The 125,848-nt window shown below is 31.4% G+C and overlaps 3 protein-coding genes across 7 annotated transcripts; all 3 read right to left on the reverse strand.

The window, feature by feature from the left end:
* Positions 1-2,707: 2,707 nt before the first annotated feature.
* Positions 2,708-8,464, reverse strand: LOC130666474 (uncharacterized). The gene is made up of 2 exons (XM_057467493.1): positions 4,181-8,464; positions 2,708-3,205 (listed from the first exon to the last, which is right to left on the reverse strand). The coding sequence occupies exon 1, from the start codon at positions 5,849-5,851 to the stop codon at positions 4,607-4,609; it is 1,245 nt and encodes a 414-aa protein (XP_057323476.1). The 5' UTR covers positions 5,852-8,464; the 3' UTR covers positions 2,708-3,205; positions 4,181-4,606.
* On the reverse strand, positions 6,803-7,698 carry LOC130666902 (uncharacterized). Its single transcript, XM_057468226.1, has 2 exons — positions 7,492-7,698; positions 6,803-7,384 (listed from the first exon to the last, which is right to left on the reverse strand). Exons 1-2 carry the CDS (start codon positions 7,696-7,698, stop codon positions 6,803-6,805), a joined length of 789 nt encoding a protein of 262 aa, XP_057324209.1.
* Positions 8,465-20,561: 12,097 nt separating the features above from the next.
* On the reverse strand, positions 20,562-105,001 carry LOC130666425 (inactive rhomboid protein 1). 5 transcript variants are annotated; one of them, XM_057467408.1, is made up of 17 exons: positions 104,204-105,001; positions 103,322-103,664; positions 87,848-88,105; positions 74,227-76,995; positions 48,563-48,910; positions 46,195-46,381; positions 44,833-44,922; positions 42,079-42,410; positions 39,537-39,635; positions 38,974-39,180; positions 37,312-37,492; positions 34,070-34,306; positions 33,260-33,295; positions 32,973-33,163; positions 31,335-31,634; positions 28,879-29,032; positions 20,562-23,598 (listed from the first exon to the last, which is right to left on the reverse strand). In XM_057467408.1, the coding sequence occupies exons 4-17, from the start codon at positions 76,962-76,964 to the stop codon at positions 23,167-23,169; spliced, it is 5,532 nt and encodes a 1,843-aa protein (XP_057323391.1). In that variant the 5' UTR covers positions 76,965-76,995; positions 87,848-88,105; positions 103,322-103,664; positions 104,204-105,001; the 3' UTR covers positions 20,562-23,166. The 5 variants fall into 5 exon arrangements, with proteins under 5 accessions (XP_057323391.1, XP_057323390.1, XP_057323389.1 ...); XM_057467406.1 differs by having other exon boundaries at positions 20,573-23,598; positions 37,312-37,495; positions 104,481-105,000; XM_057467405.1 differs by having other exon boundaries at positions 20,573-23,598; positions 37,312-37,495; positions 104,204-105,000.
* Between the last annotated feature and the right edge of the window lie 20,847 nt (positions 105,002-125,848).

The following is a 125,848-nucleotide window of genomic DNA, read 5'->3' on the forward strand; positions in this document are numbered from 1 at the left end:
TGTATATAGCATGATGTAGATTCCTATAGAAACCCTTGTCAGAATCTATATTTGGATCTATGCAGGAATTCTACTGGGAACCATATGAAAATCCATCCAAAAACATCATCTGAGGACCCTCACGGAAATTTAGGCTGAACCTATATGGAAATCGAGCTTAGATTTTTACATGGCGTTTTCAGATGGATTTCCATATGGTTTTCTATGAGAATCTATGCTTGATTCCTGCATAGATTTTTGTGGTTTCTGAATCTATACATGGGAAGCCAGTATGGACGCCTAGGTGGATTTGTACGAATCTTTGGAAGGAAGATAACTTTCCAAAAACATAATAAATTGGCATCAATAAGTTATAGATCAAATTAAACGGAATATAGTATAGGGCCGGATAGCTCAACTGGTAGAGCACTCGGCGCGATACCGAATTGGTCTGGGTTCGATTCCCAGTTCGGGCTATTTATATTTATCTCAATTTATCTATAAATTGTCTTATTGAGAAGGTTATTTGCATGTTTGCATGTTAAGGTTTCCTCTATATAAAAAAAAAAAAAAAAAAAAAAAAAATAATAAATTTTTTTCTTATTAGCTTTATATTTTTTTTCACAAGAACTTCTAAAAATCACTATCTAAATCACTTTTAGTTCATTGTATCTCTATCAAAAAACTCCATGTGGAAATCGAGCATAGATCCGGATATAGATCCTCACCTTAGTACTTATCAGAATCCGCACACCATGTCAAATTCATTTAGGAATCGAGATCGGATTCTTATGTAAATTTCTACGAAAATTTCCCATGGGAATCTGAACCATGTCTATAGACATTCTTAAAAGCCATAGGGGAATCTTGTATGAATTAGAAATTACGAAAATCCCTACTTTTCTCTATGGATTCCTATAGGTTTGCATGCAATCCCATATGGATTCTTTTTGATAAGGAATGAATATAGAATATATTGTATCACTGAAATAATTGGGATAATGGCATATTTATTGGAAGGGGTGTTACTAACTCGTAATAGATTTTTTGGAAATCTGAAAAATTTTAGTTTCTAAAGAGACCTTGATCATTTATGACGATTGCAACTGCTGTCAAGGGTTAAGAAGGAAAATAAATCAAAAAAACTAAAAGATATGAATACTGATAGTATTAATAGGTTCACCCACTCTTCAGAAATTAGTCTAATCATACGTTAATACTACATATCAACATTCCAAGTCAACTATTTTGGACGATTTCCGACAGCGAACTAGGCTCTGAGATGATTTTATATCAATGCACAATAACTAATGGAATATTAAAAAGAACAAGTGACAGTTTATCGATCGTCATATAACAAAACTAAAAAAAAAATCTAGGCGTTGGTTGTTTTTTTATGAGCTTTCCAAGCTCTAACAAGTGACATTCTATGCTAAAGTTTGAAAATTTAAAAATCGAAAATCATCAATGAAGAACGATTTTTAAATTTTTATTCCCGATTATGTTCTCTGAAATAAATGTATTGAGGCAGAAATCAATGTCAGTTATCAAAATCAAGATTTGTATGAGTTTTGACTTAGGTCAGAGCAATAATATCTGGAATAACTGAGAAATACATTAAAGACTAGGTTTTTTCAATTTTTTGCTGACAATATGTTTAAAACTAAAGATCACGTTTTATGACATTATCTGATAATCGAAAGAGACTATAAAGAGAGAGAGTTGGTATGATTTCAGACACATTTTAGCACATTATATTTTGATTTATCTGGAAAAAATAACATAAAATGTTATTTTTTCAACTTTTCAGCGCCGATATTTTTTGAACTAATCAACCGATTTTGACGTTTGAGGTGGCAATCGGCGCGTTTTCTTGAATTCTAGAGCAGATTAAATTTTGGAAACGATCGGTTTAACCGTTTTGAAGATATTTAAAAAAATCCGTTTTTCACCATTTCTTTCTCCAACGTTATCTCTCGAACGCATTAACCGATTGAGATGATTAAAGTGGCATTCGACCCTGCTTATAAAATTCTAGAGCTGATTAGATTTAGAAGTCGATTGTTTAACTCGTTTCTGTGAAATCAATAGAAAACTAAAAAAAAAACTTTTTTTTTTTCGTAATTTACCAATATTTTCGAGTCTACTAGATCAAATGATCTGAAATTTTCAGGAAAGTTGACGGCCAACAAGCTCTTTCGATTACCACCGTCCAGACCTGGCCCAGGCTTGGCCCGAGATTATCATTCCAGGCTTCTACCAAGGCTGGGCCAAGACTGGCTTACAAGCCTGGCCCAAGGTTCTACAAAGTTGGGCCAAGTCTGGGCCGAGCCTGGGCCCGTGTTACTTTCCTCTCTGGGTTATTCGAAAGACGCATACTACTAGATTTAACCTTCTTTTTCAAGGCAGTAAACAATATGATTGATTCTACAGAAATATTGTCAGACATCGTTCAACATTCCGAATAAGAATCCGAAGGAAAATATACTCTTAAAAGTACCATACTCCAATGTCATTTATACAAAACGGACCCAGGAACATAATATTGGGACTAGTCAATGAATACTCAAAAACTGTAAATTTCTTTGGTGGATAATTTCATTCGTTCAAAAAGTTAATTCAAGTGGAAATGGAATCAAGAGTGAAAGCTGAAGCCAAAAATTAAGAATAATTTGAATATTCAAAAGCGTAAATAAATAAATAAATAAATACATTGTTTTTTCACTCAAAAACTTTTTATTCATATATATTTTTTACTCTAATAAATCTTCATCGGAATTTTCAAGATCATGTTTTCTTAATTCTCTCATCTTTGATAATCTACTTTTTATGTCATAATCTTCATTATTATCATAATAATCACTATCATCATCTTCACCATCATTATCTTCACGATTTTCATAATGTTCTTCATCTTTATCACCTTTTCCATCCTCACCATCATCATTTCTTTCTTCTTGGTATTCTTGGTAGTCTTTTTCTTCTCCTTCTAATTCTTCTTCTTCTTCTTTTTCTTCTCTGTCTAAAGAGCTCTTCGTTTTATTATTGTTACGATCATTTTTTTTACCGTCTTCATGTATTTTTCGGATGTTCGTTCTCTTGGGAGCTTTCAAATTGGATATAAATTTACTTAAATAGCCTCCTAGTTTTCCATAAAGATAGTCTTTCGCTAGCGGATCTAAATTTTTGTACCATGGAGATGTATCCAGGTAATACTTGAAAACACCTACAAAAAAAATTTTATAGTTAAAAATATGCTGCTCGTGAAGTTTTGTTCAAATTTTTTGTAATATTTAATTTAGCATTGAAAAAAAAACAATTAAGACGTTCATACATGAAACTCTTAGCAAGGAAAAAGCCCTAGTACCTGCTCACTCCATGTATTTATATATCTATATTCATAAATGTAGTATATAGTAAATGTCTGCGCAGACTGCCCGATTGAGGCCTATGCGCATACGTTTGCTATGGGACACTTGTAAATTTTGTATCTCTTTCCTTATAGTTCCGTGTTACTATGCACCCGTAGTAAAATTTATTGGGAATTTTTCACAGTATACTGGGGCTCTTACCTTACATAAAATTCATATTTTAGAATTTTCACAAATTTCATAGTATAATTTTCTTCCCTCAAATAAATTATCTTCCCTCAAAAACTCAAAACTCTATCGATCATTTAGAAAAAGGTATTAACGATTAAAAAATATGGTTTTAACATAGAGCGTTATGAAAGAGCATTGCTTTTTTGGATTTAAAATTATCATGTTTATATTATATAGTAGATGCATTGATCAATAATGCTCAAAAATATTATTTGATTTATATAGTTCGTATAATTGTATAAAAACAGTAGCATTAACCAATCTTTTAAATGTTTATTAATTATTTTAGCCTATATATTCAAAACTATTTCGGTTGATTTTTCACCATGTTGAAAACAAGCAACAGCACTCACTGTAAGAGGATATACAATCGTGGTCATTAATTTAAGTATGTTTTGACTTTACTGGAAAATTTCCATTTGTAAACTCGAACGTTTATAAACTATAAATTTGAAAATTACCTAATAATGACATTTGTAAAATTAGTCGCAAATAATAAATGATATTAATGAAATTAGCGAAATAGGAATTTCACAAAATATAAATTCAGTCATTTTTAAAATAGCAAAAAACAAAAATCGGTGGCTACGTGAATTTACCCAATTCTTACTGCTGTAACTTATAACATTAGCCGATTGTAAACTTGACGATTTGTAAAATTAGCCGTTTTTGAACTTCTTATAACTTTTGAATGGGTCAGTCAAATCTGCTGTAATTTTCAGAAAAACTAAATTTATGGAAGTCCTTATAGATGCCTCAAATCCTTTTTTGATCCGTCGATCCCTTCAAAAATCACGAGAGATTTACTCGAGTCCTGGACACTGAACTAAGTGCTCTGATAAAATTTTTGCTCTTCTTATAAACGTAATTTTCTTGCATCTAAAAGTCAAAATAATCTAACGAAATTTACTGTTATATCTAAATTAATAAAACAACATTTAATAAGTAGAAAAATAATATATATATTATATATTATTGGAGAATTTAATAGTATATTCAACAAAATAAAAAATTTGAATTATACTTTAATTCTTCGATGTCCCCAAAAAATGATAGGATTTAGAAATTATTTTAAAATTCCAAAATATTCTACAGAAATCAGAAATTAGAATACAATTAGAGCAAAGCAGCCTATCCTTTGCCCTCTGAGTTCGAGTCGTTGGTAGGACCTTGATAAAAACTACCGCAGCCATCGCCAATTGCGAGGCATCGGAGAATCCATGGATTTCTAGAGCCGAGTTCGTGGACCAGTGGATGCATCTGGGAATTTTGATAATATCAATCATGTTGAGTTGAGTCTTGAATGAAATCCATTTCTGACGTAGTTCTACAGACAATGGAGTGTCCCAGCCGAGTTTGACAAGCCAAAGTTCTTGCATGAACATTTTGGCTTGAATTATGAGTGGTGATAAGAATCCCAGTGGATCAAAGATCTGAGCAATCTCTGATAAAATTGCACCCCTTGTGCACGGTTGAGTTGAGCATGGTGGCGAGTGTTTGAACGAGAATTGATCCTTGTTTGAAGACCAGTACATCCCAAGAATTTTGGTGCTGACTTCTGGATCCTCTATTTTATATTGTGTAATCGCTTCCGCACGATTGAGCTGAAGTAATTTGCGATGATTGCTTGCCCATTTAGCGAGTGGGAACCCGCCCGCCATGCACAGACCCTCGATGTCATCTGCAACTGCTTGCAGTGACTCGAGATCATCTGCGCCTCCGGAAATGTCGTCGACATACCGTCCTTTGGTGAGTGGATCGATTGTGAGTGGGAACCGATGTCCTTCATCTCCGACTAATTGGAGTAGGGATCGAACCGCAAGCAATGGAGCCGATTTCGTCCCATAGGTAACTGTGGTGAGTTTGAAGGGAATGATGTTTCCTTCCTCGTCAAACCAGAGTATTTGTTGCAGACTCTGGTCCTTTTCGTGAACCACAATTTGTCGATACATTTTGGTAACATCTGTGATAAAGATCAACCGGTGTTGACTTGAGCTGATGAGTACGTCAAAGATGTTAACGAGTAATTTTAGCCCGGTATGCATGATGTCGTTGAGTGAGAGTCCTGAACAGGTTGGTTTTGAGCCGTTGAAGACCACACGGATCTTGAAGTTGTTGTTGTCTTCCTTCAGTACCCCATAGTGAGGTAGGAAGTATTGAATTGATGATGTAGATGATGCCGCAGGCACCATGTGCTGGAGTTCGAGATACTCTGCCATGAAATTCATGTAGAATGTTTTGAGCCGAGCATCATGATCAAGACGTCGCATGAGATGTTGTAAGCAGCGACGAGCTGCTGTGTATGAGTTCCCCAGTTGTTGCGGGTCCGATATTAATGGCAGTCTAACAATGTATCTGCCAGAACTGTCTCGAGTGTGAGTGTCCCGGAAGTGAGCTTCACAAGCCTCTTCTTCGGGAGCTAATGAGCGTGATTGAGTTGAACTGACTTCTTCTTGAAGCCAGAACCGAGTTAGTATATCTTGAAGATCTTGATCATGATGATTGGAGACAGCATGATGAATTCTAAGTGGTTTGTTGAGCCGAGCTTGGACTGGACCAATGATAATCCAGCCAAAAATTGTATTTTGAGCGAGTAATCCAGGAGATTTGCATTTGATGATTTCGCCAGTGATGACCTGGCCGTAATAATCAGCTCCAAGGATGACATCCGTTGGACCTGGAGTTCCAAAGTCTGGATCTGCGAGCGTGAGATGCGAGTACTGGGCCAAGTCAGTATCTAGACTTAGTCAGATGGTAATCGAGCAGTTAAACCACTGAGAATGTGTGCCTTTATCGTGAGTGATTGGTCCGAGTGGCATGAGCGCAGAGTGATAGTTGCACATCCCCTGGTACGGCCAGCTTTAGCTGCACCGATCCCTAGGATAGTAAGGTGCGATCGAGCACGAGAAATATTCAGCATTCTTACCAATGAATCTGAAACAAAGGATATCTCAGAACCGGTATCTAAGAGAATGCGAATTGGATGAGTACTTAACTTGGTTATGACGTAGACCTGACAAGTTGCGAGTAACGTTGCATAGTGATGAGCTGAAGTACAACCAGTTGTCGAGTTCTGAGTAGGCGAGTGACGAATTAGATCTGCGATCATAAGCATTGTGAGTTTGAGTGTGGGCAAGAGTGCTGTTTGAGTTCGATGAGCTTGTAGTAGGCGAGTGCGAGTGAGTATTGAGTGCTTGAGTGTCGTGCGGAAGCGCAAAATCTTATTGAGCTTGAGCAGGGGCACTTTGGGTGTGAGTTGCAGGGATTCCTGGATGAATCATAGAGTGGTGCTGTTCTTGACACACTCTGCAACGGAATGGTGAGTTGCATGACTCGACTCGGTGGTGTCCAAGACAATTTGGACACAATCTGGCTTGGATCACCAGCTGAGTGCGTTGTTGTGGAGTCATTCTCCCAAACTGGTCATATCTGACCAGGTAGTGGTCACCTTGGCATAGGTCACACGGATACTGTGTTTTGGCCACCACCTTGGGTTGATTGCTTGCTGGTGTTGACGTTCCAGCCGATTTTTGAGCAGCAGATGTCGCCATATGAGCATAAGTGTTCTTATAGACTTTGGAGCTTGAGTGCGAGTTCGAGTGACTGGATTTTTGAGCACCCCCAGTCTTGGCAGTACTTTCTTCGTACCTTTCTTGAGCACGAGCACGATCCGTGAGGAATTGACGCAGTTGTTTGAGTCTTGGGAACTCTACTGAAGCCCCCAGTGACAATTCCCACTGTTCGCGAGTTGAGCGGTCGAGTTTTGAGGTGATGATGTGAGTGAGAAGGTAGCAGTCACCATCCTGGAGATTGATCTCTGAGATAAGAGTGCATTGATCGCCTCGTGGGTCTGATCAATGAGCGAGTAGAGTTGTTTTGACGAGCGTGAGGTGAGTGCTGGGAGGTTTACCAGCTTGTTGTCGAGTTGAGCTCCGATTAGTAGTCGAGGTACCTCGTATCGTTTACAGATGGCACCCCAGGCGAGTGAGAAGCTCTCGTTACACATGGGTGTGTTGGCGATTGCTTGAGCTGCTTGTCCTGTCAGGTACGTCTTCAAATAATGAAGACGTTCGACGTCCTCCAGGCCAGTGCGGTTGATCACTACGGACTTGAACATGTCCCTGAACTCTGGCCACTTGGCGTAGTCACCAGAAAATGGCGTGATGTTGAGTGGAGCAAGATTGACGCTACTGTGTGAGCGTTAAGTCGAGTTCTGAGCTTGAATGGGTTGAGCAGGAGTGTCGAGTGCGTGGATGAGTGTTGATAGGCGAGTGCAAGCTCCCAGGTATGACCTGTATGCTACATCAAAGATGCCATCCTTCATGTACGAGTGCTGGAGAAATTCTTCCGTTGCGTTGGCCCCCAGGTAGTCGTGGACAACGGAAAACTGCTGCCACTCCTGGGTGAGTACTTCGAGCCGAGCCTTGAGTGCTGCTGCACCTTCGGCAGCAGTGAGTGATGGAGCAAGAGCTTCAGTGTCCGAGATTAGCGTCAACCTGGACAGCTGACTGTTGATCTTGAGTTCGAGTTCGCAGCCCTTGGTGGACTTCCTGCGAGTACGCTTCTTGGGGTCTTGAGCATCGAGTGTTCGTCCCTTAGGGATTTCCACATCGGTGATGTCGGAGTCGCTGGGATTACCGGTGGCTGGTAGTATCCTTGTTGGAGTGGTCGAGTGGTCATCGGTTGCGTTGATGACAATAGTTGGAGTGAGTGGGAGAGTGGGAGCCTCCTCCTTGGACGCTCCGTCTCCTGTCGAGTGCTTATCATCCGCCATTGGATCTGATGAATCAATTTCACAATTAGAATTCGTACAAGTATGAAAACACGAGTTTTGTCTGTGATCACTTTTACGCGGTTTTCACCATCCGATCCGGCTCGAAGGACCATAATGTAAAATATTAACTTAAACTACATTAAATATTTAGTTTGCTGGATCGGGATGGTGAAAGAAATAAAAATTCACTTTTACAATGTATTGTCCGTATTTAATGAAAATAAATCACAGATAATAGCATAGAGTACAAAAGTTGATCACGAGTTTATAACAGAGCACCTATTAAATATAATTCAATTGCGTTTAAGTTTTGTTGAGGTCAATATAAATTACATGGCACCGTACACATAAAATATTATATACATATATATATATATAGAGCGCAGTTGATGTGAAGATTGAGTTTATCGAGTTTATGGATTACGATTTTTCTATAATTTTACACGGCACCATACACGTGAATTAATATATTATATAGAGCGCAGTAATGAATAAATTATTAACAATTAATAATTTACAAATATCACAAATATTTCGAGTATAATTTCAAGTCATAAGTAATTTTAATACGCGACATGTAGAGTACGAGTAAGAACCGAGTAATAATAATTAGCTGCGTCGAGAGCCGAGTCTGAACGTAAATAAATTCTTTGCAGTCACAAATAAAATTTGATATTTATTTTAGAGATTAAGTATTACTGGATGACTGAATGATGACATCAGTCACACCAGTTGACATCGAGTACGAGTAAATAATTAAGCAATGAGTAATGAAAGTAAATTGTAAATTTGAAATAAATTATTTGTGGTTGCAAAGTCACGTGATGGCCAGTATGTATTGTAACATGAGGAAATTCGACCTCGACCCGTGGTTCAATATTATTTGAATAAAATAAATAGTTATCCGGTGAGCCAATTCGAGTGACACCTATGAGCAAATATTTCGACTTTGACCAAGCAATCGACTCGACGCATTGATTGTCACGAGAGATCCGGGATAGACACCGAACTGAACGGCCACGTTTATTTTTATTTTTTGAACAATTCTTCTCCGACCAACCGAACAATTTCGATTCCGAGTTCAGAACAATTAAATTATTGATCAAAGTGACCGACAAGTAAATTCCGAGTGAACAATAAACCGACGATTGTGAACAAGCCGAAGCATCGGCGCGATTTTGAACAAAGTGTACATGTGATTTTATTATTGAACAAGTGAACCGCGTTTGTGTAATAATTAAAAAATTAATTAATTAATTACGCGCAATAATTATTTGATCGTGTAATTTAACACGTTACCGAAATAAAATATTATTTTATATTTTATTTTATTTCTTCGAGCAATTCTGAGAACTACGGCTTATCCGTGTCTCATTCGCAACAGCAGTCTTGTCACCTCGCCGTGTAAGAATACTCTGACGTCACTCGTCAAGTATTTCTTTAATACTTCCGCTGTATATGTGTCTCCGGACAATAAAATTATATTTTTTTAATTTCGTAAGTCGACTGTGTTTCTCCGAGCAATGAACTAATTGTGTTTTCGATCAACTACGGTTTTTTTTTGATAATATTGTTTATATCGAGTCAAGCCGACAACGGCATTTATATTTTTTTTGTAACCGATAACTTTATTTGTGAAACCGATCAACGATTTTGTTTAATTAAATACGACTGATTATTTGTTTAATTCTGATCAATTATTTATCGTAATCTTAAGTGCCTGACCTTTTCCCGATCCGCCACCCTGAGCCGATTTTGATAATTGTTTATTTGGTGATTATAAAATCACCTGGCGCCCAACTTAATAATTTTGAACAAGGTAGCCAAAAATCGTAAGTGTATTCGGACTTCACTCCGGTAGATCCCCGGTGGTGAAAAAACCCGTTACAGTATATAGATATAGCCGGCAGGTTAGTTTAACACGCAGTCAACACAAAAAATGATCACAGAATTTATGTATGACATTAAGGATATAATCGAAAAATGTAGATGATGAGAAATACCTGATGAATCATCGAGTTATGGTCAGAATGATATAATTGATGACGCTGAGTAATTTGCACGATGTAATTAAATTTTAATGAATGCTGGTAGCACGTGGTGTTCTATAACAAGTGTTGTAGAATAATGGCAGTTGCCGCGTAGCTGGCTATCGAGTTTAAATTCCGAGCATCAGAGGGCGCGTCAATAGCAGCACCGCTGGTCTAGTAGAGTGTAGAGTTATCAAGTGTTCTGGCGCGAACATTTGATATTTACGCAACAGTTATGAAATAAGAACATTATTTCAGGATAAAAAAGTATTTGGTAGCATTAGAAATTTCAAACACTGGTTAAATCCTTCTATATCCTAAAAAGGTTATGAAATAAAAAAAATATTTCAGGATTGAAAAGTATTCGGTAGCATTAGAAATTTTAAATGCTAGTTGAATCCTTTCATATCCTAAAAAGATAACGAAATAAAAACATTATTTCAGGATTAAAAAGTATTCAATAGCATTAGAAATTTCAAATACTGGTTAAATCCATCTAAATCCTAAAAAGATAACGAAATAAAAAAATTTTTTCCGGATTAAAAAGTATTCGGTAGCATAAGAAATTTTAAATACTGGTTAAATTCTTCTATATCCTAAAAAGGTTATGAAATACAAACATTATTTCAGGATTAAAAAGTATTTGGTAGCATTAGAAATTTCAAACTCTGGTTAAATCCTTCTATATCCTAAAAAGGCTATGAAATAAAAACATTATTTCAGGATTAAAAAATATTTGGTATCATTAAAAATTTCAAACACTGGTTAAATCCTTCTATATCCTAAAAGGTTATGATATAAAAAAATTAATTCAGGATTAAAAAGTATTCAGTAGCATTAGAAATTTCGAATACTAGTTAAATCCGTTTAAATCCTGAAAAGATAACGGAATGAAAAAATTTTTTCCGGATTAAAAAGTATTCGGTAGCATAAGAAATTTTAAATACTGGTTAAATTCTTCTATATCCTAAAAAGGTTATGAAATACAAACATTATTTCAGGATTAAAAAGTATTTGGTAGCATTAGAAATTTCAAACTCTGGTTAAATCCTTCTATATCCTAAAAAGGCTATGAAATAAAAACATTATTTCAGGATTAAAAAATATTTGGTATCATTAAAAATTTCAAACACTGGTTAAATCCTTCTATATCCTAAAAGGTTATGATATAAAAAAATTAATTCAGGATTAAAAAGTATTCAGTAGCATTAGAAATTTCGAATACTAGTTAAATCCGTTTAAATCCTGAAAAGATAACGGAATGAAAACATTATTTCAGGATTAAAAAGTATTCAATAGCATTAAAAATTTCAAATGCTAGTTGAATCCTTTTATATCCTAAAAAAATAATGAAATAAAAACATTATTTCAGGAATAAAAATTATTCGATAGCATTAATAATTTTAAATACTGGTTGAATCCTTTCATATTCTAAAAAGATGAAGAAATAAAAACATTATTTCAGGATTCAAAAGTATTCGGTAGCATGAGAAATTTCAAACACTGGTTAAATCCTTCTATATCCTAAAAAGGTTATGAAATAAAAAAATTATTTCAGGATTAAAAAGTATTCGATAGCATTAGAAATTTTAAATGCTAGTTGAATCCTTTTATATCCTAAAAAGATAACGAAATAAGAACATTATTTCAGGATTAAAAAGTATTCAATAGAATTAGAAATTTTAAATGCTAGTTGAATCCTTTCAAATTCTTCTACTCCTATTGATTATTTAAGTCTTAAAAAGTATTTAATATGATTAATCGTGGATATTGATGCAGGATTTACAGTATTTAGCAGGATTTGAAAGTATTAAAATTTTAATCCTCTTTAATCCTGTCAAATACATTTTTTTAATCAGGGGGACTACGTTTTTGTTCTGGCTCAGTCATGTACCCTCGCAGATTTGAATCACGGTGGAAACACCGTAGAAGTGTAAACACTGTGGATCCATCGTGGTTACACGGTGGGTTTGTTCCATTTCACCACCGGGTATACACAGTGTATCCACCTTGATTCCACGGTAGCTTGACCACTGTGCATACACGGTGTTTCCACTGTGATTAAGCGGTGCATCCACAGTGATTTCACGATGGCTTTGTGCTATTTCACCACCGTGGTTCCACGGTGTATCCGCCGCGTAATCACAGTGGAAACACCGTGTATACACAGTGGTCAAGCCACCGTGGAATCACGGTGGATACACCGCGTAATCACAGTGATAAAATAGAACAAACCCACCGTGCTTCCACCGTGATTCAAATCTGCGAGGGTAACTATATTCACAAGCGTGCTTGTGTCAGTACACACACATGAGTATATACACTATAAAGTGTATAGTATAGAGTGCCAGCATACTGACAGCTCAACATAACCAACACAGATCATTTTAAATCGTGATAATTAATATAATTTTTAAGAGTTAATACTACTGTGTGATGTTAAGGGCATTTTCATTTTCTACCCCCCGCTTTTTAAAAAATTTCAATGGCTTTCAACTGTTTATAATCGTATGAAAATTTTATTAATTAATTAATAAAAAATTAAAACCTTAATTGAAAAAAGGAGAACGTAGTCGTAATATCACTGAAGTATACAATTTTAATAAAATGACTTGCAATTGATATCAATCAGGACTTAAACAAAATTTGTTGCATAAATTTTAGCCTATAAAATTTGAAAATATTAATTATAAAAGTGACATGAAGAATTTACTGAAATTTATTTTACAAATTTCGTTCAGCTTCCAATCGATATCAACTGCAAGTATTTTTTTTTTAATCTATATCTTAGCAAAATTACAACTACGGTTTCCCTGTTTCAATTAAGGTTTTAATTTTTTTATAAATAATTAATATAATTTTGAAACGGTTATGAGAGTTGAAAGCCATTGAAATTTTTTAAAAAGTGGGGGGCACTGTCTGAGCTCCAGAGATGGCCTGCAGGGTCAACTATTTTTCAGTTTTTTTTTTTTTTCAACCCGCCCCGTCCCCCCACCTTTATCCATATCACCGTACTTTCGGTTGGAAATCAAGAAAAATAGTATACAACCCACGGCCAGAATGTTGGATACCCTGACACCTGGAATATTGAAGCCTCGGCTTCTATATCTCATGCGCCATGAAATCCAACTTTCTGGCCTTAGGTTGTAATATTCTATTGATTTTAAGTAATTTTTGACAAATAAACTGTCATCCTGATCTGGAATAACACAGTGTAGTTTCTGGGTATCTGTTATAGTTTTTGCATGTTTGTATCTATTATTCAGTTCTTGTTCATAACTTATAATTAAAATAACAAAAATTTATATTCATAAAAAATATGTATTTATTGAATTGAAAATTCCCACTACTCGCTATTACGCAATAATCACATTTTCACAATGATAAACTTGACGCATTAAAGTCAGAAATTTTTTTTTTTTTGTTTTAATTAAAGAAAAGCAGAACGGATCGGAATCGCATGATCGGACCAGGCTCAAGATTTTCGTTAAAACACACACTATTTTTGAGATTTCTTTCAAGGAAAAAAGACGTGTCATACATCTTGAAAATCACACTTGTATGTTTAAAACGAAACATAAAAATCGAAATAAAGAATTGTTAAATTTTTTTGATATTTTTTGTTGAAAGTTTATTCAAAGCTGAAAAAAATGATGCATGACTTTATATAATTATCTATATTTTCCATAAAGTTATGAGCATTCAAATATTTTTCATCTGAAATTTTCAAAACTTTATAACTTTTTCAAAAACCGATATAAAAATTTGAAAAAAATCCTGGATGCGTTTTTTAACAAGGACTATAACATGTCAAAAAGTTGGCTTAATAAATAATGATCGGGTCCACGACTTCGGTGATTTAGCGTGGAATGCCCTATACACATGCAGAGGAATTTATGATAACAATTACAATATGTTATGGAAATGGTTCCCATTTTATATGGTAACGGGTTTTTTTTCAAATATCGAATATAAGAATGGCACTTGTACTAATAATGGATTTCATTCATGTACGATGTCGGAATAGCTCCTATCAAATTATCGTAATAATTTTTGTGTTATTATGGTATTTGTTCTCATATGCTACCATGGTAAACGTTCCCATACTGCTATGATAAACGTTATTATATTTTATGATGATAATTCCTATAATGTATGCTAAAAGTAACCATTATATTGTAGTAAAAGCTACCATAATATTAGAGCAACAGTTATCAAACCGTTCTGGTATTATCATAATATAATGCCCAAGTAGCACATGCTTGTTGAGCAAGATCCCGACTAGAATTTTTTCCTGATTTGCCTGAAATACCATAAAGATCTTATCAGGTTAATATAAGGTTTGCCTTATTAGGGCTGACGAGTTCCTTATCAAGACCTCATCAGGGTATCCTCATTAAAAAAATAGTTATTTGCCATCAGGTCAATCTGACGAGTTCCTAATTAGGACTTCATCAGGATATTCTTATTTAAAAAAAAGTTATTTGCTGTTAGGTCATTCTCATGCGTTTCTTATCAGGACCACATGAAGATATCCTTGTTAATAAAGAAGTTATCTATTCTCTTAAAATATTTTATTTACAGGCTAGAAATTAAACAAAGTACAAAGCAATATTAAATAAAAAATACGTCGATCATTGCAGCACGGATTTTTTACGTCTTCATCACTCATCAGTTATTCTTTAATATCATAATGAATATAATATTTACACTTACAAGATCACATAAGTGTATCAGCGCGGTGGATAGCATCAATGACTTCGAATCAGAACGATGCAGGTTCAAGCCTAGCAGTCATTGGGATTTTTTCATAAAAAAAAACATGTTTACTTCCTCCACGTAATGCTCTTAATACATTATATCACAGTCCGGATCGAATTCAAATATTCTTTTTTTTTTTCATTTTAATATTTTTTTTAAATAATTACTAATAAGGCAACCCTGATAAGAATTTGATGAGGGTATCCTGGTAAGGGCCTGATAAGGTACTCCTGATAAGGACCTCATCGGTCTTAAGCGTTACATCCATATCAGTTCCTCTTCAGGATATACTGATCTGGACCTTATTTGAAGTAAAGTTAACCTGATAAGGATCTTATCAGGTCCTTATGAAAAATTGTAGTCGGGATTCTGTCGCCAGTACCTTGAGCAGAACCCCTAGTCACTAGTGTCCTTTTCTACATATGGGCCTTGCGCAAGATCATGAGCGAGAAATCGTCATCAAGACTTGTACATGACTTGCTCAAGGTATTGTACACAAGAATATTGAAGATACCTTAGATATGGTGCAGTTGAAAAGATTCTTACGCATGACTTGCTTAAAATCTGCTCAAGGCTCAAGGTCAATTTTGAGCCAATCATTACCATAATATTATGACAATGGTTGTCATGCTATCATGGTAATCGTTACTGTGCTATCATAGTAATTGTCACCATATTATTATGGTAACTATGATCATAATATAACGGTAAGGATTACTATAATATTTAGAAATTGTTCATTCTATGAGAATCATTGCCATAATATCATGGTAACATGTGTGAACTATTTTCATGGGTATGGTAATCATTACCACAATTCAGTTACCATACAATATAAGAACTATTACCATAATTATAAGAATTTTTCTAATAGTTATGGAGACTTTTTCCAGAATTTAGGGACGTATATCCCATAATTCCAAGTAATTATTACCATATCGTCATGGGTTGATATTTCATAAACGTACTAGGAACAGTTACCATAATTTCCTTTCGAGTATATAAATAACTTCATATATTTATAGATGTATTAGTATAAATAATGATTGATAAAATAATGCTTACATAATTATTCCAGTTTATTTATTTTGGTTGGTAAATTTATTTATTCATTTTTTTTTTTCATTAAAAGTTTGTATTATTCACATTGCAATATTTTAAATAGTGCACAGGGAAGTACGATGACATTTCGAAAGATTGAAATTTTAATTAAATTGTTTAAATTAATTCAAGAAAATATAATGAATTTCGGAAAGGTGATCAGGAAAAACTCTTTCGCTCATTATGTTATTATTCATTCGTTCTCTTCATTTAATTGAGATATTTGAAGATCATGAACAAATAAAAATAAAATAATAATAGTAAGATTTTATGTATAGAATTAAAGGCTAAAAAAATAGGATTTACATTTAATAAATCATGCATGCCATAAGAGACACAGTCGCGAAAGAACTACTCCCAAGAGCCATACTTTCGATGCATTATTATTATTATTATTTGTTTTTTTTTTTTTTTCGTATCTCTGTACACCTTGTTTTTAAATTTTAGTTATTATATTCCTATATATAGTCTTTGTTTTTTTTTTTTTTTTTGAAGGAGGAACCGTATACGGTCGACACGTTCAAAGCACTTCGCTCAATCATTCTTTCGTAACATTTATCTGTTAATTCCCAGAAACAATATCTATATATATTTATTTATTTCATGGTAAAATTGTATGGTTTCTTAATGTATTGTAGCAGGTAAAGATTTCTATTTAAAATGAAACAATAAATAAAATACAACAACATAAGACGGAGTAACGAGAAATTAAAATAGTGTTCAACAATTCTTTCCTCATTCAGCATACCCTTTGATTAAAACTATAATTAGTTCTAGTTTACGAAAAAATAAGTTTTTTTACTTACAACAAATAATAGATAATTACAAATATTACTTATTACTTATGTAACAATTTCTATCACAAGTTACTGGCATATTTTTATGAAAGAATCTTGCGGAAGACCCCTAGATATCTGCGTCTTTGTATGCCTATGAATCTGCCACAAAGTATTAATGCAAGATTCTAAGACAAGATTGTTGCAGGACGCACATAACAAAAGAACACTGAAGATGTCTTGCTCATGATGTGTTAGTAAAGTTCCTTACGCGCATCTTGAGCAAGTTTCACACCAGTAATTACTTGCAGACACTAACGCAGATCTGCGCAAGAAGTCTCATATTACACTATCTATACATCTCATTCCTATCTCTGTTACTTTGACCCAGGATCATGTATCGTATGCCAATAGAAGGAATAAAGTGGCAAAGACAGAAGTGAAATAGATAATGTGTAATATGAGATTCTTAAGCGAATCTGATGCAAGACATGCGTTAGTCTATGCAAGTAATTTCTGGTTCAAAATTAGCTCAAGTCACTACCAATGCACCCTGAGCAAGATATCTTCAATATTCTCGCCTGATTCATCGAGCACAACATAACACACAAAGTATTTTTTTTAATCATGTACAAAACTTACAATTAAAAACTTTGTACGTGTCTGCAGCAGTATCTATAGTTATATAAAGATGTAGACAACTAGTGTACTGTTGACCAGGCTTGGACAAGATTGCTATGAGATTGTTTTATCAGTATTGTTTTTTTTTTTGCGCGCGTCATAACACGCCGCGCCAGGCGTGATGTACAATCACTATAAAATTTTCGTCCAATTCACTCACTTAAAACCTTCGTTACACCCTCATAAAGCATATACCATTACGTAGACAATTTGATAAACTTTAATTCTGACTTAGTATTCAGTCGATTAATCGATAAATTTATTTAAGAGTCCAATAAACCTTTTACGATGGTTATCTTATATGAAACTTCGTAAAAACGGTAACTTTTGAAAAACATCATCAATTAACACGGTTCTTTTTTTAGAACCTTAATTTTGTTAAAAATAAGAGCTCTAATGTAATTCGCCGTCTAAATTTTTGTTGTTTAGTTATAAATAATAAAATGTTTAAACCTACAATTCCACAACATAAAGACCTGTTTTGTTTGCGTCTTCTTTTATCTCACATGATATACTATATCATTCGCCATCTTTATTTACCCGGGGAAAAATCGTCATGCATGATTATGATTGATCATGCATGATTCAGGCATGGTCTCGCTGACCCAGGCATGACTTTGCATAATTCATGCGCAGACATGCATGACCACGCAAGGCCATGTTCAATCATGCATGGTGAGGAAATAATAGCAACACATCAATCGTGCAATATTCATGCGTGACCATGCATGACTAAGCTTAATCATGAATGATCATGCATGATGCATGTCAAGTCATGCTAGATTATGCATGAGTCATATTAAGTCATGTCCAATCATGAATGACTATGTATAACGGGAAATTGATGATCATGCATTGGATTGCATGACTGAGTATGACTTTGCATGAGCATACATGACTATGCCTGATTCATTCAAAGTCATATTCAATCGTGTATGATCATGGATGAGAATGTGTAATACGTAGGAGAACCCATGGGAATCCATGTAGAAAAGTATGGATTTTATGTAAGAATCCATAGAAATGAATATAAAAGTATATGCACTTATATAAGAATTCATGGAGGAAACCATGAATATCTGGATCCCCATATGGAAAATCCACATAGGAAACTGTGGGTTGGGTGTTTTAAAAAAATCGTTTTTTTTCCTCGAAGAACATTGAAAAATCGACAAAACCCTGTTGAAAGATGAGCCCGTAATATTAATATTTAAAGGTAGCGCTTCTCGAATTGCTATTTCTCATTTGAATAACATAGGAAAAAAATTGTTATCAACTTTGGAACGTTGTAACTGAACAACGAATCACTGACTAAGATTGATGATGATATGGTTTTTTAGGAAATTCAACGCTTTAAAAAAACGTTTCGAACAAAGATTTTCGTAAGTCAAGCCGTTTTGAAGATATCAAGCCTCAAAGTTGGACCTATTAAAAATTTTTGGATTATTTATTTTTAAACATGACAAAATTAATCTATATCACTTATATACCCAATATTATCAGCTTAATAATGAATACCTCTAAGTATTTAGTAAAATAATGATAAGGGATTGTTAATACTTAATAATAAATGATTATTTTTATCGATTATTAGTAAAAATTGCTAGTATATCACAGATATACGGCAAAAAATCATCACATGTTTTTATATAAAATATGTGAAAGATCTATTCCAATTTATGAAGATTTTTTGCCATGTAACTGTGATATACTCGCAATTTTTACTAATAATCGATAGAAATAATCATTTATTATTAGTTGTTGTAAATGCTTGATCATTATTTTACTAAATATTTAGAGATATTCATTAATAAGTTGGTAATATTGGGTCTAAGTGATATCGATTAATCTTGTCACGTTTAAAAATAAATAATCAAAAAATTTTGAATAGTTCCAACTTTGAGGCTTGATATCTTTGAAACGGCTTGACTTGTGAAAATTTTTGTTCATACCTTTTTTATAGTGCGTTTAATTTCCTTAAAGAAAATATCATCAATCTTATTCAGTGATTCGTTGTCCAGTTTCAACGTTTCAAAGTTTAAAACAATTTTTTCCTATGGTATTTAAATAGGAAATAGAAAATCAAGAAACGCCGCCTCTAAATATTAATATAAAGAGTTCATCTTTTAACAGGGTCTTCGGCTAGGGATACTTTGTCGATTTTTTAATGTTCTTCGAGAAAAAAAAAACGTCGATTTTTTTGAACCACGCTACTGTGGGTACCTGGATTCCACTTTTGACATGGTGCAGATTTCCATGGGAAACTCACATTGAAATCTTGGCTGGATTCTCATAAGGATTTTTTTGATAAGCCCGGGGAAAAATCAGAATGCATAATCATCATGCATGATTCAGGCAAGATCAAGCATGGATCACGCATGAGTCATGCATGATCGAACATTAAAATATGTTTAATAATAATTTAATCAATATCCATGATTATAAACTTCGACTGAACCGATTGAATACGATTAAAATTCGATTGAGCTTCAATCGGATTTATTTGAAGTTTTTAATCAGGGATAACGATATATTTTTGATGAAAAAATTTAAATAAGTAAACATTCATTTTCATTTTGACGATAATAGTTAAAAATTTTTTTTTTTAAGATTGAAATATATATAATTTATAATTCTATGTTCAATTAATAATTAATGTTAATCATTTTTTTCAAAAAAATAATTTAATTGAATTTAATTAACATTGTTTTTTTTTCGAATTGATTGAAGAATTTAATTCATAAATTCTTATCAAATTGATAATGATAATCAATATAATTGCTTTTTTTTCAATTAATAATGAAGATTAACGTAATTGTTACATTTGCTTGTAATTTACAACTAGAATCATTTTCATGTATTATTAAAAAAAAATTTAATAATCAAATTAAGATTGAATTCAAATAATATTTTATTTTTTAAATCCCTATGTTTTCAAAAGATGATAAAAATCGTCGTAAATTGAATGAGATAAGTCAGCCTAGTGAACAGTAGATGTGCTCCATAACATGACGGTCGCGAGTTCGAGACCCGTCACGGTTAAAATATCAAAAGTACTTTTCAGCCAGTAAACATCAACAATACAATAATGCAAACAAAATAAGTTAATTTAAAATTGAATTAATTTTTTAATTTTTTTTTTTTAATAATTTTAGAGATTGTGTTTGCTCAGGCCAGATCATGCCTGAATATTGGCCAGTCATGAACATACGTGATCATGCATGAGAAATCATAATGATGCCTGATCAAGCATGATCAAACATGTTCATGGCTGGCCAATATTCAGGCATGATAATGCATAAGATTAACGCATGATCAAGCATGATGATTTTTCCCGGGTAACTGACGTGATGGTATCATGTACTGTACATTTAGTGTGTTATGTGCACTTTAGTGATCCCTAGCGTATCCGAATTATGGTGAATTACCGTAATTTATCACAAAGTGCCGTTTTTCTATGTAAATTTACCGCATTTATGATAATTTTCGGCAAATAAAGGTCGAATACCGCAGGTTTGCCAAAAATTTATGGTAAATTGCCGCACCTTTGCCGTAAAATGCTGTAATGCACCGCAAAATACCTCAATTTACTACTAAATAGCAAAAGTTACCGCAAAATACCGTATTTCACCGTAAATTATTGTAATCCGTGGTAAAATACCGTAATTCTACCGAATGCCGTAATTTACCGTAATTCGGATTCGCCAGGGATCGCACCAGGAGCGCGAAATTCAAAATGGGTAATTATTGTACGCTTTATATGTTTTTTAGCTAAAAAACATTCTTTTCCATGTGGAAAAAATAATTTCAATAAGCCTTCTATAGTAAATTAATCAAATAAACTTAGTTAAAATCACATCGTGCATCGAGTCGTGCAATTTGTGATTTTCAAAACTTTATATTTTAATTTTATTTGAAAAAAATAAACATAAAGAGATAAATAGAAATAAAGATACTCGTAGTATTTCCTCCGTCTCATTTATAAAGATATTAATAATTAATGAACAATGTCACAAGTGAAAGATATGATTGGTGCAATGACGCCGCAACGGCAACGAATTAATTTATAAATTACACGCAGTTATTATATCAATGTTAAATGATATAATTCATTCGTGGCACATTTCATTTCATGTGTGTGTTTCTACAAACGATGTTCATTCTAATAATTCTTTCATTTACGCACCCAATCATTCACGATAAATAGACCATTAAAACAATTATATCAGTTTATAATTACAGTCTCTAATATAATTCATTCATACCACACACACACACACACACATACACACACACACGCGCGCGCACACATATGTGAGCCTAAATGACTTTCGTTTGGTTATACTATGTGGAATTATTTATTTATTTTTTATTACCATTGTCTGGACAACATTCTTTTAATAATAAAATACACATTCAAATTGTTACATTAGTTGAATTAAACGTTTTAAAGTCACTTTCGAAGACACAGACTTTTTAATATTCGCCTGCGGCCATAATACTTTTTGAATTTGTTAATTTAATTTATATTATAATTATGTACAATTATTTAATTAAATCGATTAGAAAGTTTTTTTTTAACGCACTGTAATTTTCCACTTTTATTAAAAAAAAAAGTAATAATTTTCAACAGTGACTGCAACATTGCCACTTATTTAATGTTCCCATAACTTATTATACGTCAACAAAATCATTGAACTTTTATAAATTAATCTTATCAATTATAATTTTTTTTTACTTAATGATTTAAATTAAAAAAATCGGTTTCTACTATTCATTTTATTTAATTTAATTTAATTTTTGACACTGAGATCACACTTAGTTTTCATTGCACAGGTTAATTCTATATTGAGTTTTAATTAACTGATAAGCAAATAAGAATTTATATTTTTTATTTACAATTTCGTTATTGTAATAATACGTCATGCACTCGCGGTCACTATGCATTACTTAATGATGTTTATTAAAAGGAAATTAATACAATTGACTCGCTTCACCTCGCACTATAATATTTACATCGCTCGAGATAATAATTCGATCCTCGAGTCTTTAACGCTCATAGATTCGATCGATCAATTTTAAGGCATTTATTTTTCATTTGTCGTGTATCAACGAGTCACTTACATAAATCTTCTGAATTATTTAATGGCAGTAGTGGAAAAGGTTGAGAGTGATTATTTACTTTGTTTAATTAATAATATCTGTACAATGTAATTTAATGATTATAATAATTGGACTTAATAAGATTTTAAGTACAGTTTTGGATACTGTTGTTGCAGCAGTATCTCATGTATTCATATTTATATGGATATTGAGATAACCGTAATTAAAATCGCAACAGTTATTTTATCATTTTTTTCACAAATATCCACAAAAAAATGATAATTATGTGCGTTTAGACGAGCGTTATTTTGGGGGCCGAACGGTACTCGGCGCTCGACTGGTAACCGCGGCCCCATATGTCATACAGGTTCTTCTCTCATGAAATTTATATTTTGAGATGCACAAAAATCACGAGTAAATGGAATACAATTGAAAAGTTTGCATATTTCACATTCATACACTGGTATATTATAAAAAAGAGCGAGAAGAAGAGCAAATAAACCCAATATCAGCACAAGACATATCCAAATAAGAATAATCTTTCGCCGACGGTCATATTCACCAAAAGAAATAAAAGGTAAGAGAGCATAGGATGCAAAAAAACCAAAAATAAAACCAAAAAAATGAGCATAATTATCAACCCAGGGTAGTACTCCCAGTACTAAAAATCCCATGAGAATAAATATCAATTTTGTGAGCGCTCGACGTGGATGTTTTAAGATGGGCCAGCAATTGAGAACTTCGACAACTAGTGTTGCTAGTAGAGCAAAATGTGCACCAGCAGGACCAACCTGTAATTAAATTAACAATTTTTTTAATTACTATATTTTTTTAACTTCACGCTAAGATCAGCGATGATTTTAAAAAATTTCGGGAAGCTATCGTTTTCACCCCGATTTTCGAAAATTGAAATTTCATCAGATGTGGACGTTTTGAGGTCCTAGGAAGCTATTTTGGCTATTTTCGGAATGATGTCTGATTATCCGTATATGTGTGTGTGAATGTATGGATGTAATCTTTTCATATCTTTTTAATGAATTGACAGATTTAAATGGCTGGGAAGGCAATCGAAAGAGTTTGTTGGTCGTCAACTTTCATAAAAATTTCAGATCGATCGATAAGATAGAATCCAAGATATTAAATAAATGCAAAAAAAAAATAATTTTCAGTTTTTTTTTAATTTTTCAGAAATGGCTCGATCGATCGATTTCAAGATCTAAGTAGCTCTGGAACACAATAAAGCGCGTCGATGGCCTCGCGCTGGAAGAGCTCTAAACTGCACTCACGCTAATGTTTTCGAGCTTCTGGAGCTCGAAAACAGCGGGAAGATTTGGGGCTGGCCGGCCTCATACGAAAAAAATATATCCGGGCAAATCTAGAATATGTCGCATATATGCAACATACACATAAATGTCTCATGTATGCAGATTTGTCCGGATATATATTTTTTTCGTATGGGGCAGGGCAAACCGATGTCCAGATTTTGTTTTAAAGTTTTTTAATTGGTTACACATTAAAAAATGATTTATCAAAGTGTAAAAAATAAAGCGCTCATTAAAAATTTAACTGATTACTTTTTGGTGTCACGACTAAATATCACAGTCATGATATCATGCAAAAAAATATCGTAGTCTAATTATCATCTATCAGAATATTATGCACCCAAAGAGTATAGCGTAGTAATATCATGCGAAAAAAATATCTTGAAAATCGTGTGCATACAGATATTCGATGGCTAGTATATTTTATATTTATAAACAAAGATTTGGAAAATCTAAAAGCGTACGTTTCACACGCTAATGTTATGTTTTAAAGAATTGAATTTTTAAAAAATTTGAATCACCCGCGTTTTTTTCATATAAATTTTCACGGTAAATATATGGTCATAAAAGTCTCCGGGTCAAAAAAAATCACTTGATTTCAACTTTTCTGACTTATTTGATTTGCTTTTGACTTAATTAACTTGATTTTGACTGCTATAATTCTTTTGACTTGAATAAGGTACCGGCGGGTAATAAGGTCAAGCTAAGGGAGATTTTGAATAGAATCGAAATTATTGCATTTAATTATCGAAATGTATCATAAATCTTTATTTCAATATATTAGCCATAAAATACAATGAAGTAATGGTAATTTATACCACACCCGGGTCGAAAAATTTGATCTGATTTTAGTCTAACTGGACTGTATTTGGACTACTTGGTCTGTTATTGAACTTCGATAAAAATTTTAATCTGTTTTTGATCTACCCGGACTGAAAAATTTGACCTGATTTTAGTCTGATTGGACTATTTGATCTGATTTTGATCTTTTATGAAAATGTTAAGCTATTTTCGACCTGCTACTTTAAAAAACAAACGCGTTACGAGCAGACTAAATTAGATTAATTCGTGAACTTTAAAAAATTTTAGTTCTGAAAATTTACAAGGACAAAACTAGATTAAATCATGGACTTATAAAATTTTTATTTATGGGCAATATTGATGAAAAAATATTAAGTTGCAGAATTGATTATGTTTTATTTAGTATCTTTTGTTTAAAAATGTCGGCAGTTAATGAAAATTTGACAGCTTAATTTTTTAGTTGTCTTCATTGAATATTTATATCATTGAATAAAAGTGATAAAACAACTCTTAAAATGTCAAGAATTTTCTCTTATTTACTGGATAAAATTGAAAATATTTTGGCATAAGAAAACATCAAAATTCTTGTGCTACGGAGAAAATGTTGGCTCGAAATCTACCTATTTTTATTATGCTGTCGACCAAACTTGAAACAGAAAGTAAAGTATCCAAAAAATTACTATGCTCTTATAAAAAATTATTATGCTGCATCAAAATTATTATAATGTATGGAAGTGATTGATATTGAAGCTCATCGATAATTTTCTCGCGCGTAATAAGTAATGTGATACAGTATAATCATTTTTTGTAAGAGCATGATAATTTTTTGGATGCTTTACTCCCTGTTTCAAGTTTAGTCGACAGCATTGTAAAAATTGGTAGGTTTCGAGCCAACATTTTCTCTTTGTGACATCTTATTATGGAAGCGCATTAGCATGTTTTAAATACCAAGAAAATTAAAATAAATTAATAACCTTGACAAGTCGATTATGAAGCACAATCTCTCCGCTTCGCGTTCGAGGCGTGCAACAATAATTTTTCATATGACATTGAGACTTCACGATATTATTTGAACAAGTGATGATTAGACGTGTGATGATTTACTATGCGATAATTAGTCGTGTGATATTTAGACATGTTACCAAACATTGATGGATAAATTGTCGATAATTTCAAGTTTAACTTGTGTGTAACTTTTTCGGTACAAACGACGTATCTTAACAAAACATAAAATGTGTTCGTTTTACACACAATCAGTGTTAATTTTGGCGAATCCATTTTTACTGTTTCAAGTAATTTTGAGTCAGCTATAAAATTTATAATTTTAGTTCTTTCGATTTTTAAGTGACAATAATTTTTTTTTCTTAAATTTAATAAAAAAAAGATTAATAATTAGACTTTAAATCATTAAAACAATAGATGAGAAAAAAATACTGTTATCTCAGAGAAATTTTAATGATAAATATTTTTTTATATAAACATAATAATTCAGTAAGATTTAAAAAAAAATATCAAGGACATTTTTAAATTAAAATGGTTTTTCTTGTCATTCATTATAAAATTAATAAAAGTAACGGCTATTAAAACGTTGTAAGTCTAAGCTTACTGAAAGTTTTTTCTTCTATAGAAAAGGATTAAGTAATATAATAGTAAGCTGAAATTAAGTAACAGAATAAAGAGAAAGTTACGAAAGTTAAAATAACAGTATCATACTTCTAAAGTTATTTAATAACTAAGCAAGAAATGAAATTAATTTATAATATTGTAACTCCTAGAATAATGTTGACGGACATACTTCAATTAAAAGTTTGTTGACTAGAAAATAGATATAAACTTCCTATCTAATACACGACATAATAAAGTTAGAGAATTATCTTTACCCTTTTTGAAAACTCTCAACTTGTTACTCTTCTCCGGATAAATATTTTGGAACACGGAAAGAAAATTCCACTAAAACCTACGACGTTAACATGTTAATCATGAGCTATACTTTCATTAGCATCAATTTTTAAATGTCTCATTTTGAATTTTACTATACAGGTTACATTTTTTACTATTCAACATCATAATTATTACAAAGACTTTTTAAATCAAAAATTATTTCAAAAATTACAATTTTAACATCGTAAAAGGAATAAAATAATAATTACAATTAAAAAACTATATTTATTCTTATATTTATCTTTCTATTTACTTTTAAATAAAATAAATATTACAGTGCTGCCTGTGTTTTAATACGATGAAAGTTATAAAAATTACGATGTTACATGGCAATTTTTACATAGTTACTACGTCCTCCGTAAGAGGCACTCTCGTGACTTATGACTATTTATTCAAATTGTTCATAGGGATCTTAAAAACAACATAGAGTTGTTGTCCTTTTTCTGGCCGAGTGGTCTAAGGCGTTGAAGACTTTGCACTCGAAATGACTCGAGTTTGAATCCAACTGCCGAACGATTATTATTTTATTCTTTTGTTTAAAATTTCTCTTCAAATTTTACTTTGTTTACCTCGTAATTTGTACTAAAGAGCTTAAGACTGTATTATTTGTCTGAAGTATTATTTCTTAAATGAAATTTCTGATTCAACATCGTAAAAATTATGATGTTAGCATCGTAAATTTAACTGGAACTTTCTTTCCGTGTAGAGCTCTTAAACTTTTTTCTTATTCTTTCAATTGGGATAGTTAAATTTAACATGAACATTTTATAAAAATGACGTGATAACTTCGATAAGAGTCTATCTTATCGATCGACCTGAAATTTTCAGGAAAGTTGACAGCCAACAAACTTTTCCGATTGCCGCCTCAACCATCTTTATCGGTTAATTCATTAAAGAGATATAAAGAGTTTACATCCATACATCCATACACACACAGGCACTCGGACATCATTCTGAAAATAATCAGAATAGTTTCCTGTGACCTTAAAATGCCGACATCTGACAAAAACTCGATTTTCACAAATCAGGGTAAAAACAATATCACCCCGAATTTTTCGAAAATCATTGATTTTTTTAGCAGGAAGTTAATAATTTTAACTGTTTAATAGGTATTGAAATTACACTAGAATAGTAAATTTGAAAGATTGAAACCACGCATAAAAATACCAGGTAATTGCGTACAATCGTGGCTCCACCTGTTTTTACATTTGCTTAATTAGGTGTTGTTTTCAGTATCAATAAGCTATGAGTTTATACCAATGGTATAAAATATGCTTGATTCTGAGAGTATCTTTGCTATTTTTCAGTTCCGTGCTACACTGCGCTAATCGACATAATTTTCTCATTATTCTATGCATTGACTCTCAAGTCAACCACCAAAACTTAAGATATGTGTCTTTGCGCCATACTAGATAGTAGTTTCGTCCTGAGTACGTTAACGGACTCGTCAGTAAGGCTATGTTAACGTACTCTTGCCTTGGACTACGCCTTATACTAGCACGCGCCGAGCTAAAACCATGTTGCGGGCTTCAACCCAACACTATACTAGCAAAGGGAGGTGGATATCGTCCAAACTATTTGCATTCAAATATTAGTTGAGCTGTTGTACGCTGCAAAAGTATAGAAATAACAGAAATATGCCAATTTTCAGGTATTACAAAAGCACCAATATCATTGTAGCTCTTAGATAAACCCATAGAACTCCACCGTCTATCTTACGGTATTATATAAAAATTTTTATTATATGTTTGGAAATTTATTTTTGAAAATTTGCATAACTTCTTGCCATTTTCATCAATTTTATTCATTTGAGGTGCAAGGCCTGAATAGTTATATAGAGTTAAAGACAAAAATACAGACAGAAAACTTCATGCGCTGTGTAACTGAACACGCGGAAAAAGTTTATTTACGGAAATTTAAGGTGTGAGCACTTGGAGCTTTGAAAAATAAGTGGAGCCATGATTGTAAACAAATGCTAAAAAACTGAATACGGAAAAAATTAAATACCTCAGCTCTATAAGGGATGAATATTGCACTTGCAAGATTACCAGCCAAAGCTCCCGTAAAATATATCAAAGCAATTCTCAAAGATCCTGTTAGTTTTTCAAGATCCCTCATCAGATAATATTGAACGAATAACGTCACAGCAAGATGGAGAATTCTGTAAATACCAAATTATTTTATTAATAATATTTATAGACTTTTATAGTTTCAATAAAATATTTCTAGTAACCCATGTCCGAAGAATACGTCTGTAATTGGCTAAAGTCGGCCTTATCAAATTTTATATTCAAATACAATCCTGTCTGATCGGTGAAAAGTGTCATTTGATATATATTATATCACTACTTTTTATATCCAATCATAAAATTTCAGTGAAATAGGCAAAGTTTATCCCTACTCAATGACTCAATCCACTAACGAATCTATTACCTCCCTTTTTTATGACGTCACTTTAAATTTTAGACTTTCGAGAACGATCTGAGTTTTGATCAACAAACAATAAATCGCGAGGAATAATTATTTCGTGAAGGATAATTCAATTATTTTTTTTGTGAACAAATAACCGCCTTTTCTTGTGACTAAGTGAATAAGCCGAACCACCGGCGCGAAACTGAACAAAGAGTGTGACCGATTTGTTAATAAACAAGTAGAGTACGTTTGTGTGATAATAATTAATAAACTGAATCATTAATTACGTGTAATAATTGGATGATAGTGCATATGAACGCGTTACCGGAATAAAATATTATTTGATATTTTATTTCATTCGAGCATTTCTGAGAATTACGGATTATCCGTTTCTCCTTCGTTGCGGCAGTCGGGCTGTGCCGTGAAAAATACTCTGACGGCAAGTATTTCGTTAATCTTTACGCTGTATGTGTGTATCCGGACAATAAAATAACGGATTTTTAGTTCGTCAACTAAATTAACTGACTTTGTGTTTTTAGATCAAGTACGAGAATTTTTCGAACAGTTTTGTTTATATCGAGTCAAGCCGATACCGGTCATTTATATTTTGTTGTAAACCGATTATGTGATTTGTGATACCGATCAATTTAATTTGTTTAGTTCAATATACGACTAATTATTTTGTGTTAATTCTGATCAATTACACCGGCACACAAAAAAAAATAAGTTCTCTGTACTTTTGACGGGACCGATTTATTCCCATGTATCTTGACCCCCTTTAATCCGAATCTGAGGTCCGTTTAACCCGTACACCCTCAGATTTTTAGAAAACTTTAAAAAACCTCAAAAATACACAAAAATCGACCGTTTTTTAAATTTATAAATTTTTTTAACCCTAACTAAGCATGATTTTTATGTATTTCGGTCCTCCACATACTAACCTGAAGTTTATTTAAAACATTAGCCATTTAAAGTCTGAGTAAATTCCAAAAAACCCCAAAAAATTGCAAAAAAGCAAAAAAATTCTTAGTGTTGTGATGAAAAAAATTTTTTGAAGCATATTAAAATTTTTTTATGTTTTAGGCCAAAATATTTTTTATATATATATCACAGATCGAACAATATGATTTCTTTTATTTATTTCGATTTAAAAGATGATTTTTGTTATACCAAATTTTATTTTTTTCGATTTTTTGGGAATTTTTGCCATTTATTTAAAATTTTAGAGATGTCTGAGCCATGGATGTTCGAGAATTATATGTGAAAGATAAACATACATGAAAATAATTATTTATTTAGCCCTATAAAATTTTTTTCATCACAATACTAAGAATTTTTTTGCTTTTTTGCAATTTTTTGGGGTTTTTTGGAATTTACTCAGACTTTAAATGGCTAATGTTTTAAATAAACTTCAGGTTAGTATGTGGAGGACCAAAACACATAAAAATCATGCTTAGTTAGGGTTAAAAAAATTTATAAATTTGAAAAACGGTCGATTTTTGTGTATTTTTGAGGTTTTTTAAAGTTTTCTAAAAATCTGAGGGTGTACGGGTTAAACGGACCTCAGATTCGGATTCAGCGGGTCAAAATACATGGGAATAAATCGGTCCCGTCAAAAGTACAGAGAACTTATTTTTTTTTGTGTGCCGGTGTTATTGATCAAAGTCTTCCCAGAAAATAAATCGTCGTTGGGAATTGTCGGTAGTTTTCGGTTTCTAATGTCAGTGTAGTAACGGTGTAAAATTATACTCGTTTTCTCACAGTGAGGGTAAAAACCAACCGTGACGTACTCTCTGGGAGAACTTTATACAACTAGTGACATCGAGTATAATACTGATTTCAGAAGATGTATAAGATACTAAGGCACGAGATCCAGTACCCAATCAGGGAACTAGTACCAAGTCGGTCATGTATTTCTATATCTATATTTACTAAATTTTACTAAATACGTGGAGTGATTAAGTACTAGTTCCCTAATCAAATACTAGGTTTTTTACCTTAGTGTATTTTTTTTTTTTTATTTGAATAAAAATGTTATTTTTAAACTATACCCTGCATGAAGGAATGTTGTGGTAAATAATCGATAAAATTGATCTGGCCATTCAGGATGCAAAAATGGTATCATTCCACAGACATCATGGAGACATTCAACTTGTGAACAAAGAGATGCCTCTTCATGAAAATATCCATGTACGAAATCACAATATTCTTTTGTTGTGATCCGACACATTCCATGGATACCTATGCAACAGGGATGTCCAATAACTTCGCATACCATATGTTCAGCCATTTTGTCTTTATAGCGGCCAACCGGAAAGTTGTTGTTTCCCTGAGTATGACCATTGTTACTTCTGAAAAAAACACAATTGTTCGATTACCCCGGGTCAAAAAATTAGATCTGTTTTAAAATAAATGATAAATTCAAATATTTTTCCTTTAATTCAAGTTGGTAAATCGTATTTATTTTATATAAGAATTTAATCTGTTTTTGCCCGTACTATTCCTTATCCAGGCTAATATCAGACTTATTTTCGTATGATATTTAGTCTGTTTTAAATCGCGTTTAGACAAAAAACAGACTTTTTTATTATAATTATTGGTCTGTGTTCAATTGTTTTTAAGGACAAATACAGGACTTTTTATAAATATAAATAATAATAATAATCTAGATTTATTAATTTATTTTAATTTCCTTGGTATTTGAAACATGCTAATGCGCTTATGTAATAAGATGTCACACGGAGAAAAATGTTGGCTCGAAACCTACCAATTTTTACAATGCTGTCGACTAAACTTGAAACAGGAAGTAAAGCATTCAAAAAATTATCGTGCTCTTACAAAAAATGATTATACTGTATCACATTACTTATTACGCGCGAGAAACTTATCGATGAGCTTCAATATCAATTACTTCCATACATTATAATAATTTTGATGCAGCATAATAATTTTTTATACGAGCATAGTAATTTTTTGGATACTTTACTTTCTGTTTCAAGTTTGGTCGACAGCATAATAAAAATTGGTAGATTTCAAGCCAACATTTTTCTCCGTAGCACAAGAATTTTGATGTTTTCTTATGCCAAAATATTTTCAATTTTATCCAGTAAATAAGAGAAAATTATTGACATTTTAAGAGTTGTTTTATCACTTTTATTCAGTGATATAAATATTCAATAAAGACAACTAAAAAATTAAGCTGTCAAATTTTCATTAACTGTCGACATTTTTAAACAAAAGATACTAAATAAATAGTAAATAAAACATAATCAATTCTGCAACTTAATATTTTTTCATAAATATTGCCCATAAATAAAAATTCTACAAGTCCATGATTTAATCTAGTTTTGTCCTTGTAAATTTTCAGAACTAAAATTTTTTAAAGTTCACGAATTAATCTAATTTAGTCTGCTCGTAACGCGTTTGTTTTTTAAAGTAGCAGGTCGAAAACAGCTTAAAATTTTCATAAAAGATCAAAATCAGATCAAATAGTCCAATCAGACTAAAATCAGGTCAAATTGTTCAGTCCGGGTAGATCAAAAACAGATTAAAATTTTTATCGAAATTCAATAACAGACCAAGTAGTCCAAATACAGTCCAGTTAGACTAAAATCAGATCAAATTTTTCGGCCCGGGTACACCAAATTATTTTTTCTCTTGATATTGATTATTTTAATTTTATGACTAACCGAAATCGTTGACTGAAGGGATTCGTTTTACGACAAATCGGCCACTTGGTGATATCATCTGGCCATTCATAGGGTGCTATGCTGGCTGGAGCATCACAAAATTTCGGATCTAAACCACACACGGATCCACTTATTCGTCCACCCGGTCCATTGTCACCAGGACCCCATTTTTTCCATGTTGATATTGTATTCTATGAAATCATGACATTTTATTACCACAATGCCATTATTTTGCGTAAATAAAGAAATTTAAATACTGATTTTTAAAAACTTTTGGTGAAATTTACATCGATTACCGTCAAAGTTGACCTCACTCCCCGGATCAGTTGGTTTGCATGAGAAAATTTTTTATTATAATATCGCATAGTAATAAAATGTATAAAAAAATGTTTTTTTTCAATTTTTTGTCATCGTTTTAAATGTATGTAATAATTTTAATGTACACTGTAAAAAATAAGGTACTGACATCAAACTCCCTCAGAGTTTGACAAATTTCCTCTTCAGGGAAACCAAATCTGATTGAACCAACGAAAACTAGTTTATCGCAAGAAAATCATTTTCATTGAATTAAAACCTTTACTCGATTATGACCATAGTAGCAATGATATTATGTAAGTTGCTTAAGCAGAGTACTTGACCAAATACTTGATGCAAAAGTTATTAAATCTTGTTCAAAAATAGTAGTTCAGGGTTTTTGATGAAAAATTGAAATAAATTTAAACAAGTAATCTCGTGCACAGTATTCAGCAATAGTTGTCAAATTTTAGCTGAATATAATGCAGCAAGTGTTGTGCCAGAAACTTGCGCAAGGATCTTGAGCAAGAATTGCTCCAGAAATGATATATTTATATTTATAATTTTATAGTTTTTCATTTATTCGCGTATGAAATCTTGTATAGTTTGTAATGACAAAAATAAATATGGATATACTTAAAGTAACTTGAAATAAATATAAAGAAATAAACAAGAATTATTAATTTCTACGGAGATATAAATCATCTTTTCAGTCTAGTTATGGAATTCCAATTATATAAATATGGATTTTACTAAGCCGTTAAAATAACAAATTATATTAATGAACTACAAAAAAAACTCACTGAACAGTCTGCTTTACTTGATTGTACGCAACCTGAGTCATCATTCCTGATGCAACAAGCTGTGTCTCTTTCTCGTTCCCGCCATACATCGATTTCCTTAAGAATTTTCATATCGCGTCTCATGCAAGGTGCAAACTTAGCACCCAAGTGAATGAGGTCAGCTGCTCTTGGACCGATCCAAAAGTTTGCTGGCTCTTGATAATCTACTTGTTGCAATGACAGACTTGTTACGAGAACCTACGAAAGAAAAAAGTCACTATAGTTAAATTTATTTTATGAGTATTATTGTTAACGTAACCAAAAGTAAAATTTTAGTTATATATCTTGAAAACTTTAAGCATACGAAAATTTAGCGCACATCGGAAAAATGAAAAATTCTGAAAATCAAAAGTGCACGCCTTATACGCGCTTGACCTATCTTCTTAAATAGATTGTTTAATTAATATACTGTAGGGAAAAGGATATTTTTGAGTTAAAAAATCTGTCTATCGGTTGACCCTGCGGGCCAGCCCTAAAACTGCCCGCTGTTTTCGAGCTCCCTCAGCTCGAAAACTTTGTCATGAATACATATTCGAGCTCTTCGAGCTCGAAAATACTTTTGTATGTCGTTCTTTTCGAAAAAAATAGTTTTTTACCATTTTTTCTCCAACGATATCTCTCAAACGAATAAACTGATTGAGACGGTTGAGGTGGCAATCGAAGCGTTTTATCAAGTTCTAAAGCTGATCGAATTTTGAATTCGATTTATCGAGTCGTTTTTGAGATATTTCAAAAAAAATAAAAATAAATTTTTTTTTAATTCTTTCGACAACGGTTTCTTTTGAACGAATGAACCGATTTTGTTGGTTGAGGTGGCATTCAACGCGGCTTATAAAGCTCTAGAGCCCAGTCTATTTTGAAATCAATCAATTGAGCACATTAAAAATTATCCGAAAAAAACATTTTTGAAAAAATTTCATTTTTGGAATATCTCTGAACGAGCCCTACCAATCAAGCTTTATTTTCTTACAGCTTCAAGATATTGACAAGCCGCGACGAATAACACCTTAAAGTTCGAAATCGTTTCATCCGTTCAAAAGATACAGGTATTTAAATACGTACATACACTCGGACATCATCGTGAAAATAGTCAGAATAGCTTCCTAGGACCTTAAAACGTCGACATCTGATGGAAATTCGATTTTCGTAAATCATACCAAAACCAATAACTTCCCGAATTTTTGAAAAGTTACAATTTTCTTAGCGGGAAGTTAAAAAAATGTAAAGCGTGCAATAATTACACATTTCGAGTTTCGCGGTCCTGGGGCCACCATTAGAGTGCACGTGGGACATTAAATTTACAACAGATGTTACGTCATATCAGTAAGATAAAGATAGCTAGTGATAGTATATCCCGTGAGATAAGCGAGGACACCCCATGCAGGAGCTGCCAGAGTTTAACGAAGGGCCCTCCTTGGCTCGGCACTGGGGAACCTGACTTTGGCACGTCTACATGGGCCCATACTTGGGTCAAGAATGGTTACTTAATCCTGGCCATTCCAATTATTACTCGAGCCTGGGTCAGGACTGGGTAACCTAGCCTTGGCCGACTCAATGATTACCCAAGCTTAGGCCAGGATTGGGTTCCCCCATCTTGGTCATTCAATGGCAACCCAGACTTGGGCCAGGATGGTGACCTAGCCTTGGCTAACCCAATGATTACCCGAGTTCAAGCCAAGATTGGGTTCCCCGGCCTAGATCTTCAATGGCAACCCAGACTTGGGACAAAGTAAGATTATCCGAGTTCAGCTATACCTATGGTTACCCATTCTTCGGTCAGAACTGGCTAACCCTTGTTTTTTTTTCATTAATTATTCAATTTAGGTATCCATGTTGTGGAATTGTAGGTTGTAACTCTTTATTAATTATAACTAAACAACAAAAGTTTAGACTATGAATTTCAATAGAGTTCTTCTTACTAACAAAATCCAGGTACTAAAAAAAGAATTGTTTTAATTGATGACGTTATACAAAAATTACCGTGTTTACGAAGTTTCGTACAAGATAATTGACGTAAAAGGTTTTTTGGACAGAAATATTTACTTTTCAATAAATTTAACGATTAATCGACTTGAAAGTAAGTCAGAATTAGAGTTTAATAAATTTTCTAGATGATGGTATATAATTTCTATTATTTCTACGTACTGATGGGTGTGCATAATAAAGATTCTAAGTGAGTAAATTAGACGAAAATTTTGTGACGGTTAAATATCGCGCCTAACATTGCGCGATGTGAGGCGTGCAATTTTTAATGACAATGTGTTCATTAATATATCTATTAATTTAAATTAAAAATTATAATTGTAGTAAATACATTAACTTAATTGGAACTACAACTGACCATAATCAAAAAACTTTAAATAAAGTTTTAAATAAATGTATAAAACCAAAAAGATTGAGTTATAAACGTTGTTGAGATCATGAATAACTTTTACAAACTAGTACCGTAATATATTCCTTTTTGTTGTTCATTGTAATTTGTAATGAATTTAATACAATTTAAATATTCATGTTTACACAGAGAGTGCTTCGTAAGTATTGATTTTCAGAGCTTAAATATGCTTAATATACACTAAGAAGATATATATTTTTTAAGTCATACTTCTTTGACACGTTGAAATTTTAATTTTAACAAATAACGGAAGTGCGCGCACACAGCTAACGAAAATCATGAAAAGGCCCAGAATCTAAGCGTGGTAGTCGAGGTATACACTACGGGCATACACGTATTGTCTAGTTTTATACAATCATAAGATTTTCAACATAACATGTTATTATATTTGAAATCGACAACAAATTAATTGATGCAATAAGCAAATTGAAAATAGTTATTTTCGATACATATGCGCAATGGTAGGGATTCTGACGGCTTGAAGTGATGTCATGAGTTTGGGGCGATGGGCGCATTCTTATCAAGACCGAGTTAGTTATCCGGTCGAGCAAAGCGAGCGAGCTCGGCTTCACCTCGGGCATCATGGCGCGTAGTGCAGGAATCTTAACTTTCTGCCCTTGTAGTGTAATATACTATTAGTTACGCGAAAGAAATGTAACTTCTAACCCGCGTATATAAAGACACTCACCCACTTTAAGAATTAATTAGAACTAGTAATAAAATTATTTTATGTAAATACTGCAATTACTGGAATTACTGGTTTTGGCATTCAGTAGTGTTAGTACATAATTAAATATAACTAATGACTTACAAGACCCGATCGATGATGTAAATCAATACCAATAGGTCCAAATCCATAACACGCCAGTGAAATAATGAGTACAAGAACTTGAACGGTTGTTATCCAGTAAGTGAAGTAAGGCCTATGATCTTCAATATCATCTAATTGCTTCTTCACTTGAGGTTTATGAGCAACACTTTTACGAAATGATCTGCTGTGATAATAATTACAATTTATGCATTACTTATAGAAATGTTCAATAATTGAAATCAATATATAAGTGTATATGTGGATTTGAAATTACATATGGAAGTAGTTTTTTTATAAAGAAGTTAATGCTGTAGTTCAAGTTTTCCCATTACCATAATTTAATACTGTTAATTAATTTTCATATCACTTGCATTTTCTGCACATCAACTGCGAGTTTCAATGCCTATTGTGTCAGTCAAAACAAGTCAATTTCAGACCAAAGTGATTTAGTGGGCAGAAATTAATGAGTTTCTGCCTGGAAAATTAGTTTCTGATTTCATTTCATTTCTGTCAGAATCGCATTTGCTTATTGTCAATCTCTAAATATTTATTTCGTTTGAATAACCAATCAAACCGTCAGTTGTGTGTTAGAAAATTAGACAAAAATAAAATAAGTTGAAAAAAAATAGTTAAGTTTATAAAAAGTTATTGTTTTTCACAATTCTAAGACCAAATGTGTCCATGAAATTAATACACTTGCCAAATAAAATTTTAATGCCATAAGCAAACTATAGATATTTGGCACACCGTCAAGTGTCCTTCAAAGTGACAACAAAAATTATAGTTTACTTGTGGTCTTAAACGTGGAATGGATTTAATGTGTGTTAAAATAACACACTTCCCTATCAAAGAAATCCATTTGAGATTGCATAGGGTCCTATTGGAATCCATATAGGAGAGTATGGACTCACGTAAGAATCCTAGGAATTAATGTTGGAGTGTTTGAATTGATACAAGAATCCATATAGGAAACGATGTGGATCTGGTTTCCCATATAGGAACTTGAATAAATGGATTCCTGTGTGGGAAATTCATATAGGAATCTAGGTTTCTACACGCTGAGAATTTTATGGTAATGATTCTCATCAAGGATTTTTAATAGTTACCATACTGTATGGTAATGTTAGAACTTTATACAATAATGCTATTAAAAACCATCATATGATGCTAACTATTAATATTCCCGAATAATAACCACTCTCATCGATAATAGTAATGTTTACTATACCGCGATGGTAATAGTTACCATCGCGTATGGAAAAGTCACTTAACAGCTTTTTGATTATACACTTAATTATATATAGGGAAAGAGGGGGGGGGGGGAAATGGGCCCCCAAAATTTTTAACATGAAAAGTGTTTGGGGTGAGGGGTGGGGCAAAATGGAGTTGTAAAATTACTTAAATGTACATATGTAAAATATAAATTAATTCTTTGCTGTGCCATCAGTCAAAAATTAGTCTGTTTTACTGACTCTAGACACTTCAGACATTAAAACTCTCAGTATTAATGCAGGTAATATGGAAAATATAAACATGGGATGCCATTTGCTTTTTGACGAATTATTAACCACCGATCGATAAAAGGTGATTTAGGGTTTACTTTGCAGATATGATAGGTCGCGATAATCAGGCATGCGTTGAATAAAAATTATTAAAACTTACCCAAAAAATCTACCGACAATACCCATTCCATATTGACGTCGATTACTATTATCAAAAACACGATCAATAGTATTGGGTGATATTCTGGTTCTTCCTATTGTTGTTTCTCTTCTGAGAACAAGGTCGTCATCCTGATGTTGACCGAGTGTTGTTGATTCTTGGTGGCTCGTTCTTGCATCATTTCGTGACTTGCGCCAACTCGTCGTTCTGTAAATTATTTCTTTATTAACTAGATGCGAACTAATGCAACAAACTACCGCGTTCCCGATGAAAAAAGATTTTATACAATTGTATAAAATTATATATAATTGGATAGAAAAAATGGCCCGATCTAATTGTATACAATCATATACAATCGTATACAAATTGTATACAGTTATATAAAATTTTTTTTCATCGGGTTGTTGGTAAATTAAAAACTAGCAAATACCAAAGTACAAAAATAATTTGAATTTGCTAATGATTTTATATGCAGCCGAAACAATATAACTATAAAATTATGAGCAATTACGTATAATTTATTTATAATAGAATTAAAAATAAAAAGTTTTATGATCATTTACCTTGAAGTATAATGATCTCTTGTCGGTTCTACTGGTAGTCGTCTAATCTGTGTTGGTGCTCCATCTAATACTGTCCTCTCTTCTTTTTGAGATGCAAATCTATAACAAAATATTTCAATTTTATCAGAATAGATTTACAGTGACTAAAATTAAATTATATTGAGACACAGCAAAATGAATTTATATGATTATCAAATTTTCGAATATAAAATGTAGTGCAAAACTACCACTCGGAATTTACAAACGTAGCACAAGACGGTCAACTTAAAATTGTTTCCAATTAAGTCAATTATTTCATTTATTTTTTATTATTATTATTATGTTCGTTCGACATTTCAGTGTTTTTAATAGAAAATATGACTGTACAGAATTCTTGAAAAAAATTACTTTTTTATTTTTCATTTTTATTTGTCCTTATGATCTGTAACAAAAGTTCAGTATAATTACAAAGCTATTTTTTTAAATAACCTTTAATATTTCTAGAAGTACAGATGTTTCTACAGTCTTTATTGTGGTACTTCATGATTGAACACCCTGATAAAAATCGTTTTTTCTTCTGAAATACGCTGCATACTTGGCCTGTCCGCACTTGAGTCAACTGAATTTCAATGGATTCACAAACATGGAATTTGAACCAAGTTCATAGGGAGGTTTGAATCAAAGACTTCACGGTTTTAGGCTTACTATAGAAATATTTCTTTCAAAGACGATGTATTTGATGAAATGAAATATGAGATTACAGTAAAAAATAAGAGATGGAGCTGAAGTCGTCTATGTATGAGATAAGAACAATTATGAATTCGAAAAAAATACTGTTTTGAGTTGATGGATATTATTGATTTCTATAAATCAATTTTGCAAGTATTGTTAATGAAAAGTTTTATACAAGTATCTTAACTTACTTTTTATTTTCCTCAATATATTATGGTGGTAAGTCAATCATATGATTTACTCAATAATAATACAAATGACTTGAGAAAAATCGCTAGACTTATTAATGACTGCACCCACTTTAGGATTCGATCCCGGGACCTACCGTACGAGAGACCGACGCTTTGATGACTAGGCTATTCCTGAATTGATCAAAAAAATTCTTTTGAATCAAGAATATTTTCTTTGATTCACGTTAGCTGTTTTTTCTATGTAGTAGTGTTTGGCCCAAAAGAGGTAGGACTTGTAGTTACTGTGGTTAAACACCACGCGCAATGGGGATTTTTGATTATACCTCCGGCAAATGTCCACCTTAGTCGTCACTCGATTATATTTTTTGACTAAGAATGTCGCTTGGGTCGGAAGATGGGGATGACCTCGCAGCCATGCATACCCAAAAGGGCGCGGAAACGGCCTCCGGTTAAATGGAGGTGGACTTCGGTCCCGTTACATTAACTAATTTGTCTACGCTTATTGAGGGTCAATTCCACCTACCTCTACGAGGATTCTTTTTCCCCTAATTAAAACTTCTTGGTCTCCTCCCACGTAAACTAAAAATTAATTTAATCCTTAAATGCTTAATTCGATCCAAATTAATTCTGTTGGAGAAACTTTCATATTTAAAAATTTCAGGGGAACGAGGTAAGCCCCCCCCCCTCCTAAGCTCACAAGAAAATTAACTAAGTATATATCAGTGACCTAGAGCCACGACAAGAGCTAGCCCAGCGTACCAGATTCAACGGTTGTATTATTAATTGGGTATCAGACCATTTTGCATACGATTATCAAAAGTGTAGTCGAAATTGCATTTTCAATTGTCGTATAGGATTCATTAGTAATAGTTAATTTGTTGAAAAGAAATCGTAAATCTATAAAATTAAAATCTTATAAATCTTTTAGAAGTGAGTATTATATTCGAATGTGATGCCAAGCTTAGTTATTTTACGATAAAATAACTTGGATCTTCTATTTTATACCAATACACAGGAGTATAATACTCATTGCCACTAGATGAGTATAATAGCACTTGTAATTAATGCATGAAAACAAATGTGAAAAAACGGTTGACCTGCGAGCCAGCTTTAAGCTTCTCGCAGTCTTCGAGCACGATTTGGGGTTTGATATATTATATATTAGTGACCAATGAGAGAAAAATTATTACACTAAATTTGAACAATTTCATCGGGATATTTTACTAGTGATAACCATGGGCTATAATTTTTTTAGTGGGTCCTATAAAAATGGAAGAATGTCTCGACGGAATAATAATATAATAAATTTTGTGAAATTAGTAGCAAATTTCTGCTATCGAAAAAAAATAAATTGAATACGTGCATCTGTCAACTTCCTCTGTAAAAAATGGCACAAGTCTGAACTTTCCTTGCGGATGAAGCAAAAAAAAAAGTTTTCACACCTAGGGGACGTGGGATGCGATTCCAATTCGCATTTTTCCATTCTCAACTTTTGCTCAGATAAATAACCACATATGTGGGTATAAATGACCCACTTCTTTTTTGAGCTGTGCATTATCTATTCCAACTATTTAATTTTCGAAGAAAAAAGTTATGAAAACAATTGAAAATAAAAATTTAAATATCTACTTCTTTCATACCTAACAAGCTCATCCACTACATCCGAGCGGTCTGAGGCACGTTCAGTGTCATCCATATGTTTATTGTTTGAAGATGTCATCGCATCAGCTTTAATGTTAGATACTCCGGTTTGATCTATCGGACCTTGTGTTTGTTGATGTGTTGTCCCTGTTGAAGGTGGTGTAAATTTTTGAAAAAATGCCTCTTCTTCATCATCGACGATATTGTCTCCTTTGCTAATGCTTTCAGCATCGCCAGCATCAGTTTGCGAAATTGAAATCACACTTGGTGGAAAACTTCGAGAGTCAGGTCGAGACTCAGATTTTTCTTGTGGTCGCTGCTTTGTTAATGTCTAAAATGAAAAGAACCAATAAATATCTTGATAGTTATCTACTTTACGATTACATTCCAATAATGGATTTTATTCAACGCAGGTCTGATTTGCGCGTTTTATGATGTCTGCGTTGCGAACTCTATATGGCTGTTTATCGACCAGTAAAACAATATTTTTTTGTCATATCGACCGCGAAAGTTAGATTTCCGAGCAACGTGCGGAGGACGCAAACTATACGATTTCTGGAAATCTATAGTTTAGTTAATTTACCTCGAACTTGTTTGAAAAGTAACTTCTCGCTCTCTCTATCCGACTATATATTCCTACACGACTACTAAAATACGCTATAGATGAGTCGAATCGACAAACATTAATTCGACAAACGTCCGCTAGGTAGAGTAAAACTCGGAAAAAACAATCTTAGCGACAGTCGAATCTTGTAAACGACTTCAGCATTTACGTACATTTAATCCGTCTCTATTTAATCTCGAGTGACAAGCTTTGTATTTAACTCAAAAAGTTTTCAATTCTTGTGCTTTTCAATTAAATAAACAGTAGTTTAAATTTTTAACTATTTCTCTCTCGAATCCAACTTCCGCCGTTGATATGACAAAAAATTTTGTTCGATACTTTATGTTCAAAGGTAGGAACCCTGACAGACTTGAAGTTAAAGCACGCGTTTGAGGCTATGGATACATTTTCATCAAGACCTCGTACTATATCCGGTCTTGATAAGAATGCGCCCATAGCCTCAAACTCGTGACGTCACTTCAAGCCGTCAGGATCCCTACTATTGCGCATATGTATCGAAAATAACTATATCCGTTCAATTAATAACACGGAATGTTTCTTAACAGTACGATACTGGCAATTTTTCTTCACCGAAAAAAATAGCTTGAAATAATGAACAAAACATAAAACATATAAGACTTGAATACAGTGCACAACTCCTAGTAGCAATTTGGTAAAAGCCTTGTGCCAGCATGGGTCAAGATACTTTAGAAAGATTTTAGATCAAGAATTGGTCCAGATTCTGGACCAAGATTATTCGTCAAGACTTGAGCCAAACTGTGGTCAGAATTTGTCAAGAATTTGACCAGAAATCTGGGGCCATCAATTGCTAAACTTTGGGACTATCCTATAGAGTAGAGGTTCTCATTCTACATTCGTTTCATTTACAATACTGTAGTCGAGAAGTGAGTTCTCTGTAGAAAATGAATCTAGTTTTTTTGAAAATCCGAGTGACAGCTTATTACATTTGTCATTAAATTTGGCAAGACATTTTTTTTACAAATAAAAATAGCAACTTTTATAAGTCAAAATCAAATAGAGAAAACGAGAGACTGATTATTAGCAATAACTCAAAAATTAATAGAGGAAGCGTAAAATTAAAAAACGATTATTAAAGAAGAAGTAATTTTCTATGGAATTATCACAACTTCTGGAATTCTATTCCTATTATTTATAATTTTAATTTTTCATCTTAATCTATTGAAAAACTTTCGAAATTTTTCAAATGCTAAAAAATTCTGGAAATCAATTTTTCTAGGCATTACTACAAACTCAATGCGTAATTGTAAAAAAATAACATTGTTGAACTTGTTGACTAGACTACAAATGAGAACCACTGCAATACTATACTTTTCACATTCAAGTGGAAAGGAGGGGAATAGATGCGCGCTCGTCGTCTTTTGCGTTTCTCGCGCAAGTCTATGTCAAGACTCTGGGTCAAGAATCTGGTGAAATTCTGGTCACAGACTGGCCCAAGTTTGCCGCCAGTCTGGATAAAAAATATTGATCAAATGTCTTGGTCAAGAATTGTCCAATTCTTTACGAAGTGCTTCTCCACGTATCTTGCCAAAGAATCTTGTCCAATTCCATTGCTACTAGGGACGATACTTAAAAAAATATTAATCCTGTCGCGTTTTTTTTCTATCAAAATTTTTATGCTAAAACTTAACTGTTGCTCGTTAAAATATAGCCACAGTCAATAAAATGACCGTATAAAAAGTTTGATTTGCGTGTAAAACCACCGGTTTTATCAGTTATGATTTATTATAAAAAAAAAAAAAAAAAAAGAATTACAGGAGTGACTTTCGACAGGATCTATCTCTGCATGATTCTGAAGACTCAGCAACAAGTTATCGTACAAAAATGCAAAAAAATCAAATTAAAGCTGAATAAATTTGCAAACCGACCTATGCATTGGTTTAGCTGCGAAAATTTTTCCATGGCCCATGAACTGTTTGAAGAAAAAAAAATTTTTGTCTCGCGATATTTCTAATGTTTACGCAAAAGTTGTAGCTCTCAAAAATTATTTATCAAAATACACCGAAGACTAGAGATTTCAAGCTACAAAGTTCTTTTTTTTAAATCTCGATACGATTATTTTTGGCAGCGTAACACTATACATGATCAAATTATAATTATATCTACTTACTTCAACCATATAATGAAGACCTGATAATGTCATTCGTACAACGGAATCTTTTCTTCTAACTGGTTGTTGCCATCGTCGTAAAACAACATCCTATAAACAATTAATTATTTTGTTAAATAATTGTCAAAAATAAATATGATAATTTTTTAGCAATTAAAAAAATTAACTATTTACTTTTATACTAAGACAAATAGTTTGTGAAATTAAATAAATCATTTAGAAAACAGACAATTTTTTGAAATTAACAAATTTTTCTTGGATCTAATTCATAATTATTTAATTCAATCCCATACAAAAAAATCTGTGTATTGGTTGACCCTGCGGGCTAGCCCCAAAACTTCCCGCTGTTTTTGAGCTCCTTGAGCTCGAAAACATTGTTGTGAACACATTTTCGAGCTCTGCGTACCATACACACATACACACATACATACACTCGGAAATCATCTTGAAATTAGTCAAAATAGCTTCCTAGACCCTCAAAACGTCAAGATCTGATAGAAATCCGATTTTCGAAAATCGGAACGAAACCAATTACTTCCCGAATCGTTGAAAATTTTCGATTTTCTTAGCGGGAAGTTAAAAGTTTAAATATAACAACAGATTGAAATAAAATAAGATATATGTTCGCATAAAGTTCATATATGATCACATAAGAAGTATATGATCATTTATAATTTCATGAAATCATTATATGAATTCGAGTAAAAAAATAACTTCGGTTTTGTCCTCAAAAATTTATTTCAAACGGATTAAATTCTCATTGGATGGTTTCTCAGTTCTTACACGATTTATATGAGATCATATGTAAACTTTTTTTCTCATAAATTTATTCTGTAGTAAATTTACTCAAGCATGAATAATAATTTACTTGATCCAAGAAAATAATTATTTGCAACTTTAATTGATTGTAAAGCATATAAAAATGAACAATCGAAACAAAAATGTTTTTAAAAACAAAATCATATTATGATGCGTGCTTTCGAATTTTGAACAATTTGTTCAATATCAATATTTGACAAACTATTAATAATATAAAGCTTAATCCTTTTCATGTCACACTATGAGAGGATTCCTGATTATTTATTCTTAAGATTTTAAGAATTCTCAAAATTTACTTGATGAAATTTATTTTTAAAAAAACACAACGGAAATTTTAACAAATAGTATGACAGCGCAAAAAAAAACTTTTTAATCAATTTCTAATATTATAATAATAAAATCATGTTTTTTCCTATTCCTACTCCAAATATCATTTTAAATAATGATAAAAAATTCAGCCCTTTCCTTAAGGTCTAAACCTCCAAAATAATCGTAGACAGAAATATTAACAATAATTTTATCTTTCTACTTCTGATGACCAACCTCTGGTACTTCTGTCGAATCGGGAACATCTCTTGTAATGTCTGGATCTGGTGGTTTATGCTCTGGATGCAGAGCACCGTATTTTCTTGAAGCCATGCGCCGGCGACGATCGAACCATCGTTGCTTCTCAAGAGCTTCCGTTTCCTCATCCACGCCAAAAAATGTAGCAGTTTCCTTCTTTATATAACTAAAATATAATAAAAAATAAGATATTTTAGTTAAATTGTATTTAGCCAAAATATTATCGTGATTTTGATAAAATGAATTAATAAACGTATAGCAATATAAAATTATTGTTTCGATAAAACAAATTCCAAATTATTAGAAACAATATTTTCTCATTTAAACTAACTGAAAAAACAACGCATATTAACTGCACATCGATGTTTTTGAACAAAATCAATCACCATTAAATTCAAATTCCTGAATTGATAATAATAGTGTTCGTTGCTATTAAATTTTTAAATTACATCTAGAATTATGTGAAAAGTATAAATGTATCGTAAAATCACAACAATGAAAAGTATCCTATCAAAAAAAAAAATCCATGTGGGAAAATAAGAAAAAACTTATTTGAATGTACTTGGTGTGTACTATTAAAGTCAATTGAACAAAATCAATTCAAAATACTATCTAAATATGAAATAATTAAAAGGTCTAACGTCGCTAAAAAATACATAGTTTTTGCGTTAGCGCATACCAAGTACATTCAAATAACTTTTTTTTTTATTTGTATATTTTAATATAATATTTTTTTTTATCTTCCTAATATCCCAGTTACTTGGTGTTTTTGTTTTTTGATTTCAGTAATTTTTGCAAAAAAATTATGTTTTATGCAGTAAGGGATACATGTTGAACGTGGTCCTTGGTCTGACCTTCTAAGAGAGAATCTGTTTTTGATGGTATGTAAGGGAGACTTGGGCGTTACGGCCCCCTTGAGGCACGGCGGCCCCCCTCAAAAATTTTGTAAAATTTTTTTTTTCCATTTTCGGTCAAATCATGATACCTCTGATGTTTTACAGATATTTTAAGATGATCTGCGTTATCTGGGGCAAAATGGACCACCAAAAAGAAATTTGCTACAGAAAAAATTTTTTTTTCTAAAATAAAATGAATTTGAAAAATTTATTGATTTAAAGCTCTTTAAGGTCAACGGATTATATTGTAGTTAAAATCAAAAAATAAAAATATCCTTCAAAACTGGTTCTGTCAGCTAAATAAATTTTTTTTCTAATAAATTTGAAGTCCATGGGATAACCAAGGTACGAAAATAGTATATTTGTGGTTAATAGATATTTTCGATACATATATGCGAAGTGAGGCATTCCCAGGGCTTAAAAATTGAGACACGAGCCTAAGGAACGGCGCGTTTACAACGAGACCGAGTACGCAGATTACCCCCACGAGCCTAACGGTTTCTTAGGCTCGAGTCTCAATTTTTAAGCCCTGGGAATGCCTCACTCTGCACATATGTATGGAACAATATTTTTTGTAACGACTGCTTGCAAAGTTCAATATATAGAGAGAAATTATTCATTTACAAATAAATATTGTAATTAGCTCAACTATATTAGTTATCAAACCATTTTAATCAACCCATAATAGGGTAAGAATTGGTCTTAGTACGCTTGATGGTTTGAATGTAGTAGTAGTGGTGAACCCGTACATTCTATGAATCATATACATTTTTTCTAGTTAATTTTCATTCCCGCACGGTCAATCAGTTGGAAAGTTTGACTTCGCCTACTTTCCCGCACGCTAAAACAGTGTATACAACCATCACGAGAATACGCGACTTTATGTTTGCTAGGCAAGGCTCGAATATTGAACTTTGGAAGCAGGAGTTACAAAAAATCTTTTTTTTTCAATAAAAAAAAAAAAAATTTTTTTTTAAGCTTTTTTTGGAGGGGGGCCGTCGTGCCACCGAAAAAAAAAATTTTTTTAGTTTTGGTATAAATTAAAAGCCATAAAAAATATTTACCGGCTTAAGGGGGCCGTCGTGCCCCAGTCTCCCGTAATATTAATTAAAAAAAAAAAATAACACAAAAGAAAAAACCAAAGTTATAGCGCCTTTTGTTTGTATTGGCGCGAAATAAATATTTGTAAAAAGTAATCAAGAAACAAGTGAGTAAAAAAATAAAAAATGAACGTTCATGACTTAGATAATGAGTAACCATACGCCTTTTCCAAGTGATTCTGGATCGAACGGTGAATGTTTTATGTCAAAATTTTTGAAACTTTTTATGAAAAAACTACCTTCCATTCTGGCTGCCAAATGGCATTTTTTTTAACGTAAATATTATAGTTAGTCGACAAAAAATTACATCAGATTTAGCTACTGAAATAAAACAACTCTGATTCAACATACTTGCGAATAGCTTCAGTACGACTCATGTTTCTCCGAAGTTTTGGGCGTTGATTTGTTGACGTTGCAGTTGTGCTCACTGAAGTACTTGGTTGAATAGTGGGCCGAGGACCAGCAGGCGCTGAGGCACTCCTAGTAATGGCTAGTTCCGACGTACCAATTGATGAAGCGGTTATTGCTGAAGGCACCGATGGTACAATTGTCAGAACTGTTGATGTAGGATTTTCTGAACTTCCAATAGCACTACTTCCACCAACAGGATACATACTGATACTCTGGACATTTTCAACCTCAGTACCGGAAGAAGATATTGTTGATGTACCAGTTGTTCCTGAATTTGGAGATTGTTGCCTAAAGAACAATAATGGGATAACATTTTGTTTAATTTATTGCTCATCAATTAATTATTATTTAAATTATTTTTCAATTTATTAAACTGTTTAAAGAAATTGAGCATTTTAAAGAAATACCAGTTTGGATTGAACATACGAAAAAAGTTTGATATTCTCAATTTAAATTCAACCCATAGATGATTTATTATTCATGAATTCGGCCGTCCGAATGATCTTCGGGTTTATTTTTGGTTTTGTTTGGCCTCACCGAATCCATTAAAAAATGTATTTGTTAATCAAAACAACGTTATTTCTATCCCTTAACGGGTAAGTAACGGTACTTTACCGTGAATTATGGCAAAAAATCCGACAATTTACCGTAATTTACGACATTTTTACCGTAAGCACCGTATGCGTTTCTATTTTTACAGTTTTTACAATGCAATACTTCACTTTACGGTAAAATACCGCAGGCTTGTTGTAATTTGATGGTAAATTACCGTTCTCTGACTGCAAATTTACGGTAAAACTCCCTACTTTTGACGTAAAGTACCGTACGTTTACCGCAAATTGCGGTTATTACTGTAATTCAGATCCACCAGGGATTTAAAAAAAATTGTTTTCATTGGCCTGAGAATTTGGAAGGTCAGGTACGTAAAAAAAAGGGTACTAATCGATTATTTTTTTATTAGCTTCCTTGAATATCATATTGTAATAATATACTACATTATATGGTATGAAATTTAAAGATACTGCACACCAGGCGTCTCTATATAGTGTACTCTCTTAAAATGAATCAGTGGAAAGTATTCTAATCAGTTAATATTCAATGCACAAATAGTCTTAATTATATCACTAATTCAATCATTGATATACTTGGGACTGATTCGCAGTGAATATTCACTGATATACAGATCTATTCACTGATTCATTTTAAGAGACTAAATATGAACATGGTAGATGTTTAATAGCTTATGATTCTTAAAATTATAACGCTACCAAAAATATGCTCTTTTAAATCTATAAGTATAAACAAGAAACTTTCATCTAATAATTAATTGATTTAAACTGAATAGCACTCATTTTCCTACTTCAGAAGCTGTGGTATTCCAGGGATTTCATTTACAATCTATTCCATCTGAACTGACTCGGTGACAATTCTTGAAAATAAATTTGCTATGGACACTAGTAAATGGCGAGAAATCGGATATTGTATAATTTCCGGTAAGACGAATAGACTACGTATTAAATTTATACAGAGAACTTTAAGTCACCGGGAATAATTCAATAGTGTGACATGTTCGTGAGTAACAGTCAGGACTTGATTATATAAATTTCAAATTCAAAGACATAACTGATATTATGTTTTAGAACAGTTTCATTTCAAAATTATACTTATTAAAAAAGTCTGAACTTTCTGAGCACAAAATGTGGTTTCCGACGTTACTGAAAAAAAAAATTAAATAAATTTTTTGTATAGGGGAAAAAATAAGCTATAATATGGTATAGAAACATGAACTTTGAGTTTTAATAAAAAAAAAAAAAAAAAAAATTTATAGAGTTCGGAAATAAAATCACAGTTTTGTTTTTGAGCATTCTGAAATCAATTATAACAGAGTAGAATATAATGTAAATTTGGCGCCTCTCTCTCTCTCTCTCTTTCTCTCTCTCTCTTGATTTAGTTATTTGCTGTTATTAATTGAAAAATTAATTTTATTGAATTTAGTTTATTAGCTGTTTATTAGTTAAATTGAAGAAACACAAATTTTTCTGATTTATGTATTAGTTTATGTACTTATAAATTTTATTGTATTTGAATTTGCCATTTGGCCTGTGCCTTGGCATGAATAAACCGATCAATCAATCTCTCAAGACTCTCTCTCATTGGCCCCAGTCTCGTCAATGGATATTTTTTTGCGGATATTTTGTCGCGGATATCTAAGTGTGTTACCATGTACCTGATACTTCCACGGACATCACGATCTGAGTTGATATAAGAGAAGCTCTCGAGGCAGCTAGCTGCTCCAGGTGTAGAGGCCTGGTAAATTCCTCTACTGGTGCCCCGGGTTACAAAAACCCTTAAATCTATATCTAATATCGCCCTTCGCGGTGTACGATTTTCTGACTGTCACGATACTCATTTACCCATTTATAGGTTAGTTAGGTTAGCGTTATGTATAGTGGTGGCAACGATCGTATGATGAATGGAAGTAGAATGGATCGTAACAGTAGATATCCAGATTGCTACTATAACTAAACAAATCGCTTCCTTCACGAAATTCGCATAACGATATTTGAGATGCTTCCAATTAGAATAATTTTTTTTCTGTGTATCATTGTTCAATAACTAATATTACACGTACATTGCACTGTTGACAAAGTTAGCAGAGGTTAATGTGCGGTATACAAAACGCGGAAGTCTTTACGAATCCCTACTAGTAACCTCGAGTATATAATAAAGGTATACATCATTATGTCAGTTGGTAAAAGAAATTTCAAACTTTAAAGTATGTATGTAACCAAAACTAACCATAATATTTGTAAGTTTATGGAATAAGTGTATAGATCATGTAATAGTGTTGTCTATTATAGTGCCGGATGAAATAATAAAGTAATATAGTGTAGGCATCAGGAATTCGTCGTTTCTCCACCACCATCCAACGCTCTTAAATTTAACTTCTGAGAAAGGGATTGCATAAAGATATTTTTGAACTAAAAAAAATATAAAGCATTTAATAATTACACATTTCGAATTTCGCTCTTCTGGTGCGACCGCTAGAGTGCACGTAGTACATTAAATTGCACAGTATATGATACTGCCAAGTCAGTTGAATAAAGATAGCTAGTGATAGACGCAAACAAAACAGGCCTTCATGTTGTGGAATTTTAGGTTCTAACTTTTTATTAATTATAAATAAACATCAAAAGTTTAGACGGTGAATTACAATAAGGTTCTTCTTGTTAACAAAACCAAGGGACTAAAAAAAGAATTATGTTAATTGATGGTGTTTTTTAAAAGTTACTGTATTTACCAAGTTTCGTACAAGATAATTGACGGGAAAGGTATTGATGTGAGGAACCGACTCAAAACTAAGCCAGAATTAAAGTTTAATAAACTGTCTACATGATGGTGTATGATTTATCTTATTTCTAGGTACCGATAGGAGTGTTACAGAGATTCAAAGTGAGTGAATTAGACGAAAATTTTGCAGCGGATTTTGAGCACACCTAACGCAGGGCGTTATGTGTGCAATGTAAAAATTTGAATTGTGTAAAATGAATTTTGTTGAAACTTTTTGATCACTTTTGAAACGACCAATTAATTAATGTTATTATAATGAAAATCAAAATAGTTTATAAAAATTGAAGTCTGATTAGATTTTTAAGTCTTTCTTACGAGTAATTTTGCAAAAATTGATCAAAAATTATAAAATTTTTAGGCTTTGTAAGCGATTGTTTTCGATATAACGTATTAAAATACTTTTTAAGGCAATCGATAGAAATAGTTGAGACGGATGTTTGTCATAATTTTTCGACCTTTCCGATGACTGAGTTACGAATTATTGTAAGATGTGACGGAGCAGCTGGAAGTTCGACTACTCAATTCAGTCACGCCATTTTAGGAAGCCACTAAGTTCACTCACTACCCTCATTAACACCTATATTCGCTTTTCCGGTTAACTGAGACTCCGAAAGAGGTCCATGGCTCAGTGTGCCAAATATAAGCGATAGTTCAAATGAGGTCATGTGAATGATCTGTTTTAATAATTTACGGGTATATAAGGGCAAGCAATTGTCAATCAGCAGACACTTAGCACCTAGTTAGACTTAGATAATCAGCAATCAGTTGAGAGATGTAAAAAAGAGCTCAGGACGCCTAGTAAGTTCCTTATTCTACACACCCCAGCTCACCAAGTCCATATCTATTCTATTCGTTGTACTAATCAAGTCTAGTCAGTTTATGTGTTGTCAAGTCTAGTCACCCTATTTATTGTAAAATCTAGCCAATTAATTTATAGCAACTTAAAATCAGTGACATAATGTAGAGTCATCACCTGGTACCAATAGTCTCGTCACTGGATCAATCGAGCATTCCGCTGTCCACGTTCAGGATGTCTTGCGTTTTATTTGAGAACATCGATGTGCCTGCCCTGATGGTTTTGAATCACCCTGGAAACACCCTGGGAGTGGAAACACGGTGGAATCACGGTGGATCCAGGGTAGTTACACGGTGGGTTTGTGCCATTTTATTACCGTGTATACACCGTGGAATCAGGGTGGGTACACCGTGTAACCACCCTGATTCTACGGTGTATCCACGGTAAATACGCGACGTACGTGGAATCGCGGTGGGTACACCGTGTAACCATCCCGGAATCAGGGTGGGTACACCGTGAAACCACCGTGGAATCAGGGTGGTTACACGATGTACCCACCCTGATTCCACGGTGATAGAATGAAAAAAAGCCCACCATGCAACCACCGTGATTCCACCGTGTTTCCAGGGTGGTTCCAGGGTGATTCAAAACCGCCAGGGAATTTATAAAATTGAATTATAAGTTCGCCAAACGCGGAGTTATCTATATTGAGAATTTTCTTTCCTTCAATTGTTTCTAATTTGTTTCACATCATAAATAATAACTTAAAATCTATTTCGCCAAACTATCTTAATTTTTCATACCTACTCTATAAAATATGTTACCTATTTTCTAGAAAGGTAATAAATAAGGTATGCTGATTAAAAGGAAAAGCCGAAATAATATGATTATAACGTATTATTATATTATATCATATTATCAAATAGTAAAAGCTAAAGTTTCATACATAACAAACTTCATTAAAGTTGTTTGACTTTGTTGATGTTACCTCCAGAGAATTTTCATTCCATTTCTTTTTATAAGTTTCCCTTGTAAGTATATCTTTAATGACAAATATATTTGTTTAAAGTTTTAAAGTAGGCAATCACTGTCTCACTAAAAGTTTTTAATGATTACATTTTTCAGGTAGATTACGCTAGAAAACTGAAATTTTTAGCTATGTAAAGGATTTCAAATGTAAGTGAGTGAAAAATTCTGTATTATTAAAACTACTTTTTTCAAATAAAATTAATGATCCGAAAAGTAGGTAATTTATAATTTTAGGGAACAGTGCAAAATAATTGCCATTGAAAGTTGCCAAAACAATATTGTTATCTGAATATGTGACTTAGGTATAATAGTATTAATATTACAATGGTTTTATTTTGTAACATGTATTTGAAATGTACGACATTTATTGCCTATGGTCAGTATGGTCACGATGGAAGCAAGTAAGTTACACATATGAAACAACAGACTTTGAATCATTTCAGATTCAAAATTGAATAATATATATACATATATTTACAACGGAATTATTATTGTATGAAATGCTATGGCGCGTCATAACAAAGCTGGACTACGTTGGCTCTCAATCAATAATTAATATAAATGTTTCAAGATTATTATGGGCAAAGTAAAATTTATAATGATTATTAAATAAATACTTATGATTATAATGATTATAAATTACTGTAACCACTGTATATTATTATTCAATAATTATTATAATATCATTCGTCATTTATTTTTGAACTATAGATATATACACTGGTCACAGAAATTAAGGGATAGAAAAAAAATCCGAAATTTTTAGGTGATTTTCAACATGCTGTAACTCGGTGAAAAATGGTCGTATAAGAAAATTAAAAAAAGCAAATTGTAGCCTCAAGTTACTAGTTTTCAGATCTGGACCTCAAAATTTTTTTATCATGTATGTTTCCGGAGTAATCATAAGAAAACCAACGAAAAAAAATGACAAAATCGATAAATTTAAAGCTTCGGGGCACTAAGAAAGAAAAATCGCAGCGATTGGAAATTTTCAGGGTTTTTTCAGGACACTTTGAGGTTGAAAAAAAGACGAAGATATCCTTTGTTCATCCCTTATATCCAAAGTTATAGCAAGATTTCCGAATATCCTTAAATTTGTGAATTTTGACCAGTTTTTTACTAAACAATATCGCTTTAAAAAAATTTTTTCTATCAAATGCCACTAATTTTGTCTTATAGAGAATGTTTTCCAGTTTTCAAAACCCTGCTTCCATTCTCTGTACGACCAATACATTCGGAGTTATTGATTATCAAAGCCAAAATGCTTTTCTGCTTTGATCAATGATAACTCGGCGCCAAATCATCGTAAAGACTTTTTCAGGCCACCAAATTAAAGGGCATAAAATTTCCTAGAAAAGTCAGACGGATTATTCAAAAAAATTTATTGTCGCCCATAGAGGTATTGAAAGACCAGCAAAAATTTTGAAAATTTTTTTTCGTTGGTTTTCTTATGATTACTCCGGAACCGTACATGATAAAAAAATTTTGAGGTCCAGATCTGAAAACTAGAAACTTGAGGCTACAATTTGCTTTTTTTTAATTTTCTTATACGACCATTTTTCACCGAGTTACAGCATGTTGAAGATCACCTAAAAATTTCGGATTTTTTTTCTATCCCTTAATTTCTGTGACCAGTGTATATTAGGGTGATTTTTTTTGCGACTATTTTTTTTTTCGCTCCCATCCCGAAAGTTAGTTGGAAATACCCCCAAAAAAATTCTCTGAGAGGAAAAAACTTTATTCGAAATAACTTTTAGGGAATAAAATTGTCTACAAAAAAGATCTGATGATATTTTGTAATAAGTCTGATAGTTTCGCCGGAAAAGTAGAAAATCTCAAAATTTAATATGAATTCAACTTCAACCTCAAATAACTTTTGAACAAATAGATTCCGCAAAAAATAATAAGAATCTTTTTTTGTAGAGCATTCAATTCCCTACAAAATGATGCCTGCCATTTATTCCTATGACGCATCGTTAGCTACTTATAAAAATCAGAAGACGTAAAAAAAATTTTTCCCATGTTATTCTTATGGAAAATAGAAAAGTGCGATGAGGAACCTCTTAATGTTAATATTGAGAGCTCTAATTTTTACAGGCGTCTTTTTTTATCTAAATGAAACTTTTGAACCTGTTTGAAAGAAAAAAAAAAAAGTTTGTTATTTATTGGATCACCCTAATATATATAACTTAATTAGTTATAAAAACCAATCCGTATTTCTTTAAAAATTATAGTACTTCTCATTCTTTACGTTCTGATTGTAATAAAACTACTTTTAGAAATACCTTTTCATAATTAAAAATGCTGTTATATATGATATTCCTAGGAAAATTTGCTATTATAATTAAACTTTAAGTAAGTTAACTAAAATACACCCTTATTCATAAAAGTATTAAGTAATATTGTGACTTATTTCCAAGTAACGCATAAATTAGACCGTGCAGTCTAATGCAAGCCAAAATACGGGAAATTACTCGCATTAATTATGTAAATAAATTGTAGACATAATCTTATAATTCGGAATTTACCTTGATCTAAATGAATTTTAGGTATGAATGATGCGATGTTTGGATTTGAGTACAAATAACAAAGAAGCCTAAGGCGCTGTTAAACTAGAAAGATACAAAATTCTATAATTCATTTAAAAAACATGAAAAATATTTAGTTGCACTGCCAAATACATGAATGCAAAAAATTAAAGGAACAGAAAATTTTTATTTTTTAGTGATTTTTAAAAGACTGCAACTTCGTAAAAAATAATCGTATCGAGAACTTAAAAAATAAAACATTTTAAAGCTTAAAATCTCTAGTATCGAGATCTTTTAATCAAATTTTTTAGATTTTCGGTTAACGAGCAATCATGAGAAATAGCGTGAGATAAAAATTTTCTAATTTTTTTTTCTTTTTTTTTCCGAGTCCACGGTTCGGGAAAATTTTTTCAGCTAACCAATGCTTGTGAGTTAGCAAATTTATCAAACTTTATAATTCGCTTTTTAGTGAGCCTCGTTCGATAATTTATTGTTGAAATCTCGGCCTACACGGAAAAAAAATTGTATGAAAATTTACTATACAAGTATCGTAATCCTGGACCTGACTCGTTTTACCGTATCTATCAAATATTTTACATAAAAACTTACTGTTTACAAAAGATTTTTTACAATTTACTATCGTAATTTTACCAAATGATTGTTGTATCAAGTTCAGTTAGAAGTAATACAACCCGGGTCGAAAAATTTGATCTGATTTTAGTCTAACTGGACTGTATTTGGACTACTTGGTCTGTTATTGAACTTCGATAAAAATTTTAATGGGTTTTTGATCTACCCGGACTGACAAATTTGACCTGATTTTAGTCTGATTGGACTATTTGATCTGATTTTGATCTTTTATGAAAATTTTAAGCTATTTTCGACCTGCTACATTAAAAAACAAACGCGTTACGAGCAGACTAAATTAGATTAATTCGTGAACTTTAAAAAATTTTAGTTCTGAAAATTTACAAGGGCAAAACTAGATTAAATCATGGACTTATAAAATTTTTATTTATGGGCAATATTTATGAAAAAATATTAAGTGGCAGAATTGATTATGTTTTATTTACTATTTATTTACTATCTTTTGTTTAAAAATGTCGGCAGTTAATGAAAATTTGACAGCTTAATTTTTTAGGTGTCTTCATTGAATATTTATATCATTGAATAAAAGTGATAAAACAACTCTTGAAATGTCAAGAATTTTCTCTTATTTACTGGATAAAATTGAAAATATTTTGGCATAAGAAAACATCAAAATTTTTGTGCTACGGAGAAAAATGTTGGCTCGAAATCTACCAATTTTTTTATGCTGTCGACCAAATTTGAAACAGAAAGTAAAGTATCCAAAAAATTACTATACTCTTATAAAAAATTATTATGCTGCATCAAAATTATTATAATGTATGGAAGTAATTGATATTGAAGCTCATCGATAAGTTTCTCGCGCGTAATAAGTAATGTGATACATTATAATCATTTTTTGCAAGAGCACGATAATTTTTTGGATGCTTTACTTTCTGTTTCAAGTTTAGTCGACAGCATTGTAAGAATTGGTAGGTTTCGAGCCAACATTTTCTCTGTGTGACATCTTATTATGGAAGCGCATTAGCATGTTTTAAATACCAAGAAAATTAATATAAATTAATAAATCTAGATTATTATTATTATTATTATTATTTATATTTATAAAAAATCCTGTATTTGTCCTTAAAAACAATTGAGTACAGACTAAATATTATAGAAAATAAAGTCTGTTTTTGTCCTTAAAAACAATTGAACACAGACCAATAATTATAATAAAAAAGTCTGTTTTTAGTCTAAACGCGATTTAAAACAGACTAAATATCATACGAAAATAAGTCTGATATTAGCCTGGATAAGGAATAGTACGGGCAAAAACAGATTAATTTCTTATATAAAATAAATACGATTTATAAACTTGAATTGAAGGAAAAATATTTGAATTTATCATTTATTTTAAAACAGATCTAATTTTTTGACCCGGGAATACTGATATCGTAAAAAGCATAGGAATGACAAATAAGATGTAAAAACATAATTAATCTTGCACTTTTTTTAACTTTCCAGTGCTGCCTGTGTATCTTTCCAATGTAAGCAACAAATTTTACGATACTCAAATAGGAGTATTTGAATATCGTAGATACCCAGTCATTAAATGGAGCTCAGCCAATATTTTGTACTGTTACCCCGTAAAAGTTGTTATAGTTAGGGTACTATTTCGAAAATTAATGAAGCTTTTTGGCTGATGTTCCATGATACCTCTCCGCTGTCGATTAATTAATAAATTCGACAATAGAATCGCAGAATTAACTGTAACATATTCGAAATCAATTGATAAATTTTATGAGATTATTTCGTTGTTATTAACTAATGTATAGTAAAGGTTGTCAAACAATGAACGGTGTTCGTCCAATCGGGTAATGCAATTACATTGCCACGCAGTATAGTCAATATAATAATTGTTCTCGTTATTTCGAGAGAATGCCTGGTACAATTTTCCAATAAATGCAAATTTCAAGCCAATTCAATGATTCAATACAAAAAAACCACTATGATTGTTTATTTTAATTAAGCAAATGAATAATGAACCCATGCAATAGAAAATTTTGTTAGCAATCCATTTAACATCTCATTTAGGCAATTATATTAATATATGTTGAATATCAGAACATTTTTACTAGCATTATTTAGGTTTTACACTTCTAAATTATACGATAAATATTTTAACTAATTTACAGACAACATATTTCATAAATGACTCACCAAACTGAGAAAAAAGAATTTTTTCTTTTAATAAACAGCAATAGTAGTATAGGTACAGTAAGTTATTACATATGTATATTAGGGTGATCCAAAAAATAACAAATTTATTTTTTTTCTTCCAAACAGGTTCAAAAGTTTCATTTAGATAAGAAAAGACGCCTGTAAAAATTAGAGCTCTTAATATTAACATTAAGAGGTTCCTCATCGCACTTTTCTATTTTCCATAAGAATAACATAGGAAAAATTTTTTTTACGTCTTCTGATTTTTATAAGTAGCTAACGATGCGTCATAGGAATAATTGGCAGGCATATTTTTGTAGGGAATTGAATGCTCTACAAAAAAATATTCTTATCATTTTTTGAGGAATCTATTTGTTAAAAAGTTATTTGAGGTTGAAGTCGAATTCATATTAAATTTTGAGATTTTCTACTTTTCCGGCGAAACTATCAGACTTATTACAAAATATCATCGGACCTTTTTTGTAGACAATTTTATTCCCTAGAAGTTATTTCTTATAAAGTTTTTTCGAACTTCGCATTGTTTTCTAGTTATTTATATTTTAATGTCAAGCTCTTAAAATCGATCAGAAGACTATTTTTTTATGAGCATGACATTAAAATAAAAATAACTAGAAAACAATGCGGAATTCGAAAAAACTTTATTCAAAATAACTTTTAGGGAATAAAATTGTCTACAAAAAAGGTCTAATGATATTTTGTAATAAGTCTGATAGTTTCGCTGGAAAAGTAGAAAATCTCAAAATTTAATATGAATTCGACTTCAACCTCAAATAACTTTTGAACAAATAGATTCCTCAAGAAATGATAAGAATCTTTTTTTGTAGAGTATTCAATTCCCTACATAAATATGCCTACCAATTATTCCTATGACGCATCGTTAGCTACTTATAAAAATCAGAAGACGTAAAAAAAATTTTTCCCATGTTATTCTTATGGGAAATAGAAAAGTGCGATGAGGAACCTCTTAATGTTAATATTAAGAGCTCTAATTTTCACAGGCGTCTTTTTTTATCTAAATGAAACTTTTGAACCTGTTTGGAAGAAAAAAGAAGTTTGTTATTTTTTGGATCACCCTAATGTATATGTTGTCAAATTTTAGATATTACGGCGGAAATATTGGTCGCATAAAAAATTTTTTCAAATAAAAGTTGTTTAAAATTCAATTTTGTAAAATAAAAGTCTCTTATAATTTTTTCTTAGGACCAATATTTTCACGGTAATTTCAAAATTAAGATTTTCATAGTAAGCAAAAATTTGAATCATTCATTATGAATCTTAATTTTGGAATTACGGTGAATGTATTGGTTGTATGAAAAAATTATAGGAAACACTTTGTTCCGAAAATTAAATTTCCTACAACTTTTGTTTAAAAACTTTTTTTATAAGACCAATATTTTCGCCGTAATACCAAACATTCTAACCATTCATTTGAAATTACGGCAAAAATCGTGTCCCTAGTTATTACATACATTGATAAAAAAAAAAAAAATTTTTTTCAATGACAAATTTCTTGGCAAATTTTCAATATAAGTTTTTTTCTAGATTCTTGTAATAATTAGTAAAGTAAGTTTTTATAATATTCGAAAAGTAAAAGTTTAATAAAGAATAATTGCAATGCAACAAAAAAATCGATAACTGGCATCAACTCTTATCTATGTCTACATTTACTATCGTGGAATCGACGTAAACAAGGATGGCTAACGCCTCATATTCGCAGATTACTCTTCTGATTCTATCTGCTCGAACAGTAACTCATCAGCGGTCATTTATAATTACGGGTTGCAATATTTGGAATTCGCTTTTATTTGAAATTACCGCGTCCGAATCATTAGATGAATTTCGTAGTAGATGTTTCTTGTATACGATGAGTTCAGAAAAATGAATTCTCAAAAATGAGCTTATAATATATGTGAGTGAAAGTCTGGACAGTGAGAAAAGTCAAAATTTTGTATCTGAAAATGACTTATTTGTAACCTTGATTTTAATTTATACTCAACAATTTGTAATTTGTATTTTTGATTTGTAATCACAGGGGGCAGCAGCTCTATGATCTTATTAATAAATAAATGCTGAATGTTACTAAACATAGATATGCAAATGAATGAAGTGATCGAGTACTAGTTCTTTGTTCGGGTACTATCTCGACTAGAATTTTTCATAAAGATCTGAGAAGGTCTTTATCAGACTAACTTTATTTTAAATAAGGTCCAGATCGGGATATCTTAGCGAGAAATCGATATGGATGTCACGCTAATGACACATGAGGTCCCGATCAGGTCCCGATCAGGGTTGTCTTAGTAGTAATTATTTTTAAAAAAAAATTGAATCGCGAAAAAAAATAAGAAAATTTTAAACCGATCCGGAATGTGATCTATTGCATGAGGAGCATTACTTAGAGGAAGTAAACATATTTTTTACTGATAAAAAAATCCCGATGACTGCTGGGATCGATCCCGCATCCTTCCAAGTTCTTGATGCTATCCACTGCGCTGGCTCACATATGTGATCGTATAATTGTATATATTTTATTCATTTTGATACCAAAGAATAACTGATGAAAAAGTAAAAAGTTTGTGATACAATGATTGACCTATTCTTTATTTAAATGTAGTATTGTTCTATACTTTGTTCAAATTTTAGCTAGTAAATAAATTTTTTAAATTGGAAATTTCTACGGTCAAATGGGTTATTAAATTATATCCCCATGATAATTCAGGCAAATACAAAAAATTCCTTTCGGGACTTTAACAATAACATTTGGAATAACTTTTAGCCCATCGATGAGCAAGCGAGAATGCTACACTGATAGAAAATTTTTATTGACTCAAGAAATATTTTCTTGAGCCAAGAATTTATTTCTGAAGAAAACCAATTGTCTTGCTTCAAGAAATTCTTGTCTTGATTTAGATTTTCTTGGCTCTATAGATTTTGTATCTTCGATGGATAGCTCTCGTGTCTTGACCCGAAACTATATTATCTTCAATCGATACTATCGAATTCTTCAAGCAAGACCACTTATCTTCAACTAAAAATGTCGTATTATTATTTTAAGAACTTTAAATTTTTGGTTCAATTAATAATTCCTTGATAGAAGATGTTTTTAAAGTAATGAAAAAAAAAATTTTTTTAAAAATAAATTTCTACTTTAACATATCTGAAGTAAATGAATGTAGTCCTAAAAAATCACTTTGAAACTTTTTATTTTTAAAATAAAAAAAAAAGTTTTTTTTCAAGCTGAGTAAATTGATATCTTGATTTAAAAATCGCGCCATTCTCGAAACGAGTCGGTCATGTCTTAAACCTACATTTTGCCTATCTTAATCTAAGAGCAAGAAATTCTTGAGCGAAATATGTCAGAATTTTGATTCGAAACAAAAAAGGCTTCATCGAAAAATCAAATTCTCAAACAAAGAATTTTTTTTCTCTATCCGAGAATTTCAATTTTTTGGTTCAAGGATTTATTTCTTGAATTAAAACAATAAAAAATTTTAAAACAAGAACCACAATTTGAAGAAAAAATTTTTCTTGAATCAAGATAGTTTTTCTATCAGTGTACTCTTGATAAGGAAATTATCAGGATAGCTCGATGGTGAATAACGTTTTCATTACTGAGGCTATTCTAATATAGTCCTGATAAGGAACACTTCAGGTTTGCCCTATTAAAACAAACCTTATATTAACCTGAGAAGGTCCTAATGGTACTTCAGGTAAATCAGGAAAAAATTCTAGTCGAGTAGGTCTTTAATCTTATCCAAAATCATATAAAGTTGTAAGTTAGTACATGGATGAAGATGTTATGAAGCTGTAATCTACACCAAACCGTATTTTAATGTTTCGCGATGACGAAATTGGCTGTTAACGAACTGGTTGTGTTTTATAAATAATCAATAGATATCACTATTTTTCATTCTCATTTACTCTACTCTAAATTTCCTCACTCCTGTCTAAATGATTTCTATGCCCAGAAGTTCAAGCTGGAAACACGCAAACGAATAACTATGCGCTAACTTTACGTTGGGTGCCATGCGCGTCAGGCATATCTCTACTCTCGGTATTTAGTAATTAGCAAATCACATCGACAACCCTTGTTATTTCCCTTTACCATGTTGTGGAGCGTTTACCACATAGCTTGCAGCAAAGTGTTGATATTTACAAGTTTATTACTACTATCGAATTTATTGTACATATATACATACTATACAGATACTAATTAAATTTTAATTTTCTTTTTAAGTTTGTATTACTTTTGATGTTAGTTTGTGGATCTAAAACGTTTATAATTATTAGAAAAAGATTCTTTCTTCAGCATAGAATAATATTATATTCATGTTTTATATTTTTTATGCGTAAAAATTAATAAGAAATGACATTTCTGTTCCAATCCCATTCTTGCAAGAAGGAAAGATAAAATCCATTCTTAGACGAATGAAAAAAAAAAAAAAAAAAAAAAAAAAGAAGAATAAGATTCCGATCTCGAATTCCAATCGTGATATATAATTCTATTTCTGAAAGATAAGCAAGCGATAAAAACGAATGTCACAAACATCGCTGAATTACTTAAATACAGACCATGTACCATGAATATTGATTTCCTTTAACTCCTGTCTTTAGGGAACTGTAAATTCTAACACTTCTAACAGAATTTATAATCTTTTTTATTACTTAATTAATTGCTGATGTACTTTTCCTGAGGGAATAGAGAATGGCGACCATGATTTTCCTTTAAGATGCCTAGTAAAGTTTGAATCTAAGATCATGGCTAAATAAAGGCCGAAATCAAATAGACTGCTAAATAACGTGGTTCAAACAGCTTTTACTTTTTCTGATTTAACCAGTTATAGGGTGAATAATTTATTTCTAAAACGAATACAGACGACTACCCGTAATAATAAGCCTTTTCCCCTCAATCAGGAGTTACCAAGTACAAACAGCCTTCCCCAGTCAACTACTTTTTTGAGTTACGTATCAGACAGCCCGTTATAAGCCTCCGTTAAAATTGCATAAATTGTTTATTTATCAGATTATATAGCTATTGTTTCCTATGATCTACCCAAAAATACAAATTACAAATTGTTGAGTATAAAAACAATTTTACAAATAATTAAAAAAACAGTCAAAAAAATCTGTGTATCGGATGACCCTGCGGGCCAGCCCCAAAACTTCCCACTATTTTCACGCTCAAGGAGCTCAAAAACATTAGTGTAATTACATTTTTGAGCTCTTCGAGCTTGAAAATACTCTTGCGTACGATTGTTTTTTGTGCGCTTTTCAAGTTATAACAACTTACGTTTTATGTTAAAGTTTGAAAATGTATAAACTGGAAATTATCAATAAACACGCGTTTTCTTTTATTTTTGTTCCCAATTATATTCAATGAAATAAATGTATTCATCAGAACGTTAATATATAAAATATTTGAAAAAATATTAAAAACGGTGTTTTTTCAATTTTTTAGTTGATAGTATAATGATTCGAACCCAAGAACGAGTTACATTACTGTATATAGTGATCCAAAGAGATCATAAAGACAAAGAGCAAACATGATGTGGAATACAATTTAGTACATTGTATGATGATTTATCAGGAAAAAATAAGATAAAATGTTATTTTTCAAACTTTTTGACGCTGATATCTTTTGAACTAATTAACCGATTTTGACGTTCAATGTGAAAATGGACGCGTTTTATTTGGTTCAAAAGCTGATTCGATTTTGAAGTCAATCAGTTTCACTGTTTCGAAGATATTTAGAAAAAACCGTTCATTAGCATTTCATTCTCCCACAACATCCCGCAAACGAATAAAACCGATTTTGATGGTTGAGGCGGCAATCGACGCATTTTTTTAAGTTCTATAGCTGATCAGATTTTGGAATTGTTTGGTTGAGCCGTTTCAAAGATATTCGCAAAACCCTGTTTTTTACCATCTTTTTCTCCCGTAATAGTTTGAGCTCCCCAGCTGAAGTAAGTTTTTTAACTTCCCGCTAAGAAAATTGAAAATTTTCAAAAATTCGGGAAGTTATTGGTTTCGGTCCGATTTGCAAAAACCGAATTTCTATCAAATTTAGACGTTTTGAGGTTCTAGGAAGCTATCCTGACTAATTTTACGATGATGTCCGAGTGTATGTATGTGTGTACGGACGTACGTTCGTACGTACGTACGTACGTACATATGTATGTATGTAAATATTCATAACTCTTGAACGGATGAACCGATTTTGATCTTTGAGGTGCCATTCGACGCGGCTTGTTAATGTCTTGAGGCCGTAAAAATTTGAACTTAATCGGTAGGGTGCGTTCAGAGATATTTCAAAAATAAAATTTTTTTTTAAATGTTTTATTTGGATAACTTTTAATTTGCTCGATGGATTGATTCCAAAATCTAATCAGCTCTAAAACTCTATAAGCCGCGTCGAATGCCACCTCAACCATCAAAATCGGTTCATTCGTTCAAGAGAAACCGTTGACGAAAGAATTCAAAAAAAATTTTTTCCTTGGTTTTTTTGAAATTTCTCAAAAACGGCTAAATCAATCAATTTCAAAATTCGACCAGCTTTAGAACTTGATAAAACGCGTCGATTGCCACCTCAACCATCAAAATCGGTTAATTCGTTCGCGAGATATCGTGGGAGAAAGAAATGCTAAAAAATGGTTTTTTACAAAACAATGGCATACAAAAGTATTTGCAAGCTCGAAGAGCTCGAAAATATATTCACAATAATGTTTTCGAGCTCAACGAGCTCGAAAACAGCGGGAAGTTTTGGTGCTGGCCCGCAGGGTCAACTGACAGACCGATTTTTTTATGTATTTTGACCCGTAGAATCCGAATATCGCATTATTTTTCTTGAAAACCTGAGAGATCGATTGTTTAAGAAATATTATTTTGGGGATCAAATATTTATTTTTGAATATTTAGAGCAATTTGAAAACGAAAGTTGTTCACTAATTAAAACCCATAATTTCAGCGCAGATAATAAAAAGTGTATTTTCAATAGACATTAATTTTTAAAAATTAATAACAAAAACCATGTTTTGGCAAAAATATCACATAATTACTCTAATGTATTTTCATCTGCAATAAATTTGAACCTATACTGTCCAAACAATCGCGGAAATGCTCATCTCAATATTTAAAATTATTTTTTCTAACCTCTTTTTTCCTATTAGATGAAAAAATATACAATAATAAAATGTTCTATAATAATAAGTCATAATTACAATGACAGGTACTCTGAAAAAAAATAACTTTGTAATCACAATATTTGTATCAGTAGTAAATTGATAAAAATTATTGCTTCATTTATTTCATATCTGAGATGAATAATAATTTTTTTGACCGAAAAAATCAAAATCTATTTGCACTATTCCAAGAAAAAAAAGAAGATCAAGATACTTCGAGTTGAGCTCAGATTTCTTTGATTAAAAAAATCGTTTTCAAGATAATAAAATTTTCGCACTAAAAATATATTTAATAGAATAATTTTCTATAAAAAGAAAGTAAAATGTTTCTAAAAGTTATTTTTTCTCTCAGTGTAAATAATTTAATTTATATTGAATTGTAAAACTTTAAACAATAACCAGTAACTTACACTATCTTAACCATTTTTTTTACTAAGTTTTTTAAATAAGTAGAAGTAATAATTTTTTTATTTTTCACCAAATGCACATAAACTAAGAAAATTATGTGTTATAATAATTTTTAACTCATTTATATCTACGGATTTGCACTTGAAATAAATAAAAACGAACAATTTAGACCACTAGTGCATTAATTACTTTTAGAGTCAGTACGCAACAAACAAACAAACTAAACATTATGATGACTGTTATTTTTATTTTGCCATAAACTATGCAAATGATGTTTGCACAGCTGTAAAAATAAATGTCTATGCCATGGATACCATGTACACTTTTACCAGACTATGGTTACCACAAGTGTTACGAAGGAAATTTCATATCCACAAGACAATAACTACAAGTTTAGTCTTATTGTCAATTCTTTTTGTATATTCTATCTATAGTAGTCCCGGTGAAAAAATCGTCCTCTCCCTACTATTAGTTAGCATTTTCTATACCCCCATTATCCATTTTAGAACGACTTTTTCACCAGGACTACTATATAAAGTTTAGGTTATTTTCTAGTTTACCTGCATATACGCTCAAACCTGTCAAAACCTAAAGCTGTAATCCGCGTTCATTCATTTACTTCTACCTTACCCGTCATATTTTCAACAACTTATCCGCTAGAGATTTAAATGTAATCTTACGGATCTGATACCGTCTTCTGGATATATAGAAATATTTGATGATACATTCGAAGTCAACTACCCGCACTCTGGTCATAAGTCTAGTCTAGAAGACGGACGGCAAATTTCTTTTTGAATTTCAATCTTCCCATACCACCATGCGCTTAGTTTTGTCCTCGACTACCCGTTATAACCCGCATGGAAGAGCTATATATTGTTAGAAGTATATAAAAAAATATATGGTGAATATGTGATAAATATATAGCGGCAAAAATATCTATATTGAAAAATATATGTTTTTTACATATATTGGATTATATAATTATCATAATATATTTACTTGTATATAATGTTTTGTATTTTTCTATATATATTATCTCATATAATGCTCAATATATTCTTATCATATATGGATAGTATATATATAATTTATAAGTATAATATAATAAACTTGATATATATATCCATATATTTTGACTCATATAATTAGTGGTATATGGTCTCTATATAATTGATTATATATGAAAGAATTTATATGATTAAATATATGGTTCGCGGTATATTGGAATTATATTTTTCCAGTATATCGAAACTTATATTTTTCGCAATATATTGAAAATTTTATTTTTTAATATACTTTTTCAATTTCTACACGATTCCACAAAAAAAGTCAAATTTATTATTTTTTCTCCTTCTTTTCATTGACCTTATATTTACTGGCAATAACCTAAGAAAAGTAAAAAAAGTGCCATATATTTTACAATATTTTGGAAACCATATGTTTTGCAATATATTAGAAAATATATATAAAAAATATAAAAAATACTATATATTAATTAATATACTACTTTCAATATAATATATCAATATAAAAAAGATATATAAAAATATATATGTAAAACATACATAAAAAATCATATATTGATAAATATATTGATAATATATTCTAGCAATATATTTTTTTTCAATATATTATCATATATTAATACGGCAAAAATATAAATATTATTTTATATGTTGTACAATATATCATATTATAATATTCATATATTCTATCATATATGTTTTCACATATAAAGTTTTTTCATGCGGGAAGCCTCAATTCCATTTTTTCTGGTGCTAAAATAAGTACTAATTTTTTTACACTAATTATAGTTATAATGCAAAAAATTATAATGGTAACGGTATTTACGACAGTAATAATAATTATTGTTAGTATTTCATTCATGAATATACCCGGGAAAAATTTCTTCATGAAATTTTATAATATTTCTCTAAGGAAATTTCATAGAATTTCTTAAAAATTCAAGGAGTTTATGCTGAAAAGTGCCTGATAAAATTCTATGAAAATTTATAAAATTTCAATAAATTCTAGTCAGCATTTATTTTTCGAAAAAATATTAGATCACAAAAAAAATTGCAATTAGATCTTAAACATTGATCTAATGGATGAAGACATTACTGAGACAAACTAATTATACTTTTTATTGATGAATCCTAGTGACTGCTGGGCTCCAACCTACGTCTTCTCGATTTGAAATCCTTGCTGCTATCCACTGCGCCGAGCCACGTACGTGATCGTGAATGAATAAGTAGTATATTTATCAAGATATGATGTTTCAAACTTTCATACTAAATTTTATATAATTTTATAAGATTTTATGAAATTTTATATAATTTAGGAGGAACTGATAATTTCATAATAAAGTATATAACAGATAATAACCCAGGAAAGAATATTTTCATGAAATTTTATACAATTATATTGTTGAAAAATTATGAAATTTAAAGAAATTATAAAAATTTTTTTAAGAATTTATCAAATTTAAAAAAAAATGCATAAAATTATATGGGAAACCATTAGATAATTTTCATAAAATTTTGTAAGACTTCTTAAAAGGCCAGAACTTTAAATTTGTAAATTTTTATAAAGTTGTACAAAATTTCATTAAATTCTGTAAAAAGAGCTAAAATCCATAAAGTTTTACACAATTGTTATCAAGCTTCCAAGGAGCTATTGGTATGAACTTTTATACATTTTTTTGAAATTCTATGAAATTTTATCAAATTTTGTAAAATTTTATAAAATTATATAAAATATCAGAAAAATATCAGATCCGAAGGAGCATTGGTATAAATTTTTTGATATTTTTGAAATTTCTTGGTTTACATGAAATTTCATAAAATTATGTTAAGTTTTATCGAAATACACCCGTGCCATAAATTAAATGAACGGAAAAATTTTAGAAATTTTTTATTGACTTGTGCAAGGCTGTAACACACGAATATTGATGAAGACTAATGTTGCCAGGTATTTTTGTGGCTTCATGTATCCCCGATAACCCTGTAAATTTTTTAATTGATCTATCGAACCGTTTTTCGGGGTATTGCTACCCGAGAAAAATTTATTATATATAACCATATAAAATTATATATAATAATATGGGTCATTCCATGTCCAATCGACAAATTTTTTACCTGACCCCCTTTGATTTCGCTGAAAATTTTCTATCTTTTTCTACCCCCCGAAAGTTATTTTTCAGAATTTTTTCAAATTTTTTTTCCCGATTCAAAAAAAGTTATGAATTTTTGAAAAAAACCGCTCTTTTATTTTTAAATTGCCAGAAATTTTTCAAAAATTGACCGTTTGGGAACTTTTTTTTTTCAAAATTTTTGTTTTTAAATGTAGTTTTCGAAAAAAAAATATGAAAAAATTTTCAGAATCCCAGATATATGAAATATTTTAGTTTTTTTGAAAAAACCGTGATCTTCTCAAAGTCCGACCGTTTTTTTTTTTTTTTGCTCTAAAAATACTTCAACTAATTCTGCAATGATCCCCGTTAATTAAAAGATGTGACGACAATCGCTTCTAATTTTTTTTCTTGATTATAAAAAAATTTTTGTTGAATTTTTGCTGATTTTATAAAACTTTATTATGAAATTTTTTTTATTTCCTCGTGAAACCTCAAAAGTTGAAAAATAAAATTTTATTGGAGAATTTCAAGTGATTATCGTCCAAGAAATTGTTATTTTTTTCAAAAAAGTAAAAAAAAAGGACTTTCCATACTCTTAAATAAATTCACCGTCTCTTAACATCTTTAAATAAATTAAAAACATTTTTTTGTATGTGTTCAAATTATATTATCTTTTATATAACATAATACTTGATTCTAAAATTCAACATTACACCTATTTTTATTATCTCTTTTTACTGGATAATTCCCTTCTTTTCTTCATCGTACTGTGATTTAAATATTTTTCTGGAGAAGAAAGCATCTTAACTTGCACCATACAATCTTCCAATGGTTTTTTGAAGTTGTCATATTTCAGTACCAAAAAAAAAACGTCCATTAGAGTAAAAAAATAACGTCAATGAGAGAAAAAAATTATTTTTTTTTTTAAAATAACAATTTCTTGGACGATAATCACCTGAAATTCTTCAATAAAATTTTATTTTTCAACTTTTGAGGTTTCACGAGAAAATGAAAAAAATTTCATAACAAAGTGATATAAAATCAACAAAAATTCAACAAAAATTTTTTTATAATCAAGAAAAAAAATTAGAAGCGATTATCGTCACATCTTTTAATTAACGGAGATCATTGCAGAATTAGTTGAAGTATTTTTAGAGCAAAAAAAAAAAAAAAAAAAAACGGTCGGACTTTGAGAAAATCACGGTTTTTTCAAAAAAACTAAAATATTTCATATATCTGGGATTCTGCAAATTTTTTCATAATTTTTTTCGAAAACTACATTTAAAAACAAAAATTTTGAAAAAAAAAAGTTCCCAAACGGTCAATTTTTGAAAAAGTTCTGGCAATTTAAAAATAAAAGAGCGGTTTTTTTCAAAAATTCATAACTTTTTTTGAGTCGGGAAAAATTTTTGAAAAAATTCTGAAAAATAACTTTCGGGGGGTAGAAAAAGATAAAAAATTTTCAGCGAAATCAAAGGGGGTCAGGTAAAAAATTTGTCGATTTGACATGGAATGACCCATATATAACTCGATTATATATAATTATATATAAAAAATGGCCAAATATAATTATATATAATTAAATATATATATTCATCAACGATATCTCTCGAACGAATTAGCTGATTGAGACGGTTGAGGTTGCAATCGACGCGTTTTATTGAGTTCTAAAGCTAATCAGATTTTGAAATTGATTTATCGAGTTGTTTTTGAGAAATTTTAAAATAACTAAAATAAAAGTTTTTTTTTAATTCTTTCGTTAACGGTTTCTCTTCCACGAATAAACCGATTTTGATGGTTGAGGTGACATTTGACGCAGCTAATGAAGTTTTAGAGATGATTAGATGTTGGAATCAATCCACCGTGCACATTAAAAGTTGTACAAAAAAAAAACTTTTTTAAAAATTTTATTTTTGGAATATTTCCGAACACACCCCACCGATTAAGCTCAAATTTGACAGCGTATAGTATTTAACAAGCCACGTCGAATGATACCTTGACGATAAAACTCGGTTCATCCGTTTCAAAGTTACAGATATTTACATACGTACGTACGCACACATATACCTACACTCGGACATCATCGTGAAATTAGTCAGGATAGCTTTCTAAAACCTCAAAACGTCAAAATCTGATAGAAATTCGATTTTCGAAAATCGAATCGAAACTGATAACTTCCCGATTTTTTGAAAATTTTCAATTTTCTTAGCGGGAAGTTAATAATAACAAAATAACAACGATAATTTTTCCTTAAATATAAACATAATATTGCAATATTATATAGTAAAAAAAATAATAATAAAATAAAAAAGATAATTTTTCCTTAAACATATACATAATAATAGGTTTAGCGCAGTGAAGTTACTATTTTGCCAAGTGATGCATTTGATAAGCCCGTAAGACTGTCTGTTATGTCAAGCAATCGTTGCTGCTCACAGAAACGGTTAAGAGAAACAGAGATCCGAATATTATTGTTAAAAGTTATTTAAAAAAAAAATTTTTGAAAAACTTTTATTTTGGAATATTTCTGAACGCACTCTACCGATCAAGCTTAATTTTTTACAGCTTTTAGATATTATCAAGCCTCGTCGAATGACACCATGACGATGAAAATCGGTTCATCCGTTCGACAGTTAGAGATATTTACATACGTACGTACGTAATGACTGATCGTGTTAAGATTAAACACAGTATATTATACTTATGTATATTTTTTGTATCTTTGGAAGGCAGCAAGGAGTTTCGACTTCATAGCATTGGAATAAATAATAATAATAATAATAATCATAATAATAATATGTATGGGTTCGACTTCGAAAAAGAAAACGAATTTAAAAAGTACTTTTCTTTTTAATACTCAACCAATCGATCTCAAAACAGATCACATCTATAGTTCCGATAATTTTTAAAAATTTATTCCGTACCATATCCTACAGGAATTATTCAAATACTGATTAATATTTCCATGAACATTTTTATATGCACTGTAACTTCAACTTTTGAAAAGTGTTTTACGCTTATTCCATAAATAATGCCCTGGTTTCTCAGAAGACATTTACTATAGTAAAAATTTGTAAAAGTTTTAAATATATTCTTAAAAAAAAATCTTTTGTAGGTTTTATAATTTGAATTTAGCTTTGAGTAAATCTGAATTCATGGAAAGAAACGAAAAAGAATGATGCAAAGAAAAATATACCTAAAGAAGATGAAGAGTAAAAGGCGAATTCGTTATTTAGAGTGCACTAAGCTTTCGTTTCAGCTGTACTGATGCTTGACTCTTTCTCGGTATGTTACTATCGAGGCTTGTATGATATGCTACTTGCAGAGACAGGCATAGCAACAAGCTCGAAAAAATAGAAAAAAATTAATTATAATTGAAAAGGGAAAAACAATGAAAAAAAATTAATAATACATTATTCACTCATAAAAACGAATGTATTTAATAATTCAAATGTATTTATAAACGTAAAAAATAATTTAATTGCTATTTATAAACTGGTATAAATATTTAATTCATGCAATTCTTAAAATTAGGCGATCAGAAATACAATATTTAAAATAAATTTATTTTATGCATAAAATATTTTGAAAATGTCGAACATTTCTTCATAATTTTAATAGTTACTAGATCATGATGTATATTTCATATTATATAATAATCCTCCAAGAAATAATTTTGCATGATATTTTGTTTACTTAAATGCACACTGAGTATAAGAACTTCAGTAAATATCGGAATAGCTTCCCACCAACAGAAGTAAGATTGCACCTCACATAGTTCGATTTCCTAATAAAGGTGAACTTTCTTTATAGACCATTCTTCCGTTCTATCACATTTTTCTACGTTCTCCGAATTTTATTAGAGTACATAGCAATCAAACAGGCTACTGTTAAATTTATTATAAATCATAAAAAAAAGAATAATTAAAAACAGGAACAGTTTTCAAATCGATAGTGAATACGGAAAAACGTATATTAGCCTGATTCCAATATATGTGGAACTGCAAACTTTAAATCAACTATGCCAGTATAGAGAAAATAGTTGACTATGCAAACCGGCTCTAAAACTTTCCACTGTCGTTGATCTAAAGAATATGAGAGAGTTTGTAAGTTTATAATTGCTAACTATCTATATTTTATTTTCCAAACAGTTTACATAACTTCTAGTGATTATTGCATCTTGTATTGGATTTGTCGAATTTGTAATGAGTAATGATGTTCTTTTGTTTGGAAATACCTAATATTCAAATATTATGTCACGCTATGATGATTTTAATCTTACAACTATCTTTTTTGGTACAATTAATATAGCTCCATTTTTTTAAATTATAATTTATTTGAATAAAATATAAAAAAAATATCGAAGTACTCACCAAGATGAGTGCGCAGACTGATTAGAAGGTATGGAAGATAAAGCACCAGGAGGCAAAGATCTCCTAACTTGGCAACAATTTCTTTGCCCACCAACACCATCTCCACAACATGATTGACTTGGTCTTATGTTAGATGTAAACTCTATTGCAGATGCACGAACTTTGGGTCTTAATGAAGGTGAAGTAGAGAATTCCCTTTGCACTGATGTGGAGCTGCTAGAGCTGCTTGATCCAGGGCTACCTCCTAATCGGCCAGGAGACGCATACGCAAAACCACGAAATCGGAAATGTGTTTGATGATATGGATAACCAGGTGGTGGTAGCCGATAATGATGGTGAAATCCAAGATCTCTCCTCATATAAGGGTCACCTGGATCTGCAGTCGGCACATAACGATCTGTAGGTGTGTGGGCTGCCGATGATCCATATCTGTCAACATATCTATCCGGAAAGAGTACTTCTGGAGGTGGTTGAGGAACATATCTCTCCACTGGAGTATGGGCATTTGGTGGTACATAACTACTGACACCTGAAGAATTCCCGAAACCCCTAGCTTCATTACCAGTAACTACAGATGAACACGATGAAATGATTCTGCCTGTTGGATAAGTATCCTTCGGCTTTGGCAGTGATAAGTATTTATCTCCAACTACGCGAGCAGGAGAATAATTTTCAGAATTCCCATGATAACGTTGCTCGCTCCCTTGATATCGATCGTTCCCAATTGTTGAGCTACTATATTTTTCGAATCCGTATATTCGTTCTTGATTTGTGTGATCATATTTATCTGGGTTAGTAAGCTGATAACGATCATAACTAGATACTGATTTTGAAACTTGAATGAACTTGTCACTTTTTGTTGATGTTTGATTTTGGTAACTACGGATTGTACTATTATTTTCCAAAGTTGGTGATTGCTGAACAAAGCGGTCGTTAGACATTTGTCCTGACGTTGTATACAAGTTTTGATATCGGCTATTTTCAGATGACGACGGTGAAGATGAAACAAGGAGCCGTTCCGTCGAAGAAGTGCTAGCATAACGATTTGATTCCGAATTGATTCTTCCATCATGAGTAGGTGACAAACTGGTAAGATAACGTTCATTAAATCTATCATTGGTTCTTGATTGACTGTAGCGCTGAAGTGTAAGATCATTGAAGCGATCTGTTGAGTATCTAGCTTGTCCAGATGTATCTTGAAAGGCGGAATATCTACATGAATACTCTGTTGGTGCAGGTGAGTTTGAGCTGGTGCATCGATCATTTCGATCCGAATATTTAGGATATTGTTCAGATGAAGTAAAACAACGTGACTGGAGTGTCTCTGATGTAGATGTACTAACCAAGGCTCGTTCTGTCGATGAATAACGATTATGTGCGCTTTCTGGATTTTGGGAATTCGAGATATACCTCTCACAATTTGAAATTGTTGAAAATCTTTCATGATGGATGCCCGACGATTCTTGCCGCTGATAGCGTTCATGGTTTGGTGATTCTAAAATAAACCGATCTTTAACTTTGCTGGCAAATCTTTCTGGCACGGGTGCATGCATTGGTGAAGATGTGACTAATCGTTCTGGAGACAATGGATATCTATTGGACTCGTTATTAGCACTTGATACTGGAAAAAGATTAACCGAGTCACGCTGAAGGCCACCTAGTACAGGTGATCCAGTAACCAGGAGACGTTCAGTCGAAGATGTATATCGTTGCTGTTGATCTTTGGCATCGTAAGTTGTATTGGTGTTACTTGTGCTGTTAACTGCCAACAGTTTTTCAGCAGATGTAAATCTATTTTTGAGTATTGGTGATGCTGGTGCAGTTCCGTACCTATCTCGGGTGTTTGGAGACCCGGAGCGTAAAATCCGATCACCAGAAGGATAATTAGCCAAGCTGTGGGTAGAAGCGTATTTTTCACTTGGGCTCGGAGATAACGGTGGAGGTGGTACGAAGCGATCATTCGTAGGCGCTGGTGATGGTGGTGAGGGAAATGTTTCTGGCGAGAATGGTTTACTAGTGGACAATGCGAGAATCCCTGAGTTTGCATATTCTCCGACAGTTGATGTTTTTGGCGTTGATGCCAAAGTGCTGTCACTTTGAAAACGATCAGCGCGTTGAAAGCAATCAGTTGATTGAAATAGTAATCGTTGATCGTTAGCAACAGAATTGATCTCAGAGTATCGAGTAAATTGAGTGATACTATTCTGAGGTGTGGATTGCTGCTGTCTCGAGTATTGATGATGATTCTGGTTTCCTCCAGAACATATAGAACTTTGATTGAACTTTTCCGAGTTTTGAGATTTACTGAATCGCTCGCAGCAAGACGAAATCGATCGAGATTGGTCACCGTACGATGTTGTATCATCGAATTGCTGTGATTGCAGTTTATCGGTCTGTTTCTCGTATTTGTCCATTGTGATTTGGGCTCCATAGTTATTTGGCTCGTTTGATTGATCCCTCTCGTTGCTTCCAGAGCTGGTTTCGCATGCCGTCTGGTAGCATTCTTGAGAAGTAGTTGTAGATGGAGAGGCTCTTGACTCTGACTGCTGATACTGCTGTTTTTGATAGTTAGATATATCGTTATTGGTGCTACTAGTACCGGTATTATTATTCGACACACTTTGTGATCCCGAAATTCCGATATTACTTCCTGACACTGATGATATTCCGTACTGAGAGGTTGGATTCTGATGCAATAGAAGACGTTCTCTTCGGCCATAGTCGTCGTTTGTCTGCATCCTGGTGGCCCACGGCCCGCTGTCAGGACATCTATAAAATAATAAAAACGAACCATTATTTTATTGAAAAACAGTAGATACAGTATAGTACAGTTAGTAACTAAAATAGTTTTATAGCTTATAGACTATGTTAGTTATTATAACAATTTCGATTTTGTGGCTTTATATTTAATGATTACACATTTGAAGTTTAAAATTAGTATATAGTATAAATGAATTTTTTAATTGTAGGAGACACTAACATCGACAGAAATAGAGAATTAGAAATGGTAAGTCAATAACTATCTCCTAAAGAAAGAAATCTAAAAATTTCCGTTGTCTGCTGACTTTTCGGAATTTTAAAAAAAAAGAAACAAAAAAAATTGAATGAAAAATTTTTTTTTTAGTTCCCCATCAATAAATTAATTAATTATTTAAAGTCAATAATAAAAAATTCCAAGCTCTGAGCTGCTCAATCCTATTTTTTTTAATTCTTTCGAAGACTTTATTTTTTGAAAATTTAAATTTTTTTTGTTGGAAAATTACAAAAGACAATTAATTAGTGTAACGGAATCTAAGTCCACCTCCGTTGACCAGATACCGATACCTCGCCCTCTTGGGCATACTCGCGAAAATTACAAAGGTTAAAAGTAGCTAGAATATATAATTAAGAAGATTGCCAGTTATAGAAAATTCAGGCCTAGGTCAAAGGGTTGCTCATGGAAACGTTTTGTGGGGGAATTTCATCGGAGAAGATATCAAACCTTCGGCTGGAGTAGAGCTGATAAGAGCGTGGGTCAAAAATGACCGGAAGGCGATGTCACATTTGTTAATCGCAATCGGCACAGATGAAGCAGCAGTACCCGACGATCTTGAAACATCAAAGGCGATCTGGGATCGGATCAAGGCGACGTATGAGTCCGGCGCCATGTTGGAATTTACATGTTGGAAATGTTATATATTGAAACAGACATAGAGCCGAGGTAGTGCGAGAGGCGCGAGTTGTACAATGCCATCTCGCGGAGTAAAGCCGAACCACCACATATATATATATATATCTCGGAGGTCAGTACAAACTTGGGCATTATCCCGAGTATTGGTCTCAATATTAATATCTCTCATTTTTATTTAAAATATAAACAAATAATAATTATGCAACACAGTGATTTAATATTAAAAGTATTGTTCAAAAATAATAATAATTAGACAAGTAATATAATAGAGATAGTGTCGCACAAATATCAAAATGCACTAAGTACTTATTAATGCAATAATTAATTACGCAGGAAATTATAGTAATTGTAATGCACGATAGTCTGATAATAATCAAATAAAACCTGATCGAATAATTTACAAATACTACGGTAAACTCGGCTCGAGAACGAGTCCACGGTCGACAGGAAAACTTGTACTTGCACAACGAATGCCTGATCAGAACTAGCTGACTCAACTAGTACAAAAAACTTTGTACTTTTCGTTAAAACCTTTTTGTCCAAATATTCAAAGAAGGAACACCGTCTTATATTATCTTACTATGTCGTCCTCTGTATCTTACTATACCCATCCTATGACCGTGGCTACGTTTGGTGAACAGATGTCACAGTGAGCCTAAGCCTCCCGCATTAAACATAATCTGCTAAAGTTGTAAACAACTAGAACTTAAATTTTATTATTTAATTGTTGCTATAAAAACTATTCTTGACTGTTGGGATATATATATATATATATATATATATACATAAATCTGTATCCATTTTAACTCTAACCATATATAAGATAAGATAATTCCCACTGGGCAAAATGAAGTCTCATGTGATACCATAGACGTAATATTACATGGCAGGTCAATATAATAAATAATGTCTCCCGACAGAACAATGCCCGGACTCATCACGCGTAGACCGAATATCTGAATACGTGACGGCTGTCAATCGCATAAATTTTCTGGGTTATTTACCACTAATTAATGCCCTAGTGTATTGTGATTGCCCCGCGTATAACGTCCATCCATTGATAAATTATTAATATCGATCATAGAGGAGCCAATATTTGTATTTTTATCAACTCCATGTATGATCAATCTCAGAAAATAAAATTTCAAGTACAGTTGACCTAAAAATATAATTATAACTCACTATTATTGAATGCCTAGTTATTAAAATTTGTATAGATGAAACTGTATAGAAAAGATAATTCACCTCTTTAGTATTTTATGGTTGTCTATTCGCTATTAGTTATCGATGGCACCACATAAAACATACATGGATTATCAAATAGTAGCTGACTCCATCGTCCGATCGCAGCCTGGTGGATGACACGCGAGACACCATCTCATCGATCCAGTCTAGAATACCGTAACTGCCCAACTGAACATCACGGTTAATTCAATAATAGGCTCGTAAAAAATAATTCTGAATATAAATCGTAAACTGAAAAAAATCGACTGGTGGAGCAAGTGTAACAACAACAAAAATTTTCTGTTATTTTTCAAATTGTTACGAGTTATCGTAGATTCATATTTGTTAGTTAGCCACTGGTTACTTATTATAGCTTGCTACTAACTCATATTTTCCAATTCCCGCTATGAAAATTGACAATTTTTGAAAATTTGAGAAGTTATTGTCTTTTCCCTGATGTTCGCAAATCGAATTATCATTAGATGTCGACGTTCTGAGGTCCTAGAAAGCAATTCTGACTATTTTCAGATGTCTAAATCCGTGTGGGTGCATGAATTTTTCAATTATTGGTCCTACAGACTTTTAATAAACTGTATTCTGTCGATTATTGTATTTTATAAAACTTTCTAACTGCCTCTCTCGATTAATTTTTCAATACTTATTAAGAAATTTGAATTTAAAGCTGAGCGTGACGTTATTTTTCCCACTCACAACACTGAGTATCGACCGGGTGCAGCGAGAGCATATTCGACAGACATCGAAGGTGAGTAAGTGTGAGAAGAACGTCAAGCGAGTTGAGTCATTCTTCAACTCGTTTATTTAAATAACTCATGAAATAAACAAAATATGTAAAGATTTACAGAGATAAAATCTATTCTATATGAACTAACAAACATATCTACGTTTTAATGTCTTGAATAATGCAGCTGCTTCGCTTGTTGGAGTGGTTCAAACAAATAAATTGTTTCCAAACGAGAAAAAGTTATCACGTCACCAAAAAATGATTTGCATTTTTGGATTCTTCATACCAAAATCTTAAAGAAACATCAACATTGTTAAATTGTCTAAAAATGTAATACAGAGCTTTATGTGTGGCCCAAGTACTAAAACGTCGATATCTGATGATAACTCGATATTCGAAAATCGAGTTGAAGATAATAACTTCCCGATTTTTTTAATATTTTAAATTTTCTTTATAGGAAGTTGCAAAACCTGATGATTTAAGTTAGTAAAATTTTGTATTTAAGTATGTACGGCGAGGAAAATATCGTCAGAATGACCATCCAATGCATTTTCAAATGACGTATCACTTGAATAACTATTAGGTTACCTTATTTAAGAATACTCACATGTTCATTAAATAATTTATATTATCATTAAACTAATGATATGTATTTGACTAAGGTTGAGTATTCGTTTATTCAATTGAAAAATCCGATAAATAGCCTTTGTAAACATATGTAGTTTCATTGATGTAAGTAGCTGTTTTGCCAGAAGAGAATCCGTATAGCTAACTTGGTTATACGATACATCATTCTCGGTTGTCAGTTGCCTAAATTAAGGAGTTTGCGCAGTAGTCATATCAGAGAATCATACAACGCTTAAAATAAGGATATAATCGTCATTTTGACGATCCACTGTGAGGATATAGTCTGTATAGCTGAATATACGGCGTATCATTAAGTAAGATAAGTATACAGCGTATAGCCAGAATGGCGATATGCATACTTACTCTGACAATATTTTTCTCGCCGTGTGTGTATTTTGATGAACTTCTTTTTTATCTTTTTGATAATTAAGTTTGTTCTTAATTAGCAAAGCTAACGAAGAGCCATCTCGACTAGAAATTATCCCCAAGCATACATTGGGACCCCATTGGGTATTGATGGGGCAAGCCTGACAGGGTTATCCCTATTGGGATATGATTGGGAACATATCGGGTAAGCCCAACATTAAAATAAAAAAAATTGCAATTGAGTTTACCGGATTGGAATAGGATTGGGAACATGTTGGGAAAACCGAATGCTAAAATTAATGACTCGATAATGGGCTTGCTCGATTGAGATATTTTTAGGAACTTGTTGGAATGACCTAACGTCATAATTATTAACTTGTTGTTGGTCTTACCCACTTGGGGAATAATTGGGATCACGTTGGGAAAAGTAAACATGAAATTAAAAAAAAAGAAATTTTTACTTTTAAAAATTAAAAATAATTTTTAAATGCAAAATATTTACGTTTTATTATGTATTTTAATATAAAAAAGAAAAAAAACGGATTGAATCTTAAAAATAAAGAGAAAAAAAACAAAAGAATAGCAAAAAATATTTTTGATCTCTTGCAGATTATAAGTTTAATTTTAAACCTAGAAAAAAATTAAAACTTTACGGGAAAAATAATCCATATGACAAATCTACTACTTTCATATAGTAATATATTATTATATGTAAAGATAAAAATCGAATAGTTGGGTATATTAACATCAGTGATGCACGTGGTGACAAAAATCTTGTGACTATAATACAAACGTAAACAAGTTCAGACAGGTCCGCTCTTAAAACAAATAACTAGTAGACAAATACCCATACGCATGTGACTGTTGCATTGGAAAACGCTTAAGTAAGTCATCAAGATGTGATTTTTTGAATTCTTTACAGTTACAATACTGTACAATATAATTGATAAAAATAATAATAAAATGCTAGTGTAGTGAATATAGGTTATAAAAATTATGTCCCGTGTAAAGTAAAAATTTGTGAAATAATCAATTTTTTTTGTTATTTAACACTAATATAAATTGGAATTGTCAATAATCATTGTATTAATTTCAGAAAATGTTATAAGCATAAGTTGATTCTTTTTTGAGACGACAGTTCAAAAGAAAATATTGATATTGTTCCAAACTCTCGGTTGTCATATGACATAATAACAGACAGTATTACGAGGAGCTCGTAAATGGGATGACCATGGTCTTCTTCGAAAATTGAATAAACAAAAAAAAATTGTACTGCAATGAGGAGATTCAAATAAAAAAATCGGTTCCCTGCGTTTTGGGCCCAAGACTATTCATCCCTGACAATTCATCCCCGACAATTCATCCCCGCGATAATTCATCCCCGACAATTCATCTCCGCGACAATCCAACCTTTGATAATTCATCCCCGACAGTTTATCCCCGCGAGGACATCACCACGACAATGACTCCCAATAATATACAGTAGAAACTCTGTAAGTCGAACATCTATAAGTCGAAAACCTCCTAAACTCGAAGAAATGTTTCATCCCCTTCTCTCCAAGCCCCAAAACATCCGTTGCTCGAAATTTTTACCCTCTATAAGTCGAAATAACTAGTGAGTCTCTACAAGCTATTTCTGTACATTTTTACCCTCCATAACTTGAATACCGTATGTAAGTATCTTATTAGGATTACCAGTTCTACGAAATGGTAATGGAATTTATAGCTGACGTCAGGTTTTCTGTTGGCGATTGTAAAATTATCATACCTTTAGACGTAGTTAGGATTCACTGCATGTGGATGTTTGAGGTGGCAATCAGCGTGTTTTCTTGAATTCTAGAGCTGATTAAATTTTGAAATTGATCAGATGAGTCACTTCAAAGATAATCGAAAAAAACCGTTTTTTATCATTTCTTTCGCCAACGATATCTCTCGAACAAATTAACCGATTGAGATGGTTGAGGTGGCATTCGACGCGGCTTATAAAGTTCTAGAGCTGAATAGATTTCGAAGTCGATCGTTTAAGTCGTTTCTGAGAAATCACTAAAAAACTAAAAAACTAAATTTTTTTTTTTTCGTTATTCGCCAATATTTTCGAGTCTACTTGATCAAATGATCTGAAATTTTCAGGAAATTTGAGGGCCAACAAGCTCTTTCGATTGCCACCTCAACCATCCAAATCGATTTATTAGTTAAAAAGTTACAAAGAGTTTACACACACACACACACACACACACACACACACACACACACACACACACACACACACACATATATATATACATACATACACTCGGGCATCATTCTGAAAATAGTCAGAATAGCTTCCTAGGACTTCAAAACGTCGACATCTGATGAAAACTCGACTTTCGAAAATCGGGGTGAAAACAATAACTTCCCAATTTTTCGAAAATCTACGATTTTCTTAGCGGTAAGTTAAAAATTATTTAAGAATATTTTTTGTATGTTGGGATTTTATTGGGTTACCCTAAAGTATATGTAGAGTGTACCCAATTGTAACCTTATAGAGTATGCCTAATTTGGAAACAGTTGAGTTTACCCAATTGGGGCCCAATAGGGATTACCCGATGAAAAACGGCGCGAGTTACCAGACTACTACCTTAAAGAAAATCCAAATCACTTCGAATTCACTCCCGATTTTTTTACAGTGTATCAAAAGTTTTCTATCTTTATCGTAACATCAGGATGTCAAATTTTAACACGTTCAACTGACCAATTAGGCTAAAAACTTCATATATTCTTAGAGTAATGTGAAATGAATGACCATTATACACGGAAAAAAATAGATAGGAATGGTTACTGTGCTACACAAGAATAATCGTAAAGGATGTAAAAATTAATCTTAGCACATTACTAGTTCTCGTTATAATAGGAATGGGTAATTTTTACATACGACTGAGTACGATTCAACATAGCAACCATTACTATGTTACACATTATGTCGAAAACATGACTGGTTATCATGTTCACAGTCACCATTCGCTTTCCAGATAATACAGGTTCCTTCCAGCAGTCGATGTGTTACTATATAAAATAGGTATAGGTCCTGTGCGGAGATGCGAAAGACTCCCCGGACAAATGCATTTCATTGTCGTTCAGCATAGAAACCATTCCTGTGCTGGACAGAAACTGTTGCTTTCAGTCACATATCTGACTACTGTTTGGCAGGAACTAATGTTGTAAACAGCACTCAGACATATGACTGAAAGCAACAGTTCCTGTCCAGCATAGGAGTGGTTGCTGTACTGAACGACAATGGAACGCATTAATCCGGGGAGTCTTTCGCATCTCCACACAGAACCTATGCCCATTTTGTATAGTAACACATTGACTGCTGAAAGGAACCTGTATTATCTGGAAAGCGAATGGTGACTGTGAACACGATAACCAGTCATGTTTTCGACATAATGTGTAACATAGTGATGGTTGCTATGTTGAATCGTACTCAGTCGTATGTAAAAATTACCCATTCCTATTATAACGAGAACTAGTAATGTGCTAAGATTAATTTTTACATCCTTTACGATCATTCTTGTGTAGCACAGTAACCATTCCTATCTATTTTTTTTCCGTGTAGACTAACATAATAAAACTAAATTAAAAGATTTTTATTTATCATCAAGTATTATAAGGACAAAAAATTATGGTAACCGTTCCTAAGTACGTTTATGAAATCTAACCCATAACGTCATGATAATAATTACTTGCCATTATTGGATACACGCCCACAATTCCTGAGAAAAATTGCCATAACTGTAGGAACAATACCTATAATTATGGTAATAGTTATACGCATGGGAATAGTTCCTATAGTCATACAAAAACAAATCCTATATCCACATTGTAACGGTCCCTAGATGCGTATGAGAATAAAACGTATACACCATGGTAACCGTTCCCATAATGTAAATAAAATATTCTCACATAATATCGTAGTAATAGTTATGTAAAATGAGCGAGTGCTCTGTGGGGTTCTGGTGTAGGTGTGGTTAATTCAATAACTAACAATTAACACAAAAATTACAGATAATAGAATAGATCTTTATTTAACAATATGTACACTGAATAACTGTAAGAAAAATACTTAAGAGCGAATGCAACTACATAGATAAGCGATAGCGAATGCGACAAGTGAAGCGGTCAAAAACGCGTGGTGGTTAGTAAGACTGCCCGATATAGATTGATTATTGAGACGGCGTCTTCTTCCTTCGTGGCTGCTCGGTGGTGACGTGGCAGCGAGGCTGCAGTAACGAATTTTCCCATTGGCTTAAAAGCGCGCCAACAGGAAATAGTTAGCCGCCAATTTCTCTGATTGGCTGGCTGGTAGCGGGTTCTCATGCCACCGTAGCACGGTCATGAGCAAGAAATTGTATGTGTCGGGCCCAAATAGCGAGTGACCCGGCACTATACTGACACTCAAGTCAGTAGCGAGTTCGGCTACTCCCGATCGTAGCGGAAATGCACGAAGCTTTCCAAATTGCCTAAGCTCGTGACTGAACAAGTTAACATAATGGATAAGAATCATTACCATAATATTGTGGTAGTTATCGCCATATATTATGGTAACGTTTATCATAGTATATGGTAACAGTTACCACAGTAGGATGAAAACAATTTTACCATAGCTGTACAGGAACAATTGCCACAATGAGATAGGAATTATTATCATAATTTTATAGGAGCTATTCCGATATCGTATAGGAATGAAATCTATATAGATATGAATGGTTATCATCATTTACACGGGTTCCAATCCTATAATCGATATTTAAAAAAAAACTGTTGCTATATGATATGAGATGCATTCCCATAATATATTGCAGTTGTTATGGTAAATTTCTCTGCGTGTAGTCCAATGGAAGTCAATATAAAACCAGAACTTGATTTTGATGCATTTCAAATCAAGATTTTTCACATTAAATAGTTAAAATTTTAAATAGATTCTATTGATAATCGTTATAAAACACATGAGCAAAAAAAACTCAGAAAACCAATTTTGGTAAAATTCTATTACTAAAAAATGGCATTGCAAAATAAGTAAAGTTGATTTGACATCTGTACTCAACACACTGGCTGAAAACATCGAATTTATCATGTTCGACAGCCCGGAACTCATTCGATCTGTTAGGAACAGACGGCGAGAAAGGGAATATACTCTTTTATTTTTACAGGAATTTTCCTTCCTGTTCATACACATCTACTCAAGCTATCGCATAAACCATAGAAATTCAAGACCTCAATTCTGTGCAAGATGGTTTATTTTCTACTGGATTCTTTTATATATGTTCTAAATTTTTTCTTATTCTGTTTCTAACACCTAATCGAATTTCCTTAACCTAGTTTATTTATTTTGCTTACGTACTGAGATTATGAGACAAAAACCCGCTCATTAAAAGAAAATCAAAAATTGCGATGATACACCTCTTAATAATATTAAGGGCTCAAACTTGCACGATAATTTTTTTGGTCATCATGATTAATATTTTCACAGTATTATAAATAAAAATTGCCCGGGAAAAAATGATCAGGCCTGACCATGCCTGTTCATGTATGATCAGGCCTGAAATTTGACCTGATCATGCCTGTTCATGTATGATCAGGCCTGAAATTAGACATGATCAGGCCTGATCATACCTGTCCATGCCTGTTCATGTCGGAAGCGTTAAATACAGTCAGGTCTGATCATGCCTGATCATGTCTGTTCATGGCTGTTCATGGTTGTTCATGTCTGAAGCGTTAACTACGCTCAGGACTGATCATACCTGCCCATGCCTGGTCATGTCTGTTCATGTCTGAAGCGTTGAATAAGCTCAGGCCTGATCAGGCCTGTTCATGCCTGGTTATGTCTGTTCGTGTCTGTTCATAGATATAAAATTTTTTTGATCAGACATGAGTCTTAAGACTTTCAGTACTTGAAGTTCGTACGAGACCTATTTTTCAACTCAATCTCTTAGGTCAACAGGTAACGAGGCGAACTTTCAAGCGCAAGGTCCACGGTTCGAATCCTAGACACTCCCATATTTTTTTTTTTTTTTTCATTTTTATAGAAATAATTATATATAATTGTATATAGTTATGCATAATTATATATAATTATAAAGGACCATTTTTTATATATAATTGTTTTACCAGAATGGGCATGAACAGGCATGAACAGACCTGAACATGCCTGATCAGGCCTGGTCAGGCATGGTCATTTTTCATGTCTGATCAGGCCTGAAGACTCATGCCTGCTCATGTCTGATCAGGCCTGAACATTTTTTCCCGGGTGTTGTTTTTTTGGCCCAGTCTAATATAAATAAATATATGCGCAAAACTTATTATTCATATTCCTGTTTTGCGCACATATATGTAATATATGTGGTTTATAATTTTCACATATATAAATTTTTACGCTGGTGGACTTGATTTTTCTTCATAAAAAACCACAATAGTAATACTTCCACATTACTCAAATTGTTCACCGTAAAATTTATTCTATCTTGGTCTTCGAGAATTTACCATGTCATTTCCGGTAAAAGTCTCACGAAGACGGAAAGTTGTTTTCACCCCAAAGAACAAGAAAAGGGAATAGAGTACATGCAGACAGACAATTTATGATGGCAGGTAGAGGTAGTACAAATGACTAAAAGTATGTAAGAGATGCAAGAAAGTAGCTAGAATGGAGTTTCTAATTCTCCAGAGTAAAATTTCATTAGAATTCACGTTAAATGTATAATCCGCCACGATTTTAAAATACTTCCATTTACTACTTTCCGACTTTTCCAGCGATTCGTACTAGAAGGTACTAACATTGAGAACAACTTTAATTATCTCTAAAACCCATTTCCACAAATTTCCAGTTTATTTTTTCTATTTTACATATTTTTATTTTATAGGCTCGAATAATTGTATTTACAATAAACAAATTTGTTTGCCAAAAAAAAAAAATAAATAAATAACTAAAATACGCGACGACTAGACACACTAACCTGTTTTGTTGTTTGCTGGCAATGTATAAGAGTTGATTAGAAAAATTGTTGGCTTAAGAGCTACGTTTTTCAAGTCTGTTTTGGTGATCACGAATTTTCCAAGGCCAGAAACGACACAAATCCACCGCTACTAAATTTTCTGGCGCAACTGTCGACTACTTATTCATTTCCTTTGATTTTTTCAATAGTCTTGGAGACTACCATTAGATGCCCTGACATCCTGGGACTTCCTCTTTGAATCCGAGTATGCCAGAGATCCTGCAACAACAAAAAATACTGATATTTTATTTTTTACACTTTAGAAAAACTAGTCAATCATTGAAAATTAAGTTATTCAAATATCAAATTAAAATTTATATATTTACTTATACTGCTTAAATAATAACTGTACGCGACTCAAAAGTGCTTTTATTAAGTTAATTGAAGAAATTTGTATTTAAATAATAAAGAATAACATTTTTACTTTGAAAAATTTATGGCTAAATTAATCTGTCAACATAAAACTTTCTATCGAACCCTCCCGTATAAAAAAGTTGCGGTATTCCGCAGGTGATCCGCTGAATATCATGTGGAAGTCATATTTTGACACAAATATGAATTCCGGATGAATTCCTGATGAATACAATTTCGAATTAATAACAAAACGAAATTTAGAGTAAAACAGAAATTAATTACAATTAGTATATTTAATAATTAATAAATAATTTAATAAATAAAAATTTAATAAATAAAAAAAATTTAATAAATAAATATACTAATTGTAATTAATTTCTGTTTTACTCTAAATTTCGTTTTGTTATTAATTCGAAATAATGCTGAATTCAAAAATTTTCGGTGAATAACGAAGAATATTGAGTTAATTAATTGATAAGTTAAAATAAGAAATTTTTTTCTGTTATTAATTGATTAATTATTTTTTTCCTCCTCTTCGGCCCTCTGTAATTTCGTTCCTGTTGAGTTTAGAAAAAAAATGGTCATGGACAATTTTGTAGAGAATTAAATTTCCTATGAGATAGTCAAAAGCAAAATTGGAAAAAAAATTTTCTTCGTGTCGTTATTTTAAAAATAAAAAAAAAAAAATTTTACCATGTTATTTAAATGGGAAAGGAGACCCCCCTGTGCGCCAGCTCAACTTTTGAGATATTGAGCTCAAACTTTAGGAGAATTTTTTTTTTATATTGAAGAAACTTAAAAGATCGGTCCAATCGAAAAAAAAAAAAAAAAACTTATTTTGACACAGTCTAGACTATATATTTATCATAGAAATCTTAATAATCTTAACAACGCCAAGTATATTAATCGTAATAACTAAGCAATTTATAAATTATTACTATATTTATATAGAGATTAAATATAAAATTTCAAGGTTAGAGGTTTTTTGATTTAAAACATGATCGATACTAATATCACTTTCAACAGTGATGAAGAATCAATAACTGATTTTAATCATTTCAAATTGTTTTAAATGATTTTAAATAATTTTTCTTAATTAGGGCAGCCAAAAGTAAATCAGAAAAATTTGATTTTAACTTGCTTCTAGTTAATTTGCCTAACTTAGCATGTATTTAAGTCAAAAAGTCAAATTTGACTTAATTCTGGCTTAATTGACTTAAATAAAAATCACGAAAGTCAAATTTACGTTAATTTTCCGACTCGGGTAATGAAAAATGTTATTGATAGTTTTTCTTTTTATTTGACGATACCTATATTAGCTTTAGTTTTTTAAAATCTTTTCTAGAATATAAGTTATGATACTAAACTGTATATGGATATACTCTTTGAAAGATGAAAATATATTAATCGAAGAAAGTATCGCCATAATGTGTAAGCCCATTAAATATACTTTGATCAAGTTAAGAGAGTGAAACAGGTGATATTCAAATAAACCGTTTTCAAGATAAAGGCCTAAATAATTAAATAAAATATTTCATTCGATGCGTCAAGTTATTATTTATTGAATGAAATGCATCCGGTTCGGAAAGATCAGTTTATATCTGAGAACGGCTCATTTGAAATTTCCATTTGCTAATGTAAGTGCAACCAGGACCGTTGGGTTTGTTCACATGTGTGTGAGAAAGAGGATAGATGGCAAATCCTCTTAATATATTCTAGCTTTCCTATAATATCATGCTAGTAAATATATAACTTCTAACGTGCTCATGACGCTCTCATGATTCTTTTAGACTGGAGAATCCTTATACTCTTCTTTACACAAGCTGATCGACCTAGGAGGTTGAAAGTAAAAAAAAAAAATAAGAGAAAAAAGTAAAGAAAGAAAAAAATATAAACGTTCTAAGTCTCCATAAACACAGGTTGCCCAGTAAATCCCTTGATATATTTTTATCATTAACCGAATAGGAGGTGAGCGTAAAGTCGGATATAAAAACTCGTAAACATTCTTTGACCATTCGTAGTGGGTGGAAAATAAACGAGAGAAGTAAAATCCCATGAAACATGTGAAAAGCTTAAAGTGTGAAATATTTACGACCTGGATCCTCGATTGTAATTTCGTTATACATCGTTATGATCATTTTATACGCTTGCATTAGTACTCCCGAGTTAATTTTACAGCTTTGTAATAGCAATGTACTCTGTAATACGTATCCTAATTTCCATCTTTAACATTTGGTAATAATTTTACTTTCGTAAATTAATATTTGTTAGCTAATGAATTTATAGTAGGTTGATTAAAATCTTAAGAAACGTATTAGTTAGAGGTCAAAGTCGTAAAAATATGAGCAACGGCTCATTCGATTCACGATGACACCCAAAAAAATGTGCAAACATTTTTTATTCACACATAAACAATCGCAAAAGTTGTTAACAAATTAAAAGTCTCTAAAAAGGGGGTCCAGCTTTTTGAACATATCTCAAAAACTATAATAGATAATGTGAAATAAAACAAGATTCTTAAAGAGGAAGACATTTCCAATAAAAAAAAGTCTCAACTCCTGGAACTCTATCTTAATTATGATAGATTATAGCAAAATTCTTTGAAAATTTTACCATCAGGAGAGATGCAATTGATAAATTTCCATTAAATCTACTAATTATCATGTGCCCGATGTTCGGTGTAAAAAATTGTTCCATTAAAATTTAACATATTTGTTGTAATAAACATTATTCACAAACGGTGCAGAATTTTAGAATCTGAAGTTATACGGACTATTGCATTTGTACATGACTAACGGTACTAATGGCAATAAATTAAAAAAAATATCATAAATTGAATAACACCAGCAAAGCATCGTGGACTGAACGAAAGTTCATTGTTAGAAAAGCTCAGTGCATACTACTGTGAATATGCAATTACAGCGTGATAAGATATAGATTCAACGTCCTGAAGGAATGTTGCATGCGCGGCAATTTGCCAAAGTGCATATTTGTTAAGTTGTGGAGGGGACAGCAGGTGTGAGTTGGTCGCATCTGAGTAAAAGGACGAATAGACAGGAAAACCTTTAAGTATAGTAGATACTCTGATTAAAAAAGATGATTTAAAATCATTTTCAATGTCCCCGGGTCGAAAAATTTGATCTGATTTTAGCCTAACTGGACGGTATTTGGACTACTTGGTCTGTTATTGAACTTCGATGAAAATTTTAATCTGTTTTTGATCTACCCGGACTGAAAAATTTTACCTGATTTTAGTCTGATTGGACTATTTGATCTGATTTTGATCGTTTTGAAAATTTTAAGCTGTTTTTGACCTGCTACTTTAAAAAACAAACGCGTTACGAGCAGACTAAATTAGATTAATTCGTGAACTTTAAAAAATTTTAGTTCTGAAAATTTACAAGGACAAAACTAGATTAAATCATAGACTTATAAAATTTTTATTTATGGGCAATATTTATGAAAAAATATTAAGTTGCAGAATTGATTATGTTTTATTTACTATCTTTTGTTTAAAAATGTCGGCAGTTAATGAAAATTTGACAGCTTAATTTTTTAGTTGTCTTCATTGAATATTTATATCATTGAATAAAAGTGATAAAACAACTCTTAAAATGTCAAGAATTTTCTCTTATTTACTGGATAAAATTGAAAATATTTTGGCATAAGAAAACATCAAAATTCTTGTGCTACGGAGAAAAATGTTGGCTCGAAATCTACCAATTTTTATTATGTTGTCGACCAAACTTGAAACAGAAAGTAAAGTATCCAAAAAATTACTATACTCTTATAAAAAATTATTATGCTGCATCAAAATTATTATAATGTATGGAAGTAATTGATATTGAAGCTCATCGATAAGTTTCTCGCGCGTAATAAGTAATGTGATACAGTGTAATCATTTTTTGTAAGAGCACGATAATTTTTTGGATGCTTTACTTCCTGTTTCAAGTTTAGTCGACAGCATTGTAAAAATTGGTAGGTTTCGAGCCAACATTTTCTCTCTGTGACATCTTATTATGGAAGCGCATTAGCATGTTTTAAATACCAAGAAAATTAAAATAAATTAATAAATCTAGATTATTATTATTATTATTATTATTTATATTTATAAAAAGTCCTGTATTTGTCCTTAAAAACAATTGAACACAGAGCAATAATTATAATAAAAAAGTCTGTTTTTAGTCTAAACGCGATTTAAAACAGACTAAATATCATACGAACAGAAGTCTGATTTTGGCCTGGATAAGGAATAGTACGGGCAAAAACAGATTAAATTCTTATATAAAATAAATACGATTTATAAACTTGAATTAAAGGAAAAATATTTGAATTCATCATTTATTTTAAAACAGATCTAATTTTTTGACCCGGGATCCATAAGAGGCATGGTTTTATATTATTTTAAATCATTTCAAATCAGCTTTCTTAATCAAGATGACAGAAACTTTGCAGTCATGCTTGTTCTTCCTAAATAACCTTATGAACTGTGTTAATTAATAAATAAATATAAAGAGAAGGATCGGGCAAAACGGAACGGCTAAGGAAATAATGGAATTTCCTATGCATTTAATTACGCGGGACTTTTCGTTTTTTCAAGTGCAGTTGAAGTAATTAAATCGAATGCCTATTTGTCATAGAAAGCAAAATTTTTTCCCACGCCGGACAAAACAGATCATCCTTAAAAAAAGTTAGAAGAAAATTTTATAATACTTAGTATATTACACACACAAGGAAGGAAAGTAGCACATTCTATCCCAAACGGTATGTTACACATCTAGAGAGGATACTCCTACCCGCAAATTTTTTCTTGATCTGCTTGAAGTACCATGGGGTTATGATTTAATAATCCATTTAACCATAAAAATTTCCAATCCCTTTAAATATTTTGTTTACCGGTTAAAAATTAAACAAAATACAGTAAAATAATAGAGATCGGCGGTGCAGTAAGAGGGGGGCAAAATGGGATACCCCCACAATTTCATTTGAAAAAATTGTATTTTAAACGTTCCGAAATTACTTTTGTAAATAAAATTGAGCATTATTTAAAAGTTTTTTCATCAAACTTTTTTAAAAATCAAAAATGCCAGTCGAAAAACGTGAATGACTTTTGGTTTATGATAAAAACTGTCGAAACTTTTTTTTATTTCTTTCTTCGCATCCAATAATCATGTAAAATGTAATTTTCCTTTATGTAAATTACTTATAAGAAAATTTAATTTAATCAAATTTATTTAATTTCCAGAATTTTTTTTTCACCTTTTTTAGGAGCTACCCATTTTTTTCTATACACTTCGAATATCATAAAAAAAATAAGATTCAACGTATTTGAATTCCCGAAACCTTAGTATTTCTTTAAGTACCCCGTTTTGCCCCCCCCCCCCTCCTCACCCCTATATTTCTACAAAAAGTACGTCGATCATTGCATCACGGATTTTTTATTTCTTCATCAGTTATTCTTTGGTATCATAGCAAATATACTATTTACACTCACGTGATCACATATGTTGGTCAGCGCAGTGGATAGTATCAAAGACTTTCAATCGAAAGGATGCAGGTTCGAGCCCAGCAGTCACCGGGATTTTTTCATCAATTAAAATTACGTACACTGCTCCTAAGTAATGCTCCTAATACAGTAGCTCACATTTCTGATCAAACTAACATTTTCTTCATTATTTTTCACAATTTAATATTTTTTTTAACAGGGATACCCTATAGTGGGATCTCTCGGAAATTTCCATATTGGTGCCTAGTGAGGACTGCCCACTAAGGGCCCAATAGGTTTTTTGCGTGACATCCCTATGTGCGGTCTCTATAGGGCAACCCAATAAGGACCCAATAGATCTCACACAAAAATTTCTAGTCGGGAATGTGAAAAACCTAGTAGCCAATCAGGGAACTAGACGGAGAGAATTTTATGGTAAAAGTTACCATCAAGTTATAGTACAATTTTTAAACTGAATTATATGATTGATAATATCATTTTAATTTTATTAAATAAACAATCCGATTGGTAGTATCTACCATCTATACGGTAAAGTTTACAATTATTTATGATAACCAGAAATTATAACTGTTATTATTTTAAATAATTACTATTATTATAAAAAATCGTAATTCTTAATAACCTGATGGTAACTGTTACTATCAGCCTATATATTGATGACCATTTAAACTAATAAAAAATTAAAATATCAACGTAGTCCGACACTTGGCTATGTGTAATTTGTTTAACTGGCGAAGTGATTAATTTCACACACACACACACACACACACACACACGCACACACATACTCAAGCACATATGCGCACACTCACCCGCGCACATTGACATACACCCTCGCATACACATGTACACACACATGCACACACGCGCGCGCACACATATACACACACGCACACCTAACCGCACACGTTTGCACACTTACCCGCACATTCGCCCGCACACTCACACATGCACACAGGTGTGAACACGGGCGCGCGTGCACACATGTACACACACACGCACACATACACACACACAAGCACACATGTGCACACTCGCCCGCACACACAGGCACACGAGTGCGCACACATACGCGTGCACGAAGACACGCGCGAGCACACTCATGCACACACACATTCTTAGTTAAGAATTTTTACAACTTTGAATGGAAATAGTTACCATCATCAATTGTAACTGTTATCATTTTCAATAGTATAACTAATTATTATAACCACTGAAAATGTTATTATCATTTTGAATAGTTAAAATTATAAATTTTGTATTGTGAAAGAATAATTAATTTCTCTCCGTGTAGTACCCGATCACTGAATATATTTGAATATCTACATTGAGTCAAATTTATTTCGTAAGTATAGATATGGACATACATAAGTGATCGGGTACTGAGTCTCTAACCTTACATGGTATTTTTTAGGGATAAAATAAACATTTATAGAATATCGGCTATTCGCGAAAATAATGATTTTATAAATAAATGTTTTATATGGATTAAAACTAATGTTTGACTGCCAAATGTATTTTTAAAAATTTTTCGATCGTAAAGCAAACTCGGATGCTTCGCATCATGAGTCGTGCAATACACTGAATAAAATCAATTATAACCGGACAAATATAATCCTATAGCAATTATAAACTAGTTTGTATTTCAATCAATTTGGCATTATGATACATATATCAAATGACTATTTGTACAGCAAGAGCTTTAATGCTTCTATTTATAACAACAATAACAGTGGCTGAATTTTTGGTTTGGTTGATAATGATTTTCTTTTCTTTGCATTTTATATCTTAATTACGCAATTTTCAAGAACAAATTATTAGGGATGTGCGAATAGTTTGAATCGAACTATTCCATTCGAACATTGAATTGAATAATTCAAATAATTCGACACTCTCTAAACATCAATAAGTGAAATAAGTGAATATTCACTAATTCCGAGTGCCAACCGAACCACTTTTCGAAATTAGTGGTTCGGTTTGCACTTGAAAGTAGTGAATATTCACTTATTTTCACTAATTCATGTTTAGAGAGTAGATTCGAATCATTTGAAAATTTATGAATAATTTAAAAATTCACTTTCGAATGACCAAAAATTGTGATATATTTTTTCCAATGTCAAATTTATATCAGAGGTAAATAAAACTCAGATACGAATCTACGAAATATAATGACTTATGGTTACTTAAAAAAACTCCATGAAGAAATTATTCTCGCTTGGAATGCTAAATAGTGTCATAATAAATACCGGACCACGTTGGCCCCCTGCGGAAATTAAAATAGACATATTGCAAAAATTACTATGGCCATAGTAAAATTGCGTACCATTGTATCAAAAATTACTGTAAGCATTATAAATTTTACTATGGCCATAGTAATTTTTGCATTACTTTATTACAATTTCCGTTAGGTGGCTAACCCGGGTCAAAAAATTAGATCTGTTTTAAAATAAATGATAAATTCAAATATTTTTCCTTTAATTCAAGTTTATAAATCGTATTTATTCTATATAAGAATTTAATCTGTTTTTGCCCGTACTATTCCTTATCCAGGCTAATATCAGACTTATTTTCATATAATATTTAGTCTGTTTTAAATCGCGTTTGGACTAAAAACAGACTTTTTTATGATAATTATTGGCCTGTGTTCAATTTTTTTTAAGGACAAAAACAGACTTTATTTTCTATAATATTTAGTCTGTGTTCAATTGTTTTTAAGGACAAATACAGGACTTTTTATAAATATAAATAATAATAATCTAGATTGATTAATTTATTTTAATTTTCTTGGTATTTAAAACATGCTAATGCGCTTCCATAATAAGATGTCACACAGAGAAAATGTTGGCTCGAAACCTACCAATTTTTACAATGCTGTCGACTAAACTTGAAACAGGGAGTAACGCATCCAAAAAATTATCGTGCTCTTACAAAAAATGATTATACTGTATCACATTACTTATTACGCGCGAGAAACTTATCGATGAGCTTCAATATCAATTACTTCCATACATTATAATAATTTTGATGCAGCATAATAATTTTTTATAAGAGTATAGTAATTTTTTGGATACTTCACTTTTTGTTTCAAGTTTGGTCGACAGCAAAATAAAAATTGGTAGATTTCGAGCCAACATTTTTCTCCGTAGCACAAGAATTTTGATGTTTTCTTATACCAAAATATTTTCAATTTTATCCAGTAAATAAGAGAAAATTCTTGACATTTTAAGAGTTGTTTTATCACTTTTATTCAATGATATAAATATTCAATAAAGACAACTAAAAAATTAAGCTGTCAAATTTTCATTAACTGCCGACATTTTTAAACAAAAAATAGTAAATAAATCGTAAATAAAACATAATCAATTCTGCAACTTAATATTTTTTCATAAATATTGCCCATAAATAAAAATTTTATAAGTCCATGATTTAATCTAGTTTTGTCCTTGTAAATTGTCAGAACTAAAATTTTTTAAAGTTCACGAATTAATCTAATTTAGTCTGCTCGTAACGCGTTTGTTTTTTAAAGTAGCAGGTCAAAAACAGCTTAAAATTTTCATAAAAGATCAAAATCAGATCAAATAGTCCAATCAGACTAAAATCAGGTCAAATTTTTCAGTACGGGTAGATCAAAAACAGATTAAAATTTTTATTGAAGTTCAATAACAGACCAAGTAGTCTAAATACAGTCCAGTTAGACTAAAATCAGATCAAATTTTTCGACCCGGGCATATAATTAAGAGAAAATACAAAAAATTTATGCCATATCTTCTATAATAATGAAAATTAATCAGATTTAATTGAGTATCAGTGAAAGAAAAAATATATTAGATGATGAATAAAAAAAAATTTACCGCGTAAAGATTTTTTTTCAAAAATCCCATGATTATACAATCATCGAAATCAATAAGTTTGCGAATTAATGATGAGATTTGTTAATTGCTAATTTTAGAGAAGAGATTTTAATCAACAGTTAAATTCAAATCATAATTTATGATGGTAGTAATACTCGGACAGCCACGTAGTGACTCTAGGTTACTCGTTTTTAATTAAGTATACTACAATATGATTACTTTACGAACTCTTATTTAAATTTTTATTCAATTGATCTAAAACTCAAAACTTATTTTGAAAGAATTTAGTTAATATATGTGGTTTATTAATTATTAATTCATTCATTCAATAACTACTACTAAATAAAAAAAAACTTTACCAAACATAATTAGTACTCTATTCCACGCGTACTTTTCGCTTGCAATCACTCTGTAAACTAACTAATAACCATTATATTTCAGACAACTCTTAATAGTAGCTCTTGTGAATAGAATTTTTTTTTAGACATTTTTCGGCACATACAAATAAAACATGAAAATTTAAAAATTTGGAAAAAAATTGATCCCATCGTTATCCTATTATCGACCTAGGCCAAAAGTTGCGGAACGGATGGCAGTTTTTTACAATGATTTTTCAAGAAAATCGATCAGTACACGGAAAGAATTTTTTAATGAAAATTACTCTGCAGTTTCGAGTAATTCTGGGCCATTCCAAAAAATTAGTTTTTTTTATTTCAATTTTTAATATATTTCGTTAAAATATTAATATTAGGGGAAGGGGGGGGGGAGGGCAAAATGGGCCCCTTAAGAAAAAAATTTTCAAATCCTCAGTTTTTTTTACTTGTATTACTTTTTTTTACTCCCTCTCCAAGTATTTGACGTTAATTTGTTCTGTCCATTAAAAATAAAAAATTAAAAAATGTGGGGCAAAATGGGCCCCCCTCAAAAAATTTTTATAATGCGAGTTTTTCAGCTTGTTTCACTTTTTTTTCCTTCTGCTGAGTTTTTGGTGTTAATTTGCTGAGTCTATGAAAATTAAAAAATCCTGAAAAGTTGGGAAAACGGGCCCCCTACAAAACTCAATGTATGTTTGTCACTTGTTTTGTGTTTTGAAACTTTTTGCTGTGTGTTTAGTATAAAAAAGAGTTGATAGTGAAAATTTGGACCTAAAAATAACTTAATTTCATTACTTGATTGCTTATATTTTAATTATTTTCGATTTTATAGAATAAATTGTTTTTGAAAAAAATAATAGTTAGTAATGCTGTTGAACTCGTGACCTAGTTTGCCTATTATCATAATTCTTTAATCATATCTGTTAAAAAAATTTTAGGAACCCGTTTGGCTAAAAAATATTCGTAGGTTTTCAAAGTCTAGACAGCCCATTTACCCCCTCCCCCCAACACTTTTCATGTTAAAAATTTTGAGGGGACCATTTTGCCTCAGTGGCCCATTTTGCCTCAATGTCCCATTTTGCCCTTTCCCCGCCCCAAACACTTTTCATGTTAAAAACTTTAGGGGCCCATTTTGCCCCCTAATATTTCGAGGCATCCAAAATTTTAGGGGGCCCGTTTTGCCCCCAGGGGCCCATTTTGCCTCCCCCCCCCCCCCTTCCCCTACTAGATTATATTTTACTCTACTAGTGAGTAATTTTTTTAATAGCAGATAAAGTGGTAAAATTCTATGATTTTATACTCTGTTGGGATCCCATATTTAATCGGTTATTATGAATATTTTATCTGAATCTACCAATTTTTATTCTACGTGTATTAATTTTTACTCCCCAATATATCATTTCTTTAAACCTATTGATGTTATGATGAAAAATTACTTGTACTTCGAATAACATTTCTAATCTATTGAAGTAATTTTTACTCTAAACTGCAGAGTAATAATTCAGTAGTCTTCGTCAAACTTCAGTTAATATCGGCTTCGATTAAATGTCTTTCATTTTGCTCGCGACAACTTACATGTTACGCACACAAACGTAGGCTTGGAAAAACAGACGATCTCTGTATCTCTATAACTTAATATTTATTTTGAAATTTAAAAAATTTCGTGTCTTTTCTTTTTCAACACAACGTTAGTAGTTTTTAACTTTTCGCTAAGAAAATCGACGATTTTCGAAAAATTCGGGAAGTTATTGTTACCACCCCAATTTTCGAAAATGAGTTTTCATCAGATGTCGACGTTTTGAGGTCCTAGGAAGCTATTCTGACTATTTTCAGAATGATGTCCGAGTGTCTGTATGTATGTGTGTGTGTGTGTGTGTGTGTGTGTGTGTGTGTGTGTGTGTGTGTGTGTGTGTGTGTGTGTGTGTGTGTGTGTGTGTGTGTGTATGTATGTGTGTATGTATGTAAACTCTTTATAACTTTTTAACTAATGAACCGATTTGGATGGTTAAGGCGGCAATCGAAAAAGCTTGTTGGCCATCAACTTTTCTAATAATTTCAGATCATTTTCAAAATCTTATCAGCTCTAGAACTCAATAAAACGCGTCGATTGCCGCCTCAACCATCAAAATCGGTTTATTCGTTCGTGAGATATCGTGGGCAAAAGATACGCCAAAAAACGGTTTTTTGCGAATATCTTTGAAACGACTAAACCAAAAGATTTCAAAATTTGATCAGCTCTAGAACTCAATAAAACACGTCGATTGCCGCCTCAACTATCGAAATCGGTCGATTCGTTCGTGAGATATCGTGGGAGAAAGAAATGCTAAAAACGGTTTTTTTCGAAAAGAATGGGATACAATAGTATTTTCGAGCTCGAAGAGCTCGAAAATCTACTCACAACAATGTTTTCGAGCTCAAGGAGCACGGAAGTTTTGGGTCTGGCCCGCAGGGTCAACCGATAGACAGATATTTTTGTGTTAATTTGACAGTTACATATAAAAAGTGTTACTTTCGTGTAAAATAACATTTTTGTGTGTTCAAAAATCAATCGATTGCGACAGTTTAAGCAATATAAATACTGTGTGGTAAATTGGCACACAAAAGTGTTAAAAATTCAACACTGTGAATTTTAACACACGATTTTTTTACACTTTGACGATTCGTTTTTTACTGTGAATGATTTTCACAATACAAGGAATTCCTAAATGTTTAGTAATCAGTACCATATCATTATGGTAATTTTTACCATAAATTATGGGAATCATTACTATACTGTATGGTAATGTTGACGATAGTATACACTCAGAAAATTAAATAATTGTGTTTATTATGTTGAAATTTTAATTCCAACCATTTAGAATGATTCAAACATTTTCAATGAAAAAATAGCTAGTGTTGTAATTTTTTTTAAATAGAATTAATTAAGGTAAAGGGCCCTGTTTCTGACCTTTTAAGAGTGCCGGTTGAGGTTATACTATGATAGTTAATGTAAGATTTAACTTAATGAAAAAAAAAAAATTTTATCGACTAGTTTAGGATTTGTCAAATAAAGTCATGTGCGTAAAACAATTATTTGAATTAAACTAATAATTTAAATTGAGGTTTTAAAAATTGACTTTCAGAGACCCAGTTTCTGACTATCAGAATTCTTCAGGTCGCAGTTTCTGACCCTCATATTAAACCATGATTATGAAGTACTTACTAAGTTTAAATAAACTAAAATTATTGTTTAGATAAATAAATTAAATATTTTTTACAAAAAATACATAGTTTTTTAAATATCTAAATATAAATAATTAGGCATGCTATAAAACACTACAGAAATGAAAAAATTAAAATCATTTGTTAAAACTACTCTGGTTTATTATTTTTTTTTCCTCCATTTCACCACTCCAAGAATACTTTCAAGATCTAAATATGATCTCTTATGTATAAAAATAAATAATAAATGTCAATTTATACCTGTATTATAAAAAATAACGAAAAATAATTTAATAAAACTATAAATATTGTTATTTTCATATTTTATAGACATGTAATTAAATAGATAACCTCGTTCGTAGTAGGTTAGAATTTGAGGGTCAACAACTACATCACACCTTTAGAATTGAGCCTAGTTATTGACCCTCAAATTTTAGCAACAAAACTTATTTTAATATGTTTTATACGTATATTAAAATAAATATCAATTAAATATTGATCTATCCATACATTTTTAATTTAATTTTTTTACTGACATGATAATTAGTGCACAAATTCAATTGTCGCACCTTCTAACATCAACTGTTTAGACTACACTTAAAAAATGGCTTCCTCAGCCACCTACGACTAAAACATTTTTTTTTATTCAGTTAATAATTTCTATGTTTTTTGAATTGCCATGGATTAGACTCAGAATAGATTACTATAAATTAAGAAAAAATCGATTTTCTTATTAAAGTTATAGTTTTTTAAGTAAGTTAGAAAAAAGTTGAAAAGGTCAGAAACTGGATCATGGTCAACAACAGGGTCTTTTACCTTATTTGACGATAACTTCTGCAATAAATTTCGTAACAGTTATTATTAGGATGGTAACAGTTACCATCAGGATGATAACAGTCACTATCAAGGATGGTGATTAATATTATTGGTTGCAATGAAAAAATTGATCGAAAATTCAATAATTTTCAAGTACTGCTGCAAAATTGTAAATTTTCAGATACAAATATGATGACAAACGAACTTAAGTTTGATTTACAAAATTTTTACGAGAAAATGACAATTTTTTAAAAGTTAAAATACAAGTATTAAAGTTATTTATATTATAAACTCTTTATTGGCGTACTAGCCCTATTTTAATATTACTTTCAAATTGTAAACAAATATTTTCTATTTAAATCCATAATTTAGTAATGTACATTTTATTGTTTAAAATTTTGAAATAAGTTACTGTACAGTCGTCTAGATCAGGGTAAAATTAAAATTTCCAAGCAAGAGAGCTTCTGTCAATAACTTTGAATGATTGCGTATGCTCATCAAAATAACAATCATCCAAGTACTGAGTAATAAATAAAATTTGGTCATTATTAATATTCAGTATTTTTTTAATCTCGTAACTATTATAATTTCTGATGGTAACTGTTACCACCTGGATTATAAATATAACTATTCAGAATAATAATAATAATTAACTCTAGTTAACATACAGGATTGTAACAATTATTATAAATATGGTGAATATTACAATCTATATGATTTATATAAATCACTACTATCGGATTGATGGTAAAAATTTTACCACAACTAGATAGTAGTTTTTATTATTAAATTTTCTGAGTGTATAGTAAGATTTACTGTAGTAGCATGGTAATGATTATTATAATGACATAGGAATTATTACCATAATTTTATAGGAACTATACCAATATCGTATAAAAATGATACTCATATAGATAGGAATTATCCCGATTATTTGTATGAGTTCTATTCCTATAATCGATATTTCAAAAAAACCTGTTACTAAACGATATGGAAGCCATTCCCATAATATATTATAACTGTTACCATAAATTTCTCTCTGTGTACCTTGGATCGGAAGCAGCTCCATTAAAATTGTAATAATTCCCATGCTATCGTAGCTATCGTTACTTTTCACAACTGGGCAAATTTCTGTCAAATAAATAATGTGTCCGAAAAATCTGCGTCACTATACGACATGGTAACGATTCCCATGCTACATTGGAGAAAATACCATTCGCTTCTTTCCGAGTACTTGATTTAATTTTCATATTTAAAATAATAATAAATACTATAATATCGAATATATAAAAAAAAAACGAATATAGTAAACATAAAATATAAAATAACTCACCATTGATAAAACTGATGTTTTATATTCTGACATAATATCCATTAAATAAAATCATAAACTATATCACTTATTAAGTCTTCACTTTACAGAAAAAAATTATTTAATAAAAATAATTATCTAAAACTATTAACACACTATGACAAAGTTATTTAATCCTCGTCATCCTCATCATCTCACATTTTCACAAATAAAGTTTTATTCAATTAATGTACTATCTACATTTCCATCTACTTGATTACACTCTCTATGCTTTGTTCAACTTTCCAATCGCAAGCTATAATACCAATCGTGTAAACGAATTTCATTCGCCAATAAAATTTATTTTTTCACCTAAGCTTTACCACTGCAACATAATTACATGAAACAATTCAATAAATCGTAAACAAAAAATCATAATGTATATAATACACACTGATTGTTTTAAAAACGAAAAAAAAAAAATGCAATCACCCGAAAAATCTTTTAAAAAAGGTTTAATTATCTCCATACATCTAATAAAATTGAATTCATTGTTTTAATCATAAAAGTTAAATTTATAGGAAGAAATTATACCATGTTATGAAAATATTTTATTATTCATTAATATTAATTCAAATAAACGCTACTTAAAAAAGATTTTAATATTTTGCCAGCTGACTGAAATCTTTATGTCTTAGTAATTACGGAAGTAATCGAAAAATATTTCATCTCAATTCTGTCATAAAATGGCACTTTCCACTTGTAGGTTTGCCTAAGCTCAATGATTATTCCAATGGAAGGAAACTCATTGAATTATATAGGCATGAATTGATCACGAGTCACTTTTTTATTGATCCGAAAATTAAAATTTTTATCCAAATTTAAGTGAAAAACTAAAAGGAACATGATCATGTAATGAATAACCTTCGCATAGTCAAAATGGTGGCCGACACTCCCGTGTATCGTGTCATTGACTTGTTCTACTTTTTCCTACTTTCCACTTGATAAATCTAATAGAGATAATTTAAAATATTTACGTTTTATAAATTAACTGAGATAAGATGAAATAAAATTTGTGACATTAACAATAAAGTTAATAATAACTTCCTGAAATCACTTTCCTTTTATTTTCTCTTTCTCTTTTGCTCTCACTCTTTCTCACGAATTTTCCTCTTTTCCTCTCTCACCCTTTCTCACTTACCCGATGCTTTTAAATTCACAACAATACTGAACACGGTATATCACAATTATTGAACATATCAGCGATAACTTTTAACAGAATTTAATATTTAAATTTATAAAACCAGATAATCGATTCACAAATATTTAAATCTAAGCCCTTGGTAACTAGTGTAGCTGAATAATCTCGATAACAACAACTCGTTGACAACTAGAAAGCATCCCCAAGACAGGGTGGACCGCGGCGATCGAGGCGACATCTTGCGTTCGAGATAGTTGTAAACCCCTCATGGCCACGTATATTTGAGGGTTTGCGCCTAAAGTCGATAATTTTTATAACTCTGTAGGCTTAGAACACTTGTATTGTCAATGCGTATTCAATTATTTTTAAATAACCCGCGAGAAAGTATTTGTTTTTTTTTAACAAATAATATATTTTTAGTTTGTGTATTTCATCACCCACAAAGTATTTTATAATTACAATTAACTTGCTGAGTATAATAATCACTCAATTCGTCGACACGGGATTGTAAGGAAATCCGTAAAGGTCACGCGACTGCGCGAACTTAACTAAGCGCACCCCTATACGAAAACCATCACATTGGATCGCGAAAATACTCGAGGTCGAGCGAATATTCACGAACTCGCCACCCTGTTATCATCATACAACAACAGTTGAAGCTTTATAGACAAGTTGCGCATGCCAAAATATACATAAAAAAGCTTTAGATACATTGTGACGTGTGCAATGACTCCGTATTTATGGAACTACTATAACAAATCACATGATATAAAATAATAAAAATAAATAAACGTCATTTGAAGTATACGATAAAATAATAACTTTTAAGCAAATAAATTATTTTACAGCTTTATTTATGATTACGGTTAAGTTGATATTATTTATAGATAACTATAATTATTAATTCATTACATTCATTTACATAAAAATATAATAAATTTATGAAATCATAACAACTTGGGTCGAATATTAAATATGTTTAATTGGACTTTTCATTCACAGAGGTACGACTCCACCTATTTTAGAATGTCAACAATTGAAAACTCAATATTTTTAATTTATTGCTTTTGTTATTCATTTTTCTTATTGACAGATTATGAGAAAACGATAAAAAATTTTTATAGGTCACAGTAATTGTGATTTTTCATATTTTTGTAGAAATTATTATGCTTCGATATATGTTCTGGCTTTAAAAATAATTTCTTACTTCTTACTAAAAAAAATTTAAAAAGGGAAGTTACTGGATTCGTTCCGATTTTTGAAACCGAGTTTTGAAAAGATCTCGACGTTTTAAAGTCCTAAGAAGCAATTATAATTCTTTTTAAGATGATGTCCGTATGAATGCATGCATGTATGTATGTATGTATGAACGTATGTAAATAATCTATGACTTTTGAAAGGATGGCCGGATTAAGATATTTGATGCGGCATTCAAAGTGGCTTATCAAATTCTAGATTCTGAGAGAAGTTGAGCTTAACCGCTACAGTAAATTTCGAGTGATTTTGACAAGTAAACAAATGAGAGTAATAAGGCTGCAATTGAATATTACACACTGATAGAAAATTTATATTGACTCAAGAAATATTTTCTTGAGCCAAGAATTTATTTCTAAAGAAAACCAATTGTCTTGCTTCAAGAAATTCTTGTCTTGATTTAGATTTTCTTGGCTCTATAGATTTTGTATCTTCGATGGATAACTCTCGTGTCTTGATCCGAAATTATATTATCTTCAATCAGTACTATCGAATTCTTCAAGCAAGACCACTTGTCTTCAACTAAAAATGTCGTATTATTATTTTAAGAACTTTAAATTTTTGGTTCAAGTCATAATTCCTTGATGGAAGATGTTTTTAAAGTAATGAAAAAAAAAATTTTTTTTAAAATAAATTTCTACTTTAACATATCTGAAGTAAATGAATGTAGTCCTAAAAAATCACTTTAAAACTTTTTATTTTTAAAATAAAAAAAAAAAGTTTTTTTTCAAGCTGAGTAAATTGATATCTTGATTTAAAAACCGCGCCATTCTCGAAACGAGTCGGTAATGTCTTAAACCTAGATTTTGCCTATCTTAATCCAAGAGCAAGAAATTCTTGAACGAAATATGTCAGAATTTTGTTTCAAAACAAAAAAGGCTTCCTCGAAAAATCAAATTCTCAAACAAAGAATTTTTTTTCTCTATCCGAGAATTTCAATTTTTTGGTTCAAGGACTTATTTCTTGAATTAAAACAATTCAAAATTTTGAAACAAGAACCACATTTTGGAGAAAAAATTTTTCTTGAATCAAGATAGTTTTTCTATCAGTGCACGGAAAAAAAAATGTTAAAATTTACCCGAATTATTAATACTTTTCATTGTTTCAAATATTACTGCGGCGCTCGGGGGTGCGATTTTGTTGTATATTATAAAGTATAAGGCTTAAATATATGAGTGATCTGTTAAAATATACTTATGCTCAAAGAAAAAAAGTACAGGGTAAAGATATAGTTTTTATAATTTCCAATAGTAAAAATTATTATTTTGAATTGTATAGTTTCATTGGCAGGATGATATTTTTTAGACTGACTATAGTAAAAATTAAAACTTAGACCATACATTTTAAAGTTTCAAACAATAAAAATCCCCAAGTCGATATATATAATTTCATAGTCGATCGTTATTTTATCTTATGCGACCATAGTAATAATTTTTGTTCTGAACCCTTATTTTTATTATTTCAAATAATAAAAATATATTTTTTTCGTTCTATTTTATATTTGTTTATTTTGAATTATTTATTTCCGGCTCTTACCGTTGCTCTCGTGGTACAAGGTTCTATTCGGGTTTCTGATTTCCTCCCTCTCCTTTCTCCCATTGTCTGTTTTCTCATCGTCGCGCATCTAATTGATTGCATCCTTGTCTGTATTAGGAATAACTGATTTAGTCGGTACAGTATATAGTTATTCGAATTTTTATATGAAAAATCATCAGAAAAATTTCAGCCGGCTCACGGGCTCGAGCCACCGACCTTTCGCAAACAGAGATCAGTCCATGCATATGAGAATCGAAAGTTATTTTCGTACTTAAATGAATGACGGTAGCGCATGAAATTTTACAGCATTAAACAATAAAATTTACTGAGTATAGTTTATAGTTTATAGTTTGATCTGATTCAAAACACATTTAATTCATAATCTCAATTACTCCTGTTGATTCCTGCCCGAATAGGCGAGCCTGGGGCACGAAGGCCCTCTTAAGCCAGTTTTTCCTTTTTGTAGCTTTTAACCATCAAATTCGATTATTTTTCATCTATTTCGGAAGAATCAGTCGAAATTTTGCAAAAAATCGAAAAAAAAATTTTTTTTCCGGGGCACGAAGGCCCCCTCCCCAAAAAATTATAAAAAAAAATATATTTTATTTCCTGTCAAGTTATGACCTCTACAATGTTTTTATCATATTTTAGGTCAATATGTGATATGTAGGGGAAAATGGACTACTCAAAAAAAAGTTGTAATGAAAAAATTAACTTAACGAAAAATAAAAAAAAATCATTTTATCGTTACAATTTTTTTTTTCGAGTGGTCCACATTGCCCTACATATCACATATTCATCTAAAATATAATAAAAACATTATAAAGGACATAACTTGATGGAAAATGAAAAAAAAAAAAAATTTTTTTTAAGTGGCCTCTTTTACCTGACAGACGGGCCTAAAATATGATAAAAACATTGTAGAGGTCATTACTTGACAGATAATAAAAAAAAATTTTTTACCTAATTTTTGAGGGGGGCCTTCGTGCCCCAGGCTTCCCTACATTGATTTTATCAAATATGATTGCGAAAGATAATTTAAAAAATGATCTTTTCCCAATTATATATTTTCGACTTTTCGAATTTTCAAAGCTTATTACTAAACGCAACTTTTTTCGAGCCGAAAAAACTGGTCAACTAGTTTCCAGATTTTTAAAAAAATTTATTGCTTTTATTTGGACTGATTTTTGCAATAACGTCTTAACTAACCTTATAAGTTAAGACGTTATTGCAAAAATCCGTCCATTTATTACTTATGAAAATTTCACTGAAAATTTTTAATCAATTACGATACAGCTAGTAAAAATTTCTAATTAAAAATTAAATCTGTTGCCTTGTCGAACTTACAACGCACATTGTAAATTTTATTCGATGTATTTTAAAAATTGCTATTGTTACATTTTGGGGTATCACCCCAGAATAATTCAAAATATAAATAAATTTATATTAATAATTTAAATGTTCAGGCCTGACATCATTAGGGTATCTATCGACCCCAGGCATGTCCGTCGTCGATTATTAGTGATTAAAAATTTTTACAATATTTGATTAGGGTTATAAAATAAGTGGTACACCAAATTTAATAAATTTAGGCATGTTTTAATTAATAATATTAAAAGTTGAGTCAGTCAGTCACCGGACCGAGGTCCGGTGACTTAGATGTTCGTCGGCTGACTGACTGTTCTGTCTCCGCAGATCCAGTATAAGAAATTATAAAATTATAAATCGTCCAACGTCGCATCCCAGGTTACCCTAGCGAACGTCTTCGAGGCCCAGGTCTCACGCCTCGTCATGAGTTTAGACTACGGGCCACGACGGTGTTCGCGGAAATCGCTTATCTGCTGTAGTTACTCTGATAAAGAATTTTTCTTCACCAAAGTTTTATTATATATTACCAAAAGAAATTTTAAAATTTTTATTTAAATATAATTAAAGCCAGAACGTAACACTATGTTATCGATAATTAGTCTTATGAGTACATACTGTCTTCATGCTACTATTGCTATACACGGAGAGAAATTGATTATACTATCTACAATGCAAAATTTGGAATTTTAACATTTAAAATGGTAATAAAATGTTTCACCGGTAAAATGATTTGTATTACCATTGAAAATGATAACAGTTACAATTGATGATGGTAACGGTTAATATCGAAGATGCTAATTGTAATTATTAAAAATTATAATTGTTACAATCGGAGATGGTAACTATTACCATTCAAAGTTGTAAAAATTCTTAACTAAGAATGTGTGTGTGCATGAGTGTGCTCACGTGAGTGTGTGCATGAGTGCGCTCACGTGTGTGTGTGCATGTGTACGTGCGTGGGTATATGTGTGCATGTGAGTGTATGAGTGCATGCGCGCGCGTATGTGTGTGCATGCGTGCGGGTAAGTGTGCGCATGTGTGCGTACGTGTGAGCATGCGTGCGGGTCAGTGTGCGCATGTGTGTGTGCGGGTAAGCATGTGCATGTGTGCGTCGAGTGTGCGCATGTGTGTGTATGTACATGTGTGCGCACCCGTGCGTGCATGTGTACGTGCGTAGGTATATGTGTGCATGTGTGTGTGTGTGAAATTCATCACTTCCTCAGTTAAACAAATCACACATAGACAAGCGTCAGACTATAACCTTTATATTTTAACTTTTTATTAGCTTAGATGGTCATCATTATTTAGGCTGACAGTAACCATTACCATCAGGTTATTAAGAATTACGATTTTTTATAATAGTAGTAATTATTTAAGATAATAACAGTTATAATTTCTGGTTATCAGAAATAATTGTAAACTTTACCATATAGATGGTAGATACTACCATTCAGATTGTATATTTAATAATTTGAAAGATATTATTAATCACATAATTCAGTTCAAAAATTGTACTATAACTTGATGGTAATCTTTACCATAAAATTCTCTTCGTGTAGTAGTGCATTTAATAAAAAATACCGTAAAATTCTCAGAATGTAACAAAATTGTTTTTTAATACACTTATCCAAAAAATTAAAGGAACAGAAAATTTTTATAAATTTTTTAGTGATTTTTGGAAGGCTGAATTTTCGTGAAAAATGATCGTATCAAAAAAACAAAAAAAGCAAATTGAAGCTTGAAATCTCTAGTTTAAAAATCTTTCAGCAAAATATTTTTTCGAGCCACGGTTTTTGCGGAATCATAAGAAAAAAGTGGACAAAATTTTTCTAAATTTTTGGTTTTGTTTTTAAGGTCTACGGGGCCGAGAAAAATTTCTTTAGAAAAAACGAATTCATGGCTCGCTTGGGAAATTTATTCAGCTACAATTTGCTTTTTTTATTTCTCTGTACGTCAACTTGCTGCTGAGATATCAGCCTTCAAATGAAAAAGGATCCTTTTGTCTTTGATTATTGATATCTCAGCAAATAATGGCCGCACAGTAATTTGAAGGGCAGTTTAAGAAATTTGAATAAAGTCCTTATAAGCTCCATTTTCGATTTTTTCAAAAAAAAATTTTTTTTCATCCTTGATATCCATTTGAAAAACCTTGAAAAAATGACCATTTTCTGGTTTTTTAGTCGACTCATCGCTACTCTGCAAATATTGATAAAAAAAATAATGTTGCCAGGTAATTTCACAGCTTAATGTACCCTCAAAAACCCTGGAAATTTTCAGATTGATTCATTGAACCGTTTGTTCGGTCCGATTGCTCAAAGTTTTACGAAACAATTAAAGGAACAAGTTTGGTTCCTTAATTTGTGTAATCGTTATCAAAATAAGAAAATAAATTTTTTTTGGATTTTCTTTCATTTTTGCGTTAGTTATTCACTAAATGTAAGGTAAAGAGAAAAAAAAATTTTCCGAAAAACGAGATAAAACAAGAATTTTTTTACTTTTTTTCTTATTACGTTTTATTCAGTTTTTTTTTTATTTTTGCGTTTTTCGGAAATTTTTTTTTTTCTCTTTACTTTACATTTAGTGAATAACTAACGCAAAAATGAAAGAAAATCCGAAAAAAATTGATTTTTTCATTTTGATAACGATTACACAAATTAAGGAACCAAACTTGTTCCTTTAATTGTTTCGTAAAACTTTGAGCAATCGGACCGAACAAACGGTTTAATGGATCAATCTGAAAATTTCCTGGGTTTTTGAGGGTACATTAAGCTGTGAAATTACCTGGCAACATTATTTTTTTTATCAATATTTGCAGAGTAGCGATGAGTTGACTAACAAACCAGAAAATGGTCATTTTTTAAAGGTTTTTCAAATAGATATCAAGGATGAAAAAAAATTTTTTTTTGAAAAAATCGAAAATGGAGCTTATAAGGAATTTATTCAAATTTCTTAAACTGCCCTTCAAATTACTGTGCGGCCATTATTTGCTGAGATATCAATAATCAGAGACAAAAGGATCCTTTTCCATTTGAAGGCTGATATCTCAGCAGCAAATTGACGTACAGAGAAATAAAAAAAGCAAATTGTAGCTGAATAAATTTCCCAACGAGCCATGAATTCGTTTTTTTAAAGAAATTTTCCCCGGCCCCGTAGACCTTAAAAACAAAACCAAAAAATTTAAAAAAATTTTATCCACTTTTTAGTAGATTTCATAGAAATCTAACTATTGTATTTGTCCTCATAATGGAATTTTCGAAAAATTTTGCTATATCTCAACTCAGCTCGACGAGCTGAGTCAGAAAATACATTTGGTTCAAAAGTTTATATATGTATTTATATATATATATATATATATATATATACAATATAACGCGCCGTTCTCCAACGATAGCGTCCACAATTCTACACCAATCTTAATGAAACTCAGTATACTTATTCTATAGACGATTACCTTGGATGAGTTCGAAGATGAGCCAATTCGGCCAATAAGTTTAGCAGTTATAGTTAATTGAAATTTTGTAAAATTTTCAAAAAAAATTTGTTTGCCGCTTTAACTAGATGTAACTTCTAAACGGAAAGAGATAGCTTATTTTCGTTTGTTCTATGTGAAAGCTCGTTCGATTGCCTACAATTTTGACTATACAGCTTGTTGATTTGACCCTTTTTTTGTAATAGATAAATGGTTTTGAACATTTACAAAATATTGTAGAAACTAATTTTATGCAGGTTTTCACTTTGATTATAGCCACAATTTCGAACCGATCACCTTGAAACTTAGTATATATATTTTGTGGGTGACTACCTTGTTCGAGTTAGAAAATGAGCTCAATCGGTCGATTAGTTTAGAAGTTATAGCATTTCAAAATTTTCAAAATGCCCAAAATTCATATTTTTACTTATTCTTCCTTCAATATCTTTTGAATGTGATAACTTATCGACTTTATATCAAATTCATCTGAAAGCTCTTTGAATAAGCTTTAAATTTCATGCCTATATATATGCCTAGACCACTGAAATTGCTTATTTTACCATTCATTCAATGAAATTTTGCTATTGCATTAGTTCTCCTACTTCTTAGTACATTCATGGAGCTACTTAAATTCATATTATCGCAGTGTGACACTTATAAAATCTAATCATCTCAATTCAGTGGGTATATCCAATTTTGTTTTATCGACAGTGTATAAATGATATGATATATCAATAACAAGATTAACATTAGTTATGATGATAATATTCTCTATATCTACTCATCGTTTGATATTCTAATAGGCTTTTAATTTCAAATATTAAAACTAATTTCAAGTATGACACTTTGATGTATCACAATCAATTTTTAATCTTAGAATATTTTATTAGTAGATTTTATTGAAAGCAAATTCACTCTAAAACCAAGTGTGTAGTCAAAATTAACACACTTCCCAAATATCATTGAAACGCCATAAGCAATCTATAAATATTTAATACACCGTGAAACGTGTTTTAAATGACTACAAAAAACTATAGTTTCGCTTATGGCCTTAAACATAGAACACATTTAATATGTGTTAAAATAATACACTTGTAACACACTTGGTTTTAGAGTGTTATCGCCATTGTCCTTATGATAGAATTCTCGAGCATTAAAACCATAATCTATCATAATTTTTCGAATAGGGTCCGGATTACTATTGGTCCGATAGTTTGAATATATGCATACGGATCTTTAAATAACGTCAAATCAAAACATATAGTGCATTATCATCAAAAATTCTTCTGAAGTTCATTTAGTTAGCATCAATTTTTGGCATTATACTTATAATTTTTTGATTTTTTTTGTTTTATCATCTCGAGAATTTTTAAGAAAATGTAAAAAAAAATTTATTTTATTATTAGCTTTCATTTGAACAGTGAAAGAAATTCAACAATGAGAAATCTACTTCCATTTCGGCTGCCGAATGGCCTTTTTTCTTATGATTCCGCAAAAACCGTGGTTTGAAAAAATATTTTGCTGAAAGATCTTTAAACTAGAGATTTCAAGCTTCAATTTGCTTTCTTTGTTTTTTCGATACGATCATTTTTCACGAAAATACAGCCTTCCAAAAATCACTAAAAAATTTATAAAATTTTTCTGTTCCTTTAATTTTTTGGATAAGTGTAGTTCAACAGCGTTTTTCGTAAATTAAATCAAATATGTTTCTTTGTATAAATGTTTCTACAAAGTAGATATATCATATAGACTTAATATTATCTAGTTAAATCAAGTGATTTTTACGATACTCAATGAAACTATTGATATTTTCACATCACGACTCAACAATCTCAGGCCCCAATAGATCATTTGGTTCGCTGGCAATTGTATTATCAAAGTTGCCAGGAGAAGTTGAACCTTCGAAGCCAGGAGAACAAGAAGCTGACGTTGCTCAAGAGTCATCTGCAACACTTGCAGACAGTAGATGTGGGTGTTGGGAGTGTTTGATAATGCTTCGTTCAGAACCCATCTATTCGAAGTTAGTGGCGTCGTTGAGAATATGAAATTGAATTATTGCCAACTGTATTGTTCTATGCTATACTGGCGAAACAGGCCAAGGACATTGGAAAATATTTGAAGAATGGAGCAGAAAATTATTTTATTGACTATAATTTTCACGATAATAATAAATTAAAATCGATATAATAATTTTGAGGAAATAAGACTTCAACCATTTCGACTTGTGAAACGATTTCTACGGGATTTTTTTAGATTTTAATTAAGTTAATTGCTTCCCGACCGGCATGAATGTCAGATAAATATCTTTTTGATATCAGAAAGATAACATAATTTATTTGAATAACTTTATGATATCAATAAGATGACTTTCTGACATTCATCTCAGTCAGGTTATTTCACTCAGCACAATGATACATAAAAACGGCGATATCTTAATTTATGAGAAATATATTTTTGCAAGACCACTAGGGTAGTCATTAAAAATTAAATTTTCTCAGGCGCCTCATTAAAAGCTTTTTAGTGAAAAAATACGTGGAGAATTTGGTTTTTTCTTATTAAGTAGAAAGAACACGTGCCGCAGGACGATCAAAGTTCATTTTTCGATACAATCGCGGTTTTTTTTAAATACCTCATTAAATATGCAGATTAAAGGAAAAAATCGTAAGGACAATTTTATAAGAAATTAAATTTTTGACAAAAAATGTCATGTCCATTTTTTTAATAAAATGTGTATTTATGAAGATATTTTGAAAAAACTTTATTTAGATCTTATCAATTGAGCGTTTTGAGGATAACAAATGTTGAAAATAACATTTTTCTCGGTATGTAAACCTGAAAGCGGAAAAAAATATTCCTGACAATAGATAAAGGTGCCAGATGTTGTAAAAATTGAAAAAAACTCCCCCCGTATACCGGAAGCCAAGCCCCACCCGCACCGATGAAGGTTTCAAATTTAAAAATCGGAACAAAATACTCGTACGCTTTCGTTCACTGCGAATAAATTATGATGTGTTTGTGGCACATGTAGAAGCTCGAAAAGAAATCCCCGTCACCCTCCGTGCTCTGGAACCCAGTCGATACACCCACACAAATCAATTTTGAAATTTAAAAATCCAAAAACACTACTCCCATGATTTTGTTCACCGCAAAAAAATTATTAAGGGTCTATTACACTCACATGAACTCAGAAAAAAATCAACGTCACCCTCCGTGCTCCGGAACCCAGTCGATACACCCACACAAGTCAATTTCGAAATTTAAAAATCCGAGAACACTACTCCTAAGATTTAGTAACGGGGTGGAATGCTTACACATTACATTAAAAATTCAATTTCGACTCGCGCCAAAAGATCCCTCCTTCTTCAACAGCTGTCAACAATTGGGGAAATACAGTCACTAATGCGCCGGGGTCACTACGGTCGAGTCCCGACATTTGGTTTTAAGGGTTGGCCATCCTGAGTGAAGAGGTACGAGGGCCAGAAACGACGAGCTATCGGTCTCATGGTTCGCAGCAACCGCCGGGGACGGACGTGCCTTACTATGACTACCACTAACATCTTGGTTTCCACAAATTTCTACCTACTACTACTACTACTACACGTGCTGCTAGTCATCATTAAAGTGAGCCAAGAGCATATAAGCCCACGGCTCGTGGAAGCTTATCCGTTCATTAAGTTAATTAAGTTTATTTAAACCGTTAATTAAATAATATTAATTGTGGATTGAACCTGGTTGATTGGAAAGGATTGGAATGGTTTGGTGGACTTGGAAGGTAGAACTGGTTATGGTTTTGGTCTTGGAGGAAAAGGATCGGTAGAACGAAGGACTGGTTAAGGTTGGAGACTGTTGGAGTAAGTAAACTCGTTTCATTATTGTCGGGTTAACTATTTTATGTGTAAAATAATATTTTATGATTGGAGTCGTTTACTAAATTAGAGTCAGTCGAGTCACATTGTCGTTAATTAAATTAGTCGAGTCAGTTATCTTTATCTAAGTCAATTGTCGAGTCAGTGTCATCAGTCATTTTGGTTGTTGTTCATCTGTCATTAATTATCTGTAAAGCGGCTTCGTCTAAATAAATGCCATGGTTTTTATATTTAAATTCCACATATAAAATTAATTTATAACAACCTTCCTGATAAGTTTAGGTATAAGACTTCTCTCCTAATTTTAATACTGTGTGGTGCAGTACGGGGCTTATCCTCACCTGGAGATACTGAGACAGTCAGACAGGTTCGCATAACACCTCAAGTTTTGCATATGTGTGGGACACTTATTATATTGAGACCACAATCTAAATTAATATAATAAGTGCACCCATTACAAATTTGTTCACCGCCAATAAATTATGGAGGGTCTATTACACTCACATGAACTCAGAAAAAAATCACCGTCACCCTCCGTGCTCCGGAACCCAGTCGATACACCCACACAAGTCAATTATGAAATTTCAAAATCCAAGAACGCTACTCCCATGATTTTGTTTACCGCCAAAATATTATGAAGGGTCTATTACACTCACATAAACTCAGGAAAAAATCAACGTTACCCTCCGTGCTCCGGAACCCAGTCAATACACCCACACAAATCAATTTTGAAATTTAAAAATCCAAGAACACTACTCCTAAGATTTTGTTCACCACCAATAAATCATGGAGGGTCTATTACAGTCACATGAACTCAGAAAAAAATCAACGTCACCCTCCGTGCTCCGGAACCCAGTCGATACACCCGCACAAGTCAATTTTGAAATTAAAAAATCCAAGAACACTACTCCTATGATTTTGTTCACCGCCAAAAAATTATGAAGGGTCTATTACACTCACATGAACTCAGAAAAAAATCAACGTCACCCTCCGTACTCCGGAACCCAGTCGATACGCCCGCACAAGTCAATTTTGAACGTTAAAAATCCAAGAACACTACTCCTATGATTTTGTTCACCGCCAATAAATTATAAAGGGTCTATTACACTCACATGAACTCAGAAAAAAATCACCGTCACCCTCCTTGCTCCAGAACCCGGTCAATTCATCCACGGATGTGGGTAGGTGTCTTTAACGCATATCCCGTTTACCCATATGTATCAATTACCCATATCTCGATGACACATATTCCAATTATCCAAATTCTTATTACACATATATTTGATTACACATATCTTCAATGATACATATTCCGATGATACATATATAGTTTGTGGTTCATGGGTGATTTATTAATTTGGATTATTAACCGTAATTTATAAAAATGTATTTTCTTGCCATTTCTGTAGGTAGAGCCACAATATTTAAATTAATTTGAACTTAACCACATCAAAAGAAGCATGGAAATAAACATGCATTTCAAATATAACTATTTTTAAATAAAAAATTTTTATTACAATAATAAATAATTTCCTCTGTTAAATCAACTTATTATATAGATTAGTGAAAGTGTATAAATTTATGGAGAAGGTAAAAAAATATATATTGTGTTTTTTGTCTGATTATAAATAAAAAAATGATTTCTTGTGGCATAAAATTTTTACTTTCCCCACCAAATTTTTTAAATAAAAAATTTTCATTTGTGACGGGTGAACTGACGCCCATCCGTCTAATACTAATTAACAAATAATAGATAGATATATTTTAGTTCAGAAAGCAATACATTTTATTGTAGTTTAATTAGGCGCTATACAGCTGCACATAAATATCACATGTGGGAAGAAAAGAGTTCCGTTGGAGACTGCGAAGGGATATTTTCTTATGTAGCACGAAAAGAGTTCTCATGGGAAACGGCGGAGTGATATTTTGGAAGCAGAGGATGCAATTGCAGAAGAAGAGTTAGTTACTATAGTCAAACTGATTCGAATAGTCGTCTGCTCGCGCATAAATATTATATCTCTCTTATTTTAGCGCTTTTATTACAGATCACTATAAGGATACGTTTAATACCGCTATTGTTAAATGAAAATATTGTATTAGTATCCGATTCATTTATGCTATCGTAGATTTGTAAAAGAGACTCTCAGGGCCTTTTCTGGGTACTCCCATATTTTGGGGACGCCCAATAAACAAATATCCATTAAATTCACATCTAGTCATTCCTTCACTGATCGACCCACAACCTTTATAACATCCTATTAAATTTCTAGAGACGCTGAGCTAGGCACGGTAAGATCGGTTACGCAGTAAGAACATTAAGGTGTAAGCTCACACGTAACATCATTAGGCAATAAAAAATTTTTCGACGCGCCATGCCCTTATAATTGACTTGGAATTTTTTTTTTAACGGGAATTTTTTTTTTTTTTATAAATTATTAGTTTTTCAGTTAGGATAGGAAAAATAAATATCGTCTAAGTGTGAAACACCCTAATAATCATATATAATCCCATATGTAATGTGATGTAATGTGTTTCTTTGTTAGCGTTAGCTACTTCATATACATATATATTTCTTTCTTCAGATCAAAATAAGATAACATTACCATAAGATAATAACAAAATAATTTACTTTCTCATACAATCATGACTACAACTAGTTTAAAAAATTTAATTTATGTAGATTAAATCTGCGTGTTATTCTTTATGTAATATTTTAATAGACGTTTGAAATTTGCCAGCTTTGTTTCCATTCTAATATTTTTAGGCAGATTATTGTACCACGTGTATCCTCGATAAACGATAGTTTTTTCTGCAGTTGACGTTTTTGTATTTTTAATATCAATTAAGTTGTTGTTACGGGTACAGTAGTTATGTCTACTACTTGTAAAGCTGATTTGATCTGACAAGTAAGATGGTGTCAGTTTATTGATCATTTTAAATATGAGCAAGCAACGATTATACATTAATGTTTGTTTGACAGACATTCAGCCTAAAGTGTCGAGCATTAACTTAATTCTGGTATACCTATTCACTCCTAAGACCAATCTCATAGCACGATTCTGCAATTTTTGTAGAATATTGAGCTTCCCTTGATCATAGTTCAACAGTACTACAGTAATTGAAATGTGGAGCTATGATAGATTTATAGACAATAGTTTTCGCGAAATTACTGATATTACTACGAAGTCTTGAGAGTAGATTAATTTTTTTTGCTAATTTTGTTGCCACATATACTGCATTTTCCTTAAATGTTAAATGATGATCAATGATAACTCCTAGATATTTAGTTTTAGTTACATGATTGACATTAGCGCCATTTATTATTAAATTACAAGAGGTATTTATATTTTTATTACGTTGATCATGTATAATTGTAAAAACAGTTTTATTGATATTTATTTTTAATTGATTTTTCTTCAGCCATTCGTCCAACAATTTCAATGCCTCAGTTAGCTTTAACTGAATAACATTCACATCTCTATGACTAAAATATAACATCATATCATCTGCAAATAGTCGACATTTAAGACTTAAGCGTTTAAAAATATTTATAACTTCATTAATATAAATAATAAATAGTAGTGGGCCCAACTTAGAACCCTGTGGGACTCCATACTTAATTTCCTGTTCATTGGACAATAAATTATTAAATTTAACTTTTTGTTTGCGTTCTATCAAGTACGACCTAAACCACTTCAATACAGTGCCATTAATCCCAAGATTTTGTAATTTATGTAGCAATAACAATCTATTGATGGTTTCGAATGCCTTAGCGAAATCAATAAATACTACTCCAATTAATAAGCCTTTGTCAAGATCTTCCCGCCAATCAATGAAACTATACTGTGAGGCCGTCTCACAAGAGTAATTAACTCTAAATCCTGATTGTTCATTGTTTAAAATATTATTAACGTCGATATATTTTTGTAGTTGTAATTTAACCACTTCTTCTAAGATCTGTTCATAAATAGGCAACACATTAATAGGTCTAAGGTCTTCGACTTTGATACTATCTTTAATTTTTTGTATTGGTGTTATGACTGAAATTTTCCAATCATCCGGGACGAATCCAAACTTCAATGATTGATTAATAATAAATAATATAACATTTTCTTCAGTTTCCCAAACATATTTCATAATTTTAGCATTAATTCCTAGTTTAGAGCCTTTATTAGCATCTAAATTATTTACAATATTGTCTAGTTGAGATCTAGTTATCATTTCAAAATCATCCCATTGATTACATTCACTGTAAGTATTTATACTTTGTTGTTTAAACCCTATATCTTCAACGATCTTTTCCACGCTATTAATAAAATAATTATTTAATCGATTAGCGATTATTCCTTGGTGGACACGAGCGACGTCTAGCGATTAGTCGCTTTGTACACGAAAGTGACGTTGAATTGAAAAGAAAACGACGTGATAAAAGAATTGAGATTTGCATGACTAAAAATGAGAATTATCGAGTAACTGAGCATGTATATGATCTATTTAAGTATGAAAATAATAAACTGATGATGTTAATAATTGAAATAATACAAATAATAAGGACTAAAATTAGACGAAGTAAATCGTAGAAAATGTATAGTATGTTGCATAAAAACACGGTAGTCAAATGGAACGTCTGCATTACCAATCATTGCAAGTTTAGCGGAATTAAGAGAGATGGCGCCTCGAACCCAAAACGTGATATTGAACGAATACGAGGCAATATTTGTCGACTATCGTAGCAAAGACTTCACTACTGATCAGATAAACAAAAAAACTGATGCAAGAACGACATCTTTTCTGGTAAAGCAACATCCTAAACGATGTCGGCAAACTTTTGATAGCATCCTGAGATGATTTGTTGATGAAAATAAAAAAAATTCCCATGTTATTGCCTGATCCCGCTGTAATAAACTAAAAATAAATCGCAAATCAAATAAGTGACATCGTTTCAATCAAATAAAATAAAAAACGATGTCAGTCACTTTTACTTTTTTATTTTTCTATTAAGATAATTAACTTAATAAATGCACGTGCGGTAGAAGTTTTCAAGCTAAAATTAAAAAATAAAAATTCAATCTCCTGACACTGGTGAATTATCGCTGAAAAATAACTTGTCATCGGTAGCGATATCGTTTTTTTTTAAACGATGTTACAAACGATGTCGGTAGATTTCGTTAATTATTAACACTAAAATTATTAGATCGAGAATAAATATGTATAGTCTGAATATATATTCAAATTGGCGTTCATGACCAACAAATTTTATACTCCTGTCAGCGGTTAATTTTCGCTTAATCGAAATTTTACATCCGTAGCGACGTCGTTTTTTCTCTAAACGACGTTAGAAACGATGTCAGTTATTTTTTGTGATTATTTACTCTAAAATTATCTATAAGTTAATTCATAGACACAATTTCAATATATTTAAAATAGTGTGAATGACAAAAAAATGTTCAACTCTCGTAACTAATTCATTACCGTTAAAATCGAACTTTACTTTTGAAGCGAGATCGTTTCTCACGAAATGACATCAAAAACGACCCATATGCCAGTCTATTTAACTTTTATATTAAAAAAATTACCATGCAGACGTTCCATTTGACTACCGTGTTTTTATGCAACATACTATACATTTTCTACGATTTACTTCGTCTAATTTTAGTCCTTATTATTTGTATTATTTCAATTATTAACATCATCAGTTTATTATTTTCATACTTAAATAGATCATATACGTGCTCAGTTACTCGATAATTCTCATTTTTCTCATTCTTAGTCATGCAAATCTCAATTCTTTCATCACGTCGTTTTCTTTCCAATTCGACGTCACTTTCGTGTACAAAGCGACTAATCGCTAGACGTCGCTCGTGTCCACCAGGATAGAACAAGTAGTTGATCGTGTTCATGAAAAAGATGCTTTGCCATTAAAAAATCATTTCGTTCCATCATATCCACTGATTAAAAAATTAGATAATGGTAAAATTAATTCTTTAAAGTTTAATGGTTTCACCTTGAATTTCAAAAAAAAATGAAAATTGTTGTTTATTATCAAATAATCATATTTTAATGATTAATTACATAAATGTTACCAGTGATCAAATAACAATACAAAGCGAATTTTTTTCTAAATTTCGTTCGCTATTTGTAAAACCCTGTGACTCTAAAGATTTTAATATTTATTGAGTAAAAAAGCGTATTAATCCAGAATTGATAACTGTCACAACGGACGTTGTAAAGTCGTAATGTTTAAATTTTTCATATGTTAATAGTGATTATTTTGTTACTGTACCTTTATTACAATATACACAGAAAAAAAAAAATCTTGACTTAAGAAAATTTTTCTTCAACCAAGAAATTTTTCAGCGAGTGGAATGAAAACCGGAAATTTCTTGAACGAAGCGAAATAATTTCTTGAATTTTAAATCTTCAATTAAGAAAAAAAATTCTTAAGCCAATACATATTTCATACTTGGTCCAATAATAGAATTACTTGTTTTAAAAACTTGCAGTTTTTAGTTTAATAATAATTTTTCTTAACCTGAGTATGTTACTTACTTAAACCAAGAAATAAAAATATTTAGTTCGAGAAAGTTATACACTTAATTAAGGAACTATGATGTTTTGAAACAATAAACGGTACGAACTCGAACTAAAAATAAAGGGAGTTGATTCAAGAAATTTAAACTCTTGGTTTGAGTATAGTGTACTTTCTCTGACCAATCACACGAAAAATCTCAAACCAAGATTACTAAAGTCTCAAGCCAAGAAAGTTTTCTCTTGGATTCTCACTCATAGGTGCTCCCTACTTCGCACCCGAAGGAATGAATACTCCCCACTCTCTCTCTTTCTCACACTAGCGCAGCAAATGGATTTTGAGTTCACCTTTTTATTTTAAATAAATTAAAAATTAAATAACCAAATTATATTATTATAATAAATTAATTGATTAATGTAATTAAATAATATTGAATAATTTCTCAATTTTCTTTGTAATTAAATTTTTTTTTTTTTTTTTTAACTTTTTTATATTTATGTCGAAATTCATTTATGAACGATTCATACAATCCGTTCAGTATTTTGGTAAAATGTCAAAACTAACATTTTTCTAAATTATTGGCGATAATATTTGTAATATTAATTTTGGGTTTAGGATTTAAAAATGTGACTGACCATAAGCCAGTGTGGTTCAGTATATGTGGGCAAAGTAAACGTAGCCTATCAAAGGCTGGGATGGCTTAGTTGGTAAAGCTCTCGCGTGACGCCGAATCGATCTGGGTTCGATTCCTCGGATAAGCGATAATTGTATTTTCTCAATTTGTTTAAATATTTAACTTATTGCGAAACTTGCCCATCCCTTATAAATGCTTCTGATACAGTATTTATTTGCTTCACAGTATTGTTTGTAATATTTAAACAAAAAAAAAATTGTTCATTGAAAAAATGAAACAAAAAAAAATAAAATTTTTTAGCTCGATAAATTTATTTGCTTAATTAAAGAAATTAATTTCTTGGCTGAAAATTTTTTTTTTGTTTGCGACAAATAAAAAAATTCTTGGCCCAAGAAAGTTTCTTCTTGGTTTAAAAAATTTTTTTTCTCAGTACAAAAACTTTTTTTTTTAGCTCAAGTCATTGTTTCTTGACTCGATAAGGTAACAGTCTTTAGACAAAAAACAAATTTCTCGAGTTAAAAACAAACTTTCTTGGGCCAAGAAAGTTTGTTATTGGTTTAAAACATTATTTTTCATGGTTCAAAAACTTTTTCGTTTCAGCTCAAGATATTTTTTCTTGACTTAAAAACGTAACAATTTTCAGCCAAAAAAAAAATTTGTTGAATTGAAAAAAAAATCTTCTCGAACCAAAAAAAAAAAATTTGGGACCAAGAAAGTTTTTTCTTGGTTTAAAGAATTTATGTTTTAGAATAAGAAAATTATGTCTTCCGCGAAGAAAATAATTTCTTGATCCAAATAATTTTTTTACTTCAATAAAGTAAGAAATTTCGCTTGGTTCAAGAAAAAAATTTCGAAGACATTTTATTTCTTGTTTCAAGATTTCCTTTTTTTCTGTGTATTAATCCAGAATTGATCACTGTTACAACGGACGTTGTAAAGTCGAAATGTTTAAATTTTTCATATGTTAATAGTGATTATTTTGTTACTGTACCTTTATTACAATATAACAATTGATTTTGAAATTAGTTTATACATTTTATTTATATGATAATCCTAATCCTTTCAATGTTAAAAGTATATTTAATGTTTGCATTTAAAGATAATTTGTGGTAACTAAAATATGGTCACTACAAATAAAAATTAAAATTTATTCATTTTACATGAAATTACACTATCGATTATTAAATCGATACATAATATGAAATAGTATAATACATAGTATAAAATACCGTTTATTAACATAAGAATACCGTTTATTTTTATGGAGTCATGGCATTAATATTACTTCAGTGGTATGTAAGAGGATGACCTGCAGCTAATGCTTAAGTATGACGTTCATCGTACATCAATTTTACGTAAAAATATGAGCCATTTCTAATGTAAGCATATGACGGTATTATTATATCACTTTTACGTCAGAATATGATTTGTAATTTATGTAATTGTATGATTTATTTCTTACGTAAATAATGCATAGATTTATGACTTTAATATGACGTCACAGTCTAATAGGGATAGGACATAATATTTACGTAATATTTAAGTCACCATTATGATGTCATATAAAAGTCAAATTTTAGATCAGTTCTATGTCATAATTATGTCACACTATATGACATCATCTCAAAGTCATCAATAAAGTCATTTTTATGTCATATCTATGTAAAAATTTTATGATCTCTATATGATCTGTCAATGACGTCATTTGAAGGTCATCTGTTCACTGGGAATGCTGCTATGGAAAAAAACCAAGAGCTTGATTTTCTTGACTTGAATTTTTTTTATTTTTGTTTCAAGCAGTAGCCACTAGTTGGTTTAAGAAATCTGACTCCTTACGTAGAAAAGTTAAATTTCATAAAATAAAATATTCTATATACATAAATGAAGAAATTCAAAATATTAAGTCAAAAAACAATTTACTTTCTTTAATTATTTTTTCTTTTTGAACTAAAATCATATATTTTTAACTTAAAACTTTAACCCATTTGGGTCGAAAAAATAACTTTTTGAATCAAAATTAAGAGAAAATTTTCTTCAACCAAGATTTATTCCATTTTCCTAAATATTCTCTTGACTCAAGATAATTCTCTTTGAACCAAGATAATAATCCAGTCGGCCTGGAAAAAAAAGGGGGTTTGTTGGCAACTTTTCGACAAAATGGTCCGATTTTGGATTTTTTTTTTTTAAAATAGAAAAATATTCTGAACATTTGTGTGTATGTGGGAAGTGTTGCTTTTTTTTTGTTTAAAAAATAGCGTTTTAGCGTTGAGCTTTAAATTAAAATATCTCAGAAACTACGCAAAAGTAGTCGAGACATGCTGCGTATGAAATTTAGAGAATTGAATAACGAACAAAATGAGCCCAACCCGATGTCTCTACGACCAATAGTTTACGAGATATTAATTTTTTAATGAAAAAAACGCGGTTCCGCTCGAACGCTTATAAACAAATAGCTGTAACTCCTCGAAAAATCATTCGATTTACTTTTTTTTTTTTTGAATTACAGCTATTGTTGTCTACTATAAGCAAAAAAATCAGCTAAGCTAAAAAAAATTTTTTTGAATCTATAATAATTATTTTCAGTTTTTCGAATTTATGCATTAAAAAATAGTAAAAATTCGAAAAAAAATATTTTGTTTGCATATAAATCTTTTACCAGCACCATAGAATCGATGTGAGAAAAAAAATTTTTAAAAAAAAATTTTTTTTATG

Source organism: Microplitis mediator, chromosome 4 (assembly GCF_029852145.1).
Source record: "Microplitis mediator isolate UGA2020A chromosome 4, iyMicMedi2.1, whole genome shotgun sequence".
NCBI lineage: Eukaryota > Metazoa > Arthropoda > Insecta > Hymenoptera > Braconidae > Microplitis > Microplitis mediator.

Coding starts and splice junctions, on each gene's coding strand:
- LOC130666425 (XM_057467407.1), bottom strand. CDS start 76,964: ATGCAGACAAACGACGACTATGGCCGAAGAGAACGTCTTCTATTGCAT. Junction 44,923..46,194: donor ATTCGACAGAAGTACCAGAG/GTTGGTCATCAG, acceptor AATTGTTTATAG/GATGTTGTTTTACGACGATG. Junction 39,636..42,078: donor GTAGTGGATGAGCTTGTTAG/GTATGAAAGAAG, acceptor ATTTTGTTATAG/ATTTGCATCTCAAAAAGAAG.
- LOC130666902 (XM_057468226.1), bottom strand. CDS start 7,698: ATGTTCAAGTCCGTAGTGATCAACCGCACTGGCCTGGAGGACGTCGAA. Junction 7,385..7,491: donor CTCAACTCGACAACAAGCTG/GTAAACCTCCCA, acceptor ATCAATCTCCAG/GATGGTGACTGCTACCTTCT.
- LOC130666474 (XM_057467493.1), bottom strand. CDS start 5,851: ATGCGACGTCTTGATCATGATGCTCGGCTCAAAACATTCTACATGAAT.